This window comes from Oncorhynchus tshawytscha, linkage group LG22, assembly GCF_018296145.1.
Source record: "Oncorhynchus tshawytscha isolate Ot180627B linkage group LG22, Otsh_v2.0, whole genome shotgun sequence".
In the NCBI taxonomy this organism is placed as follows: Eukaryota; Metazoa; Chordata; class Actinopteri; order Salmoniformes; family Salmonidae; genus Oncorhynchus; species Oncorhynchus tshawytscha.
This window is the reverse complement of record NC_056450.1, coordinates 11,713,467-11,831,357: the sequence shown is the minus strand read 5'-3', so window position 1 is coordinate 11,831,357 and position 117,891 is coordinate 11,713,467. Positions and strand designations below refer to the sequence as shown.

The 117,891-nt window shown below is 42.2% G+C and overlaps 2 protein-coding genes across 2 annotated transcripts; one reads left to right on the top strand and one right to left on the bottom strand.

Annotated features, from left to right (window-relative positions):
• Positions 1–27,785: 27,785 nt before the first annotated feature.
• olfml3a (olfactomedin-like 3a) lies at positions 27,786–34,301 on the top strand. The gene is made up of 3 exons (XM_024384145.2): positions 27,786–28,147; positions 30,998–31,304; positions 33,238–34,301. Exons 1-3 carry the CDS (start codon positions 28,037–28,039, stop codon positions 34,020–34,022), a joined length of 1,203 nt encoding a protein of 400 aa, XP_024239913.1. The 5' UTR covers positions 27,786–28,036; the 3' UTR covers positions 34,023–34,301.
• Positions 34,302–42,474: 8,173 nt separating this feature from the next.
• Positions 42,475–113,375, bottom strand: LOC112221517 (synaptotagmin-6-like). The gene is made up of 6 exons (XM_024383647.2): positions 113,219–113,375; positions 50,214–50,655; positions 48,454–49,012; positions 46,344–46,464; positions 44,748–44,919; positions 42,475–42,478 (listed from the first exon to the last, which is right to left on the bottom strand). Exons 1-6 carry the CDS (start codon positions 113,373–113,375, stop codon positions 42,475–42,477), a joined length of 1,455 nt encoding a protein of 484 aa, XP_024239415.2.
• Between the last annotated feature and the right edge of the window lie 4,516 nt (positions 113,376–117,891).

The window sequence follows — 117,891 nt, the reverse complement described above, 5'->3', positions numbered from 1 at the left end:
AAGCCGTAAAAGGCATGTTTTGGAAAAAATAAGAGATTCCCCCAAACATATGAAAGAAGGTACTCTGGTCAGATGAGACTAAAATTGAGCTTTTTGGCCATCAAGGAAAGCTCTATGTCTGGTGCAAACCCAACACCCTCCATCACCCTGAGAACATCATCCCCACAGTGAAGCATGGTGGTGGCAGCATCATGTTGTGGGGATGTTTTTCATCGGCAGGGACTGGGAAACAGGTCAGAATTGAAGGAATGATGAATGGACTAAATACAGGGAAATTCTTGAGGGAAACCTGTTTCAGTCTTCCAGAGATTTGAGACTGGGATGGAGGTTCCCCTTCCAGCAGGCCAATTACCCTAAGCATACTGTTAAAGCAACACTCAAGTGATTTAAGGGGAAACATTTAAATGTCTTGGAATGGCCTAGTCAAAGCCCAGACCTCAAACCAACTGAGAATCTGTGGTATGACTTAAAGAATGCTGTACACCAACTGAACCCATCCAACTTGAAGGAGCTGGAGTAGATTTGCTTTGAAGAATGGGCAAAAATCCCAGTGGCTATATGTGCCAAGCTTATAGAGGCATGTCCAAGAGACTTGGAGGGGGGCGGGGGGATAGTTATGCACGCTCATGTTTTCTGTTCTTTTATCTTATTTCCTGTTTGTTTCACAATTAAAAATATATTGCATCTCCAAAGCGGTAGGCATGTTGTGTAAATCAAATGATACAAACCCCCCAAATCTATTTTAATTCCAGGTTGTAAGGCAACAAAATTGGAAAAATGCCAAGGGGGTGAATACTTTTGCAAGCCACTATATATAGGGGCAGTACTCAGTGACATCACTTCCTGAAACAGGAGGTACAAATAATATTAACAATATTATTTGACATTCAGTGTATCAAAATATATGATCATACACAAGGAATGTGATCAGTATTTACAGTAATATACAGTACCAATCAAACGTTTGGATACACCTACTAATTCAAGGGTTTTTCTTTATTTTTACTATTTTCTACATTATAGAATAATAGTGAAGACATCAAAACTATCAAATAACACATATGGAATCATGTAGTAACCAAAAACTGTCAAACAAATCAAAATACATTTTATTTGAGATTATTCAAAGTAGCCACACTTCGCCTTGATGACAGCTTTGCACACTCTTGGCATTCTCTCAACCAGCTTCATGAGGTAGTCACTTGGAAGGCATTTCAATTAACAGGTGTGCCTTGTTAAAAGTCAATTTGTGGTATTTATTTCCTTCTAAATGCATTTGAGCCAATCAGTTGTGTTGTGACAAGGTAGGTGATGGCATACAGAAGTTAGCCCTATTTGGTAAAAGACTAAGTCCATATTATGGTAAGAACAGCTCAAATAAGAGAAAAAGAGAAATGACAGTCCATTATTACTTTAAGACATGAAGGTCAGTCAATCAGTAAAGTTTCAGGAACTTTGAAAATTTCTTCAAGTGCAGTCGCATAAACCATCAAGCGCTATGATGAAACGGGCTCTCATGAGGACCGCCACAGGAAAGGAAGAAGCAGAGTTACCTCTGCTGCAGAGGATAAATTCATTATAGTTAACTGCACCTCAGATTGCAGCTTCACAGAGTTCAAGTAACAGACACATCAACATCAACTGTTCAGAGGAGACTGGGTGAATCAGGCGTTCATAGTCGAATTGCTGCAAAAAAAACACTACTAAAAAACACCATTAATAAGAAGAGAATTGCTTGGGCCAAGAAACATGAGCAATGAACATTAGACCAATGGAAATCTGTCCTTTGGTCTGATGAGTCTAGATTGTAGATTTCTGGTTCCAACCAACGTGTCTTTGTGAGACACTGGGTAGGTGAACGGATGATCTCCGCATGTGTGATTCCCAACGTGAAGCATGGAGGAGAAGGTGTGATGGTGTGGGTGTGCTTTGCTGGTGACACTATCTGTGATTTATTTATAATTCAAGGCACACTTAACCAGCATGGCTACCACAGCATTCTGCAGCGATACGCCATCCCATCTGGTTTGCGCTTAGTGGGACTATCATTTGTTTTTCAACAGGACAATGACCCAACACACCTCCAGGCTGTGTAAGGGCTATTTGACCAAGGAGAGTGATAGAGTGCTGCATCAGATGACCTGGCCTCCACAATCACCTGATCTCAACCCAATTGAGATGATTTGGGATAAGTAGGACCGCAGAGTGAAGGAAAAGCAGCCAACAATTATTCCACAATGTAGAGAATAGTAAAAATACATAAAAACCCTTGAATGAGTATGTGTATCCAAACTTTTGACTGGTACTGTGTATACACACATTATTCAATTAGGATAAAAAACACAATAATTTTGACATTTTGAAACTATAAAAACTTCAAAGTCAAAAATCTCGTTAAGGCCAAGAGGAGACAGTGTGTTCAGCCTGTGGATCCAGAAAGAATCCCTTTGATGAAGTTTCCTCTCAATGTCCCCTCCCCTGCGTGACATCTTGACCATTTCCATCCCAATGTATCTCAGAGAACTAATAGGATGTCCAGCTTGTACAAAATGAACAGCAACCAGATTTTGTGTCTCACCTGTCCGTATGTTGCTGCGGTGCTCACTGATCTGGGTCTTAAGGCTTCTACGGGTTTTCCCTATGTAATGAGGTATTTGATACCATTCCACTAATTCCACTCCAGCCATTACCACGAGCCTGTCCTCCTCAATTAAGGTGCCACCAACCTCCTGTGCTCTAAACACAACTGTTGCTATGACACCAGCTTGGTATCTAAGTCTTTTCTCTTGTCTCTCTGTCGGAAAAGAAAGGTGAAAGGAAATGCAACGTAGGGGTCATGTGTGGCATTCCTTAAGCTTTTCTACTATCTTTCTCTTTGGGGAGTCTCTCTCTCTCTCTCTCTCTCCCCCGTTACTTCTTTCTTGCTACTTAGTCGGGTGGGCTGGTAAATGATCCCCTAGTCAAAGCTTACATTACAAAGCTTACATTATAACATGCAGCTCAGTGAAGATTGGAAGATTGGAATGAGCAAAGTACACAGCCAGTGAGCAACGCTAGGTTTTTCTATAAATTGTGCTCTAGATGCAGAAGCAGGGGTTGTTTTTCAGACCTGGAGGCTCCAGGAAGGCATCCACACTTTGCCAGGAGGACTGAGAGACGTTTTTCTGCTTACAGTACCTAACCCCTCTGTCTGTCCATATCAGTCCATGTAAAGAGTTAGACAGAAAGGTAGAGATTGTTGGTGTACGTGTTGGTCATTTATTTACAGTAACCATAGCTCCTAGATAGATATAGATACCTTGCCTAGGTTACACTTCTCTTTCCAGTCTGTCAAAGAAACCTTCCCAACTAACTGCAAGTCCATTATTATGAATTCTTGTCCTTTGCTTTTGCAAAGGTTTCTGTGGCTTATTAGGGGAAGTACTGGTAATTATATCTGGCCACTCATACCTGCAAAATATTTGCAAACTGCACACTCATCCCCTCCATGATAAAGTCAATTCAAACTGTCCTACCTATCTCTCATATCTTCATTTAGCTAATCTGTTTTACATCTGCCTTTCTGAGGAAATGTTTTCTTTATGAGCAGACAGCAATAATAGAGTAATTTCCTGTCATTTCAGTCTAAAATTACACAGCTGTCAAGTGCATTTATAGTTTCGTACTTTCTCATACGACTTTCACACACACGCTCCATCCGTGCCTGTTTCTGGCCTTCCCACATCAAATTATCTTCAGTCTCCTTACATTTTTTTCAAATGCAACATGCAATATGTACTAAACAGTGGAAGAACACAAAACAATCTCGAAATCATCCCCATCTGTATTGTGAGACATTACAACAGCACAACAAAACAAACCATCCGTCCCAGCTCCCAGCTTCTCTATACTATGGTTCTGGGTTTAACTGTGCACAAATTGTGTCAGGACACAAAGCCAAACATATTACAGAAGCACAACAAAACAAGGCCATTTGTCCTCGACTCTCTTACCCCAGGTCGAGACAAGGTTCATGTCCTGGGTTTAGACTGGAGACGGTGGACGAAGTCATAATGACACAGAGAGTGTCTTTCAGAACATTCCCATAATTATCCTCCTACCCTCCATCTCATCTGTCTGACGTGGATCTGTCACTGACATTGATTGTTTGTCCTGATGCCCACCTCCTTGGGGAGTGGAAAGGGATGGTGGGGGATGTTTGGATCCTCCTAGACTGGAGTCGGAAAGGTTGTATTGAGGAGCCCATGGGAGAGCTAGAGGCCCGTACTGACTGGAGCCATTGGTGAGATTGGTATCGTGTTAATGGGGGCCAAGGCTCCAAGACACATAGCGGGAAAAACCATAAGAGCCAATGGAATGTAGAGCTCCTTGAATCAATGTCAGAATTTCTGAATTAGAGACAATTGCAGACGCAGCACACAGACATGAGACAATGTGCCCTGTTTGGAACCTGGCTGGGCTGAGTTTTTGTTCACCCTCGCTCAGTGTGTGTGTGTGTGTGTGTGTGTGTGTTTATATGTGCATGTGTGCATGTGTGGTGTACCTGCGTGCCTGGCACCAGCTGATTACCTAATTCGACAGCGCCACTAAGCTATGTCGTAATGAAAAACATGTCAAGCATCTTCACTGGTCTGATTATGACTAGACAGGGGAATAGAACTAATGGCACTAAAAAGGCTAAATCTCCCCCTCATTATGTCTCCCCTGACTGATAAGGGATGTAGAGGGGCTGGGGGTAGAGAGGCTGGGACTGAGACTTGGGTAGGGGGTTGGTATTATGTTATGTGGTAGGGGGGCTGGGGGGCTGAGAATAGGGAGTGAGACTGGGGTAACGGTAGAGAGGGGCTGGGCTGGTGTGGATGGAAGTGTCCTGGTCTGGACCTCTTCTGGACCAAGATGAGTTTATAGACTCAGTGATAATCCCTGGACATGAAAAACAGACATGGTAGCATAGGTGCTCCCCCAGCAAACAGGGGATGTCCTAAGGACATTAGGCAACATTCCCATTAGGTCCCTTTTATGGTTGTGGCAATATGTTATCCCACTGTTCTGAGAATGTTCTAAGATCATTCAAATAAGACGTTCACCTCTGGACCATAAAGGGACGTTCAGTACATTAAGTCGCCGTAAAACGCGTCAATAAAGTATTTTGATGTTCACTAGTGAATGTTAAAAATAAAATGAGAAGACACTGAAAGTTACAAACAAAATTCCCAATGACGCACTAATGCAATTCCACAAAATACACGACATGCACAGCAGCGGATTAGCAAAAAATAAAATAGCACATTATCCAAACAGGTTGTCGGATGGAAGCCTCTAGCCTAGCCTATTAACTGCACACAAAGTTGCCATGAATTCAAACCACACGCATAATTGACACTGCCGGACTGCACACGCGACCCGAATGCAGTTAATAAACCCTACAGGAAACCCGTACAGTACAGCCTATAAAACAATGTGTGCCTCTTTGAGCTGTCATTGGGACTGTTCCGACAGTCACACATTTGATAGGCCAATGCGCAATTCACTACATAGGCATATCTGCCACAGACATGAAGTCTGTTAACAATTCAGAGATGCATGAGGGAAAATGTTCTCCTATCCTGAGCCTATGGATAGGCTATTTTCCTATCCAGTCCCAATCCCACTGAAACCCAAACTCCTGACTCCTGTCTCGCATGAAAATTCTGTGATCCGTAGATTGCCTTATCAAAGCACATCTTATGCATGTCAAAATATCGCTATACCATTTCCTCTGCTTCTCTGTGCTGTCTCGTACTTGCTACCCATATGAGAGCTTCATTAGAGAATGTGTGGTTAACAAAAGGTATGAGGAAAGATGTGGATATTTATTAACAGTGTTGGTCCCAGTTAAGATACTTTGATATTTAAACTATTCATAATCTTCATCTCCATGCGCTGGTCTGCTATGTGTAGGCCTATAATCATCAGCTCAATTTAGCCAAATATAGGACATATTCTGTCATTCGCTGAAGGAGGTTATCTAGCAAGCTTAGTGACTTTGGTCACCTGACTTTCTTTAACTGCCGTGACAAAGTTTGTATGATTCGACAACGCTATACTCCACGATTTACGATGGAGTTGAGCGGCGACTAGTGTGGGCAGACTGGAGCTCCGACGTCAGATAAAATGACCTATTTTTTTTTTTTAAATACGACATTGTTCTGTGTAATTGTGGCCTACTATTCTTTAGGTGCGGAAAGCAGTCGTTTTTTGATGAACTTATTTTTTCAAAGGTAGTTTATTTTTACTAAGTATCAGTTTAATTTGCTCTGAAATCTTTACATAGTGGCGCAGCGCCTTCTTATTTAGGGAGAACCCTGGCAGAGTGACCATATCTTGGTTAGAAACACTTTCATTTGATTTAGATTTAATAGGATCCCTAATAAAAGATTAGAGGGCCTAGAGAGCTGCCAATCTCTGGATAAATACAAATTATTCCTGGTATTGAAACTTTGACATTTTGGGGAAAATGTCAAATCTCTAGTTCTGACATAAAGTTGTCCTCATTGACCACAAGGAGAAGTTTTAGACAGGACATTCAGCAAACACAAGGGGATTACCAGTACCATTCCTGGTTTACTTCTGACAGTATGGTACAATAAGGTTTTTGAATGACCGTTAGGGAACGACCCTGTTTCTTTATTTTATTTTATTTTACCCCTTTTTTCTCCCCAATTTCATGGTATCCAATTGGTGGTTACAATCTTGTCTCATCGCTGTACGGACTTGGGAGAGGCGAAGGTCAAGAGCCGTGCTTCCTCAGAAACACAATCCAACCAGGCACACTGCTTCTTGACACAATGCCCACTTAACCCGGAAGCCAGCCGCACCAATGTGTCGGAGGAAACACCGTACACCTGGCGACCGTGTCAGCATACACTCCCGTACACGCCCTCAGGAGTCAATAGTGCGCGATTGGACAAGGACATCCCTGCCGGGCCAAACCCTCCCCTGACCCGGACGACGCTGAAATTGTGCGTCGCTGCAATGGTCTCCCGGCCGTGGCCAGCTGCAACCGAGCCTGGACTCGAACCCAGAATCTCTTGTGCCACATCTAGTAGCACTGCGATGCAGTGCCTTAGACCACTGCACCACTCGGGACGCCGAGACACTGTTTGGCTTTGACATGACGTTCTCCTCATGTCATTCAATGAGCACAAAAGGATGTTCCACACATGTCCTAGTTTGCTTTAGCCAGGATGTTGTGTCATGGATTCTCAAGGGGAACTCTCAGGACATAAATGTTTCTAGTCCCAAGGGAACTTTCTCTGGGGTGCCTTTGTCTACTTCCCTGTAAGTTACCAGGATGTTGATGAAGACCATGTGAGGACATTTTTAAGCCGTTTTCATGACATTTGTTTTACCAGTCGTCAGGACTGGCATGATGGTCCTCTGGGAATATTCTCTGGGGGGAGCTTTGTCTAGTTCCCTGTACGTTTCCAGGACGTCGTTGAGGACAATGTCAGGACATTTTTAAGACATTCTCGGGACATTTGTTTTATAAGTAATGGAATGGAATTGGGGGTTTTAGGTAAGTGGGACAGTGACATTTTTTTAATACTGACTTTTTAATATGACCCTCACATGGGCTTTGAACTGAATGCTGATCGTTCTGCAGTGCCACATAGTCTGTAGCGTTCTCAGAAGTCCCCAACACATTTATTACCTAGAATATATCTCTGCACTTAGAAAAATAGTGCTGTCGGCACTGCTATTCTGTTAGTTAATCAGTTAATCTGACTATTCTCTCATCATTATCACAGCAATTTGAGGCATTTCTGTATAGTTGTCTAACGTTGGTGGGGAATTTTACTCGGTTTTTATGTTACTCCTTAATCACTATGATCAATAACACTGTTTTTCTTGAGTGTATTTGTAACAGAACTGAGTTAAATTCCAAAGTGTAGCAGTACAGGTGCGCTCAGCCATTGACACGGGCATGGTGGTGTAGCAGGAAGATTGGAACCAAGATTGCAACCATGAACCAAGAGGCTGTGAGTTCAAATCAAAGGTGAGAACATGTTGAATAATAAGTATTGTACAAATGAACATGCACAATGTAATCATGTACAGTGCATTTGGAAAGTATTCAGACCCCTTGACTTTTTCCACATTTTGTTACTTTACAGCCTTCTTCGAAAATGGATTAAATTGTTTGTTTTTTTACCCTCAGCAATCTACACACAATACCCTATAATGACAAAGCAAAAACAGTTTTTTAGAAATGTTTGCAAATGTATTAAATTAAAAAGTAAGTATTCAGACCCTTTACTCAGTACTTTGTTGAAGCACCTTTGGCAGCGATTACAGACTTGAGTCTTTTTGGGTATGACACTAGAAGCTTAGCACACCTGTATTTGGGGAGTATCTTCCAATCTTCTCTGCAGATCCTCTCAAGCTCTATCAGGTTGGATGGGGAGCGTTGCTACACAGCTATTTTCAGGTTTCTCCAGAGATGTTCGAGCAGATTCAAGTCTGGGCTCTGGCTGGGCTAGTCAAGGACATTCAGATACTTGTCCCGAAGACACCTGCATTGTCTTGGCTGTGTGCTTAGGGTCGTTGTCCTGTTGGGAAGTGAACCTCTGCCCCAGTCTGAGGTCCTGAGCGCTCTAGAGAAGGTTTTCATAAAGGATATCGCTGTACTTGGCTCCGTTCATCTAGTCTGCCAGTCGCTGCCACTGAAAAACATCCCAACAGCATGATGATGCCACCAGCATGCTTCAGCATCGGGATGGTGCCAGGTTTCCTCCAGATGTGACACTTGGCATTCAGGCCAAAGCGTTCAATCTTGGTTTCATCAGACGAGAGAATCTTGTTTCTCCTGGTCTGAGAGTCCTTTAGGTGCTCTCAGACTAGGAGAAACTCCAAGTGGGCTGTCATGTGCCTTTTACTGAGGAGTGGCTTCCATCTGGACAGTCTACCATAAAGGCCTGATTGGTGGAGTGCTGCAGAGATAGATGGTTTTCCTTTTGGAAGGTTCCCTCATCTCCACAGAGGAACTCTGGAGCTCTTTCAGAGTGACCATCGGGTTCTTGGTCTCCTCCCTCAGTTTGGGCGGGCGGCCAGCTCTCAAACTTCTTCCAATTAAGAACGATGGAGCCACTGTGTTCTTGGGGACCTTCAAATCTGCAGAATTATTTCTGTACCCTTCTCCAGATTTGTGCATAGACACAATCCTGTCTCAGAGCTCTACGGACAATTCCTTTGACCTCATGGCTTGGTTTTTGATCTGACATGCACTGTCAATTGTGGGACCTTATATAGACAGGTGTGTGCCTTTCCAAATCCTGTCCAATCAATTGAATTTACCACAGGTCAAGTTGTTGAAAACATCTCAAGGATGATCAAGGGAAACAGGATGCGCCTGAGCTCAAGTTCGAATATCTGAATACTTATGTAAATAAGGTGTTTCTGTTCTTTACTTTTAAAACATTTGCAAACATTTCTAAAAACCTGTTTTTGGCTTTGTCGTTATCGGGTATTGTGTGTAGATTGATGAGGGAAAAAGTACATGCAATCAATTTTAGAATAAGGCTGTAAAGTAACAAAATGTGGAAGAAGTCAAGGAGTCTGAATACTTTCTGAATGCACTGTATGTCAAATATGTAAGTTGAAAACACTATGTTAAGAGCTGTGTGTGGGTGTCCCTAACCATGCCAGCATGACAAAGAGCAGTGAAAGGATCAGTGGTTCACCATTCAGGGCCTTGATGGGCTCAGTAACAAGGGGTCCTTGCCCACTGGTTGATTCAACGTAATTTCAATGAAATTACGTTGAACCAATGTGGAACAGACAATGAATTGACGTCTGTGCCCAGTAGGTGGAGAATGTCTCTGGAACAAACTGGGAACTAAACAAAACCATAACTACAGGGGACCGTTCCGAGATGTCCTTGCGACTCATTGCCAGTCATTGGTCTTTCATGGCTTTCTGTATTGGTCTTGCATCCCATACTGTGTTAGTACCTGTATTGGGCTGATTTCCTATTATATTTTTGGTGTAAATGACTTACAGAATCCCTGAGCAGCTACAGGAAAGAGGGAAAATGTGAGTGAAAGTTATATGAGCTGGTTGATATGTTGCCACTACACTCCTCTAGAAAGTTCACTGTCAACAATCCAACTAGAGTTCTCCTTCTCCGGATGGTGATGGAATGTGGACTGGGCTTGGCGTGGATTTGTACAGCCTTCCTGCCATCTCCCTCGACCCGCCATCACTCACTCCTCTCCTTGTTACTGTGTTAATAAACTGCAAACGTTAAACCTGGCAACACTCTGCCTCGTTAAAATGTGTGAGCACCATTCATTCCTTCCCAGGTTTGATTGTGGGGCGGGGGGGCTAACCTATGCTATGTGGTGGCGGTGCTTCTGCCTCTAATGGGATGGGAGAAGGAATGGAGAGATGAAGATGGGGGAATCTGAATCTAGTCCATAGGGAGCTCCCATCATCCTGGGCCTAGAGTCGGACAAGAACAGGGTTGTGTTCACTAGGCACGAAACAGAAGAAAACGGGCTGAACTTGTCCAATAAGAAACACTTGTTTTCCGTTGCACTCATTTTTTATACGTTTGCCCAAATGAATACCACCATGTTCACTCTGGTCCAGAGGGGGTAATGAATCAGCAATAGTATTTCAGTCCTAAAAATCAAAGCTGTCATGATTGTATATAGTGTATGTCCAACCTGTGTCTGATCTAGCCCCATAAATGCCCTCGCTGCTCTACCATCCATTTTTAAACGTCTCATCCCATACATCAGAAGTCACGTGCGGAGACGCTGTAATCTTTCAGAAGCTTTTAGTTGAAATCCCGTTGACCGTGTTTCAAAAAAAAAATACCCTTGTGATTATTCTGTTCGTAGCGGTTTACTCACAGTATCTCAGCGAGGTTGGCTAAGACATGGGCTCTAGTGCGATAGGGTGTGGGATGAGTCCTTTCGGATATTAAATCGATGTATTTATATGAAAAAGACTGTCTAGATCTCTTGGCAGGCTGATAAAACTTTAGAAAATAATATAATATTTGTGGACATAACTCTCCTGGCTTCAGACAGGTTTACAGTCTCATACTGGCAGAATGAATTCCTGAAATAAACTTTCCAGACCCTGGGAGTGAAAACTACTCCCTTTCTTTTGTGGGCGAGGAGCAAGAGACTGGCCTCAGACCGATATTCATCAGTAGGGATAACCTTTGACCCGGGAATCATATGACGCTGAGTGCTGGAGATCCTTGTGCAGCCAGACAGTCTGACTGGCTGTGGCGGGCGGGCGGCATCTCTCCCTAACACTTTCTCCCTCTCTCTTTCTCCCTGACCCTCCCTCTCTTTCCCAGTCTCTCTCTCTCTCTCTCTCTCTCTCTCTCTCTCTCTCTCTCTCTCTCTCTCTTTTGCTCACTTAGTTTGCAGCACTCTGATCTACGTAGCTCCCAGATGCTAAAGCGGTCTGAACCCTAGCAGGAGGAACCAAGCTTCTGTCTGTCTCTCCACAGTCACACCCATCGTTGAGATGATGTGTCCCCTATAAATATGTGTCCCCTTTAAGGATGATGTGTCCCTTATAGAGAGGATCTGTCCCCTATAAACAGATAAGACAGACAAGACACTGGTCTCTTAGCGCTCCTGGCAATTACCATTAGGTACGCTATGACAGAGGTATTCGACACCGTCCAACAGGCTGAAGCAGCTGCTGACAAGTCTCTCTCTCCCCGCGCCTTCTACTCCAGACCAGTCTACAGGGATGCTGTTGTTGTGACACTGGTGTTCAGATAAGAGATTCCTACCTAGGCCCAGCCATAGTTCAGGAGAAAGACATTGAGAACATGCAGTCTGGCAAGCAAGACTAACCTCTCTCAGGATTTGGACCTCTCTGCACGTCTCATTCGGCTTACAGGAAGAGGCAGCCTTGCCCATAAATATACAACCCTGTTAATTTCACAACCTACCTGGCACCCATAAAGCCGTCATTAATCAGAGCTGGAGGCATTTCACTCAGGTGAATCACAGTAAGGAACAGAGAGCCGTGCCAAGGAGGTCCCGAGGATGAGCGCTGCGGGGACGAGCTGCGGTGTGGTGCTTGGAACAGGCGGAGGGGAACGTGAGGTGACATGTTCTGCTGGTATAGGAGGAGATGGGAGTTCTCCTGTAATGAGTGCTTTGTGTGATATAATGGAATGGACAGCTAGGTCCGCCCCCTGCTCATGTTCCCCCCCACTCACTCAGCTCCCAGGGGAGAAACAGCAACAAGAACAATGCTGAAACATGTCAAGCAGACTTGTAAGAGGGTGAGAGGGAGACCTGGGAACACTCTCATTTAAAGCTGCGTTGTGTTGCACATACAGTAGATGCATCACATGGATGCAGTACAAAAGCGTACTCATGTGATAGATTCATTAAGGTCCATGTCTATGTGGCCAAGGTCTCCTGAGCATCACACGACTGTGTTAGCCTGCTGAGTTAAAGCCTAGGCATTATCTTGGAGCACTAAACACATGGCTTCAGGTGTCAGGTAAGGTTACTAGTCATATGAGTTTGATTTACAGAACCACCTCCGTTACATCTATTCATCTTGTAGTAAACCTATCATGTAGCAGTTCAGTGTAGTTTACAGCTGTTTAGACAAACTGTAAATGCTTGTTGTACAGTAATTCACACCACTCTGCTTCCCCCTAATATGATTACCATAGAAAACATCTGTGAGGTTCAACAGACACAGTTGGCTTTGATACTGACGTTGTTTTTGATTCCCAGCCATGCCAAAGGCTGTAACATGCAGTACAGTATAGCAGAGCATAGAGTTAGAGAGAGAGAGAAAAGAAAGTGGGAGTGAGAGAGAGAGAGAGAATGAGAGAGAGAGAGAGAGAGAGATGAGAGACAGGGAGAGAGAGAGAGAGAGAGAGAGAGAGAGAGAGAATGAGAGAGAGAGAGAAATAGAGACAGGGAGAGAGAGAGAGAGAGAGAGAGAGAGAGAGCGAGAGAATGAGAGACAGGGAGAGAGAGAGAGAGAGAGAGAGAGAGAGGAGAGAGAGAGCAGAGAGAGAGAGAGAGAGAGAGAGAGAGAGAGAGAGAGAGAAGAGAGAGAGAGAGAGTGGGAGCGAGAGAGAGAGAGAGCGAGAGGGTATGGCTAACAGCTGTGTGCTCCTGTCTCGGGACAACTGGCTCTGACGGCATTTCCTTGGATATTCTCACATACTGTGTCTTTATTTCCAGTGGTCAAACTGCTGTTGCTGGATCTGTGTGCAGCGCTCGGCGTGCGTCGTGGATAAATGCTGCTTTGTCAGTGTTTTTCCCCTCTGCTCTGAGCAGCTGTCCTGTCCACAGCCTCTTAGTCTTATAGGCTTCAACGGCTCAGCAAGCTAAGCACATGCAATGGCTCACAGTAGTGGTAACACCAACACGAAGGTGAATGTTTAGACTGGTTTTCTTTATACCACTTGGAAAAATATACACAAAATAGACCTACCAGTATTTCTAATATGGACATAGGCCACCCAGCAAAATATGCATCATAACAACAAAGGAGAATTACGTTGGTAATAAGGTGAACTAAAGACAAAGGTTAGGATAATTTACATAGCCAGTTAGGGGAATTGGGTTAGCTAAAATTCTACAGTTGTCCCCGACGCGACCCAAAACCCACAAAATACGTAAAGTATGTTTAGTATGGCTCTGAGGCCAGACTAGAGATACAGAGTGAGGGAAAGAGAGAGAGACTCAGAGAGCGAGAGAGCGAGAGACAGGGGCACCAAGGGTCAGAGAAGCAGCCGCCTTGCCTCTCTCCTTGCCTCTCAGTGACTGATTAAATGCACGAGTGCCCCTGAAGTTGGAGCCAGCGAAAAGAAGCCCAGAGAGAGCATGTTACTAATAAGGCCTTGACTATTACCTGGACTGACAGCCAGAGAATGGGAGGAGAGGGGCTGGCTCCAGAGCACTCAGTCAGCCAGAAAGCTCCCAAACTGCGGGGCTAACGCAGGTCAAGTGATTTGGCGCCTTGGGTGTATTAAAGCTATTTACAAGAGTCCAAAGGATTTACGGCTACTCCTCGTAATGGCCTGCTATATTATACGACCTGGCACTAGGTGGTCGTGTTTTCTGATCCACTCAATCAATATGCAAGGCCAATAAAGAATGTTTTCCTTAATATTTATCAGTGTGTTGTGTTTGGTTTTTGGTTGTGCTGTGGGAGAGAGGGTTGTCTTTTTATTAGTGGCTCCATGGGCCTTGTGTGAGGGTAAGTGCATCGATCAATTATATATAACACTGTCTATGATACCTGGCTCACGAGTGGCGCAGCGGTCTAAGGCACTGCATCTCAGTGCAAGAGGTGTCACATCAGACACACTGGTTTGAATCCAGGCTGTATCACAACCGGCTGTGATTGGGAGTCCAGGTTTGGTCGGTGTAGGACGTCATTGTAAATAGGAATTTGTTCTTAGTTGACTAGTTAAATAAAGGTCAAAAATAAATAATGCACACACATTCCCTTGTTATTCTCCAATAGTATGCCTACTCTTAACAGTAGCTTATTCAATATGGTGCACAAGTGATCGTAGTGGGGGTAGTAGAAGGAAATGTTGTATATAATAAAACATTTTGTGACTTTTGGCAAGGTTACAGTCAAGGCTGCAAACGCCTTCTGAAGACATAGGTCTACCCAATCACAGAGCATTTCTTCATCTCCATCTTTGATATCTTTCTATTTCATCTGATTAGAACAACTATTGTTCAACAGCCAAAACACCAGATAATCTTTACACTGAAGTTGTCTTCTTGCCTTGTTGCCACACATCAGGTCAACCAATACTCAGTCAAACCTTTACTGCCATCTAGTGGAGAGCAGTGTAAGGTGCATGGAGATAAATCTAATCTACCCCGTTCATGCAAGGGAGATGGCTAGGCTTAGGGTTATGGCTAAGGTTAGTGTTATGGCTACGGTTATCAACTGGGATGTGGACATGAAGTTAGGGTTATGGCTGGGGTTATCAGATGGGTTGTGGACATGGAGCTAGGGTAAGGGTTATGGGTAGGGTTATCAGATGGGTTGTGGACATGGAGCTAGGGTAAGGGTTATGGGTAGGGTTATCGGACAGGGTGTGGACATGGAGCTAGGGTAAGGGTTATGGGTAGGGTTATCATCCAGGATGTGAACATTAAGTTAGTGTTAGGGTTATGGCTAGGGTGAAGGTTTTAGGGCCAGTCATGTCCCCTTAGTAGAACCCATTCATGCACAGAAGGGGCAAACACTCCACATCAGAATATACTGAAGCACTTGGGTATACAAACCACTTCTCCGCTGGTAATAAATCTCCCGTATTCAGTACACATCTGCCACATCTGCACCCAGCCAGGGTGTAATAGGTTCTTGTAATATGCCTCTACTAAACAGACTCTAATGAATTATTAATGGTTGCCCTATGATCACATCAAACCAATCAATGACTCAACTATGCAGTGAGTAAAATATCAAAATAGACCCCAGTCTCACACACACACACACACACACACACACACACACACACACACACACACACACACACACACACACACACACACACACACACACACACACACACACACACACACACACACACACACACAGAACCAGACCCAGACACTATGAAATTGTGCATCAAAAATGTCATCAGTGAGAGATAAAAGCAATATTACAATCGAATGATTCACATCAATCATATGATATAATTAAACAGAGCCACATAGAACCCAGGAGGATAAACACAGTGGATGCATCCAAAATATTCCCTATATAGTACACTAGTTTATAATAATAATTTGGTGGGTGCTTATATTTGTCCTGTTTCGTGTGTTTCAATGTTTTTTTTGCACATCCCAATTCCCCCTGAGACACTCTCAGAGAGAGTGGGGTCATGGCCAGCCATTATCAACAGCGACCCTGGAGGAATTAGGGTTAAGTGCCTTGCTCAAGGGCACATCAACAGATTTTTCACCTTGTCGGCTCAGAGATTCAAACGAGCAAACTTTCGGTTGCTGGCCCAATCTAACCTCTAGGCTACCTGCCACCCTCAAGTAAAATAATACTACTGTGTATACAGTATATAGTGAATAGGGTGCCATTTCAGACACAGTGTGTAAACTAGCCAGACAGTCAGCCAGATGTGTGTCCTCAAACAACAGTGGGCTACCCTAGAAGTAACTTAGTAAACGTAAATCTGGGACACTCAAATGAGTATGATAAGTTACGTTTGGTATGGTACATAAGACAGATGGTTACTTAAGGCAACAATGAAAGTAAGGTAGTTGGCCAGGGTGGATGGGTGGGCATATAACGCATTCAAATGTCATCATGGACAACTTTAGCATTTGAGCTAATTAGCAACTTTTCAACTACTTACTACTTTTTAGCTACTTTGCAACTACTCAGCATGTTAGCTAACACTAACCCTAACCTTAACCCTTTAACTATCACTTCCTTAACCTTAACCTTTTAACCTAAATCCTAAATTTAACCCTAATCTTAACCCTAACCCTAGCTAGAATTCATGACATATCATGCATTTTGCAAATCTGTAACATACAGAGGGGTTGGACACATTACAGTTGAATGCATTCAGTTGTACAACTGACTAGGTATCCCCCTTTCCTAATACGGATTGTAATTTGTAACATATCATACAAAATGAGTGATTTACGTCCACAAATTAATACATACCAGTGGAGGCTGCTCAGAGGAGGAAGGAGCGGACCATCCTCCTCAGTGAATTTCATAAAAATAAAAATAGTGAAACATGAAAAAAGTTTTCTTTTTTAGATACAACTATACTAAATATATTCACATGCACCAAGTAATAGATTAAAACACCATGTTTTGCAATGGTCTACAGTAGTCTTAGCAGCACTCTGTAGGGTAGCACCATGGTGTAGCCGGAGGACAGCTACCTTCTGTCCTCCTCTGAGTTCATTGACATCAATACAAAACCCCTTTCCATAGACTTACACAGTAATTATGTCAACTTCCAGAGGACGTCCTCCAACCTATCAGAGCTCTTGCAGCATGAACTGACATGTTGTCCACCCAATCAAATGATCAGATAATGAATCTAGCACTGTCATAAGGTACTGTACAGCTAACTAGCACTGCAGTGCAAAATAAATGTGGTGAGTAGTTGACTCAAAGAGAGAGAAAGACAATAGTTGAATAGTTTTGAACAAATTATTTTCTTCCAAAATTAAGAAGAAGCAAGAGAGAGAGAAAGAGGGAGAGAGAGAGAGAGATAACTATATTTGGTTGTATTTTTCTTTCACTTTCACATAGCAAGCAAATTCAGCTAGCTAGTTTAGCCTACTCAAACACCTGGCTCAAAAAGAGAGGGGTGCTATGTTAGCTAGCTGGCTACGGCTATCCAACACTGTCCAACCAAGTCAAGGTAAACTTTTGGTTTTAGGAATTTATTGCCACCGGGGCCCACTGATGGAACTGCTAAACTACTTTCTGACTGTACACTCTACTGCAAGATTGTACTGGGTTTACTAACGCGTTAGTTCTAGTAGTTCTAGTAGACTATGACGTGACATTGATGTAGGCTGTGTGTAGCGGTTAGCGGTCATGATATGAAGGTTTGGCTTGGAAAGGTTTTTTCGCCTGGTCATAGACAGCTGATGTGTTGTGCACTGAAGTCCACAAGCTAAGGGAAAAGGTGGGAGGAGGAGAATAGTTGTAAGATGGAATTATATATGCAATGAGCAAAGTGATCATTCTGTTTTTATGTGGCTGCTATGAAAGTGAACTGTGTTTGCGTTTGATCAGGGGTGTATTCATTCTGCCATTTTGGTTGAATTTGTCCAATAGAAACTTTAATTTGCAACTGTTGGGCTAATGATTACACCATAGATTAGCTAGATGCAGGCAAACATGTGCAAGGCGGTATTGAATGTGTAACTGTCTGTCACCTTGATTACTCAAAATTCTCTCAACAGGTGCACATACGTTGTAAACTTTCATTCATAGGCTAGGTTCTAGCAACCTCATGATGGGTACAGGGAAAATTCCAGTATCACGTAGTAGCTTAAACCTATCAATGTTACATTGAGCTGGGTGAATGGAATATGAGTGACAGTCATCCAATATGCTATAATAGAAATAAGTTCATGCTCATACATCTTCTTATCACCCTCCCTCATCTTAAACGGCACCAACGGCCACTGATACATACAGTACCATACGAAATGTAACATATTGTAATGAAACAGCAGGGAGCAAGTCTCGTACCCTTCGAGCCCGAGGTCCGGCGCGCTATCGAATGTGCCGCAAAAGCATGCTCGTGTGACAGAGTCGATTTCCGCACTTATAAACCCAGGGTCGTTACAATATCAAACCAAATGGAGTGTCTCGGATTTACTTATAGAATAATATGAAATGCTCTGAGACCAGGTCGGGCTGGTATACAGGGTCTGTTAGATGTAGTTGTTAGCCGTGTTAAAGGTAGTTTGGGGGAGAGCTGCCTGTGATCTGCAACTGGGATTGAAGACAGAAATACAACATTCTATGCAGGTACATTCAGGTGTGCCCCATAGCTATATCCAGATGTTTCCGGAAGGGGTCACTCCTGCTTGAGCAAATGACCATATCACAAAGTTGGCTCATGTTACACATGCATCTCTTCATTCCTCCATCTCTCCACCCTTCCATCTGTCCATCCCTCCACACTCCATCCCAGCTCCATTGAGGCCTGATATGTACTTATCCCTCCATACTTCTCTGTGCGACGAAATACAGCATGTGAACAGTGACTCAAAGTGTATTGTACCTGCTCGTCTCTCTAAAATCAGAGAAATGTAATCGCCTTTAAGTGGGAGAGAGGTAATCTCATTAACGATGTGGGAGGGAACAATATGCTGTCAACATTCCATGCATCTGCAAGATAGAACAGCTGCCTCCGGTAAGACAAGGGGGGGTGGTCTGTGTATATTTGTAAATTAAAGCTGGTGCACAAAATCTAATATTAAGACTCTACGTTTTGCTCATTTGAGAGAGTATCTCATGATAAGCTTTAGACCACACTATTTACCAAGAAAACTTTCATCTATTTATCACCACAAACCGATGCTGGCACTAAGACCCCACTCAACGAGCTGTATAAGGCCATAAGCAAACAAGAACATGCTCATCCAGAGGCGGCGCTCATAGCGGCCGGGGACTTTAATGCAGGGAATCTTAAATCCGTTTTACCTCATTTCAGCATGTTACATGTGCAACCAGAGGGAAAAAAACTCTAGACCACCTTTACTCCACACAGAGAGATGCATACAAATCAAATCAAATCCAATCAAATGTATTTATATAGCCCTTTGTACATCAGCTGATATCTCAAAGGGCTGTACAGAAATCCAGCCTAAAACCCCAAACAGCAAGCAATGCAGGTGTAGAAGCACGGTGGCTAGGAACAACTCCCTAGAAAGGCCAAAACCTAGGAAGAAACCTAGAGAGGAACCAGGCTATGTGGGGTGGCCAGTCCTCTTCTGGCTGTGCCAGGTGGAGATTATAACAGAACATGGCCAAGATGTTCAAATGTTCATAAATGACCAGCATGGTCCAATAATAATAAGGCAGAACAGTTGAAACTGGAGCAGCAAGATGGCCAGGTAGACTGGGGACAGCAAGGAGTCATCATGTCAGGTAGTCCTGAGGCATGGTCCTAGGGCTCAGGTCCTCCGAGAGAGAGAAAGAAAGAAAGAGAGAAAGAGAGAATTAGAGAGAGCACACTTAAATTCACACAGGACACCAAATAGGACAGGAGAAGTACTCCAGATATAACAATCTGACCCTAGCCCCCCGACACATAAACTACTGCAGCATAAATACTGGAGGCTGAGACAGGAGGGGTCAGGAGACACTGTGGCCCCATCCGAGGACACCCCCGGAGAGGGCCAAACAGGAAGGATATAACCCCACCCACTTTGCCAAAGCACAGCCCCCACACCACTAGAGGGATATCTTCAACCACCAACTTACCATCCTGAGACAAGGCCGAGTATAGCCCACAAAGATCTCCGCCACGGCACAACCCAAGGGGGGCAACCCAGACAGGAAGATCTCATCAGTGACTCAACCCACTCAAGTGACGCACCCCTCCCAGGGACGGTATGAAAGAGCCCCAGTAAGCCAGTGACTCAGTCCCTGTAATTGGGTTAGAGGCAGAGAATCCCAGTGGAAAGAGGGGAACTGGCCAGGCAGAGACAGCAAGGGTGGTTCGTTGCTCCAGAGCCTTTCTGTTCACCTTCCCACTCCTGGGCCAGACTACACTCAATCATATGACCCACTGAAGAGATGAGTCTTCAGTAAAGACTTAAAGGTTGAGACCGAGTTTGCCTCTCTTACATGGGTAGGCAGACCATTCCATAAAAATGGAGCTCTATAGGAGAAAGCCCTGCCTCCAGCTGTTTGCTTAGAAATTCTAGGGACAATTAGGAGGCCTGCGTCTTGTGACCGTAGCGTACGTGTAGGTATGTACGGCAGGACCAAATCAGAGAGATAGGTAGGAGCAAGCCCATCTAATGCTTTGTAGGTTAGCAGTGACACCTTGAAATCAGCCCTTGCCTTGACAGGAAGCCAGTGTAGGGAGGCTAGCACTGGAGTAATATGATCACATTTTTTGGTTCTAGTCAGGATACTAGCAGCCGTATTTAGCACTAACTGAAGTTTATTTAGTGCTTTATCTGGGTAGCCGGAAAGTAGAGCATTGCAGTAGTCTAACCTAGAAGTGACAAAAGCATGGATTAATGTTTCTGCATCATTTTTGGACAGAAAGTTTCTGATTTTTGCAATGTTACGTAGATGGAAAAAAGCTGTCCTTGAAACGGTCTTGATATGTTCTTCAAAAGAGAGATCAGGGTCCAGAGTAAACCCGAGGTCCTTCACAGTTTTATTTGAGACGACTGTACAACCATTAAGATTAATTGTCAGATTCAACAGAAGATCTCTTTGTTTCTTGGGACCTAGAACAAGCATCTCTGTTTTGTCCGAGTTTAAAAGTAGAAAGTTTGCAGCCATCCACTTCCTTATGTCTGAAACACATGCTTCTAGCGAGGGCAATTTTGGGGCTTCACCATGTTTCATTGAAATGTACAGCTGTGTGTCATCCGCATAGCAGTGAAAGTTAACATGATGTTTTCGAATGACATCCCCAAGAGGTAAAATATATAGTGAAAACAATAGTGGTCAAAAACAGAACCTTAAGGAACACCGACATTTACAGTTGATTTGTCAGAGGACAAACCATTCACAGAGACAAACTGATATCTTTCCGACAGATAAGATCTAAACTAGGCCAGAACTTGTCCGTGTAAACCAATTTGGGTTTCCAATCTCTCCAAAAGAATGTGGTGATCGATGGTATCAAAAGCAGCACTAAGGTCTAGAAGCACGAGGACAGATGCAGAGCCTCGGTCTGATGCCATTAAAAGGTAATTTACCACCTTCACAAGTGCAGTCTCAGTGCTATGATGGGGTCTAAAACCAGACTGAAGCATTTCATATACATTGTTTGTCTTCAGGAAGGCAGTGAGTTGCTGCGCAACAGCCTTTTCTAAAAATGTTTAGAGGAATGGAAGATTCGATATAGGCCGATAGTTTTTTATATTTTCTGGGTCAAGGTTTGGCTTTTTTAAGAGAGGCTTTATTACTGCCACTTTTAGTGAGTTTGGTACACATCCGGTGGATAGAGAGCTGTTTATTATGTTCAACATAGGAGGGCCAAGCACAGGAAGCAGCTCTTTCAGTAGTTTAGTTGGAATAGGGTCCAGTATGCAGCTTGAAGGTTTAGAGGCCATGATTATTTTCATCATTGTGTCAAGAGATATAGTACTAAAACACTTGAGCGTCTCTCTTGATCCTAGGTCCTGGCAGAGTTGTGCAGACTCAGGACAACTGAGTTTTGAAGGAATACGCAGATTTAAAGAGGAGTCCGTAATTTGCTTTCTAATAATCATGATCTTTTCCTCAAAAAAGTTTATGACTTTATCACTGCTGAAGTGAAAGCCATCCTCTCTTGGGGAATGCTGCTTTTTAGTTAGCTTTGCGACAGTATCAAAAAGGGATTTCGGATTGTTCTTATTTTCCTCAATTAAGTTAGAAAAATAGGATGATCGAGCAGCAGTAAGGGCTCTTCGGTACTGCACGGTACTGTCCAAGCTAGTCGGAAGATTTCCAGTTTGGTGTGGCGCCATTTCCGTTCCAATTTTCTGGAAGCTTGCTTCAGAGCTCGGGTATTTTCTGTGTACCAGGGAGATAGTTTCTTATGAGAAATGTTTTTAGTTTTTAGTGGTGCAACTGCATCTAGGGTATTGCGCAAGGTTAAATTGAGTTCCTCAGTTAGGTGGTTAACTGATTTTTGTCCTCTGGCGTCCTTGGGTAGACAGAGGGAACCTGGAAGGACATCAAGGAATCTTTGTGCTGTCTGTGAATTTATAGCACGACTTTTGATGTTCCTTGGTTGGGGTCTGAGCAGATTATTTGTTGCAATTGCAAACGTAATAAAATGGTGGTCCGATATTCCAGGATTATGAGGAAAAACATTAAGATCCACAACATTTATTTCATGGAACAAAACTAGGTCCAGAGTATGACTGTGACAGTTAGTGGGTCCAGAGACATGTTGGACAAAACCCACTGAGTCGATGATGGCTCCGAAAGCCTTTTGGAGTGGGTCTGTGGACTTTTCCATGTGAATATTAAAGTCACCAAAGATTAGAATATTATCTGCTATGAGTACAAGGTCCGATAGGAATTCAGGGAACTCAATGAGGAACGCTGTATATGGCCCAGGAGGCCTGTAAACAGTAGCTATAAAAAGTGATTGAGTAGGCTGCATAGATTTCATGACTAGAAGCTCAAAAGACGAAAACGTAATTTTTTGTTGTTGTAAATTGACATTTGCTATCGTAAATGTTAGCAACACCTCCGCCTTTGCGGGATGCACGGGGGATATGGTCACTAGTGTAGCCAGGAGGTGAGGCCTCATTTAACACAGTACATTCATCAGGCTTAAGCCATGTTTCAGTCAGGCCAATCACATCAAGATTATGATCAGTGATAAGTTCATTGACTATAATTGCCTTTGAAGTAAGGGATCTAACATTAAGTAGCCCTATTTTGAGATGTGAGGTATCATGATCTCTTTCAATAATGTCAGGAATGGAGGAGGTCTTTATCCTAGTGAGATTGCTAAGGCGAACACCGCCATGTTTAGTTTTGCCCAACCTAGGTCGAGGCACAGACACTGTCTCAATGGGGATAGCTGAGGTGACTACACTGAATGTGCTAGTGGCAGACTCCACTATGCTGGCAGGCTGGCTAACAGCCTGCTGCCTGGCCTGCACCCTATTTCCTTGTGGAGCTAGAGGAGTTAGAGCCCTGTCTATGTTGGTAGATGAGATGAGAGCACCCCTCCAGCTAGGATGGAGTCTGTCACTCCTCAGCAGGTCAGGCTTGGTCCTGTTTGTGGGTGAGTCCCAGAAAGAGGGCCAATTATCTACAAGTTCTATCTTTTGGGAGGGGCAGAAAACAGTTTTCAACCAGCGATTGAGTTGTGAGACTCTGCTGTAGAGCTCATCACTCCCCCTAACTGGGAGGGGCCAGAGACAATTACTCGATGCCGACACATCTTTCTAGCTGATTTACGCGCTGAAGCTATGTTGCGATCCATCGTTGGTGGATATGTTACAAAGCTCTCCCTCGTCCCCCATTTGGCAAATCTGACCATAACTATATCCTCCTGCTTCCTGCTTACAAGCGAAAACTAAAGCAGGAAGTACCAGTGACGAAATATGGAAGTGGTCAGAATGTGGTCAGATGATACAGATGCTAAACTACAGGACTGTTTTGCTAGCACAGACTGGAATATTTCCCTAATTCTCCCGATGGCATTGAGGAGTACACCACACCAGTCACTGGCTTCATCAATAAGTGCATCGATGATGTCGTCCCCACAGTGACTGTACGTACATAATCCAACCAGAAGCCATGGATTACAGGCAACATCCGCACTGAGCTAAAGGGTAGAGCTGTAACCCGTAAATCCCGCTATGCCCTCAGACGAACCATCAAACAGGCAAAGTGTCAATACAGGTCTAAGATTAAATCCTACTGTACCGGTTCCGATGCTCGTCGGATGTGGCAGGGCTTGCAAACTATTACGGGCCATAAAGCGAAGCACAGCCGCAAGCTGCCCAGTGACACAAGCCTACCAGATGAGCTAAATGACTCATATACTCGCTTCGAGGCAAGCAACATTGAAGCATGCATGAGAGCACCAGCTGTTCCGGACGACTGTGTAATCACGCTCTTCGTAGCCGATGTGAGTAAAACTTTTAAACAGGTCAACATTCACAAGGCTGCAGGGCCAGATGGATTACCAGGACGTGTATTCCTAGCATGCGCTGACCAACTGGCAAGTGTCTTCACTGACATTTTCAACCTATCCCTGACCGAGTCTGTAATACCAACATATTTCAAGCAGACCACCATAGTCCTTGTGCCCAAGAATACCAAGGTAACCTGCCTAAATGACTACCGACCCGTAGCACTCACGTCTGTAGACATGAAGTGCTTTGAAAGGCTGGTCATGGCTCACATCAACACCATTTGCATGCCGCCCCAACAGATCCACAGATGATGCAATATCTATTGCACTCCACACTGTCCTTTCCCACCTGGACAAAAGGAACACCTACGTGAGAATGCTATTCATTGACTACAGCTCGGCGTTCAACACCATAGTGTCCTCAAAGCTCATCACTAAGCTAAGGACCCCAGGGCCACCAGGTGGTAACGGGTAGGTAACAACACATATGCCACGCTGATCCTCAACAACGGGGGCCCCTCGGAGGTGTGTGCTCAGTCCCCTTGTTCACCCATGACTGCATGGCCAAGCACAACTCCAACACTATCAGTAAGTTTGCCGACGACACAACAGCCTGATCACTGACAACAACGAGACAGCCTATAGGGAGGAGATCAGAGACCTGGCCGTGTGGTGCCAGGATAACAACCTCTCCCTCAATGTGATCAAGACAAAGGAGATGATTGTGGACTACAGGAAAAGGAGGGCCGAGCACGCCCCCATTCTCATCGACAGAGCTGCAGTGGAGCAGGTTGAGAGCTTCAAGTTCCTTGGTGTTCACATCACCAACCAGCTGTCTTGGTCCAAACACACCAAACAGTCATGAACAGGGCACAACAACGCCCCCTCAGAAGACTGAAAAGATTTGTCATGGGTCATCAGATCCTCAAAAAGTTATATAACTGCACCATCGAGAGCTTCCTGACGGGTTGCATCACTGCCTGGTATGGCAACTGCTCGGCCTCTGACCTCCAGGCACAACAGAGGGTAGTGTGTACAGACCAGTACATCACTGGGGCCAAGCTTCCTGCCATCCAGGACCTCTATACCAGGCGGTGACAGAGGAAGGCCCTAAAAATTGTCAAAGACTCCAGCCACCCTAGTCATAGACTGTTCTCTCTCCTATCGCACGGCAAGCGGTACCGGAGCGTCAAGTCTAGGTCCAAATGTCTTCTTAAGAGCTTCTACCCCCTGCCCCATTAGACTCCTGAACAGCTAACCAAATGGCTACCTGGACTAATTGCATTGACCACCCCCTGCCCCATTTTTACGCTGCTGCTACTCTCTGTTTATTATCTATGCATAGTCACTTTACCTCTACCTACATGTACAGTGCCTTGCGAAAGTATTCGGCCCCCTTGAACTTTGTGACCTTTTGCCACATTTCAGGCTTCAAACATAAAGATATAAAACTGTATTTTTTTGTGAAGAATCAACAACAAGTGGGACACAATCATGAAGTGGAACGACATTTATTGGATATTTCAAACTTTTTTAACAAATCAAAAACTGAAAAATTGGGCGTGCAAAATTATTCAGCCCCTTTACTTTCAGTGCAGCAAACTCTCTCCAGAAGTTCAGTGAGGATCTCTGAATGATCCAATGTTGACCTAAATGACTAATGATGATAAATACAATCCACCTGTGTGTAATCAAGTCTCCGTATAAATGCACCTGCACTGTGATAGTCTTAGAGGTCCGTTAAAAGCGCAGAGAGCATCATGAAGAACAAGGAACACACCAGGCAGGTCCGAGACACTGTTGTGAAGAAGTTTAAAGTCAGATTTGGATACAAAAAGATTTCCCAAGCTTTAAACATCCCAAGGAGCACTGTGCAAGCGATAATATTGAAATGGAAGGAGTATCAGACCACTGCAAATCTACCAAGACCTGGCCGTCCCTCTAAACTTTCAGCTCATACAAGGAGAAGACTGATCAGAGATGCAGCCAAGAGGCCCATGATCACTCTGGATGAACTGCAGAGATCTACAGCTGAGGTGGGAGACTCTGTCCATAGGACAACAATCAGTCGTATATTGCACAAATCTGGCCTTTATGGAAGAGTGGCAAGAAGAAAGCCATTTCTTAAAGATATCCATAAAAAGTGTTGTTTAAAGTTTGCCACAAGCCACCTGGGAGACACACCAAACATGTGGAAGAAGGTGCTCTGGTCAGATGAAACCAAAATGGAACTTTTTGGCAACAATGCAAAACGTTATGTTTGGCGTAAAAGCAACACAGCTCATCACCCTGAACACACCATCCCCACTGTCAAACATGGTGGTGGCAGCATCATGGTTTGGGCCTGCTTTTCTTCAGCAGGGACAGGGAAGATGGTTAAAATTGATGGGAAGATGGATGGAGCCAAATACAGGACCATTCTGGAAGAAAACCTGATGGAGTCTGCAAAAGACCTGAGACTGGGATGGAGATTTGTCTTCCAACAAGACAATGATCCAAAACATAAAGCAAAATCTACAATGGTGTTAGAATGGCCAAGTCAAAGTCCAGACCTGAATCCAATCGAGAATCTGTGGAAAGAACTGAAAACTGCAGTTCACAAATGCTCTCCATCCAACCTCACTGAGCTCGAGCTGTTTTGCAAGGAGGAATGGGAAAAAATGTCAGTCTCTCGATGTGCAAAACTGATAGAGACATACCCCAAGCGACTTACAGCTGTAATCGCAGCAAAAGGTGACGCTACAAAGTATTAACTTAAGGGGGCTGAATAATTTTCAGTTTTTGATTTGTTAAAAAAGTTTGAAATATCCAATAAATGTCGTTCCACTTCATGATTGTGTCCCACTTGTTGTTGATTCTTCACAAAAAAATACAGTTTTATATCTTTATGTTTGAAGCCTGAAATGTGGCAAAAGGTCGCAAAGTTCAAGGGGGCCGAATACTTTCGCATAGCACTGTACATATTACCTCAATTAACTAGACTAACCGGTGCCCCCGCACATTGACTCTGTACTGGTACCCCCTGTATATAGCCTTGTTACTATTTTTTTTTAAATCCATAAACAACTGTCTATCAACAGTCATGCACGGGCGCACCCACCCACACACGTACACCCCCACACACGTACACACTCACACATGTACACACTCGCTTGCACGCAAGCACATGTACACACGCATACACGCACACACACACAGTGTTGCCCAGTGTCCAGTACAACAGTACATTCACTTTTTGAGGACAGAAAGGGGCTAGAGGAACAAGGCTCCTCCCTGGGAGTTTGTGAAAACATTCCAGCTACTTGAGCGAGCCAAAGAGTTTGAAACCCAAGAACCTGGCCCTTCTCTCTCTCTCTCTCTCTCTCTCTCTCTCTCTCTCACACACACGCACACACCACACACACACACACACACACACACACACACACACACACACACACACACACACACACACACACACACACACACACACACACACACACACACACACACACACACACACACACACACACACACACACACACACACACACACACACACACAGTTATTCACGAACACTCACACTCTGTAGGAAACCAACCATAAGTAGACCACGAGGAGACCGGACCAGACAGGAGGAAGTATTTTTGCTACCTGGACTTACGTACAGGACGCTCAGACTGTCCCTTGGATCTATCAACCATGACAACGGCTGTCCCCTTCCTCCTCTCCTTAGTCCTAGTCCTCACCAACGGTCAGTATTACTACCAGGGTCTCATGGATTATCTGGAGAACAGATTCCTTGCCATTGAGGTAAGAGACAAACTCCAAAACAACCGTTTTACACCGCACAACTCCACCTAAAGTGGTGTAGGACAAGTTTTAGGCAAGGAACAGGAATCGAATCAATGACGCAACTATGGTGAATCAAGTTTTCTTTTTGAATGCTAGTGAGACAACATCCTTCTGAAAGAACAGCAAACAGCAGTTACTGTGAAATCAAGGACAGAGAATCAAGGCCATGAGTCAGGCTTTATCTCTGGCATTCTGCAAAACTTTAGTTCGCGCTCAGTGTCTGCCTGCAAGGTTTCTTTTTATTTATATATTTTTATGTGTTGACTAAAGCAATCCAATTAATACAATCTCTGTTCGACTCATCAACTTCTCGGGCTAAGGCCCTTAGAGAATATCAGTGGCCGTGAGCTGTCGTATCTATGCCCGAGTACTTCTCCTATTCTCTTTCCCCTTCTCAGAATACACACTAAGCCGTGTGAAACTCTTCATGAGGCGCAAAGATAACAACACGTTGATAATGAAAACAATAGGAACATTTACAGCAGTTACTGACAAAAAACGATAATGGTAAAATCATATTCTTTAGAATAAGCAAGAACAGGTGTGCCTTGCAATTTCTCTTGGCGAAATGAAAAGGCTGTCTGAGGCACTGTACAATATTCATTTTGTCAAATATAATATGCCAGGTTTGTGGGAGTGTGTTCTACTCCTCCTATATTGCAGCTATTCTATACTGATTATGCCAAGTTTGCTTACAGTATAGGTTGAGTGTGATGAAGTATCCAAGTAGTGGAATGCAGCTCCATTCTGTCTGCTTTAGATCCTACAGTATTACAGTTTTTCTCAATTGCTAAAACACTAAAACCCATTGGCTGAACAAAGTTCTGGACTCATTTAGCTAATTATGCAGTCTGTTGTCAATACCTTAAACTATTTCACATGGTAAATCAATTTTCAGATCTCACTTAGACTTTTCAGCAACTGAGAACTCTAAACACATTCTCATTCTCAAAACACATTCTGCACTCTAATGCACATGTCGTCCATGTCGTCCATACTGGTAAACACAAGTGGCCACAATCAAATACAAATAGAGAACATATGTCATTGATTGAACACAACCACTCAAAATTGATTGAACCTGTTTCAAATGATGCGACAAAACCAATATAAGCCAGTTCAGAGAGCAAACAGGTTGTTGAAGGTGGGAAGGAGAAAGTCTGAGAATGGATACTGTAGTACAGTGCATTGTAGGCTGTATACTGTACAATGGACAAATTGTATGGCCCTGAAAATTGTGCTTTCCATTTATTAACAGTACTGACTGCTCAATAGATTTTGACTGGTTGCAGGTTCATATCAACAAAGAACAGGAATTACAGTATCACAGAGACAAAGGACAGGTTTGTGAGATGCAGGGTGAAGTACTGTAAAAATAGGGGTACAAGGAGGAGGAAGAACAAAAAACAAAATTGCAAAGAGCAAAGCAGAGTAGTAATTTCTGATAGATTTTGAGCTACTATGATAGAACATGTTTTCGTTCATCAAAAGACAATGACGGAAAAATATGAATATTTTTTTTAATTCAAAATGTACTTCTCCCTGAGAATTATATGTTTTGAACAATGTGTTTTCAATTTTTCGGTGTATTGTTTACTGCCTGCTTGAGAGTGTACATCATTTTGATCACTTTGTTTATGATTTGAGAGCAGTGTTTGATTTTGAACACAGGTAAAGCTGTTTTGAGGCGAATGTTTCATTTTGCAAGAGGAGTCAGAGGTTATGTAAATAGTGCTTGAAGATGAGGTTTTGTGTTGAATGTTTTCAGGAAATGGAGCAAGGTTTCAGAAGTCGTGTTTTAGCAATTGAGAAAAACTGTATTAGCTACAGTAATCAAGAGTCCAGAATGCAGTCATTTATATGCACCAATCTATCCATTCATTATGACCATATCATCAGTTTCCTCTTTCGAACCATTTTCGAATATAGCAACCCCCAAAAATTGGGAAAATAGTGTGAGAATACAAATAACATTTACTTGACTGAAATGAATAATTTGTTTATCATTCAAATCTTCCTACCCCCTCCTGTTCTTTTGATCTTTTAAAAAGAATCTCCCTCCCGTGATGCCGCTGGCTCGACTCTTACATTAGTAATTAGAACAAGTCAATTCAGAAAGTTATTTTCATTTAGTATTTTTATTCCAATCCAACCAAGGACTCACTCAAGTACAGTAGTAAAAGAGAGAAAATTCAACTGTGGGTCTTAGACAGAGGAGAAATAAACTGCTGTTATTCCTTGTCATTCTCAACCTCACTCGATGACCTGATCCATTGGCGATGACCACACGAGGGGTCTCCTCCACACACTTGTCCAGGTTACACACTATATATATATATATATATATATATATATATATATATATATATATATATATATATATATATATAATAAATATATATAGCATAAGCACCCCCTATTTGACCTTTCGTCAATCTTAGCATGCATCAACCTCTGTGGTTCACTGTCACTGAACCAGATCACTGAACAACATTGTGATAATAAATAACACACTTGTTTCCTCTTGTGAGGTTTTGATGGTGGAATTGATGTTGATGGGTGCTGATACCTTCTGCCACGATAAATGATCACGATGACCCTGGTTTGACACGCGTTCAAACACCAACACCTGATACAGTTTTCTCAGAACTCTGTCCACAGTGATGTCCTTGTGCCTAAGACCTGGGCGATTGGAATGAAGTAGAGTCTGATACTAGGACAATTACATTCACCCAACATTACAGTAATCCTCAATCGTCGGCCACACACCGAATCAACGTCCTCGATAACACATTATGCTCCCCCCAGGATCGTATGCTCATATGGCACGAGCAGTCGAACCGCTACAACACAGAGCTGCGGCACTTCAAGAAGCAGACTGCTGAGTTTATAAAGGGACTAAACCAGGACCACGGGACCCTGCGCCAAGACCTGGAGGGGACAGGGGTACGAGTGGACCGCGTCGAGAGAGAGATGGACTACATCGAAACCCAAAACCCCGCTAAGCCCTGTGTGAACCAGGCAGACAGAATGGTGGATGTGGACCTGGAGGTGAAGGAGCGGGTGAAGGAGAGGAAGAGAGGGGGAGAGGAAGATGGGTACTCCAGAGTCTTGGGTGAGTAGAGAGAGGAGCAGTGTATGGGGAGTTGGGGGGAGCGTGAGTCGTAGAGCTCTGACGTCCTGTACAGGATGACTGCCTTTGATCTAGTGCCTTCATTTCCCTGCCTGAAAGAGACTTGGCTAAGGGAGACCTGTTGGCTTATGGAGCATGGTTACAGTATTTTTAGGCTTACAGTAAGCTCTTTACCACTTGTGGCAGTTGGTGTCCTCCCCTGAAAACCCATTCCACAGGAAAAGAGGTAGGAAACAAAGATTTGTTTCAAGTCATTTTTATTTTTTTTGCAATTTAGAGCTACATTTTGAATCACTGGGTAGGCTAGTCATTCATTTTATTTTCCTATAGATTTATCGCTAGTTGGCTATGAGTCATTTATTTCAAGGGGGGAACCAGTCTCCAATTTGTACTTCATGGACACGGGTAGTCTGGCTTTACTACCTACGATGTGACTCACAGCGGGTCGGTACAAATAATGTTGCAATTCAAAGTTCTATTTCACAGACAGTAGGTTCATTTAGTCAACTGTATGACCTCATGTAAAACACAGAGCAAACAGACGTCTCACTCAGAGTTTCAGGTTCGGTAGCACATTAACATAAAAAAAAAGGTTTATAAAAGGTTTAGAAGCAGTTTATAAACTGTTAATTATTTGTGTATACATTTCAAATAAACTGTTATAACGTTAATGTAAAGTGTTTACCAGGCGCTCTTACTCTACCTGAAAGGGGGAACCAGATGCTGACCTCAGGTCAGTGGCAATACTTTGAAAGTCCATATTCAAGGAGTGTTCCATGCATATGGAACAGCAACCCCCCCCCCCTCCTCCATTGTCAATGATTTAGACACACTCTGTCCTAATTAAGAGTAAGTCTCTTTGTTGTCTTGAGAGCTAAAATGTACTTTTTTATCAGCAAAAGACCACTTTGCTATACTTCAGCATATCTATGTGTCACCCATCTTTCTCATGTTCCAAAGCACAATGTAGCTGTTTCTTCCACTTCCCTTTGATTGGGTGGAGTTCATTTTCATTTGGACTGCAGCCTGCGGGGGTACATGATGTGCCCTGCATGTTGAAGTAGACTTCAAAACATGTTTCAGGTGGGCAAGGACACTGCAGAGGCATGCTAACGCAACACGAGAAGGAAATGTGAACTGGATGCCTGGATGCTAACCAACCTGGTTTCAGAGCATTTAGTCGTATTCTGTCAGTAAATCCGAGACAGTCCATTTAGTGTGATATGTAATGTTTCGTATGGTATGTATTCATCTGTGGATGTCCATCACATCTGACAATGATACGTTACGAATGACAATTTGTATTATATGTTACGAATTTGCAAAATGCATGATATTTGACGAATTCCAGCTAGGTGGCTAATGTTAGCTCGGCTAGGGGTTAGGGTTAGGGGTTCGAGTTAAGATTAGGGTTCAATTTAGGAATTAGGTGAAAGGGTTAAAGTTAGGGTTAGGGGAAGGGTTGGCTAAGATTCTAAGTACTTGCGAAGTGGCTAAAAAGTAGTAAGCAGTTGAAAAGTTGCTAAAATTTTCATGATGAGATTCAAACTTGCAACCTTCGGGCTGCTAGACATTTGCATTATAAGTAAACATCTTTCTTATGTAACCATACTAAACGTAACATATCATACTAATTTGAGTGTCCCGGATTTACAATTACTATGTTACGTCTAGGCTATGAGACCCAGCCTGACCAGCCTGAACTCATCTTTGATTTTAAAAACTACAAATAGACCATTAACATTTATAATAGTAATATTTGATGTTATAATCATTATCTGTTGTCATTTTATACAGTATACTGTACACAAAGGTCTTCATAATTACCCGATTTTTCATTTACATCTGACAATGTTATTAAGACCACTCATGAAAACGGCTTTTCACGACACCACCTCCATTTCTCTCTCAACAGATTGTGTAGACATCATCTCCAGCATCAGAGCCATGAAGATCCTGAAGAGGATGGGCAGCCCCAAGGGCATGTGGACTAAAGACGCCAGGACCTCTAAGGTCTACGTCTTCAACGGCACGGCAGAGGACACCGTGTACCAGTTCAGCTCTGTTCTAGACTTCTTGTCCTCCCCAGGAGTGGCCCACAGCAGGCCTATAAGACTGCCCTCTCTGTGGAGTGGCACCGGATGTGCCGTCTACAATGGCTATGCCTACTACGTGATGGAGGGGGCCGACGAGCTCCAGGTGATTAAGTATGACCTGGCGAATGGCACATTGGCAGACAGTGCTGTGTTCCCAGTGGAGGTGGCAGACCATAGACCCGTCTACAGCCTCAACCCAGAGACTGCTGTGGACCTGGCTGCCGATGAGGAAGGCCTCTGGGCCCTTTACACCACCAGGGAGAGTGAGTCCATCAACCTCGCTAAGATGGACCCTGACAGCCTGGATATCGAGCAGATGTGGGATACACAGTGTCCCCAGGAGAACGCGGAGGCAGCCTTCGTGGTCTGTGGGACGGTCTATGTGGTCTACAACACTAGGGTGCCTAGTCGCTCTCGTGTTCAGTGTGTGTTTGACGTAAACGATGCGGTGACCAATGAGGAGGCTCCGCTACTGTATTTCCCCAGGAGGTATGGACTCCACGCCAGCCTTAAGTACAACCCTCAGGAGAAACAGATCTATGCCTGGGACGACGGCTACCTGATCCTTTACAAACTGTCCATGACGAGGAAGCTAATGGTTTAAGTGGATGGACTAGTGGGCATTTTAGTCAAATAACATTTTAGTCCGAGAAACGGACGGAAAACATTCTAACATGAAGACTATCACTGGAGACATATATTTGTTTTTTGGCACCACTCACCCCACTGTCCATACTGTATACATTGTCTCTACAGGAAAATGTACCTCTGTATTTTTTTACTTGAAATAATGCATTGAATTACTGTACTGTAGGTGCCCATTACCAAACATATTATTGCTACCCCAGTTTGATATAAAGTTGATGTTGAATGGAGCTCTGAATTAGATTGGAATCGTAATATGTCCGCAACAACTGGATTTATTCGGGGCAGAGATCAGAAACGGTGTATAATTGAATGCCTTGATGGAATGTATGGCCCAGCTATCCTCAAGATTTAATTTGGCTATTTGCATTCCACTTGTTTTAGTTCATCCAATTTACTCTTCCCTGCTGCTTTCTCCCTTTGTTGTTCACTTTGACATACGTAGTCGTGAAAGTGACAGTCTCCGGCTAAAGTTCATCGGCACAATCAGAGAAAAATATAAAGTCACAAAAACTTTACAGAGGAGAAATCTTACATGACTAAAAAAATTATAATATTATGTGTGCCACCATAATTCATCATACACGACCGTTCAAAAGTTTGGGGTCACTAAGAAATGTCCTTGTTTTGGAAAGAAAAGCACATTTTCTGTCCATTCAAATAACATCAAATTGATCAGAAAAACAGTGTAGACATTGTTAATGTTGTAAATGACTATTGTAGCTGGAAACGGCAGTTTTTTTAATGGAATATCTACATAGGCGTACAGAGGCCCATTATCCACAACCATCACTCCTGTGTTCCAAAGGCACATTGTGTTAGCTAATCCAAACTAGAAAACCTTTTTGCAATTATGTTAGCACAGCTGTAAACTGGCAGCTTCATTAAATAGTACCCGCAAAACACCAGTCTCAACCTCAACAGTGAAGAGGCGACTCCGGGATGCTGGCCCTCTGGGCAGAGTTGCAAAGAAAAAGCCATATCTCAGACTGGCCAATAAAAAGAAAAGATTAAGATGGGCAAAAGAACACAGACACTGGACAGAGAAATTCTGCCTAGAAGGCCAGCATCCCGGAGTCGCCTCTTCACTGTTGACGTTGAGACTGGTGTTTTGCAGGTACTATTTAATGAAGCTGCCAGTTAAGGACTTGTGAGGCATCTATTTCTCAAACTAGACACTGAAATGTACTTGTCCTCTTGCTCAGTTGTGCACCGGGGCCTCACACTCCTCTTTCTATTCTGGTTAGAGCCAGTTTGCTCTGTCATTGTACGAGATCTTCTGTTTCTTAGCAATTTCACACATGGAAAAGCCTTCATCTATCATCACAAAAATAGACTGATGAGTTTCAGAAGAAAGTTATTTGTTTCTGGCCATTTTGAGCCTGTAATCAAACCCAGAAATGCTGTTGCTCCAGATACTCAACTAGTCTAAAGAAGACCAGTTTTATTGCTTATTTAATTAGGACAGCAGTTTTCAGTTGAGCTAACATAATTGCAAAAGGGTTTTCTAATGATCAATTAGCCTTTTAAAATGATGAACTTGGATTAGCTAACACAACGTGCCATTGGAACACAGGAGGGATGGTTGCTAATAATGGGCCTCTGTACGCCTATGTAGATATTCCATAAAAAAAATCTGTCATTTCCAGCTACAATACTCATTTACAACATTAACAATGTCTACACTGTATTTCTGATCAATTTGATGTTATTGTAATGGACAAAAAATGTCCTTGTTTTTGAAAGAGAAGCACATTTCCAAGTGACTCCAAACTTTTGAACGGTAGTGTACATCTTTAAATGTAACTTTGCAACACCATAATTCATAACGTCTGTCTTTCGTTCTTGCAAAATAAATTGAAATGAAACAAAAATGTAAATACACAACAGATAATTCGTTTTTTGTTCAATTTATTACACATTGGACCTCATGTTATGAGTCATTAACAATTCAGGATTTAAACAGAAACAGAAATAAATCAACCCTAACGGGCTTCAATTACAAGAACAGTTGTCAAAACAGTTATATTACAAGTACAAATCTTCAATAAAAAATTGGAAAGTCCGTGTTGTCCATGACGAATGGACAGGATACAAGATCATATTGAGAAGCACAACAATAATAATAACAACAGATAAAGGTCTTTAAAACAGTACATAAACTGAGGCTAAATGTATATAACATGAAATCATTACGTACTATGGATACAAACACACTAGTCCATATTGTCAGAACAGAAGATCATCATCATCATCATTAAACACACCACTGAAACAGAGGAAGAACAAAACTACAGTCAGTTATTTCCTACATTTTTGTCAAATAGAAACAAACTTGGAGTCAAATATCAGGAGTCTAAAATAAATTACATAAATCTAATCCAAAATGTAATCAACAAGTGTATTCCTACTGTATATATGTGAGAAAACATAAAACCATACTTTTTTAAAAACAAACTGGAGTGAGTCAGATATGAGGAGTCTACCAGTAATGGAAGGAAGGATCTTATCACGATTGTAACCAGTAAATATAGTATGTGAGGAAACCTGAACAATCCTATTGTGAAGAAAGACACAATAATGGTGTGAGGGAATCCATCAAGTGACTCATTGTATTGTGTCTCATAGACCTACCAACTGCTAATTAGAGAAAGGTCACTGACTCACTGCAAGAAATATGCCTGCGACATTCTCTAGGCTAGTTTCCCCCCACACTATCTGTCTGTATCTCTGTCTGTCCGTTTGGTCTGTCTCCCAGACGAAATGAGATAAACGCCTGCTCTCTCGAGAGGAAGGAAATGGCTAAAACAGTAATATAATGTGTGCGTGTTAAGTACATTTGTTCACTTTTACCATTGCTTCTTCTGCATCCTCTGTTTGATTTATACCATCTTCAAACATGCTTTTGCTGCATAGTTGTAGTCAGGCGGAAGCCACATTGTCATCTGGATGGCCATTCCAGTACTATCATTAAGTCACTATAACCTCCTGGGTTAAAAAACAACTACTACTATCAAATATCAGTGCCAAAGTTGTGTAGATAGAATGCATGGAGAAAGAGTTCAAACAACTACTTCTACATAACCACAGTGCCAAAGTTGTGTTGACAGGATAGATTAATGCCGAGGCTTTGGTTTAGGGCACCCAAGAGCTTAAATTAGAGAAAGTGCCTCTTAAAACCGCTCCTTACATTCTGTAAACAACACCCACTTCCTGATACCCACTATACCAACCTGTTTCTCTATGTGCTTTCAAACATGTGCTTGTCAATTAGTAAAATAATCAAAACACTGTCATGGTCAACATAAAATAACATTAAGGAAGATTCCTGATTTCTATTACATCTTACATAACCCAACTGAGTCAAACAAGAACCCTTCTAATCAAATTGGTATCTTTAATTTACAACCTGTAGAAACTATGAGAATTGAAAGGTTTGGAACATGTGTGAAACATCAGAGCACAGTTGAAAAATATATGGCAAATAGACATCAAAACTGGATGGTGTTCAGAGATAGATGGGAGGGGTTGAGTGGAGCTGAAGGGTGGGGCTAAAAACAACAAGATAACTCATGTAAAATATACTGTGTCCATAAAATGTATTTAGGTTCAGAACTTTTTGAAACTGCACAGTTAAAAATATATGGCAAACAGAAATCAAAACTGGATGGTCTTCAGAGGCAGGGTAGCCTAGTGATTAGAGCGTTGGACTAGTAACTGAAAGGTTGCAAGTTCGAATCCCCGAGCTGACAAGGTACAAGTCTGTTGTTCTGCCCCTGAACAGGCAGTTAACCCACTGTTCCTAGGCTGTCATTGAAAATAAGAATTTGTTCTTAACTGACTTGACTAGTAAAATAAAGGTTAAAAAAAAGAGATAGATGGGAGGGGTTGAGGGTATCTGAAGAATGGAACTAAAAACAAAAGAAAGCTATTGTAAAATATACTGTGTTCATAAAATGTATATAGCATGTACAGTATCAGCTGGAAGTAGAAGCCTCAGTGTTGTTGTCCATTACTTTACCCCAATTAGGGGAGAGGTGGTAGGCTTAGGGAAAATATATTTTAAAAATATATATATATTTATATATATTTACAAATATATATATATGGGGGATTGGAAATAATGCAGACAATTACAATGATGGAAAATAAATCAATTAATTGGTAGCCCATATTTGGTTGCACAAGTTATTATTAAAAACTATTTGTAAATCCCTGCTGTATTTTCTCTAATAATTGAAACAATACATTTACTACATAGCGCAGAATATAATGAGTCTCACTGGAAAGAAAACATGAATTAATAATATATAACATATGCCATTTAGCAGACGCTTTTATCCAGACATTTTACGAATGGGTGGGTTGGGAATTTCAATGACTGACATTACTTTAATCATTTTTGTGACAGAACAAATTATATAGTTTACCTTTGCTACAAACACGTTTGGGACCAAAAAACTATACACCAATCGGGTTGTTTTCTTTTGTTTGTTTGATACACATTTAGGTATTGAGATGACATCAATTATTAGATTGTACTCATAGTACAACAATGTAGAAATAGACTAAAGAACAATTATAATCAAACCAATATTATTTTTTACCTTTTTATACAGCCAAAAGATTAGACATACCCACTCATTCTATGGTTTTTCTTTATTTTTACTATTTTCTACATTGCAGAATAATAGTAAAGACATCAAAACTATAAAATAACACATATGGAATCATGTAGTAACGAAAAACGTGTTAAACAAATCCACCCTTTCCCTTGATGATAGCTTTGCACACTATTGGTATTCTCTCAACCAGCTTCATGAGGTAGTCACCTGGAATGCATTTCAATTACCAGGTGTGCCTTGTTAAAAGTTAATTTGTGGAATTTCTTTCCTTCTTAATGCGTTTGAGCCAATCAGTTGTGTTGTGACAAGGTAGGGGTGGTATACAGAAGATAACCCTATCTGGTAAAAGACTAAGTCCATATTATGGCAAGAACATCTCAAATAAGCAAAGAGAAACAACAGTCCATCATTACTTTAAGACATAGTGCTGTCGCAAAAACCATCAAGCGCTATGATGAAACGGGCTCTCGTGAGGACCGCCATAGACCTAGAGTTACCTTTGCTGCAGAGGATAAATTCATCAGAGTTAACTGCACCTCAGTTTGCAGCCCAAAAAAATGCTTCACAGAGTTCAAGTAACAGAAACATTTCAACATCAAATGTTCAGAGGAGACTGTGTGAATCAGGCCTTCATGGTCGAATTGCTGCAATAAAAACACTACTAAAGGACACCATTAAGAAGAAGAGACTTGCTTGGGCCAAGAAACACCAGCAATGGATATTAGACTGGTAGAAATCTGTCCTTCGGTCTGATGAGTCCAAATTTGAGAGATTTTTGATTCCAACCGCCGTGTCTTTGTGAGACGCAGAGTAGGTGAACAGATGATATCCGCATATATTTGTTTTTCAACAGGACAATGAGCCAAGACACACCTTCAGGTTGTGTAAGGGCTATTTGACCATGAAGGAGAGTGATGGAGTGCTGCATCAGATGACCTGGCCTCCACAATCAACCAACCTCAACCCAATTGAGATTGTTTGGACTGAGTTGGACTGCAGAGTGAAGAAAAAGCAGCCAACAAGTGCTCAGCATATGTGGGAACTCCCTCAATACTGTTGGAAAAGCATTCCCCATGAAGCTGGTTGAGAGAATGTCAAGACTGTGCAATAGCTGTCATCAAGGCAAACAGTTATTTGTTAACACCTTTTTGGTTACTACATGATTCCATGTGTTATCTCATAGTTTTGATGTCTTCACTATTATTCTACAATGTAGAAAATAGTAAAATATAAAGAAAAACCCTTGAATGAGTATGTGTGTCCAAACTTTTGACTGGTACTGTATATCTGTCCAATATCCAGCAGTACAACCATTTAAAAAAACAGTAGAAGAAGTAGCTACATGACTGGCTACATGTACCGTAAACACTGACTTATTGGATTTAGTTGAATAATGTTCAATAACGCAAATCATATGTTTGGATTTAGATCAAACTCCTCAACAATATTCAATAAACTAATCCTTGTATAAAGAGCAGATTGAAAGTCACCCCATTACAAATTGCTCCAGTGTACCTCTGGCTTATGATAGACAAGACAATAGGAAATGAGTAGTTGATTATTGGTCCACCGAGGGTCATATTCTCCTATTCTGCAGAAGAGGTCTGGACGCTGCAGGATAAGGAAAACTCCCAAAACACAACAATACTAGTTCTATACCTAATTTGTATTCTGGTGGGAAATACAAACTTTACATGAGCAGATATAGGACTGTGCTGTACAGTTTCAAACCAACCCCAGAGAACAGAACACGATAAGAAGGTGCTGAAGAAGTGCGGTACGTTCAGCTGAGAGAGGAAAACTATGGGAACAGGAGTAATGAGAATACACTTCGATGGAAGAGGTAAGAGAACCAAGACTGACTAGGAGAAAACAAAGCGAGAGGTAAGGGTGGTTCGGAGTCTGTGTGCTATTTAACTCTTCGTTGTTCCATAGAAAGACACTCAGGTGCTATGCTCCAATACAATGTGCTTGTATTATGTGCTGATCATATTTGTTGATTCAATGAACCGCTATAAACTCCGATGAACACTATTTGACTGGTTAAAACCACCCCTTTAAGCTCTTGTTCATTACTCCTGAAAATGTAATGGTTTATGTCGAGAAGATATACAACATAGCTACTATTTTCAAATGAGTTTGTTGCCTTGTTTGGCTTGGTTACTATGACAGTTAATGTTTGGTGAAAGAACTACACATTTGACTGTGTCACAATGTTTTTTTTTTGTTACTGCCGCACAAAAGGAGAAAGGAAGGGCAGACGGCTTTAGACATTCCTCAGTTCCTTCCACTGTCCTTCAGTTCCTATCTTACCCCATATCCTTCAGTTCTCGTTCTCTGTCTCTCTGGGGAACATCAACTGCATTCAAAGTGTGGTTTCCATGTGGGGCCTCTCATCAAAGAGCTCTGCAGTGCTGAGCAGAAACGTCAGTGTGTTTAGGCCGAGTCCCTGTGAGAGCGCTGTGATCACATTCCATCAGCCTCAACCCAAAGATAGATACACTGGAAAACGGCAGTCTGCTGTTCCACTCAGACAACAATCTTCCCCTTTGGGGACTCACGTGAGAAGATCAGCTCAGGATCAAAACCAAATCAAAGCCTCCCAAGTACTAGGTCTGACTCCAGATCAGTCATTCGAATGTTGATTTTTTTTTTTAAACAACGTTACTTTCACAAATAACTGACGATGCTGATCCAGGATCTGGTCTTAGGACTGGGAGCACTCTGTGGCTACACTTGAGGGAAAGTGAAGACTGAGAGAGAGACTCAGTGGGGTTATGTTTCTCCTTAGGCTCAGGCGGACAGAACAGACAGGAAGTAAGATCAGTAGGAGAGATAGAAGAGGCCCAAACCAAACCTGGGCCGTTCCGCTAGGGTCACATGTGGTTCTGCTCAGGGGCTAGCAGGACGCCTGGGGGAGGGGCAGGAGCCCTGGCTGTCAAAACTGGCCGTCCGCGTTTTCCACTGCAGTACACAGACAGACAGACAGACAGACAGACAGACAGACAGACAGACAGACAGACAGACAGACAGACAGACAGACAGACAGACAGACAGACAGACAGACAGACAGACAGACAGACAGACAGACAGACAGACAGACAGACAGACAGACAGACAGACAGACAGGCAGACAGACAGGCACGCACACACAGTTAGAACATAGATATTACACTGTTACAATATCTGACATTGATTTTATCCGACATGTGATCGTTGAAAAAAAGTCTATTTTACTATATACAATATAGTACGTATAGTAAATATAGTCTACACATTATTCTTCACACACTGCAACGTGCTGTATGAACTAACCTCTTTCTCTGATTTCTTGGCCTCCAGTAGGGGGTGCCAGTGTGCAATGGGCTTGCGTGGGTACGCCAGCATCTCGTTCCAGTGGCCCTTGCCAAGCCCCTCAGCACTGCACCCCACACGGTTCACACCAATGATTTCATTGTGACCAACCCTGCAGGGGCCAGACAACACACACAACATCACACAACGACAACACAACATTACAGCTAATCCTGCTCTTCAGACACACTACATTACAAAATGCAGGGTTGATTCTATAGCTGAATTTTTATTACATGCAGCGGTGCAAATGGAGAAAAATATTCTGTGAACCCACCAACGTAAAATAGTGGAATTCACCTGAAATAAACTAATTTGGCATCTCCAACTCTTATTACATACATTTTGTTATCAGAGGATACAGTTGCAAGAAGTGAAAGGGAGAGGTGAGGTGATCATGTCGCGGTTGTAATTCATGTGAATAGAGCTGAGTCATCTAGGTGGTTAAAAGGGGACATTTCCATATCTCTTTGAGAGATTATGTCTGAAATGTAAATGCGATGAAGAAAGGGTTTGTGCTCAACAACTACAAACGATAACGGCACCAACAAACTCCTCTCTGGATTGGCTCAGACCAATGGTGATGTTTGTTCTCCCTCGTCATAATCCCTACACCCACAATATAATCCTAGATCGAAGGGACTGACTAGTAAACAAAACAAGGACAACTTGATAACCACAGTAGACTCGGTTTGCCAGTTAGCAACAACACACGTGTATTAATAAACTAGCACACCTGCACCCATTTAACCAGCCGTGTTTGTTGATAAAAACGACCCTCAGAGCATCCCTTCAGCCAGTGAAGTGAATGTCCTGACTCCTGACCTTTTCTTTCTCTTTGTTGTCCAGTTTGTTTAAAAAAAATAGACAACACACAGAGTGCTCTATTCGAGGAGGCGTATCGTGCAAACTGCACAGATACAGAATACTCCTCTGAGAGAAGCGTCTGAGTTAAATGTTTTGACAATGTTTCAGCAGACGTAAAACTGAGTTCAATCAAACATTGTCTCTCTTGACAGACTCCCACCAAGTGGCTGGAAAGTGTCAAAACAGATTTGTATTGACAGTTGAAGTTGGAAGTTTACATACACTTAGGTTGGAGTCATTAAAACTCATTTTTCAACCACTCCACAAATTTCTTGTTAACAAACTATAGTTTTGGCAAGTTGGTTAGGACATCTACTTTGTGCATGACACAAGTAATTTTTCCAACAATTGTTAACAGATAGATTATTTCACTTATAATTCACTGTCTCACAATTCCAGTGGGTCAGAAGTTTACATAAACTAAGTTGACTGTGCCTTTAAACACCTTTGAGAATTCAAGAAAATGATGTCATGGCTTTAGAAGCTTCTGATAGGCTAATTGACACCATTTGAGTCAATTGGAGGTGTACCTGTGGATGTATTTCAAGGCCTACCTTCAAACTCAGTGCCTCTTTGCTTGACATCATTGGAAAATAAATAGAAATCAGCCAAGACCTCAGAAAAATAATTGTAGACCTCCACAAGTCTGGTTCATCCTTGGGAGCAATTTCCAAATGCCTGAAGGTACCACGTTCATCTGTACAAACAATAGTACGCAAGTATAAACACCATGGGACCACGCAGCTGTCATACCGCTCAGGAAGCATTTTGTCTCCTGGAGATGAACATACTTTGGTGCGAAAAGTGCAAATCAATCCCAGAACAACAGCAAAGGACCTTGTGAAGATGCTGGAGGAAACAGGTACAAAAGTATCTATAGCCACAGTAAAATGAGTCCTATATCGACATAACCCGAAAGGCCGCTCAGCAAGGAAGAAACCACTGCTCCAAAACCACTTATAAAAAAGCCAGACTACGGTTTGCAACTGCACATGGAGACAAAGATCATACTTTTTGGAGAAATGTCCTCTAGTCTGATTAAATAAAAATAGAACTGTTAGGCCATAATGACCATTGTTATGTTTGGAGGAAAAAGGGGGAGACTTGCAAGCCGAAGAACACCATCCAAATCGTGATGCACGGGGGTGGCAGCATCATGTTGTGGGGGTGCTTTGCTGCAGGAGGGACTGGTGCACAAAATAGATGGCATCATGATGTAGGAAAATTATGTGGATATACTGAAGCAACATCTCAAGACATCAGTCAGAAAGTTAAAGCTTGGTTGCAAATGTGTCTTCCAAATGGACAATGACCCCAAGCATACTTCCAAAGTTGTGGCAAACTGGCTTAAGGACAACAAGTGGCCATCACAAAGCCCTGACTTCAATCCTATAGAAAATTTGTGGGCAGAACTGAAAAAGCGTGCACGAGCAAGGAGGCCTACAAACCTGACTCAGTTACACCAGCTCTGTCAGGAGGAATGGGCCAAAATTCACCCAACTTATTGTGGGAAGCTTGTGGAAGGCTACCCCAAAACATTTGACCCAAGTTACAATTTAAAGGCAATGCTACCAAATACTAATTGAGTGTATGTAAACTTCTGACCCACTGGGAATGTGATGAAAGAAATAAAAGCTGAAATAAATCATTCTCTCTACTATTATTCTGACATTTCACATTCTTAAAATAAAGTGGTGATCCTAACTGACAGGGAATTCTTACTAAGATTAAATGTCAAGATTTGTGAAAAACGGAGTTTAAATGTATTTGGCTAAGGTGTATGTAAACTTCCGACTTACACCGTAGGTGCCAATATATATTTTTGAAACAGTACGTACAAGTCATAGTCCATGACTGAGATGTGCAGGCTGACGTGGTCCATGCTGTCTGGGGGGATGTCGAAGATGATGGCCTCGTTGTACGTGGGGTTCAGAGTGTTCTTCTTGATGGTTGTCTTCTTCTTTTTCAAACGCCTCCCGTCACAGACGAGAGACACTTTGACGTAGGGATCTGCCAATGAGAGAAAGGAAAGGTATGCTTATAACAAATCTAAATTCTATATTCTATAGCTACATTATCTTGAGATTAATCCTCAAATCAAATTTCCTGCAAACAGTCTGTCACGAGAGACATGCTGAGAGAATGAGATGACAAGTTTGTCTTTCAATGCTTGGATGTTAGCCTCTGTTAGTGTGATTTTTCGATAGAGATAGTGTAGATCTACCTCTATAACACTTGACACTCAGCATTTGACAATCGAATGCTATTCTAATTACTGTAGGCCTACAGTGACCTCACCTTAACTCAAACACATCAGTTTTGATACAGCAGCTGCGGCGATCAATTTCATTTCCCATATGTATTTCCCATGTGTATTCCCACTCCTGCTCTACTTAAACCTAAATATAGCAATAACATCCTTGAAAATGTCTGGAATAATTCGCTGTACATTAAATATTGATGAGTCAACACCTCAAGTGTTGACAGCGGAGGAAGTGAAGGCATTCGACAGAGTGCTTTAACGGGAAAAAGGGAAACATTATTGTGGTGAATACTGATTTCAATCTTCATCTGTCAGCTCCTATGATACATTATGCCAGTATAATAGTCAGATGTAAGCTGCCCTCGATTCATAAACAAAATATAAGGAGGGCTTGCTTTGCAACCAAATATGCTTCAGGGTACCGTTGATTAGCTATGGTTTACTGCACACAGACCCAGTTCAATTCAGCAACAACTGGGAGACATGTAAATCCTCTGAGGAGGGATGTATAACTTGTCAAATGTAAATAAAGATGAGAGGTAAATAATAACGTGTCTTATTTTGGGTTGAATGAATACAACCCGATTCATGACATTTAACTCACAGTGAATGTCACTTTCATTTTGAAGCAAACATATTTCCTGCAATGGTATCTTGTTATTGATAACATAAATGGAATATGGAACAGCAGACTTTTAGGCTGTGTCTCAAATGGCACCCCATTCCCTACATCGTGCACTACTTTTGCCCAGAGCACTATACAGTATATAGAGAATAGGCTGCCATTTGGGATGCAAACTTACATAACAATGAACACCGCCTGAAACCTCATAGAAATAAGCTGCTGGAGATGACATCTTCATATTGCCACTGATGAATATTAATAGATTCCCACAGAACTAGAAGCGGTAGAGAGGACTTCCCTTAGTTTGCTGTTTTTATTTGACATTTTATGTGACTGTATTTATAATTTCGTATGTAACAGTCAGGGTAGGGTGTATTTCTACTTTGAGTCATTACCACAAACAATGAGTCACACATATGCACGTAGACATGGACACACACACACACACACACACACACACACACACACACACACACACACACACACACACACACACACACATACACACATACACACATACACACATACACACACACACACACCTACCTGAGTATCCTGTGATATCCATGGCCTTGAGGTTCCTGCACTTGATGACCGTGAGAGTGAGTCGTCCAGCAGTGGGCAGGTAGCATAGTGAGAACATGATCTCTCCCAGGTCCACACTCTCCTGTGGGAACAAACAGAAAAAAATGAAAGTTACACACACACACACACACACACAGCACTGGAAGGATTCCTTCAGGCCCTACTGACGCAAGGGCAAAATCACTAGGATGGAAATGGATTGTAAAGCCAAAGTCATTATTACAATATCCCTCAAGAGCTGTATTTGTGTGAAGCCTGCCATCGCACACAGAACTGACTATCAGGCTCACGCTCAATAAGTTATAATGAAAAATCTGCAGGACAGTGACAAATGGGCACTCTATGGCCCTTTTGTGGAATTACACATCTAAAGACATACAACATAGAAAGTTACAGTGGGTTACAGGAAACAAAGCTAAGGAACTATGTGGAGACTGCAGTAATGTTCTCAAATCAGTTAGTTTAAGCATTGCCCCTTTGCCCTCTCTGTCTGAAGGCAATATGACCTGTTATTAATGCCTCCTCTCAGTAAAAAAGTATTACTTTTCAGGGTATTAGTGCAGCGTTGTAGCCAAAGGGGATTAAAGCGGGGGTTGGGTGTGGGGCGAAGGCATGGGCTGCAAGTGTCAATGTTATTTGGGAAAATGCAAAAATCTGTGTTTGAGCCAGGATTAGTGTTCAAATTTAAAATAAGGCTCAGGTCAGATCGGTTTTTTTTTTAGTTCTGAAGCAATACAACCACACCCGTTCAATTCCTCTGAGTTTCTAGTCAGCCACTGTCATTTAGTACTATGTCACCACAGGATGAAGCAGTGGAAACAGTGGGCCTACCTACACATTTCTATTATGTATTACAGATATGGATTAATCTCCCTCTAACCGGTCAATGATTAGTAAGCAAACCCTCCCGAAATAGTTTGTACGGATCAAACATGCTCTAAGACACTGCCTGATGTCAAGAATTCTTTCGCTCCGTCCTTCTCCCAGCCCGCCCCCTCTAGACTCTTTATCTTCCTAATGCCCGTGGGTTGGTATTATCGATGCATTCCCATGATCTATTAACTATTAACAGAGTAAAAGCTGCCGGCTGATACTCTTCTCCACACAAACCCCCCTCTGACCGGCGTTTGGGGTTCTCAGCTCTATTCTCAGCTCTATTCTCAGCTCTATTCTCAGCTCTAAACATTTACATTTGTAAACCTTTCGTCCATCCCAAGGCTCAGGCTCATGTTATACAGGTACATGCTCCTAAACCCCCGTATTGTTTAATCTACTGCGTCCTTAATGAAACAATTCATGAGACATTTCCAACCCCCTTGTCTGCATACTGCGTACTTAACTTTGCAATTGCCTACAAGATGGTGAGCTAGGGAGTTTTGGCAGTGAGTCATTTCCTTGTTCAATAAAATGTGTGTGCTGAGCAACGAGGCAACTGCTTTCTGCCACTTTAGCAATAACTACTAGATTATTGAGCGGTGCCTCCAAAGGCAGCTGAAGTTCAACAATACAGGCCACAGATAATACTCTGGCTGAAGTGCCTTCCAGTGAAGAGAAGCATCGAATAGATTCCCAACCGATGCCAACAACATAGTGCACTGCTGCACTTAGCACAACAAGACATCCTCATGACACCATCAAAAAAAGATTAGTGTAAAAATTAATGACCACTTTTAGTATGTCGTTGGAAGGATCACATTTTTGTTGTTGTTGCCCAGACAGTTTCACGACCTTTGTGATGATTACAAGTACTTGTTATGCCTTTAGCTTATAACTACTGTCATTTCATATGATGAGAACAACATCTTACATTAGAAAAGTATTTACGTAAAAAAAAGTAAAATGTTCATCTTTTTTTCTGGGGGGCATAATGATTTGAATGAGGTTATTATTCTAACTGGTTACACATGTGAACAATGTTAACTCTCGGCTGGTCCCAGATCTGTTTGTGCTCTCTTGCCACCTCCTATGCCAAACAATGGCCATAGGAGTTGGCAAGACAGCACAAACAGATCTGGGACCAGACTATGTCAACTCTGCTTTAAGTGAGAGACAAACAGACATATGTTCTTACAGTTGTGGTGTACTGAATGTCCCTCCAAATGTCCGTCTCCCTGGAAAGGTCTGACGTCTCAACGAGGTTATCCACCACCACCTCCCCGATCATATCATGTCTGGAGAACCTGTCAAAGTCAAACACGCTCATGTGGAGCTTCCTAACAGCCAGCTCATCATAAGGCACGGGGAACTGGAAGGACTCGTCGAACGTGGGGTTGAGCGTCTTCCGGTGGACGCGCGTCTGGAACTTCTTGCGATCAGGGAGAAGATAGATTTTGACGTAGGGGTCGGAGCTGCCGCACAGGTCCTTGGCGGGCAGGTCGAAGGCTTTGAGGATGTTGACCAGGAGGGCCTCATTTTCATAATCGTACTTCAGTGAGAAGTTGATCTTCCCACAGTTCTTGGCGTTGCTGTTCTTGGCGGACTCGTCAGTGTCCAGGGTCTTCTGTCTGTAGAGCTCGGGTTTGATGCGTCCGATGCTGGTGGGCTGCTCGTCCTCGTCCAAATAGTCATTGCCAAGGTCCAGGCTGATCGACTGCATCTGTCTGGGCAGGTGCCTTTTGAACGAGCTGTGTCTGCAGAGACAGAGGAGACGGAGGAGAAAGAGGGGGGAAAAATACGAGAACCTTATAAAACCATGCAATCGGCAGTAGCAAAGGGCAGTGTATACAAAAGCAGAGACAGTGGAGAGAGAGGGGGAAATATAAACAGCTTCATTATGGTGCCTGGAGGAGTCAGTGTTTGAAGAATTGTGCTTGATTGCCCAGCAGGTGAATTCAATTCCAAGTGGTTTTTGAATCTTAATAGTGTTTCTGCAACTTAGAACCCTATGGTCCTCGATGCAATTTATTTTACTCAGTAGTACAAATGGTCCTCATCTTAGGGTCTGTTATTCAATACGGGTATGGGGTCTTACAAGACAACAGCACATAGAGATTATGTTATTGAAAAACAATTTGAGATACATCCAATAATCAGACCCCCTGTTGGAGTTGTGGCTATGTGAAATAATAGCTGTGGGGTTGTTTTACTGGGGTTTCCCCCCACGCTAAACTGTATTCCATTACTTCTCATGAAGTGATCTGGAGATTATAATTACCATATTTTAAATTAACAGCACCAAATGGCTCACAGGCAGAAAGTATATGGGCTTGGGAGGACCAAAACAAAATGAAACTTAATTGCCTTTTTGCACTGTGATAATCATGCAGAAACTGTATTTTTAAATGGCTGCGGAATAACAAATTGGATTCGGATAAAAAAATGAATGACCAACTTTCTTAGTGCAGTTATTAGGAGATTCGTGAGGTCCCTATGAGGATTCTTTATAACTGACGATTGATATTTCTGCTGACTACCAGACCCATTCAGTTTTCTGTATGTATTTGTGTGTCTATGTTTGTGTGTGCATGTGTGTGTGTGTGTGTGTGTGCGTGTGTGTGTGCGTGTGTGTGCGTGCGTGTGCGTGTGTTTGCGTGTGTGTGTGCGTGTGTGTGCGTGTGTGTGCGTGTGTGTGTGTGTGTGTGTGCGGCTGTGGAATACTCAAGTGGATTCAGGTAGATTAAAAGTGCATTTTATATCTTTGTTGCCATTATGTGAATATTTGGCCTGTACTGTCAGGTTCCTATGAGGGTTGCCAATTCCTGGGATTCTTTAGAACTGACTATTGATATTTCTGCTAACTAACTGAGCCTTTTAGTTTTCTGACCACGCCTCTGTGTGTGCGTATGTTTGTGTGTTTATGTATTCATGTCGATGGCGCGAGTGTGTGCTAACCTGGAGGAGGAAGCAGGCTCAGTGGCCTGCCGCTGCATGCGTTGAGTACGCCTCATAAAGTGTTCCCTCATTGACAGCTGCACCTCCGCTGGGATATCAGGTGACGTGTGGCTTATCTTCACAGCAGCCTCCAGGAAACCCACGGAACCCATCGGGTCCTTCACTTTCTCCGTTGCCATGGTGACCGGTGACTTCTGCTGGTTGGGGCTTGGGAGGAACTGGTGCTGGGGCTGAGGAGGGTGGATGTGGAGGTGGAAGGGGGGGCAGTCGTCTGGGGGACCGCAGGCCGGGGTCAGGGCTGCAGAGCTGGAGGAAAGGGCTGCTGCCGCCTTGTTCTGCCAGTAAGGCACCCAGCACAGCTTCCAGGAGGCGAAGGCACAAAGAGTCAACAGGACAAGTCCGCACACCACAAACACGCTGAGTAGGAGGCCAAAAGTGACATCTGGAGCAGATCCGCAGGGACCAAACGCAGGATCACACAATATGGACAAACAGATGGTGGAGACAGTGAGAAGAAAATCAGAATCAATTAGATTGAAACACAAAATATGGAGCAGTAGATCAGTATGGCACAGCGGGTGGAGCATCACATTAACACCGTAGATTGGTATTGCTGTATCAGTGGCAATGAAATACTGGCGGTAGGTCAGCCAAATGTTTACTATCCAACCTGTTTTCGGAAGATTGATGATCATATTATACATTTGTCTTCATTGCTGTATGGATGTGTGTGATAAATACATAAAAGCTCATCCTTAGAAATGGACTCTGCATGAGGGGATAAAGTGCCACTGTTCACCCCAGCTTCCTTTGTTATTGTTTTTGTTTCGCGAACGAAACAGGAGGTGAGGTGCGTCGAGCAGTGTGGTCCACAAAAATTGCTGTACATATTGTGTTGTTCTATCACGTGTGCAATGATGCCCGAGGGGGGAAAAACAGTGTTGGTTGTTTGCAGTAACTTCTTTGTTGTTGTAATATCCCAAACGAATGTGGCTGTTTCCCCATTAAGGATTACAGCTTTAAAGCAGTAAAAAGATAAGTAACACACACACACACACACACACACACACACACACACACACACACACACACACACACACACACACACACACACACACACACACACACACAGTTGTTATCGCAGTAGCCCACACTTTGTTAGACTTGCAACTGAGTTAAAAAAGTAATTACAGTTAACTCTGATGAATCATAAATAGGCACATCATCTATTTCAAAAGCAACAAAGACTCTTGGGATAACTGCCGCAGAGATAGTTGCATCAATGAATGGGGTGTGTTTCTAGCCTGTCTGTACGTGTGTGGGTGTTAAGATGAGACGGGGGTGGGGTGGGCTTGGAACAACCCAAGTCATTTCTTTTTCAATATTATGAATATGCTTTCTGGAAGAACAAATGGGATCCAAAGACCTGGAGAGCCAACGAAAATGCTGACAGGCAGCACCAAGCAAACATTAATATGAATTGAGAAGGCATAGAGAAAACATCACACTGTTGGCTTGGCTTCATCCGGTGTTATACAGTAAATATATTCTTGATGCAATGTAATTATTTTTCTCCACCTGATACTTGCCAACGTTTCCATACTTCCACAGTGGAAAATGGACTTTTATTTCTTCGGTTTGCTGCAGCATTCGTTCTTTGCTGCTGCAGTCTTGATTACTCTGATTTGTCTGCAATAATTCACACTGAACAGTCCCTGAGCATCTTGGGGCTTTCTAAGTGTATTCTGACTCCAATCTCAACATAATTCCCAACTGTTAGATAGATAAGACGACCTGCTCCGAGGCAGATTCAATTAGTTCCTTTTATAAATTCAGCTGGCTCAACTGTTTCTCAGTTTAATGGACAAATATGAGCATATGTTAAACATTATTACTGTAGGATATTTGTTTGTTCAACAGTTACATTATAGCCTATGACATAATATTTAAAGAGGAAGATTTGCAAGTGGTTCAAATGAAACATGGATGCAATATCAGCATGGATTCTTCTTTTTCTACATTTGATCCTTTCAGAATCCTTTCACACTTTACCTGATCTTGTATTATTATTATTAGATATCTTCATGCATGCTTTACGGTTTCGAGTGCACTTATAACTTTCAAATGTCCACAGATAAAAAACGGTTAATTTTTACTCAGACGAAAACTCTCATGTTCAGAAACCATCCATCAAATCATTTTTTAAATTGAGTGTCCAGTACGGAGCGCTTTAGGCTTATCCAAGATGGAGACTAGATTTCCAAGACTGGGGGATTTGTGCCTCTGCTCCTAGGGGATTTCAACATTATCCCCAGCCATGACTTCTCCTTGTCAACTACCATTCCTCACAGCTCTGCACAAAGGACAGTGTTGACCAACATATCACTGGCACATTTTTCAGTTGCTGTGATGAAAAATGAGAAGATACAGTAGATTGATGGTTTATGTTGACTATCTGAAGGGAGCATAGGCTGGATATTTTATGTCGCTGAAATGGTCTACGATAGCTGAGAAGTATTTTCCCAAGATATGTAACCACCGATAACATTAAACACATTACCAATTGGTTGATAAAGGGATACCTCAGTCTTCCAGTCATTGCGCTAACACTTGTTAGTATCCGATTAATTATCCTAAGCACATATTTATTTCCCAATATGACAGCATAACCGGACATTGAATCATCGGAACACGGAGCCAAATATTGCGTGCACTGACAATCTGTCTTCCGCACATTAGATCGTTGACATACAGTTATCAGAGCTCTATTTGCTCTACATATAGTGGTGTCCACACTAGAGACAGTGATGTACGCCCACAGCTTTAGAGGCAGTGAAGTTCTATTTTCTCTCTGTGTGATGTAATGTACAGACTAGACAGTGCTGCAGCTGTAGATACTGGGCAGCGAGGCCAAGGCCCACTGGGGGCTGATCATGGTGCAGTCTTTTGTGTTCCTTCCCAGACAGACAGACAGACAGACAGACTGGTGGTGACAGACAGACAGACAGACAGACAGACAGACAGACAGACAGACAGACATACAGGCAGGCAGGCAGGGGCTGCATCCCAAATGGCATCCTATTCCCAATACAGTGCCATATTTTTAACCAGACCTATGGACTCTGGTCAAAAGTAGTACACTATATGGGGATTAGGGTGCCATTTTGGGAGGTACACAGAGTATTGGTCATGGTGCAAGGTTGGTGTTCCTTCCCAAACCCGACAAACAAATAGTATAGGGTAAGGAAGCAGAGCAGTGTGAGGCCGTTACTCCAAGTGGGGTGCTGGGCCCAACCACACTGAGACAGACAGACAGACAGATAGATAGATAGATAGACAGACAGCGTGGGAACGGACTGACCTCAGGATTTAAAACACTACTGATGATCACATCCTCCCAAGACGGATCAGCTTTACAATCAACCAACAGGAATTGTTCAGGACGCCTTCTCATGACAGAACCAGTCAGCTTAGGCTACTCAATCGATACTCTCAGAGGTTGACACGACTGTGTGAAGGTCTCCTTCAGGTGTGGATTTAGAAAGGTGAGGAAGAAAATATTGAGGTATGATGCAGTGATAGATGATTGACTACTGCTATTTTAATAGCACAGACATAGCATCTGTGCTGTATCTCTAAGCCAGCTGGAGTACTCCCAATGGTTTAAACATCAATATGGTGTCTTGCATTATTGGCTCTCCCTGGGCCAATATTTTTTGATTCATTACATTACACCATGATGTAAATGAGAAAGGTCCAACCACAGTAAATACTAACGACAGCTAGTGCAGTAGTGGTACATGTACAGTGCCTTGCAAAAGTGTTCATCCCCTTGGTGTTTTTCCTATTTTGTTGCATTACAACCTGTAATTTAAATGGATTTTTATTTGGATTTCATGTAATGGACATACACATAATAGTCCAAATTAGTAAAGTGAAATGAAAAAAAAAAGTTGTTCAAAAATTATTTATTTTTTTAAAGGAAAATTGGTGCCTGCATATGTATTCACCCCCTTTGCTATGAAGTCCCTAAATAAGATCTGGTGCAACCAATTACCTTCAGAAGACACATAATTAGTTAAATAAAGTCCATCTGTGTTCAATCTAAGTGTCACATGATCTGTCACATGATCTCAGTATATATACACCTGTTCTGAAAGGCCCCAGAGTCTGCAACACCACTAAGCAAGGGGCACCACCAAGCAAGCGAAACCATGAAGACCAAGGAGCTCTCCAAACAGGTAAGGGACAAAGTCATGGAGAAGTACAGATCAGGGTTGGGTTCTAAAAAAATATCAGAAACTTTGAACATCCCACAGAGCACCATTAAATCCATTATTAAAACATTCAGAAAATATGTCACCACAACAAACCTGCCAAGACAGGGCCACCCGCCAACACTCACAGACAGGGCAAGGAGCGCATTAGTCAGAGAGGCAACAAAGAGACCAAAGATAACCCTGAAAGAGCTGCAAAGCTCCACAGCGGAGATTGGAGTATCTGTCCATAGGACCACTTCAAGCCGTACACTCCACAGAGCTGGGCTTTACGGAAGAGTGGTCAGAAAAAAGCCATTGCTTAAAGAACAAAATAAGCAAACACGTTTGGTGTTCGCCAAAAGGCATGTGAGAGACGGCCCCAAACATATGGAAAAAGGTACTCTGGTCAGATGAGACTAAAATTGAGCTTTTTGGCCATCAAGGAAAAAGCTGTCTGGCTCAAACCCAACACTTTCATCACCCCGAGAACACCATCCCCACAGTGAAGCATGGTGGTGCCAGCATCATGCTGTGGGCATGTGTTTCATCGGCAGGGACTGGGAAACTGATCAGAATTGAAGGAATGATGGATGGCGCTAAAGGGAAATTCTTGAGGGAAACCTGTTTCAGTCTTCCAGAGATTTGAGACTGGGACAGAGGTTCACCTTCCAGCGGGACAATGACCCTAAGCATACTGCTAAAGCAACACTCGAGTGATTTAAGGGGAAACATTTAAATGTCTTGGAATGGCCTAGTCAAAGCCCAGACCTCAATCCAATCCGAGAATCTGTGGTATGACTGAAAGATTGCAGTACACCAGCAGAACCCATCCAACTTGAAGTAGCTGGAGCAGTTTTTATGTGAAGAATGGGCAAAAATCCTAGTGGCTAGATGTGCCAAGCTTGTAGAGACATACCCCAAGAGACTTGCAGCTGTAATTGCTGCAAAAGGTGTCTCTACAAAGTATTGACTGTGGGAGGGGTGATTAGTTATGCATGCTTAAGTTTTCAAATTTGTTCAAGTTTGTTTCACAAGAAAAAATGTTTTGCATCTACAAAGTGGTAGGCATGTTGTGTAAATCAAATGATACAAATCCCCCCCAAAATCTATTTTAATTCCAGGTTGTAAGCCAACAAAATAGGAAAAATGCGAAGGGGGGGTGAATAATTTTGCAAGCCACTGTAGCTGTGATTCAACCCTTATATTTCCACAACATCAATCCATGTGTTTGAGCCTACAAAGGCCTTGTATCAAAGGACCACGTGACAGAATGTCATGTTTCTGGACTTATAATTGAAAAAAAGGAATCATCATTTAAATGTATTTGTATTGTTTTGTCTTAAAAGCTCAGAAGCTCCAACATACATTTATATCAACATCACGCTCAACGCTGGCGCCAGTAGGCCCGGTAAAAAAGCTCTACTGTAAAGTAGCCTATTTAAATATAAGGATAATGGAAGATAAAAAGGGCTGACTGAGACCTCAGCCAATATAAAGTGCTACCAAGCTAGGCCTTGTCTGGAGCATATGCAGCCTTTCAGAATAGCCCACTAATTTAATTAAGCATTGTTTTGAAGCAGAGTCAAAGAGAAAAACGGAAGCCCTGGGGTTTTTCACCTCAAGTGCCTTCAAAATATAACCTGGTTTCCATAGAAACCTAGTCATTAGACAGATGTATGCACTCTCTCTCCTGGCTGTTATGAATCGACTCAGCTCTCCAGCAAAAACAAGACTGTCCAGTCCATCTTTGCAAAGACCTAACGACACGATGCGAGAGATACCAAATACACTGCTTGCAGTGCACAACATGAGTCGTATTGCATTAGTAATGATGCATTCGAATTTGTATTACACATGTTGCAGTCCACAATGCAACAAGGAGAGTGTTTAATGATAAGCCAAAAGGTCGACCTTTTTAGATTGAAATCTTTCAAGATCCTTAAGTATCCGTGGTGATCAAATGAATTAAAAATCTTTGGCGTGTATTGCTTCGCTCATTTCCTGGAAAGGGACATCTCTGAGGGAGGTGGGAGCATCGGTGCAATCCCTGCCTTGTGCCCCTCAACTACAACTCAAGGCTCTCCCTCCAACAACACATCGCCATGACAGCTGATATTTCCCTGCGAAGCAGAGGGGAGCAACAGCAATGGAGAGTGGCTCAGAGTCACACTGCTGTCAAAGAAAGGAGCATTCAGTTGTGCTATAATATCACATCTCCTAGACATCCCACTAAACACAGACTAGTGATGCACGGGTTGACTCATAGCCCGTCATGAAATATTGCATGGATGAAGGATGGGTGGGCGGCGGGTTGAATAAAGGGAAAAACAATACCTTAACAAATTCATAAATATATTATTATTGGGAAAATGATATCTATAGGCTACACTGAGGTTTTTCTTTAATTGTTTTAGGAAATCTGGCAATGGTGCATAAGCCTAAATCTTAGGTCCTAACTGTAAGTGCACAAAGCGCGCCAAATAGCCTACACACCAATCCCCAAATGCATTCAGGGCAGAAAAGGTTCATGTCGATCCAAAGAGGCAAAAAGGATTATGGAGTTTAATTCATTAAGAGAAAAAAATGTAGTTGAGAGAATGCCAATGCCCAGTTAGATACCATCTAGAGGTGCTGTCTTTACCAGCATATTAAAAGCTGATACTATTTCAACCACATAAAATATGCATCCAAGCCGAACTGAAATCTTATCAGAAACATGTTGGGTAGTTTGCACAGCTTGGTATTTCCTTACAACCAGTCAAACTGATGTCATTTAGAAATTTTGCACAGAAAATATTTCCCTTTTCTTTTCCGTTATTGCATTTTATCCCCGGTACCTTCATGTATTTTCTCTGTGAAAGAAGCAGAGATGACAGAGAACTTTACCGATGTCAGCTAACACTGAACAAAAATATGAATGCAACATGCAACCATTTCAAAGATTTTACTGAGTTACAGTTCATATAAGGAAATCGGTAAATTTAAATAAATAAATTAGGCCCTAATCCATGGATTTTCCATGACTGGGAATACAGATATGCATCTGTTGGTCACAGATGCCATTAAAAACAAGTTAGGGGAGTGGATCAGAAAACCAGCCAGTGCCTGATGTGACCACAATTTGTCTCATGCAGCGCTACACATCTCCTTTACATAGAGTTGATTAGACTGTTGGTTGTGGCCTGTGGAATCTTGTCCCACTTCTCTTCAATGGCTGTGAAAAGTTGCTGGATATTGTCGGGAACTGGAACACGCTGTCGTACACATTGATCCAGAGCAACCCAAACTTGCTCAATGGGTGACATGTCTGGTGAGTATGCAGGCCTATACAATTACATTGGAGGCGGCTTATGGTAGAGAAATTAACATTAAATTCTCTGGCAACAGTTCTGGTGGACATTCCTGCAGTCAGCATGCCAATTGCATGCTCCCTCAAAACTTGAGACATCTGTTGCATTGTGTTGTGTGACAAAACTGCACATTTTAGAGTGGCCTTTTATTGTCGCTAGAACAAGGTGCACCTGTGTAATGACCACGCTGTTTAATCAGCTTCTTGGTATGCCACACTTATCAGGTGGATGGATTGTCTTGGCAAAGGAGACATGCTTACTAACAGGGATTTAAACAAATTTGTGCCCAAAATTCAAGAGAAATGTTTTTTTTTGCATCTGAAAATTTCTGGGATCTTTTATTTCAGCTCATGAAACATGGGACCAACACTTTACATGTTGCATGTTTTTTTTTTTTTTGCACTAACACTACACAGCTGATTCAAATAACTAACTCATCATCAAGCTTTGAATATTTAAATCAGCTGTGTAGTGCTAGGGCTAAAACCAAAACAGAAACTCTGTTCTAGGGCATTGTACAGTATAACAACAGAAGAGAAGCTGTATGTAGGCCTACCTAATTATAGACAAGTTGACTGACAAATAGCCTACAAATTATAAGCAGAAGCAACCCTCATCAGGCAAAAAAAAATATCCTGCACCCCGTTAAAACATTGTTCAGCAGTCTCTAGCTGTAGCCTACAGCACCTTGTCTATACTAGCAGTCCGGAGTCTCCCAGCATGCCGAGCACCGCCCGAAGTTTGTAACATTGCAGAGGAATCTGCATAGCTCCACATTGACATGATTGGTTGACGGTAGGGGGGCGGTATATCCTGTTTAAACACAAACTCACTTCCTTAACAACTTCCTTGATAACAACCATGTATAACTTTAACAGAAGGCTATCAGAACAAGAACAAAAAACACCTTTATGATACCTTGTGTCTGGATTTCAAAGACACGAAAATTAGTTTGAAATCCTGGAAAGACATAAGGAAGGTAATGGGGATAGATGTGGTAAAGAGGTCAATGGAATGCAGAACGTGGGGGACAGAAGGATGCTTGATTGTTGGATATTTGTACAGGCCCACAATGTGGTTACTAAAATCCGATTTGGATATTTGCCTTTTTCGCTGAATAACATTTAGAAGTTTTCCCTTTTCGGGTTTAGAAAAAGTATCTGTTAAAGATTTTCACTTTATCACATACAGTCGGCCGTTGAGGATGGGTTATTAGCAATTGCGGTTGGGTGCGGGTGAACAAACAGCTGACCAGTACACCACTAGCACAGACATCAATTTAACGTCTATTCCATGTTGGTTCAATGTAATCTCTGAAGAGGGCACGACAAAATCTATTCCCCCCTCAGGAGACTGAAAAGATTTGGCATGGGTCCTCAGATCCTCAAAAGGTTCTACAGCTGCACCATCGAGAGCTTTCTGACTGGTTGCATCACTGCCTGGTATGGTAACTGCTCGGCCTCCGACCGCAAGGCACAACAGAGTGTAGTGTGGTCCTGCCATCCAGGACCTCTATACCAGGCGGTGTCAGAGGAAAGCCCTACAAATTGTCAAAGACTCCAGCCACCCTAGTCAAAGACCGTTCTCTCTGCTACCGCACGGCAAGCGGTGCTGGAGTGCCAAGTCTAGGTCCAAGAGGCTTCTAAACAGCTTCTACCACCAAGCCATAAGACTCCTGAACACCTAATCAAATGGCCTACTCTCTACTCTTGTCATCTATGCATAATCACTTTAAAAACTCTACCTACATGTACATATTACCTCAACTAACCGGTGCCCCCGCACATTGACTCTCTACTGGTACCCCCCTGTATTTAGTCTCACTATTGTTATTTTATGGCTGCCCTTTAATTACGTTACTTTTATTTCTTATTCTTATCCATATTTTGTTGCATTTTGTTATGTTGTATTCGGCGCATGTGACTAATACAATTTGATTTGATATTCCATGGAAACAACATTGATTCAAACAGTGTGTGCCCAGTAGGATGGCTCTTTTGTTGGGATATGATTCCAACCATTTCATTGCTTTGTGTCAGACAGCTGTGAAACCCTAATATTACTGTTAAAATGTACTATTTAGATGTGCAACTGTGGCATTTCCAAACTCCCCAAGTGAAATTGGCTTTGAAAGAATTGTGATTTCAAGTGCGGTATTTTCCAGCGGGGAATCTGGTTTTCACACAATTTCAAAGTTCACAAGAAATGCAAATATCTTAAGACACAGTACAACATGATAAAAAGATCACATCATTTGTATAGTATACTAGTATAATTGAAGAGTAGTATACCCAGGAAACTACAAGAAGATTAAAGGCAGGGTTCCCATGTCCCTGTTACCTCCTTTACTTCTAAGTATTCTAAAGCACGCCCTCCCAGGCATGCAACAATGGGCTCTCAATGGTGGCTTCTCTTTCTTCTCTCCCTCAGGGGGTGAAATAATGGGTTCTGATCTAGATGCTGCAGCACCTGAGCCATTTTTAGACAGCTGCATTTCATGGCTTTCTCTTTTTTTTTGTTCTCTCTTCCTCGCCGCAATCTGAAATCCTCTAATCCTCTGCATCCCTAAATCCTTAAGCTCCACAGCATGCAAGGAAGACGAGGGTTAGGCTCCAACATATCTGCTTGCCTGCCAGCCAGAGGTGTGCGTAAATGTCCAGTAAATCTGCCTGCCTGCTAGAGGTGTGAGGAGCAAATGGGAATGGATTATGGGAAAGAATATAAGACACCCCCACACTAACATTCATTCTCACACTGAGCTGGGGTGAGGTCTACTATTAGATAATGGTGTTATTTAGGGTTTGGGCTAGATGGAATCCATAGTAGCAGCATCTCTGATTTTGTGTGGAGAAAACGGGATGGGATGATGGAAAGGACATGTAAGACAAAGTCCCTTGCAATAATTGTTCATTAAAAAAAATAACATTCTGCCCACACCACGTTGTCTCTGTGCTGCTGTTGCTGTTTGTTTACTTTTAATGACCGTTTCGTCAACTCTGCATTTAACACATTTACCAATGTCATAGGTTTTCCCTCGCTCTACTATTTTCATTCAACGTTTTTCACCTCGGACGCCTTATCTGGACATGATAAACAACAAAAAGTAGTAACATCAACGCCATGCCATCTAATTGCAGTCGCTGTACTCATAATACACAGGAGAACTATCGCCTTATAGTGAGGATAGCCGAGTTGGAAGCCCATTTCTGCCCCTCCCAAAATATAGAATTTATAGATAATTGGCCCTCTGTCTGGACTCACCCACAAGCAGGACCAAGTCTGAACTGCTGAACTGACAGACTCCATCCTACCTGGAGGGTTGCTCTCATATTATCTATCAACATAGATCGGGCTCTAACTCCTCTAGCTCCACATTGAGATAGGGTGCAGGCCAGGTAGCAGGCATTTAGCCAGCCTGCTCAGCTATTCCCATTGAGACCTTGTCTGTGCCTCGACCTATGTTGGGCAAAACTAAACATGGCGGTGTTCGCCTTAGCAATCTCAATGGAATAAAGACCTCTTCCATTCCTGTCATTATTGAAAGAGATTGAGATATCTCACATATAAAATAGGGCTAAAACCTCTTAATGATCGGACACTTTTTTTCAATTTTCGACCCTAAAATGACATACCCAAATCTAACTGCCTGTAGCTCAGGACCCAAATCTAACTGGCTAAAAATGTATTATTCCACTCTCCTCTCCTCAAACAATAGCATGGTATTCTTTCACTGTAATACAGTTGAAGTCGGAAGTTTACATACACTTAGGTTGAAGTCATTAAAACTCGTTTTTCAAACACTCCACAAATTTCTTGTTCACAAACTATCGCTTTGGCAAGTCGGTTAGGACATCTACTTTATGCATGACACAAGTAATTTTTCCAACAATTGTTTACAGGCAGATTATTTCACTTATAATTCACTGTATCACAATTCCAGTGGGTCAGAAGTTTACATACACAGAGTTGACTGTGCCTTTAAACAGCTTGGAAAATTCTAGAAAATGATGTGATGGCTTTAGAAGCTTCTGATAGGCTAATTGACATCATTTGAGTCAATTGGAGGTGTGCCTGTGGATGTATTTCAAGGCCTACCTTCAAACTCAGTCCCTCTTTGCTTGACATCATGGGAAAATAAATAGAAATCAGCCAAGACCCCAGAAAAATAATTGTAGACCTCCACAAGTCTGGTTCATCCTTGGGAGCAATTTCCAAATGCCTGAAGGTACCACGTTCATCTGTACAAACAATTGCACACAAGTATAAACACCATGGCACCACGCAGACGTCATACCACTCAGGAAAGAGACGCGTTTTGTCTCCTAGAGATGAACGTACTTTGGTGCGAAAAGTACAAATCAATCCCAGAACCACAGCAAAGGACCTTGTGAAGATGCTGGAGAAAACAGGTACAAAAGTATCTATATCCACAGTAAAACTAGTCCTATATTGAAGTAACCTGAAAGGCCGCTCAGCAAGGAAGAAGCCACTGCTCCAAAACCACCATAAGAAAGCCAGACTACGGTTTGCAACTGCACGTGGGGACAAAGATCGTACTTTTTGGAGAAATGTCCTCTGGTCTGGTCTGACCTAACAAAAATGGAACTGTTTGGCCATAATGACCAACGTTATGTTTGGAGGTAAAAGGGGGAGGCTTGCAAGTCGAAGAACACCTTCCCAACTGTGAAGCACGGGGTGGCAGCATCATGTTGTGGGAGTGCTTTGCTGCAGGAGGGACTGGTGCACTTCACAAAATAGATGGCATCATGAGGGAGGAAAATTATTTGGATATACTGAAGCAACATCTCAAGACATTAGTCAGGAAGTTAAGGCTTTGGTCACAAATGGGTCTTCCAAATGGACAATGACCCCAAGCATACTTCCAAAGTTGTGACAAAATGGCTGGAGGACAACAAAGTCAAGGTATTGGAGTGGCCATGACAAAGCCCTGAACTCAATCCTATAGAAAATTTGTGGGCAGAACTGAAAAAGTGTGAGTGAGCAAGGAGGCCTTCAAACCTAACTCACTTACACCAGCTCCGTCAGGAGGAATGGGTCAAAATTCACCTAACTTATTGTGGGAAGCTTGTGGAAGGCTACCCCAAACGTTTGACCCAAGTTAAACAATTTAAAGGCAATGCTGCCAAATACTAATTGAGTGTATGTAAACTTCTGACCCACTGGGAATGTGGTGAAAGAAATAAAAGCTGAAATAATTAATTCTCTCTACTATTATTCTGACATTTCACATTCTTAAAATAAAGTGGTGATCCTAACTGACCTAAAACAGGGAATTTTTACTAGGATTAAATGTCAGGAATGGTGAACCTGAATTTAAATGTATTTGGCTAAGGTGTATGTAAACTTTCGTAAATTGGACAGTGCAGTTACTGTAGATTAACAAGAATTTAAGATTTCTGCCAATATCAGATATGTCTATGTCCTGGGAAATGTTCTTGTTACTTACAATCGCATGCTAATCGCATTAGCTGACGTTAGCTCAACCGTTCTGAGGGGACCCACCAATCCTGTAGAGGTTTGTTAGATCCCTCACTTCCAAGGCAGTCATAGTCAATGAACTAATCACTGATCATAACCTTGATTTGATTGGCCAGTCTAACGGTCGTCGTATGAAGGAGAAGAGGAGGACCAATGTGCAGCGTGGTAAGTGTCCATATTTAATAGAATAAACTGAACACGACAAAATACAGAAATAACAAACTGAACCAGTTCCGTGTGGAACACACAGGAAACAATCACCCACAACTCAAAAGTGAATCCAGGCTACTTAAGTATGGTTCTCAATCAGGGACAACGATTGACAGTTGCCTCTGATTGAGAACCATACCAGGCCAAACATAGACTGCCCACCCCAACTCACGCCCTGACCATACTAAAACAAAGACTAATCAAAGGAACTAAGGTCAGAACGTGACAGCTTGACTTAAACATGGCTCAAGCCTGATGAATTTGTGTTAAATGAGGACTCTCCTCCTTGTTACACTATTGAGCACATCCCCCACACATCCCACAAAGGCGGAGGTGCTGCTAACATTTACGACAAAACATTTCTATACATTTTTTTTTTCTGTCTTTTGAGCTTCTAGTCATGAAGTCTATGCAGCCTACTCAATCACTTTTTATAGCTACTGTTTATAGGCCTCCTGGGCTGTATACAGCATTCCTCACTGAGTTCCCTAAATTCCTATTGGACGTTGTAGTCATAACAAATAATATTCACATTTTGGTGTCTTCAATATTCACATAGAAAAGTCCACAGACCCACTCCTTAAGGCTTTTGGAGTCATCATCAACTCAGTGAGTTTTGTCCAACATTTCTCCAGACCTACGCATTGCCACAGTCTTACACTGGATCTAGTTTTGTCCCTTGGAATAAATATTGTGGATTTCTCTGCATAATCCTGGACTATCGAACGACTATCGGACCACCATTTTACTATGTTTGCAATCGCAACAAATAATCTGCTCAGACCCCAATCAAGGATTATCAAAAGCCATGCTTTAAATTCTCGGACAACCCAAAGATTCCTAGATTCCCTTTCCTAGACTCCCTCCACCTACCCAAGGACGTCGGAGTACAAAAATCTGTTAACCACCTAACTGAGGATCTAAATGTAACCTTGCATAATACCCTAGATGCAGTCACACCCCTAAAAACAAAAAACATTTGCCACAAGAAATGAGCTCCCTGGTATGCAGAAAATACCCCAGCCCTGAAGAAAGCTTCCAGAAAATTGGAACGGAAATGGCGCTTCACCAAACTGGAAGTCTAGATTGGAAGGAAAGTACCGTGCAGTATCGAAGAGACATCACTGCTGCTCGATCAGCCTATTTTTCCAACCTAATTGTGGAGAAAAGGAACAATCCCAAATGTATTTTTTATACTGTCGCAAAACTAGCTAAAAAGCATCGTTCCCCAAGAGAGGATTTCACTTCAGCAGTGATGAATTCATGAATTGTCTCCAAAGCTCAGTTCTTCTGAGTCTGCACAGAACTGCCAGGACCTAGGATCAATGGGCACACTGAAGTTTTTCATCCTGTATCTCTTGACACATTCACAAAAATAGTCATGGCCTTTAAACCTTCCAGCTGCATACTGGACCCTATTCCAACTAAACTACTGAAAAAGCTACTTCCTGTGCTTGGCCCTCCTATGTTGAACATAATAAACGGCTCACTATGTGTACCAAACTCACAGAAAGTGTCAGTAATAAAGCCTCTTTTGAAAAAGCCAAACCTTGACCAAGTTCCTCTCAAAAATGTAAGAAAAAGCAGTTGTACAGCAACTCACTGCCTTCCTGAAGACAAATAATGTATATGAAATGCTTCCGTCTGGTTTTAGACCCCATCATAGTACTGAGACTGTGCTTATGAAGGTGGTGAATGACCTTTTAATGGCCACAGACCAAGGCTCTGCATCTGTCTTCGTGCTCCTAGACCTTAGTGCCACTTTGACACCATCGATCACCACATTGTTTTGGAGAGATTGGAAACCCTAATTGCTGTACACGGACAACTTCTTGCCTGGTTTGCATTCTTATCTGTCGGAAAGATATCAGTTTGCCTCTGTGGATGGTTTGTCCTCTGACAAATCAATTGTACGTTTCAGTGTTCTTCTAGGTTTCTTTTAAGGACCACTATTGTTTTCACTATATATTCTACCTCTTGGTGATGTCGTTCGGAAACACAATGTCAACTGTCACTGCTATGCAGATGACACACAGCTGTACATTTCGATGAAACATGGTGAAGCCCAAAAATGGCCTACCCTGGAAGCCTGTGTTTTAGACATAAGGAAGTTGATGGCAGCAAATTCTCTACAGTGGCTTCTAGTTAAGGCTAGGGATGATTTAAAGGTCTTACTTCTAACCTACAAAGCATTACATGGGCTTGTTCCTAACTATCTCTCCGATTTGGTCCTGCTGTACATATAGTGCATTTGGAAAGTATTCAGAACCCTTGACTTTTTCCACATTTGTTATGTTACAGCCTTACTCTGAAATAGATTAAGTCCTCCCGCTTTGAGGACAATACAGTGCCACTGACACGGCCCGCAACCAAAACAGGCGGACTCTCCTTCACTGCAGCCGAGGTGAGTAAAACATTTAAACGTGTTAACCCTTGCAAGGCTGCAGGCCCAGACGGCATACCCAGCCGCGCCCTCAGAGCATGCGCAGACCAGCTGGCTGGTGTGTTTACGAACATATACAATCAATCCCTATCCCAGTCTGCTGTTCCCACATGCTACAAGAGGGCCACCATTGTTCCTGTTCCCAAGAAAGCTACGTTAACTGAGCTAAACGACTACCGCCCCGTAGCACTCACCTCTCATCATGAAGTGCTTTGAGAGACTAGTCAAGGACCATATCACCTCCAACCTACCTGACACCCTAAACCCACTCCAATTTGCTTACCGCCCAAATAGGTCCACAGACGATGCAATCTCAAATCTCAACCACACTGCACACTGCCCTAACCCATCTGGACAAGAGGAATACCTATGTGAGAATGCTGTTCATCGACTACAGCTCAGCATTTAACACAATAGTACCCTCCAAACTCGTCATCAAGCTCGAGACCCTGGGTCTCGACCCCGCCCTGTGCAACTGGGTACTGGACTTCCTGACGGGCCGCCCCCAGGTGGTGAGGGTAGGTAACAACTTCTCCACTCCGCTGATCCTCAACAGTGGGGCCCCACAAGGGTGCGTTCTGAGCCCTCTCCTGTACTCCCTGTTCACCCACGACTGCGTGGCCACGCACGCCTCCAACTCAATCATCAAGTTTGCGGACAACATAACAGTGGTAAGCTTGATTACCAACAACGACGAGACGGCCTACAGGGAGGAGGTGAGGGCCCTCGGTGTGTGGTGTTAGCAAAATAACCTCACACTCAACGTCAACAAAACTAAGGAGATGATTGTGGACTTCAGGAAACAGCAGAGGGAACACCCCCTATCCACATCGATGGGACAGTAGTGGAGAGGGTAGTAAGTTTTAAGTTCCTCGGCGTACACATCACAGACAAACTGAATTGGTCCACCCACACAGACAGCATTGTGAAGAAGGCGCAGCAGCGCCTCTTCAACCTCACGAGGCTGAAGAAATTCGGCTTGTCACCAAAAGCACTCACAAACTTCTACAGATGCACAATTGAGAGCATCCTGTCGGGTTGTATCACCGCCTGGTACGGCAACTGCTCCGCCCACAACCGTAAGGCTCTCCAGAGGGTAGTGAGGTCTGCACAACGCATCACCGGGGGCAAACTACCTGCCCTCCAGGACACCTCCCGATGTCACAGGAAGGCCATAAAGATCATCAAGGACAACAACCACCCGAGCCACTGCCTGTTCACCCTGCTATCATCCAGAAGGCGAGGTCAGTACAGGTGCATCAAAGCTGGGACCGAGAGACTGAAAAACAGCTTCTATCTCAAGGCCATCAGACTGTTAAACAGCCACCACTAATATTGAGTGGCTGCTGCCAACACACTGACTCAACTCCAGCCACTTTAATAATGGGAATTGATGGGAATTGATGTAAAACATATCAGTAGCCACTTCAAACAATGCTACTTAATATAATGTTTACATACCCTACATTATTTATCTCATATGTATACGTATATACTGTACTCTATATCATCTACTGCATCTTTATGTAATACATGTATCACTAGCCACTTTAAACTATGCCACTTTGTTTACATACTCATCTAATATGTATATACTGTACTCTATACCATCTACTGCATCTTGCCTATGCCGCTCTGTACCATCACTCATTCATATATCTTTATGTACATATTCTTTATCCCTTTACACTTGTGTGTATAAGGTAGTAGTTTTGGAATTGTTAGCTAGATTACTCGTTGGTTATTACTGCATTGTCGGAACTAGAAGCACAAGCATTTCGCTACACTTGCATTTACATTTGCTAACCATGTGTATGTGACAAATAAAATTTGATTTGATTTGAAATCATTCCCCTCCCCCCTCATCAATCTATACACAATACCCCATAATGACAAAGCAAAAACAGGTTTTTAGAATTTTTCGCAAATGTATACACATTTACATAAGTATTCAGACCCTTTACTCAGTACTTTGACGCACCTTTGGCAGTGATTACAGCCTCGAGTCTTCTTGGGTATGACGCTACAAGCCTGGCACACCTGTATTTGGGGAGTTTCTCCCATTCTTCTCTGCAGATCCTATCAAGCTCTCTTAGGTTGGATGGGGAAATTTGCTGCACAGTTATTTTCAGGTCCCTCCAAAGATGTTCGATCGGGTTCAAGTCCGGGCTCTGGCTGTGCCACTCAAGGACATTCAAAGGCTTGTCCCGAAGCCACTCCTGTGCTGTCTTGGCTGTGTGCTCAGGGTCGTCTTTTTGTTGGAAGGTGAACCTTCGCCTCAGTCTGAGGTCCTGAGCGCTCTGGAGCAGGTTTTCACCAAGGATCTCTCTGGATTTTGCTCCGTTCATCTTTCCCTCGATCCTGACTAGTCTCCCAGTCCCTGCCTCTGAAAAACAACAGCTCTACAGACAATTCCTTGAACCTCATTGATTGTTTTTTGCTCTGACATGCACTGTCAACTGTGGGACCTTAAATAGACATGTGTGTGCCTTTCCAAATCATGTCCAATTAATAGAGTTTATCACAGGTGGACTCCAACCAATTAAGTTGTAGCAACATCTCAAGGATGATCCATGGAAACAGAATGCACCTGAGCTCAATTGAGTGTCATAGCAAGGGGTCTGAATACTTATGTAAATAAGGTATTTCTGTTTTTTATTTTTAAAACATTTGTCTAAAATATGTCTAGAATCTGTTTTCGCTTTATCCTTATGGGGTACTGTGTGTAGATTGATGAGGAAAAAAAAAACAAATTTAATACATTTTAGAAGAAGGCTGTAACATAACAAAATGTGGAAAAAGTCAAGGGGTCTTAATACTTTCTGAATGCACTGTATGTTGCAATAGTCTGTGCCAAGGGACAAGAGTCAGTCTGTTATATCTGGTGTCATGTGTGAATATAAGTATAGTCCCTCTAATTCTCTCTCTCCCCCTCTCTCCTTTCCCTCCCGGATGACCCTGAGCCCTAGGACCATGCCTCAGGACTACCTGGACTGATTACTCCTGGCTGTCCCCAGTCCACCTGGCCGTGCTGCTGCTCCAGTTTCAACTGTTCTGCTTGTGGCTATGGAACCCTGACCTGTTCACCAGATGTGCTACCTTGTCCCGAACCTTCTGTTTTCGGGGATCCTGGGAATCAAACCCTCCAACGTGGCATTACAAGCACCTTGCTCTACCATCTACGTTACAAAGGACCACAACAATTTTGTGAGATTTATGCATGATTGATAAATGAGGCCCCTGGTCCTATCAGGCAATTAGTCTGCCTGCTGACCAGGAGCCTCTATCTCTGACAAACAGCTTTTAGTGTGCCAGCCAGGCCCTCTTAACCGGCTGCCAGGATTCTCCAGCTCCTCTCCAGGGGCCTCATGAATCAACCATGTGTACATTTCTCACAAAGTTTTGGCATATGTGGAGATCCTAGGATTTGCGGGAGCAACAAATTATTGCAATTAAACTGTCGCGTGCAACATATACACGTTTTCATCAGAGCCTTACTATTTTTGTGTGTTCATGAACGAGCGTTGCAACCTCGCTTGGAAAAAGCCCACCTTCTATGGTAGCAAAAATGCCCTCATTTGCTATATGATTTGGAAAAGTTGGAACTGGGCCTTGACAAAAACAATGCATGTCTCCTATAGCGAGTGCCAAACACTGCCAGCGTATTCTGCAATATTGATTGCCTATTCAAACCATTTACAAGTAAATGCTACAGCCCACATTTTTAAACAATCAACTACATCACACCTGCCCAGACCCACATACTCACACCCACCATCTCCAGGCCATCATCACATTTCCTTGTCATTATCCCATTCCATTTCCTCCACACACAATATTTTGTTCATCAATACATTCTTTGGTTTCTATAACCAGGTCTCCATCCAACCTTTCTAAGCGAGTGAAGTACATGTTGGATAAAACATTTAAATGGCAGGCCAGATATTGATGTAATAACCATCATATCGAATTAAATGACATGTTGTGTGTTCTTCCCACCACGACTCGGGAAAACATGCAGTTCATTAGGCTACAGATGAAACAAGTGATGAATTTCACAGGGTGGTGAAGGTGCAAGGTGATAAGCTAAATGCTCCTTTCCGATAAATATCGAGGCTCTTATTCTTGGTGACGTGATCATCGATGCTTGTCTGCATCATGTGGGCTATACCCACAATGTATATGCTAGCTGTTGGCTAGAATGCATGCGCCAATGCCAGATTGGGCACACTCGCTATATAACTCAAAATATTGTATGTGCGAAAACCATCAGTGAAGGTCAAAACGTGACGGATACCCATTGAACTTGTATTTATCGAAAGTATTTTGTTTGTGCACTACGTCGTCACGCACAGCCTTTTATCCGCAACAAGTCAATTTGATGGAAACATTTTTCTGGTGGGAAAACATCCTGCCTTGGTATACGCTCTGAGATTAAATTAATTAATTGCTTAATAAACTCAGGACCCACACCTGTGTGGAAGCACCTGATTTCAATATACTTTGTATCGTTCATTTAAGTGTTACCATTATTTTGGCAGTTACTTCTATTAGGCTACATGTGATCTTCTTACCATTGGCAAAATGTATCTGTTTTATCATTAGGCCTATGTTTTAATGTTTGTATTACCCTAGCATTATTATAATTCCTGTGGATCAAACACCTCCATTTCCCCCCCCAAAATAATAATATTTGCAATACAATTAAAAGTTCTGCATATGTGTTTTTTTTTAAAGTGTGGAGAAATACTCACACTTTCCCGTCAAGTTAAAAAAGTATAAATACCAACCTTTGCGTGAAAACTGGTGCACCTTTGAATGAGGCCCCAGCTCTCTCTCACAGGTTCACACAGAGAGGAAGGCACTGAAGTCATTCCATGGATGAATGTTTCGTATTTAAAGATATAAGCTTGTTTACAGTGCAATGTTTCCCATACACCTTACTCTACTCAGTCTCCAGCTACCAGATAAGCCTGACCTTGGACAATCCTTCCTGCCAGCACTAGGCTACCTTTTTATTCCATATTCCTATTTCTTTTCTCTCCACTGCTGAAAGCAATCCCCCTACTCTTCCCATCTCCAGCTGGCAGAGAACACTCCATACCTGCCCAGCTCAGACCTTGGACCATCCACTCAGCCTCTCTGGAAGCACTAGGCCAAGCCCTTACAAGCCTTAACGCCTGACCAGCCCTTGCAGTCTGTTGACTTTCACCCTGCCGTGCCCCCTGCCTGCCTCCTGGCTCTCTGCTTCATGTCTTGCCTAAAGCCTTCAGCCCTGCCCTGTGCTCAACCCTGTCACCGAGTGGGCTGCCCTAAATACACTTCCCTACGTATTTATTTGGACAGTGAAGCTGAAACTTTTAATTAGGCTCTATACACCAGCATTTTGGATTTGAGATCAAACGTTTCAAATAAGGCGACAGTACAGAATGTCACTTTTTATTTTCGGGTATTTTCATGCATATCTGTTTTACTGTTTAGAAATGACAGCACTTCATGTATCTAGTCCTAAGTATTTGGATAAATTCTCTTATATGTATATTAACAACGTTGTCTCAGGGCAATTCATATTATTCTGTACTTAAATCTGTGACACTGCATTTAGTATGATATGTTAGCTTACATAATGAATGGAATAGTTTTTGTACAATATCATACAAATGTCTACTGGTATCATTTTAAATTGAGAACATACACTGAGTGTACAAAACATTAAGAACTCTTTCCGTGACATAGACTGACCAGGTGCATCCAGGTGGAAACTATGATCCCTTATTGATGTCAACTGTTAAATCCACTTCAATCAGTGTAGATGAAGGGGAGGAAACCGGTTAAAGAAGGCCTTTGAACGAGGAATGGTAGTAGGTGCCAGGCGAATCGGTTTGAGTGTATCAAGAAACTCAACGCTGCTGGGTTTTTCATGCAAAACAGTCAAGAATGGTCCACCTCCCAAAGGACATCCAGTCAACTTGACCCAACTGTGGGAAGCATTGGAGTCAACATGGGCCAGCATCCCTGCGGAACGCATTCGACACCTTGTAGAGTCCATGCCCCAACGAATTGAGGCTGTTCTGAGGACAAAAGTTGGTGCAACTCAATATTAGGACGGTGATCCTAATATCTTGTACACTCAGTATGTCTTTCTCTGAGACCAGGTTGCTTGTTGCGTGGTAACAACAAAGGACAATTACGGTGAGAATTTACGTTGATGGTAAGGTGAACTAACAACAAAGGTTAGGATAATTTACGTGAAAGGTTAGGGGAACTAAAAGGACAAAGGTTCTGTGAACTTACAGTATGTAGAAGCTTAGATTAATTGGGTTAAGTAAAAAAATAAGGGTTTAGGGAGGGGTTAGCTAAAATGTTAGTTGTTCCCCATTCGACTTGAACATGCGTCCTTTAGATTGCTAGACGGTCACAGATTATGCCCACCCATCCTCCCTTCTTTCATTTCTATTAGTAGATATTATACGTCTTGGAGGTGTTCAGAAATACGCGGAATGTATTTGGTATGGCTCTGAGGCCAGTCTGGTATTAAAGTAGTCAAAAGTGTAGTATTTGGTCCCATATTCCTAGCACGCAATGACAACATCAAGCGTGTGACTCTACAAACTTGCTGGATGCATTTGCAGCTTGTTTTAGCTGTGTTTCAGATGATGTTGCGCCCAATAGAAATGAATGGTGTATTATATGTATTGTAATACATGTATAGGGCGGCAGGTATATTAGCAGTTAGAACGTTTGGGCAGCTGGTTCAATTCCCCGAGCCGACAAGGTGAAAAATGTGTCAATGTGCCCTTGAGCAAGGCACTTAACTCTAATTGCTCCAGTAAATAAGTCTGGATAAGAGTGTCTGCGAAATGACATAAAATGTGTACATGTAAATTCCACGCCCTGCTTTCACGAGGACAATAAACTGACAATGATAGCCCTCTGGTCATGTCTAATTCATATTAAATTCATAATGCCTATTATTCAGAGGCGCAAAAATATGTTTTTGAAATAATTATGTGTATTATAAATAATAGGCTCTCTTGTGCATTTTCAGTGTACAAATGGAAAGAAAATGATGGGGCCTGTGCCAATCGGCATGCCAACCCTGCTTTTATTCCTCATTTTTATCTCCAAGACCCAGTTTCTTAAACGTTATCTGATCGGATTTCGGCAATCAGATAGGATTAAAAGTATAGAAATAGAATAAATGAATACAACGAATAAATGAATAAAACGGGCGTCCCCATTCAAGTCAATGATGCCATGTTCTAGTCATTCTATTTCTATGCATTCTATACAATTGCTTAAATCCTCTGTGAGGAAATGTTAACTCCTGACACACTCTGCATAACTTCAACATAAGAGAAGATCATAACTGATTATACAGTACGGGAGTATCATGACTTAGCCTCGTTGAAACCCAGCCCCTCCTGTTAACCACTCACTCACTCACTCACTCACTCAGTCACTCCATTTAGCATGATATGTTACGTTACATTAGGCTACATTACATTGACTAGACGTAACTTAGTAAATGTAAATCCAGGACACTCAAATTAGTTTGATACTGTATGTTACGTTTGGTATGGACAGTAGGTTACTTAAGGCAAAAACAAAAGGAGGGTGATTGGTCAGGTTGGATGGATGGGTAGGCATACAATGCAAACATCTAGCAACCCAAAGATTTCATATTCAAATCTCATCACAGAAAACTTTAGCTAATTCGTAACTTCTTACTACCTTTTAGCTACTTTGCAACTACTTAGTATGTTAACTAACCCTTCCGCTAACCTTAACCTTAAAACCCTTTAACCTAACTCCTAACCCTAACCTTAACCTTAACCCTAACCTTAAACCCTAACCTAATGTAGTATATCATACTAAAGCAGTTGAACGTAATATATCATCCTTAACGTGTCAAATGTGACCACTATTACATTGGTAGAACAATGTAATGTAACCTAAAGTAAAGTAGCATACCATACTTAATGGAGTGGCACACATTTTTAGCAAAACATAAAACCCTTTGCTCTGAGATCAGGTTGCAGCAGCTCAGCCCAACGCTGTGCCATGCCACTTCATGGGTTTTAATTTCCAAAGGTATCACAATAAAACTGTCAGGTCTCATTCGAGCTACTATAAAAAATAGATTAAGCCCATATTCCATCTAAATAGATATCAGAAAAAAAGGCTTAATTCACACAAAATGCTTTATTGCCCAAAAAACAAGCCATTTCTCAGCAATGAATAATCACTAACTATCAGTTGTCACATATAAAGATATGAGTGCTGGTACATAGAGTGGAAAGGCAGATGGTTTCTTATTGCCTTTGATTGGGTATGAAAAGATATGTGGATGAATATAATAAAAATGGAGATAAGTCTTGCTTCCTATTATAACACATCTTGATCGTTTATTAAAGCGCTAAGCTAGATGGACATTTAATGGAGTCTAAGAAGACTGTCACGGATCCCTCCGGAACTTTCATTATGCCCACCTGGCCCCTATTCCCAGTGATTAGTAATTGTATAAGTGTGTCCTTGGTTTACCAGTGTCCTGTTGATTATTGTTACAATGTCCGCTGGTGCGCGTGAATACCTGTGCTGCGTGTTTTGGCTTTCGTGCCATTGTGGATCGCTCTTTTGTTTTGGGATTCTACCCTGTGTTTTGTTACGTGTTTGTTTGGTCTTCGTCTCTGTAATTTGGGCTTAATAAAAAATGTAATCTTCATCAACTTCATCTTCATACCAACGTGACAGAATAATGGACCTTTAAGGAAGACAGCGGGAATAACCAGTCCGACGACGCTGCGACTGGGGCAGCTGCAACTGGGTCGTCTGACCTTGCCACAAGGAGTCCTTCCGACGACGCAACTTCAGCAGCTACAACTGGCCCGTCCGATGCCGCCACAACCTGTCCGTCTGCTACTGGCCCTTCTGACAACTACGCAACTGATCGACCCGCACTGCGTTCCTGTGCACATCCCCGAGGCCGGTGTCATTGCACTGCTGGTGCCGCATGTCGGGGTACTGCCACGGATCCCTCCAGGAACTTTCATTATGCACACCTGTCACCTATTCCCACTGATTAGTACTAGTATAAGTGTGCCCTTTCAACCCTGTGTTTTGTATAGTGTCTGTTTGGTTTTCGTCCCCGTTCTTTTACACGGCACGCCGTAATTTAGGTATCATTTAAAAAACATTACGCATTCCTGCACCTGTCTCCCGACACTTTATGCCAGCGTGACAACGACCCCGAAGTCGCACAGGCACAACACTGATAAAGGGACATCCTCACAGGGGGATGTTGCAAATGATAGCATGAGGATGCATTAAGCCGAGAACATGTGGTGCATTAGACTAGTTCAAATGCTCTCAGTATAGTATTGCGATGATTGACACCACTTCAATCAACGGCTGTGGGTGAGGCTACTCAAAGCTCAGGTCATGGGCTTTCTGCTTCCTCTCACTATCTCTTTAGGTTTCAACCTCCCTGGCATGTCCTGACCTCAGTTCCTTTTTTATGTCTCTATTTTAGTTTGGTCAGGGGGTGAGTTGGGGTGGGCATTCTATGTTTTGTGTTCTATGTTTTCTATATCTATGTGTTTGGCCTGGTATGGTTCCCAATCAGAGGCAGCTGGCAATTGTTGTCTCTGATTGAGAACCATACTTAGGCAGCCTGTTTTCCCACTATGGGTGTGGGTAGTTATTTTCTGTTTAGTGTTTTTGTTGCACCTTGCAGAACTGTTCGTTTGTCGGTTTGTTGTTTTTGTTCCAGTATTCATCTTTATTAAAATACTTATGAATACGTACCATGCTGCACTTTGGTCCTCTTCACCTTCTCCCAACGACAATCGTTACAGAACTACCCACCACCAAAGGACCAAGCAGCGTGGTAAGGAGGAGCAGCTCTATAAGGAGGAATGGACGTGGGAGGACATTCTGGAGGGCAAGGGATCCTACACATGGGAGGAGATCCTGGATGGAAGGGATCGCCTCCCATGGGTACAGATGGAGGCAGCCAGGAGAGTGGAGGCAGCAGGAAAAGTGAGCCAGCGATTTGAGGGAACACAACTGGCAAGGAAGCCCGAGAGGCAGCCCCAAAAATGTCTTGGGGGGTGGCACACGGGGAGATTGGCGGAGTCAGGTAGGAGACCTGAGCCAACTCCCCGTGCTTACCGGGTGGGGCGTCGTACTTGCCAGGCACCGTGTTATGCGGTGGAGCGCACGGTGTCTCCAGTGCACATTCACAGCCCGGTACGTTACATTGCAGCTCCTCGAATTGGCCGGGCTAGAGTGGGCATCAAGCCAGGAGGGATTAAGCCGGCTCAGTGCATCTGGTCTCCAGTGCGTCTCCTCAACCAGGGTTATCCTGCGCCAGCTCTTCGCACTGTGTCTCCAGTGCGTCTGCACAGCCCAGTCCGTCCTGTGCTTGCGCCCCGCACGTGCAGGGCCAAAGTCACCATCCAGCCAGGACTGGTTGTGCAGGTCCTTAGTTCAAGACCCTCCCCTATGGGTTTAGGTTTTGCGGCCGGAGTCTGCACCTTTGGGGGGGGTGCTGTCACGTTGGTCACCTTGGTTCACCTTGGTCACCTTGGTCACGTCACGTCACCTTGGTTCCTTTTTTTTGTCTCTATTTTAGTTTGGTCAGGGCGTGAGTTGGGGTGGGCATTCTATGTTTGGTGTTCTATGTTTTCTATTTCTATGTGTTTGGCCTGGTACGGTTCCCAACCAGAGGCAGCTGTTCTCTGATTGAGAACCATACTTAGGCAGCCTGTTTTCCCACTATGGGTGTGGGTAGTTATTTTCTGTTTAGTGTTTTTGTTGCACCTTGCAGAACTGTTCGTTTGTCGGTTTGTTGTTTTTGTTCCAGTATTCATCTTTATTAAAATCATTATGAATACGTACCACGCTGCACTTTGGTCCTCTTCTCCTTCTCCCAACAACAATCATTACACTCCCACACCGCATATAGGTCCACTGCAGAGTTTAAAATGAGACGAGTAGCCTACTTACTCCTTTTGATCAAGAGTGTTTCATGTTCATTCTAAATGTATTCAACAGGACCAGTCATGGTCAGTTTGGAATTCTGACACTTGACAACCTTCATGTGCCTCCTTCTTGACAGCTTACATCCATTTTTCAGTCCATTGAAATCCTGTGTTGAAAAACTCACAACGTCTTTGAATAAGCCATTCCCTAGTCAGTAGCTACTACTCCAAACTGCTGTTAAATATTGTTTTCTACAGCGGTGTAAAAGGGTTGGTTATGTTTCCTCTTCCCAATGCAGAAATATGTTTTCAGTGTTTATGTATTCCAAATGGTTGGTTCAATAACTGTACTGTCATTGGCTACGCTTGCAGATAGAGGGAGATTGCGAATGCCAATTCTTCCCAGTCTGAAATACTATATTCTGTGTACATTTCCTGATGTATATGTGTATGGTACTTGTTAGATATTGGGGGCTTCCTGTGATGTGCTTTTGTATGTTATTGCTGTATGAACAAGTTAGCTAGCATGCTCTAAATGTAATGGTCTCTAAATGTATTTAGCTCCCTGCGAATACAGAGTTACAGATTCATGCAATCGAGCCATCAACAAAATTGAGTTTGCACATCTAATGTGCTGTCACGATCTATTATGAGGTACTTACACATGTTGTATTTTGTCATATTGTTTTCATTTTTGTCATTGATTATTGCAAATCCCAGTCTGAAAATTCTATCCAAGGGGTTAATGTTATCTACAGCCATCAACAACATCAAGCATTGCACATCTAATGTGCTGGGACCAACTGGGGCCACTGGCAGGCATTCCTTTCTTTATTACACGACACAAGAGCGTTAACGATGACATCTGTTACAATGGCCTTGATGTAATCTGACCTTGGTCCTCTGCCCGTGAAACACAACTTCCAGCCAGCATACAGAGATGATGTTGATGCATCATCGTTATGAGTCTCTGAACCAATGAGAGGGGCCACAGTGGTCGGAGTCAGAGGGCAACTTCCTCATGATGCATTGAAGGTGAAAATGAACTCGAGGAATGGCTACCATCACCATCGAGCCTTTCATCATGTATCACCCAGAAGGGCACGTTTGACAGCGTCAGGGCTGCATCCACAGATTGTATCTCCAAAAGGCCATTGGAAACTGTGGAAAACCGTACCACACGCACATTACTCAGTGACGTTTATTGCTCCATTGTGCATCACTAGTCACACATTGAGCTGCCTCACTGGGGCTTTTTACAGGCAAGTGACATTTTAACAAGAAGTTGTCAAATGTGCAGCATGAAGAAAAAAGACCATCCATCCCTCTGTTTTCTTCCTCAGAAAAAGGGAGAGAGAGAAAGACCCCTGCGGTCATTCTAATCAACCACAATCATGTCACGGCTGCTGCCTGCCTGCACACACGCCGCCAGCCTCTTGCCCGCTTGCCCGCCTCATACGCCACCAGGGTCCAGTCTTTGGCATGACTCAAAGGAAAACTGATTAGGCAGGAAAGGATTTATTTAGTTTAGGCTCCCTCCTACTGCTGTACTCTGCTGGGAACAGAGTGACGGGCAGCCTGGAACAGCACCGTAGGAACAGGTGAAGGTATGTGGGGGACCCAGAGATGAAAAAAAGTCATCTCTATGGGGGACCAATACCTACCACAGAGATGCAATCATCATTCCTCACTGAATGCCCAGCCATCCACAAACAATCTAAAGCAATTTGAGGTTGGCAGAAAAATTCTTTATAGACACAATCCACTGCCAACAAGAGATCCTATCCCTATAAATACCAATGCAAATCAATTCATTAAATTTAAATTTAAAATTACTATTTCAACGATTTTACTAAGTTACAGTTCATGTAAGGAATCAATCAATTAAAATAAATAAATTAGGCCCTGGTCTGAATTTCACATGACTGGGCAGGGGCGCGGCCATGGGTGGGCCTGGGAAGGCATAGGCCCACCCACTTGGGAGCAAGGCCCACCCACTGCGGAGCCAGGCCCAGTCAATCAGAATGAGCTTTTCCCCACAAAAGGGCTTTATTACAGACGGAAATTCTCCTCAGTTTCATCAGCTGTCTAGGTGGCTGGACTCAGACGATCCCGCTGGTGAAGAAGCCGGATGTGGAGGTCCTGAGCTGGCATGGTTGCATGTGGTCTGCGGTTGTGAGGCCAATTGGATGTATTGCCATATTCTATAAAATTACGTTGGAGGCAGCTTATGGTAGAGAAATGTACATTCAATTATCTGGCAACAGCTCTGGTGGACATTCCTGCAGTCAGCATACCAATAGCAGGCACCCTCAAAAAGTGAGACATCTGTGGCATTGTGTTGTGGGACAAAACTGCACATTTTACAGTGGCCTTTTATTGTCCCCAGCACAAGGTGTACCTGTGCAATGATCATGCTGTTTAATTAGCTTCTTGTTATGCCACACCTCTGAGGTGGATGGATTATCTTGGTAATGGAGAAATGCTCACTAATAGGGATGTAAACAAATGTGTTCACAAAATATGAAAAAATATATTTTTTTTGCATATTGAACATTTCTGGGGTCATTTACAGTTGAAGTCGGAAGTTTACATACACCTTAGCCAACTACATTTAAACTCAGTTATTTCACAATTCCTGACATTTAATCCTAGTAAAAATTCCCTGTTTTAGGTCAGTTAGGATCACCACTTTATTTTAAGAATGTGAAATGTCAGAATAATGGTAGAAGGAATGATTTATTTCAGCTTTTATTTATTTCATTACAGTCCCAGTGGGTCAGAAGTTTACATATACTCAATTAGTTTTTGGTAGCATTGCCTTTAAATTATTTAACTTGGGTCAAACATTTCAGGTAGCCCTCCACAAGCTTCCCACAATAAGTTGGGTGAATTTTGGCCCATTCCTCCTGACAGAGCTGGTGTAACTGAGTCAGATTTGTAGTCCTCCTTGCTCACACATGCTTTTTCAGTTCTGCCCACACATTTTCTATAGGGTTGAGGTCAGGGCTTTGTGATGGCCACTCCAATACCTTGACTTTGTTGTCCTTAAGCCAGTTTGCCACAACTTTGGAAGTATGCTTGGGGTCATTGTCCATTTGGAAGACCCATTTGCGACAAAGCTTTAACTTCCTGACTGATGTCTTGAGATGTTGCTTCAATATATCCACATAATATTCCTCCCTAATGATGCCATCTATTTTGTGAAGTGCACCAGTCCCTCCTGCAGCAAAGCAGCCCCACACCATGATGCTGCCACCCCGTGCTTCACAGTTGGGATGGTATTCTTCGGCTTGCAAGCCTCCCCCTTTTTCCTCCAATCATAACGAGGGTCATTATGGCTAAACAGTTCTATTTTTGTTTCATCAGACCAGAGGACATTTCTCCAAAAAGTATGATCTTTGTCCCCATATGCAGTTGCAAACCGTAGTCTGGCTTTTTTGTGACGGTTTTGGAGCAGCGGCTTCTTCCTTGCTGAGCGGCCTTTCAGGTTATGTCGATATAGGACTAGTTTTACTGTGGATATAGATACTTTTGTACCTGTTTCCTCCAGCATCTTCACAAGGTCCTTTGCTGTTGTTCTGTGATTGATTGCAGTTTTCGCACCAAGTATGTTCATTTCTAGGAGACAAAATGTGTCTCCTTCCTGAGCGGTATGACGGCTGCGTGGTCCGATGCTGTTTATACTTGCGTACAATTGTTTGTGCGGATGAACGTGATACCTTCAGGCATTTGGAAATTTCTTCCAAGAATGAACCAGACTTGTGGAGGTCTACAGTTTTTTTTCTGAGATTTTGGCTGATTTCTTTTGATTTCCCCATGATGTCAAGCAAAAAGGCACTGATTTTGAAGGTAAGCCTTGAAATACATCCACAGGTACACCTCCAATTGACTCAAATTATGTCAATTAGCCTATCAGAAGCTTCTAAAGCCATGACATCATTTTCTGGAATTTTCCAAGCTGTTTAAAGGCACAGTCAACTGTTGGAAAAATTACTTGTGTCATGCACAAAGTAGATGTCCTAACCGACTTGCCAAAACTATAGTTTGTTAACAAGAAATTTGTGGAGTAGTTGAAAAACAAGTTTTAATGACTCCAACCTAAGTGTATGTAAACTTCCGACTTCAATATCCGCTCATGAACCATGGGTCCAACACTTTACAAGTTGCGTTTATATTTTTCTTCAGTATAGTTCTAAGTACCTTACCCCAGTGACTTCTATATCCTAATACACAGTGAACTACATAATAATGTTCTGTCCGATCCGTGTTGTAACATGTGCTAGTTACAGATGAAAGCAAGCAAAGGGCACCCTGGTCCGTCTCTCACATTAGCTTGGCAGCAGACCAAGAGTGTTAATCAATGTGACATAGCCCTGATCCGTCTGCTGAGGTTTGATAATGAAACCCATGCACAGCTCATGTGTCCACAGAGAACATGGGTTAACTACCTGATGGGAGGAAACAATAGCAGACACCTGTGACTAACCTGACTCTCTGCTGTACATTTCCTGCTATGCAGCTAAACATGTGCCCCTGCTACAGTACTATTGTACAGGACCACTGACTACGTAGTTATGGATGCACAAGAGATGCATTAGAAAACACAAGAGATATAGACTCTGCGGGTATTGTATATTGATCAAAATACAGTAAATACACGAGATATACAAAAGTTACATAGATAGAAGAGACAGAAAATAAGTCAGATTTTGAAAAATTCACCCTAGGTGAAGCTAAGGTGTGAAAAAAGATGCGGCCAAAAGCTGTGGCAGTAGAAAATCATTCTTATCAAATATTTACACAGTACTTCATAAATGATACAGAAGAGAAAGAGACACTATTCGAAATAGAAGGTCAGACTTGTTTCACAGCCAAGAAGACACTGATTTGACACTGGTTGGATTGAAATAGTGGCTAAACATAATCAACAAATAAGAAGAGAGCAGTCTGTCCCCGCTTAAAAGGATCAGTGGATAGCCCCCTCTTTGAAGAGGCAAACACACATACACGCACACACACACATGCACATGCACACGCACACGCACACGCACACACACACTGTGCCACATGCATACACAATTTAATTATGCAACAATAATGAACTTGAGCCATTCAGCAAACAAAAGCCAGAGGTGTACCGTCCATCCTCTTGCCTCGAAGACCAAAGCATCACACAGACAAGACAGGGCTAGGCTCTCTCTCTCTCTCTCCTATCATCCCCCAAAAACTGACAACCTGTTTCTCACACAGCCATACCATCAGAGAAAACCACCTGGAGAAATCAAAGATCAAAAGAAAGAAAGAGCTCAAAGCAAAGGATTTTCACAAACTCATCCAATATAAAGTGACAGCTTGCATGGTACTCACCGGTGACTGTCTCTCTCACTATGTTTCCCTGTTCCCTCTCTCTTTCACTCTCTCTTCTTTACTCACTCAGTCCCTCTCTCTCTCACACTCTCTCTCTCCTCTCGATCCCCTCCCTCGCTAGCTCCTAGACAGAATGCGCTTCCACTGCACTCAGGAACGCCGTTTCTATGCCACTGTGAGGCGAGAGCAAGCCAGTCAGCAGGATATTGTACCGTAGAAAATGTCTAGGGGCAGATCCCTCCTCACTCAGTCCAGAGCAGTTATAGTCACTCACTTCACAAATAGCCTAATTCCTGATGTGATCAACCCCCCACTCAAGTCACTTCAGTTTGCTTTCACATAGTGGTGTGTACAGGTGTACAATCTTAAATTGACCAGATTCTCACAGCAGAAAAATAACCCTACAGCAACAAGAAATGTGATTTATTTAGTGGATTATAATTAACCCTCTTGAGTCCAAACGCTGTCTAAACCGGGGATTGCCAGTCTCTCTTAGCCAAGAGAGACTGGCATGCAGAGTATTTATATCAGACCTCTGATTACAATTAAGAGCAAAACGTGCCACTCTGTGCTGGGCCAGCTGCAGCTTAACTAGGTCTTTCCTTGCAGCACTGGACCACACGACTGGACAATAATCAAAATTAGACAAAACTAGAGCCTGCGGAACTTGCTTTTTGGAGAGTGGTGTCAAAAAAGCAGAGCATCTCGATTACGGCTAGCCCTCTTCCCATCTTTGCAACAATTGAATCTATATGTTTTGACCATGTCAGTTCACAATCTAAGGTAATGCCTTGTAATTTAGTCTCCTCAACTTTTTCAACAGCCACACCATTCATTACCAGATTCAGCTGAGGTTTAGCACTTAAGGAATGATTTGTACCAAATACAATGTTCTTAGTTTTAGAGATGTTCAAGATTAAAGGCCACACATTCCAAAACAGATTGAAACTCCTTGTTAAGGGTTTCAGTTAATTCATTAGCTGTGGTTGCTAATGCGTATATGGTTGAATCATCAGCATACATGGACACGCATGCTTTGTTTAATGCCAGTGGCAGGTCATTGGTAATTCTAGAAAAGAGTAGAGGGCCTAGAGAGCTATCCTGTGGTACACCACACTTCACATGTTTGACATTAGAGACGCTTGCATTAAAGAAAACCCTCTGAGTTCTATTAGATAGACAGCTCTGAATCCACGATATGGCAGAGGTTGAAAAGCCATAGCACTTAAGTTTTTTCAACAACAGGTTATGGTCAATAATATCAAAGGCTGCACTGAAATCTAACGGTACAGCTCCCACAATCTTCTTCTTATCAATTTCTTTCAACCAATCATCAGTCATGTGTGTCAGTGCATTATATGTTGAGTGCCTTTCTCTATAAGCATGCTGAAAGTCTGTTGTTCATTTGTTTACAGAGCAATAACATTATATTTGGTCAAGCACAAGTTTTTCCAACAGTTTGCTAAAAGCTGGCAGCAAGCTTATAGGTCTGCTGTTAGAACCAGTAAAGGCCACTTTACCACTCTTGGGTAGCGGAATTACTTCAGCTTCGCTCCAGACCTGAGGACAAATACTTTCCTCTAGGTTCAGATTAATATAGGTGCCTATTGGCAAACTCTAAGAGCTTTGTCATGTGCCTTCGGGGTCTTGGTCACCTCCCTGACCAAGGCCCTTCTCCCCAGATTGCTCAGTTTGACTGGGCATCCAGCTCTAGGAAGAGTATTGATGGTTCCAAACTTCTTCCATTTAAGAATGATGGAGGTCACTGTGTTCTTGGGGACCTTCAGTGCTGCAACACATGTCCAATCAATTTAATTTACCACAGGTGGACTCTAATCAAGTTATAGAAACATCTCAAGGATGATCAATAGAAACAGGATGCACCTGAGCTCAATTTCAAGTTTCATAGCAAAAGGGTCTGAATAATTATGTGAATAAGGTATTTCTGTTTTTATTTCTAATACATTTGCAAACATTATGGTTTATTGTGTGTAAATGGATGAGGATTTTCTTTCATTGAATCCATTTTAGAATAAGGCTGTAATGGGCCTCCCGAGTGGCCCAGCGGTCTAAGGCACTGCGTCACAGTGCTTGAGGTATCACTACAGACCCTGGTTCGATCCCAGGCTGTGTCACAACTGCCCGTGACCAGGCGTCCCATAGGGCGGCAAACAATTGGCCCAGTATCATCCATGTTAGGGGAGGGTTTGGCCGGGGAGCTTTCCATGGGTCATCGCGCTCTAGCAACTCTTTTGTGGAGGCCCGGGCACCTGCAGGCTGACTGAGATTAACTGTGTTTTCTCAGACACATTGGTGCGGCTGGCTTCCGGGTAAAGCGGGCGGGTGTTAAGGAGTGCGGCTTGCCGTGTCATGTTTCGGGAGGACGCATGACTTGACCTTCACCTCTCCTGAGCCTGTTGGGGAGTTGCAGTGATGAGACAAGATTGTAATTTGGGAGAAAAAGGGGGATAAAATACAAGAAAAAAAAGAATAAGACTGTAACGTAACAAAATGTGGAAAATGTCAAGGGTTTTGAATAATTTTCCGAAAGCACTGTACTTTCATTCATTTTTTAAACTGGTAGCAGGGACCTTCAGACGAGTCCCGTGAGGCTTGTGGGCGTGTTCATGAGAGTCTCTATAGAGTGGTCATAATAGTTTGTAGGCCAAACCGTTTCTTAAACTACAGGCTTTTTGTGAGAAGACCGATTGTCGGGATGTCACAGGGGCTGACAAACACAACTCTAGCTCTGTCACATTCCACAGCAGATATGGAAGGGCAATATCGGCAGATGCAGTGGATTGAGACACAGCCCATGCAAAAAAAACGGACATCTCTAGTTTTAAAGAAATGGATTTTGATAGGGATTTTTTGATTGTGTTAATTAGATTTCTGCAGAGGTGTGGAAATTGTAGGCCAAGGGTTTTACGGGACTTTTTTTGTAGGGTTTGATACATTTTTTGTTTGGCAAAATCAAATCGGACATTTTAAATTGGAAATTACAAACTTTAGAAGCCTTGTTAACCTTGAATACAGTACAATTAGCATTTCCTGCTATGCAGGCAAATAATCTGCGACAACAGAGTGATCAAATGAAGAGAGTATGTGTGTGGAGAATAGATGTGAATTTGTAGTGGGTGACAAAACATAACATAACATACTCTGTAAATAGTACTCTGTATGTTGTGCACAGAATATATGCGTAACAAAAGGAGGAGGAAGACACACAGAAGTTTAGACGGAATGAATATCAATAAAGGAGACGTTCTCTTATGAATATCAAACATCTTTTTGAATAGATGCCCAGATAACAGATTCTCCAAAGGTTTGTTTTATTTTGAGATTGAATTAGATTAAGCAAATGTGTTAGATGAAGATAAAAGGGACTCTTTATGATGCTATGAATACATGGAACACTGTGGCCACTTGTTCCCTTTAGTGTTCTAGAATCGAGATGATCTGCTGTGAGGAACACATGTACGTCCACATGTCAAATCAAGAACCATACAACATCGATTGAATATGCTTGGGAGACATTTTGCCTCAGTCTGCAGCAATAGCTCTGTCTGAGATTAGAAGATATTGCAGCACAGAGAACGAGAGAGCGAGAGAGATAGCAATATCTCCTAGCCTCCCCCTCTCTCCGTTGAGCTTAGCACCAGTCATTGGTGTAGTGGTGCCTAAAGAAGTGGGTATACTTTAATTTTGCCAAACAATTCCCCAATGGCCCGCCCGGCAAAGGAAATGCGCCCCCTGTGAGAAATTATATGAGAAACAGTGACATACACGCTGAATGATATCAAAGGATAAATCCCATATTGGTCTTTCAGAGTCAGCCCAACCCAAGCTGTACTTTGCAGTAAGCTAATAGTAGGCCTACTATTGAAACAGATAAATGAGGCTGTTAACTGAGTCAGAAATTCCCAGGTATCAGAGGCTTTCGCTCTGAAAGTTACACTTTTTCTTACAGTAAAAAGACAAGTGGATGTTCTATGTCTTTAACAATGCTTAAACCACATTAGGAAACCACTTTTGAGATTTTTGAATGTAGTTACCCTTTAAGACAAGTGTTCAGGCAACTAGCGCTGTTGTTTGGTTAGCAATGTTTCTGTAGAACATGAGATGGAGTTCGAAAACAAATGGTCAAATGGATTGATGCAAATAATCATGATATCTTTCTGCCCGGCACAGCTAGTTAACATTTAAATGAGAATATTTTTGGGAAAGGCTTTCCATCTACCAGGAGAAGATTAGGCCTGTAATATTATGAGGCATGTCTTACATTGCCTCAAAGTAGCCTATACACAAAACCCCACCATAGAAATGTAGACACAATTATTTTATAAAGACTTCCTCACATGCATTAAACTTTCTTTCACTGTCTAGCAGCCAACGGCATGATCCTAGTCACATTAGAAACTGTACAGGTGTGCGTAACTGGCTGCAGCAAAGTCAGGAGCAGAAATGGGGAGCAAACGGAGCCCTTTATTGAGGCGAACAGAACACGGTACTAAGAAAACTAAACACACACGGGTTACAATAACCCGGCTCGAACCAGCCTGGAGTACACATACATTTACATGTAACAATTCCACATACAGACAGGGGGTTATATGCAAGACGAGTAATGAGGGAATGCAAACCAGGTGTGCGGGAAACCAAGACAAAACAAATGGAAAATGGAAAATGTGAACAAATAACAGTTCATGAACGTCTTAAGCTAAACATTCTGATCTGTTCCATCAGCCTTATTAATTGATACGGTGTATACCTCCACTACACTACTTAGAATACGCATCCTGGGGATTAAGAAGGGAGTGTACGCAATGCCCAGTGAAAAATACGGTATATACCCTTCACTACACCACTGGCATCAGTTTAGCCTTGAGCAGCCTTGATGCAGTCGACTCTGCACAGAGAGAAACATCCTTACCAGCAGCCAGCAGCCACAGTGAAGGTAGCCTGAAATCAATTAGATACCCAACTACACACGGGAAAATACACAGATTTATCAGATTTAAAGATGCATTATTTCATGATACGGTGCCAGGTGCTCAAACTGGGACCCTTAGAAGAGGGATTTGTACTGAAGGAGCAGATGAGAGGAGCATCCCGTAGCTGCTTACATTAACTGCTAGCATTGCAGTGGAGTCTCCCTATGGAGACGTATGAGTTAAAGTTTAGATTAAAATGGACCTAGTGTCATGTACGATATGCCAACTTCAACCACTATTGCATGGCCTGCTTGGAGGAGTCTCTGCCGTACCATTGCTGACATATTACCAACATGCTGCAGACACACACACACACACACACACACACACACAAACACACACACACTATACATTACTACAGGGTAATAACCGTTATGGTGAACATTACTCAGTGGTGTCAGAGCAGAGATTAGAACCACGGCAAGTTTCATATACCATCTTGGGTCTGCTGTACAGTATGTCCACCAACACCAATGCCTAGTACACTGATTAATAGACAAGATTACATTATCACACATTGCCAACTCTTAGAAGCAGTGGCTACTGGAGAATGCAGTGGCTACTGGAGAATGTTGTTCTACTAGATGTAAAAACGGACATTGTCCTTGCCTTTCTACTTACAGCAGCACCAAACATGTTTCAAATGTAATGAAAATGCACCTCTAATGGAAAATAGACAGGTCAATTCACAGAGCATCTGAGAAATATGTTACACTGAATTAAATTGATATGGAGTCAAATGTGCTATTTATTGTATTACATAAACTATTCATGACAGAGAACTTCAAAAGGGCAGGGACCTTATGACAGTGAGCTGACAACAGCTGGACTGACACTTGACAGGGTAGTAAAGGCACAACTGTGCATTTGAAGTGATAGGTCAATGACAAAGCCTCAACCCTCAGTCAAAGCCTTAACCCTCAGTCCAAAAATAGAATATTCTAGAATATTGTAGGTTTAGTACACTCTTAGAAAAAAGGGTTCTATATAGAACGAAAAAGGGTTCTATCGCTTGCTTCATATATGGCACTTTGTAAGGTTCTATATACAGATAACTGCCAAAATAAAGGAAACACTTGAGTAAATAAGAGATACAAAGTATTTTGGAAGCAGGTTAATTAAGCACTTAGCATCCCACCATGCTTAGTGTATAAAAATGTCCACTTTGAAAGAGGGGTCTGAAATGAGCATAGGTTTAAAATAGTTTCGAATAAAAAAAAAATCAACATAAAAATCCATCAGTTTAAACTAGAGATGTTCATTTTTGCATTGAATGTGTTTCACCACATCCACCACATCCGCCTATGTCAAATTTCCGCATCTGTGTTGAGAGGTGACAGAGCTAGAGCAGTGTTGGTCGGACCATGAAAATCGGTCTTCTCACAAAATAGTCTGTAGCATCCAAACATTTTGGCCTACAAATTATTATGGAAAGACGAGACTCTCACGAACACAATGGTGTTCTCCATTTTGCTTTAAGATCTCCACAAGTGTCAGGAGACTCGTCTGAAGTCAGTACAGCCAATCTGCCAACTTCTGTCTGTAGCTTCCAAACTAATATGACCCCTCTGAGCAAAGGTGAGACTTTCACAAACATGTTGGTTGTTTTGCTGTAGGACGCCTCACAAGACTCGTCCAAAGGCCCCTGGTACCAGTTAAAACAAGAGAATGGGAAGTATATAAGGAGACTATTTAATGCCAAAAATATGGGGTTAAATAAATATTAACATGACCTTCCTTATATCGCTCAGATATAGGAGAGACATTTTAGGACAAACTTCCTTTTGAAATGTATTTGGGACTATGTGTTGTTCCATGTCGTGAATATGTTATTCAATGCGTCTGTCATTTGTATGGGCTAATAGCAGTAAGGCCAAATAAAATATTTTATCAAATAATTATTTCAATTTTTTTTTTATACTTCAAGGGTCTTGAAATTTAAACTCAAATAGCAAAAGGACCCTTGGTATGACCTTCTTAAAACAATTCCATATTGCTTAATCGAACCCACCGACTTAGACAGGGCTTTGACTCTTATGGGTTAAAGGGTATGTGTGTGTGTGTGTGTGTGTGTGTGTGTGTGTGTGTGTGTGTGTGTGTGTGTGTGTGTGTGTGTGTGTGTGTGTGTGTCTCAGTCACCACATCTCAACCCCATTGAACACTTATGGGAGATTCTGGAGCGCTGCCTGAGAAAACATTTTCCACCACCATCAACAAATCATCAAATTATGGAATTTCTCTTGGTAGAATGGTGTCGCTTCCCTCCAATAGAGTTCCAGACGCATTGAAGCTGTTCTGGTGGCTCGTGGTGGCCCCTCGCCCTATTAAGACACTTTATGTTGCCGATGCCTTTATTTTGGCAGTTACCTGTAGAACCCTCGTAGGCTATATAGAATCTTTTTCCAAAAAGGGTTCTTACATTCTGACCATAGGTATACAGCCAAAAGGTTCTATATAGACTACAAAAGGGTTTAATATTGAACCCTTTACAGTGCCATATACCGTATGAAGCACATTCACTGGCTGAATACAATCCATGACTAAACTTGACGACAAGTCATCCTATTAACAATGTCTCACTTAGTGGCAGGTATTATAATTCATTCTCCAAGCGTACTTCCTATCAACTTGAAATGACTCATAGGGACAGGTGCGTATCCCTGCCTTGTAGAGGGGGTGTGCCATGTGCTAGTGGTATGCTGCCTGATTCATGATCTGCCACTGTGCATGGATTTACTTGCCTCTTTCATTGTGTCTGTAGCTAGAGATTCAACATGGTACCTGTCAGTTGATCATGGAAGAAGCATGGGGCCTGCCAATCCGAGTAGAGGGAAGGCACTCTGCCCTGAATACATAGTAGAACTACAGGCACATCTCCGGGTCAGGCCTCTCTAAGCATATAGCTCCACACCATTCATCTTTCTACTGAACAATACATCAACAGCCTCTGTCATCTTAGGCATGAACGGCTTGCGGATCACTCTGTACCTGAAACCCTACCGCAGGAATCTAAAGAACAGAGGTTCAAAGGGAAAGCTCAGCCCAGGGTTGAGATGTGTCCTTCTTGGAACTGCTCTCTGAGAATACGAATCGAAATCGAAATCGAAATCCACTCAGTTATTCAAAGACGCCTTTCGAGAGATTTAATATAGCCTCCTTCAAAATCCTTCCGATCTGTTGACAAAACCCGACCAGTGTGTTAACTTGGGAAAGCAGAGAAGAAGGTAGAGTACAGACCCAAGTAAAAAACGGACTGAGGGCTGAGGCGGTGCAGAGATTAGCGAAAGAAGGGCATGATAAGAGGGAGTTCATACACAATGGAGGATGGGGGTGGCTTTAATGTCTACAGCCCTTTCCTTTCAGGGGATTTAGAGCTACAGTATCTAACCAATGTTTATCTCTAAACAGTTTTGGAACAAACTGTGACTTTCAGAAACACACCAATTGACAATAGACGGGGGGGGTGTCTATTCATTCCAAATGTAATCTGTGAAAGCTGTAATGGTCCTGTGATATGTATCACACCAGCCTATATTGCAGTACGAGCAAACAAATCTGCAATTAATTCAGTGTTGCTCACAGTTGAAAGTAATCTGTGATATGAATTACCAGGGAAACCACTGAAGCGGACAGTGTAGATTATATGTGACATTGTGACTACAGCAGTGCTGCGGTCCCTGACATTAACATTACTCATCTTCTCTACCAAGGGGCTTTTTTTCATAGAAAGTGGAAAAAAAGACCAATACAAGGATATTCTACCTTTTTTCAGTGTTTGTTTATTTCAATGCATGTGAGCCCTGTTTGATAAAAACATGATGTCTAAATAAATAGGCCTACAATATTTTTGGGATATATTATTGCAGAGCAGTTGTCGTTAAAAGATTTAAGCAGTAGATCAATACATTTCAATTATTACATTTGCCGTGTCTTAATTGAGCATGAAACCAGACAAAAATAACTGGATAAGCTAAATAGATGTGGTAAATAGGTCATTGGAACTCAACCAAAACAATGGAAATGCCATGGAAATGAGTGGGGGAATGATACCATGGGGAAAGATCACGAATCTCCTCATTGCCCCACAGGCAAAATTTGCTTACATTTAGGCTGTTTACATGTGTATTTCACACTATGTTGAGGTTAAAATCAGAGTATAATGCTGTATGGATGTCAACCCCAACACATGTTCATGTCATCATCACCAATCCACTGCATTACAGTTAAAAAAGACTTTGACTACCGCCACAGATTTCTCTATGCTAGCTATGCTACCCCTTTATACAAACGGGAGTTAGCATTTAGCAGTCAATTCTTCTAAACCGGATAAAGGACAACTTCTAAATGTTATCCAGTGAAAACAGACAAATATATCAACATCTGACTTTAGTAACCCACATTGTGGGCCTCTTATTATACATCAATCATGACTGATTTGACATGTTTCCACTTGGTTAGATTAGAATTTGAATGTGCAACTCTCCGGCGTCTTTCTTCTGTCCCTCACTGCGTTCCATTGACTTCTTCACCACATTTATTGCCGTTTTCATCTCCAGAAGTTCTTTATCTGGCAGGGTGCTTTCCCTGCTGTGCTCCCATGATGACCCATCTTTCCCTCCTATCTGCTCTGAATGCCAAGGACATCTCTAGCAATGAACCCACTGAGCAACCTCACTCTAACCCTATAGGCCCCAAACCAGATTGCATGGACACCCTTTCTGCGTCGTGTACACTGCGACAGATTCATAATCATGCATTGTCTGTTCGTTTTAGTCCCCTGTTGTTGTGATGAGCGTGATTTTGTATTTCCGGCTGTTGACCTAAATTGGGAAGAGGAGTGCCACTTGAAACTAAATTCAATCAGCAATACCATTATAAGGGCAAATTACGAGGAAGTGCTGAACATCTCTACTTCTGAAGTGCTCTTCGTTTTGGAAAAATTGTGTCGTTTTGGTATTACAGGAACGGTTCACACATTTTGAATGTTTGTTTTTGTGCATCTCTGAGTGATGTTCTATTGATTCCCTGGGTCATTTCATATTTTCACATGTATCTGAGTTATTGGAGTTCAAGCAGGCAGAAATCCCGACCGGTATGACCTAGCACTGTGATAAAATCGCTCTCACTACACTGGAAGTTAATAGGATTGTGACTTTTAGATCACAAAAACGTCTATCATACTGTACATGTCAGATTTCAATACTGACCAATGTCATAAGTTGGGAGGATGTCTTCTCTCGAATGAGCCATTGATCACACTTTTGAGATATTCCTACCTCGAAAAATGTGTAATTCAACTGAGGGTCTAGCACATTTTTCCTATTTGTCTGCCTCTTTCGTCCAGGGTGCATTGCATGGTGCCATTACCAGAGATATTATAGAAAGGAGATAGGAATCCAATGAATGAAGATACATATAACGCCCCACCCAGCAGAATGTCAGACAATCCTAGCTAGCTAGCCAGCCAGCCTACAGAGAGAGCATTGCACTGTGGATTTTGACTTTAGATGCAACTGATTTCCACAATGATTTTCCATGTTGCTACCAACGTTATTATAACGCCGAAATTTGTTCACAAAAAATATTGTTCTCATATATTTTTGTTATTTATTACTGTAATGTGTTAACATTAACACATGTGGAGGCTTAACTGCATTAACAAACCAGGCACAAAACATAATAACAGTTAACAGAAAGCAGAAGTTTATTTTTCAGTTTGGTCCAACTTGGTTGTATGATAATGTCACGAGATGGATTGGTAGTTATGTGGATAAGTGGGTGGCAGGGCTGGTGTGATCAGACGTACCAGCAGCGAGTTAGCTAATCAGACAGGTAGCTGGGAATTGGCTGTAATTTACTTTAAAAGCCCTGTGTTTTGTGTTGTTCGGGGCTGGGAGTTGAGTGGATAAAGTCTCTTTTTGGGGATCGGTCCCATATGCAAGTGTCCATGTCTTGGGTGTTTGCTGTGATTGCACTGGACCAGTGTCTGCGGGATGAGAAGTCTTCCTGGCGAAATCAAGTGAGAAAGTGGGCGGCTGCGCTGTTGACGAACTGGGGCAGTGGAGTTGAGAGGTGAACCAAAAGCAGAGGACTGAGAGAGGCATTGGTACAGTGCAGATCTAGGAGCTTTAACTCCACCAAGTAAGGGATGTGATTTTTCCTGTTCACCTTACACTACTCTTCTCTCTCTGGGCTATCTTCTTCCACAGTATTGAAAGCCACTATTGATGGCACTAAAGCCACTATTGATTGAGGCGGGGCCATCGGTGACGTCGCCAAGCAGAGTCTCAGACCGTTCGAGTTCCAGGACAGGGAGCCGTGCGGATCTGGATATCACCATACAGACTTTTATTTTGTGGGGCATCGTTGGGCCCTAGAAATCGAGAGCCTATCCCCACATTCTGATGACTGTTATTTAATCCACTAACTGTTTAATTGTTACCTGATTAAATGATTATGTAACAATTAAATCATTAGGATTTGGGGCACCACGGTAGAAGTTGTTTAGAGTTACCATCTCCCGAATAAAACTAAGGTCTTTACCTATAACATAGATAAATAGTTACCTTATTAATCATTACCTCTTATCAAATACTTATTCTGAATGCTCATAACCTTGGATCTGCAAAAACCTCAGCCTTGCGCATTATTTATTACCAGAGCAATTGGTGTAATTTATGCACATGAACCGCCGCCTGTTTGGAATAAAAAATCAATGCATTTGTGTGAAATGCCTTCATTCGTCGTGTATCTCGGTCGGAACCAAGCCTTCTCGGAAAGTTGTGGGTGTAAGGCTCTGATTGTCCACGAGGTCAATGTCCGTAGTTGTCTGTGGCTTCAATGAATTGTCATGTAGTCTGGGGCAGAACGAGTGGAACTGTTCCCTTCCACTCGTTCTGGAAGATTGGTCCTCTGAAGACAGGCTAATCAGCCGTGTCAATGACTCCCATTGGTGATGAGCATAGTAGGATAGTTGTTTAGGTAATATTTTCTTGATATCTGATGCCATCTCATCAGCTGTCCCAGTGATTGTCTGAGGTGAGCTTCTCGCCTCTTCCTCCTTGTGTTGGTATTCAGGATTCGGACCATGATAGACATGAGCTACTGCTGTTCCTCTCTCTGGTCTAAAGGAAGGTGAGTTTATTTCTTCACCTTGTGTTGAGGTTCAGAGTTTCGACCATTTAAAACATCACAAAATAAAAACCAATATAACCAATATTTTCTACATTTTCCCACATCGTTCCATTAGAGATATTGTTCCATTCACTTTATGGACTTTAGAGTTTTGGGCGGGCAGAAGTCTCTCTAGACAAAGGCATTCCTTTGGCTGTTAAAGAGTGAGAGAGTCTCCCTCTCTTTGAATTTACGACCGGGTGTGAACGGTCAACCATCCAGCAGCTCCCTCTCCCCTCCGTGGGCAAGGCCTGGTTACTGTCACCCCCTTTCTATACGTTGTCTGTCTCCCCCTATTTTGTCCCATAGCAGTAGAGTCCATTAGAGGGGTTAGCAGACTAGAGCAGGGCCAAGGGTGGGTCCCATGTTGTGTGCTGGAGAACATTAAATCCTGTGTTGGGTGACGTTAAAAGGGATTCACACTAAACTGATATTAACATTAAAGGAGACATTTTTAAGCATGATTTAAAAAAAGAATAATAATAATTGTCACGGATTATGTCTCACTTCATTTCCTGACTAATTCAATATGCTCCTGGGCTTCTGAGCGTTGCTCGAATATTCTCAACTTGAATCTGTTATAGGAACATCCTAGTACTAGAAACATTCTGAGAATCTAAAGTTGAGCTCGTGAACTATTCAGTGCAGCAGTTAATTACTATCCTCTTCCAATGTCTTTGTCATAATCTGAAGGGTTTGAGAGCATCATCAGTTTTCCATTTGTTTAGTCAGTGATCGCTTAAACTAAAAACACACAAATGATGTCGCGTAGCACCGTCCTCATCATGTTCTTAATTACACACCTCATTGCAGATTACCTTGTGGAGAAGGCAATTCATTTTCAGGCAGATTGTCATCTGTGATATATTAACAAGAAGGAATTTCCTACACTGAGCCCAGGTCATTATTGACAGCTCGTAAATTGGTTTGACTGGTTTTTCACATTTTCTGGAAGCTGATAATGTGAAGTGCAATACTGTGATTTTTGTTTGTATGTTTTGGACTGTTAAATATGCAAACAAAATTACTATAAATGGCATAGCCAATGAACAGGGTAACACATTTTCATAATTCCAGCATTTACGTAAAAGTAGCCAAGATCAACACAGCTAAATGACGAGCCAAGATCAACACAGCTAAAATGACAATCCAAGATCCGGCTGTATGTAGCCAATACCATTACTTAATGCATTGTTTCCCTAGTTACCTTTCGTTCAGTATGCTTCGCAAATCTCCTGTGGCCATGCAACCTCTGTGTTTTGTAGGTAGAACATAAGTGACAAATTCATCATAGAGGCATAACTGTCTCTTTCCACGTGTTTCTCAGTGTCCCATGGAGAGGTTATCAGGAGTTTAACAAGCTAGAAGGTCATTCCATCAATTCCTGTCAGCATGGGTAACATCACTTCATGCTTTAGCCGGTTTGCACAGAGCTCTAATACAATCAAGAAATAAAATGTCACAACAAACCTTAATTTGCCCCCCCCCGTTTTGTCTTTGCAAGTGAGACAAACATATTGTCATTAGCTTTAATGCAACACCACCCCTTCAAATGCTCTGGCTCACTCATAAGCAGAAAAGTGCTTCTTTCCACGCACACACACTTGTTTTGGAGTAAGATTTCCTCAGGGGACAGTTAAATGGGACTATAAGGGAAAACACAGAATTGGAACCAGGAAAGATTCCAGGAAATGAAAGGGCCAATGGCAACGGGTGCAGGAGGTGTGCTGAGTAACCCCATTTCTATGAACTTACCCTACAACAAAGTATTGAGCACGAACATTACATATCTTGAGTAAGAGTAATATACGTGTATATAAATGGCAGAGAATTTGTAAGTATATATCAAACATGATTGAATAAAATGAAAGCATGCTTAATCTGCTTTTCAGTTCCACTCCGTAATGATAGATGATAAAACAAGACGAGCTCTGCTGTGTAGCTTAAACAATAGACAACACTGACCATCCAGCAACATGTAATACATTATACCCTTGGCTTGCCCCTGAAAAAGCTGTGATATTTTGTAACTAATTACGTTCTTTCACGCATACAACGTTTTTATCCAATTAGCGAATAAGGTGTTGACAATGTTAACCTCCTCTTCATTATACTGCCATACTACTGTATTACCCCCCAGGGCTCTAATGTAGTGCATGTAAATAACAGCTCTCTTACTTCCCTCTGCCCACAGCCATAACACTATACCACCTCACTGCAAGCAAAACCAATGTAAGAAGAATGGGCTACATTTGGCTACAGCCTCATCCTCAAGATTCACCAAAACACTAAGAAGAGGCCAGATTTGGCTAAGGCATCTCCTCTAAGTCTCACCGAAATGTTGCCTACTCCAAGATCAAATCCAAGTTGATTGGATACATTAACATTTTAAGACGAAATCAAGTGTGTCTAATGTTCGCACATCAATGTGGTTGATGAAGTGGGGGCCCACGTCTGGTTGTAAGTGTTTCTACATCAACTCAGTGAGCATTGCAGGAGTTTTACCCCCAGAGGGTTAGCTGGAGCTATAGCTTTCAGCATGAAAGGCTGCATAGAGCAGTCCTGATGATGGGGAAACAGAATAGATTGACTGTTGGTGTCCCAAATGGGACCCCATTCCCTAATATAGTGCACTATTTGGGCCCTGGTCATTGTGTTATAAAGTGAATAGGGTGACATTTGAGATGCAAACTCTGTCTGCTTCGAGCCAAGTCAACAATCCCAACCTCTCTCCGTGGCGTTGTCAGCAGCATAGGCGGTGACTAATCTACATCTCTGGGGAAATGAGTTGAGTTCAAAGCACGGATGTGAGTTGTAAATGAGAAAATTGAGGAGATAATGCAATTCTTCTAGTTGAGATACAGGCATGCATGTATTTCTATACAGGTCATATAATTCTTCAAATCAAATACATCTATTGGTCACATACAGTTTACAGCAGGTATAAATGGTGCAGTGAAATGCTTATGTAGTAGCTCCCTCAACAATGCAGTAATTCAGCCAATAACAATAAACGGAGTCAGGTCAAAAAATAACAAGTAATAGAAGTAATAAGAGGCAGTATGGATAGTAATATAGGATTGTATTCACAAATATAAAGTAGGTAGTGACTTGGTCATGCATTGGAATAAATAATATGCTGTCTAATAGGACAGGAGTGTAGGCTGGGTATGTGTGTGTTTGAGAGTGCACATGTGTTTGTGTATAGGTTTGTGTGTAAGGGTTGGATGTGTGGGTAGTCATTGCAAATAATCTCTAAAGTGCAGGGTGACAGCTGGGATTAGCTGTTCAGCAGTCTGATGGCTTGGTGGTACTAGCTGTCTCGGAGCCTGTTGGTCCGAGACCTGATGCTCTGATACCCCTTGCCAGATGGTAACAGAGTGAGCAGTCTGTGGCTCAGGTGACTGGAGTGCTTAACGATTTGGAGTAGATGTCCTGGAGGGCAGGGAGCTCCCTCCCAGTGATGTATGCTGTACCGGTGATGCAGCCGGTCAAGATGCTCTCGATAGTGCAGCTGTAGAATTTCTTGAGGACCTGAGGGGCCCATGCCGAATTTCTTCAGCTGCCTGAGGTTGAAGAGGCACTGTAGCGCCTTCTCCACGGCTGTGGTGTGATTGGACCATGTCAGGTCATTTGTCAAGGAACCTGAAGCTTTTTACCCTCTCCACTGCAGCCCTGTCAATAACAATAGGGATGTGCTCCCCCTGTTTTCCACGATCATCTCCTTGGTTTTGCTGACGTTGACAGAGTGGCTGTTCTCTTGGCACAACTCCGTCAGGGCTCTAACCTCCTGTAGGCTGTCTCGTCGCCAATCAGGTCCATCACCGTCATGTCATAGGCAAACTTAATGAAGGCATCCTTCCTAACTCAGTTGGCGGAGAGGAAGCTCCTGGATTTCACCATGAGGCCAATGCTGACTTTAAAACAGTTAGAGTTTAATGGCTGTGATCGGAGGAAACTGAGGCTGGATCAACAACATTGTAGTTACTCCACAATACTAACCTAACAAGGAAACCTGTTTAGTATACAAATATTACAAAACATGCATCTTGTTTGCAATAAGGCACTAAAGTAAAACTGCTAAAAATGTCAAAGAAATTAACTTTATGTCCTGAATGCAAATCCAACACAACATGTCACTGAGTACCACTCTTCATATTTTCAAGCATGGTGGTGGTGGCTGCATCTTGTTATGGGTATGCTTGTCATCAACAAGGATTAGGGATAAAAAATCAATGGAATAGAGCTAAGCACAGACAAAATCACCGGTTGAATTTTATCCCAATAGCAATGGGAAGTTGTGGCAAAGTATTCATTTTGACTATAAATATTCTGCCTGTTAAAGCAACTGGGATATTATTCCATCTAACGAGATCGTATTGAATTGATTTGCGCTTTCTGTTAAAGGTTTTGTCAATGGTTTTATCTAAAGAAGGAAATATATCTAATCCCAAGTATTTAAACTGGGAAACGATTGGGATTCCATAAGTAGAGATCCTCCATCAGGGTCTTGAGAGGTAGTAAGGCTGATTTGGTTAGATCCATTTTATAACTTGAGACGAATTTGAATTGATTTATAAACTTCAATCTGTTTGGATGCGATTCAGATACATTGTCTAGATTTACTGAAATATAGTCTGCATATAATTAGGTGAAGTGATCAATAGATTTTAAGCAAATTAGTGTTATTGCCTTGGGTGCCATGGATAATAAAAATAGCAAAGGAAAAATTGTATTGTATTGTTTGTTGCTTCAAGTCATTCTGAACAGAGTAGGGCAGTCATTGCCTGTTAGAACTATGGCTGAAGGATTGGCATATAACATTTTAATCAAATGATTGAAATTTGAGCCAATTCCCATATATTCTAAGTTGGGCCAGAGATGCTGTATATCTAATCTTTAAAAAGCGTTTTCTGCATCGAGATAATACAGCCCAAGGAACTGTTGTTTCTGATGAAGCATTTAAGATATGTAATAGGAAGGGCTCCTGTGGTGAACGGGGAAGTCAAATTTCTGGTAAGCAGGGTTGGGTAGGTTACTTTCTAGATGTAATCCGTTACAGTCCAAAGTTTCAATCAGTAATGTAACTTTTGGATTACCCAAACTCAATGTAATCTTATTACATTCAGTTACTTTTGGATGACTTTCCCCTTAAGAGGCATTAGAAGACCAGTTAACAATTGAACAACAGCTATTGTAGGATAAATCAATGTTAAAGTTTACAAAGCTGGCCACATATGGATGTTAAATTTTACTTTATGGGTTGGTTATGTGGGCTTCTTCTAACCCATTGCTTTCTACTCCATATGATATAATTTAATCGTATCTTTAAAAACCAATGTCTATCAGTATCTCGTCATTCCAATATGATCTTGATCTTCAAGAATAGGACTTGGAAATATGGAAGTATAGATTAGACAATTTTGCTTTACCTGAGGATTTATTAGCCAGCCCTACTCTGTTGTTTATGATTTTGTTGTCATGGAGGACTGATTGGGCTCATTGATTACAGTTGGAGCAAACATTCTGGGCTCATGGAATGGCATGCTTTGAGCACTACTGAAAAGTGCTATTTACAGTACCAGTCAAAAGTTTGGACACACCTTCTCATTCCAGGTTTTTATTCATTTTTACAGTGTTCTACATTGTAGATTAATAGTGAAGACATCAAAACTATGAAATAACACATATGGAATCATGTTGTAACCAAAAGTGTTTAACAAATCCAAATAGAATTTATATTTGAGATTCTAAGTAGCCCCCCTTTGCCTTGACAGCTTTGCACACTCTTGACATTCTCTCAACCAGCCCTGTGTTGAGGATCAGCGTGGTGGATGTGTTGTTGCCTACTCTTACCACCTTGGGGGTGGCCCATCAGAAATTCCAGGATCCAGTTGCAGAGGGAGGTGTTTAGTCCCAGGGTCCTTAGCTTAGTGATGAGCTTTGAGGGCACTATGGTGTTGAACGCTGAGCTGTAGTCAATGAATAGCATTCTCACATAGGTGTTCCTTTTGTCCAGGTGTGAAAGGGAAGTGTGGAGTGCAATAGAGAGAGCATCGTCTGTGGATCTGTTGGAGCGGTATGCAAATTATAGTGGGTCTAGGGTTTCTGGGATAATGGTGTTGATGTGAGCCATGACCAGCCTTTCAAAGCACTTCATGGCTACAGACATGAGTGTTATGGGTCGGTAGTCATCTAGTCAGGTTACCTTAGTGTTCTTGGGCACAGGGACTATGGTGGTCTGCTTTTAACAAGACAGAGAGAGGTTGAAAATGTAATGTCAGTGAAGATGCTTGCCAGTTGGTCAGCGCATGCTCGGAGTACACGTCCTGGTAATCCGTCTGGCCCTGCGGCCTTGTGAATGTTGACCTGTTTAAAGGTCTTACTCATATCGGCTGCGGAGACCGTGATCACGCAGTCATCCAGAACAGCTGATGCTTTCATGCATGTTTCAGTGTTACTTGCCTCGAAGCGAGCATAGAAGTAATTTAGCTTGTCTGTTATGCTCCTGTCACTGGGCAGCTCTTGTCTGTGCTTCCCTTGTAGTCTGTAATAGTTTACAAGCCCTGCCACATCCGTCGAAGCCGGTCTAGTATGATTTGATCTTAGTCCTGTATTGATGCTTTGCCTGTTTGATGGTTCGTCGGAAGGCATAGCGGGATTTCTTATAAGCTTCCGAGTTAGAATCCCAGTCCTTGAAAGTGGCAGCTATACCCTTTAGCTCAGTGTGGATGTTGCCTGTAATCTATGGCTTCTGGTTGGGGTATGAAAGTACAGTCACTTTGGGGATGACGCCGTCGATGCACTTATTGATGAAGCTAGTGACTGATGTGGTCTACTCTTCAATGACCTCGGAAGAATCCCGGAACATATTCCAGTCTGTGCTAGCAAAACAGTCCTGTACTGTTTTGTCCCCGGCCACTAGGAGCGCCACCTCTGGATGAGCATTTTCATGTTCGCTTATGGCAAACAGGAAAACATTCTTCCTTAATATTAGATTTTGTGCACCAGCCATTGTTTACAAATATACATAGACCACCACCCCTTCTCTTACCACAGGCTGCTGTTCTATCTTGGCGATACAGTGTATAACCTGCCAGCTGTATGTTATTCATGTCATCATTCAGCCACAACTCCACAGTTAAATTTTTTAATTTTACCTTTATTTAACCAGGCAAGTCAGTTAAGAACACATTCTTATTTTGACGGCCTGGGAACAGTGGGCAGAGGGCAGAACAGGGGCAGAACAACAGATTTGTACCTTGTCAGCGCGGGGGTTTGAACTCACAACCTTCCGGTTACTAGTCCAACACTCTAACCACTAGGGTACCCTGCCGCCCACAGTGAAACATAAGATATTAGTTTTTAATGTCCCGTTCGTAGGATATATACAGTGGGGCAAAAAAGTATTTAGTCAGCCACCAATTGTGCAAGTTCTCCCACTTAAAATGATGAGAGAGGTACATAGGTACACTTCAACTATGACAGACAAAATGAGGGGAAAAAATCCAGAAAATCACATTGTAGGATTTTTAATGAATTTATTTGCAAATTATGGTGGAAATGAAGTATTTGGTCACCTAGTGTGTTACTGATGGTAGGCTTTGTCCCAGCTCTCTGCAGGTCATTCACTAGATCCCCCTGTGTGGTTCTGGGATTTTTGCTCACTGTTCTTGTGATCATTTTGACGCCACGGGGTGAGATCTTGCGTGGAGCCCCAGATCGAGGGAGATTATCAGTGGTCTTGTATGTCTTCCATTTCCTAATAATTGCTCCCACAGTTGATTTCTTCAAACCAAGCTGCTTACCTATTGCAGATTCAGTCTTCCCAGCCTGGTGCAGGTCTACAATTTTGTTTCTGGTGTCCTTTGACAGCTCTTTGGTCTTGGCCATAGTGGAGTTTGGAGTGTGACTGTTTGAGGTTGTGGACAGGTGTCTTTTATACTGATAACAAGTTCAAACAGGTGCCATTAATACAGGTAACGAGTGGAGGACAGAGGAGCCTCTTAAATAAGAAGTTACAGGTCTGTGAGAGCCAGAAATCTTGCTTGTTTGTAGGTGACCAAATACTTATTTTCCACCATAATTTTCAAATAAATTCATTAAAAATCCTACAATGTGATTTTCTGGATTTTTTTCTCCCTCATTTTGTCTGTCATAGTTGAAGTGTACCTATGATGAAAATTACAGGCCTCTCATCTTTTTAAGTGGGAGAACTTGCACAATTGGTGGCTGACTAAATACTTTTTTGCCCCACTGTACATGCTTTTAGTTCGTCCAATTTATTATCCAGCGATTGTATGTTGGCCAATAGGACCGATGGCAGAGGCGGATTAGCCACTCGTCAGTGGATCCTCACAAAGCACCCTGATCTCCTTCCGCGAAACTTCCATCTCTTTCTTCTGCAAATGACAGGGATGAGGTCCTGTTCGTGTGTCTGGAATAAGTCCCTCTCTTCCGACTCATTAAAGAAAAATTATTCATCCAATTCAAGGTGAGTAATCGCTGTTCTGATGTCCAGAAGCTCTTTTCAGTCATAAGAGACGGTAGCAGCAAGATTATGTACAAAGTAAGTTACAAACAATGTGAAAAAAAAAAAAAATAGCACGTTTGGTTAAAATTAAGAGCCAATAAAACGGCAGCCTTCCTCTCTGGCGCCATTACGATCTCCTGCTAGTATCGCTTTAATTAAAAAACTTATTCAGGCTAGGGTCCTTTTTTCTCAATTTCTGCTTGACTGACGTGCCCAAAGTAAACTGCCTGTTGCTCAGGCCCTGAAGCAAGGATATGCATATGATTGGTACCATTGGAAAGAAAACACTGACATTTGTAGAAATGTTAAAATAATGTAGGAGACTATAACACAATAGATATGGTAGGAGAAAATCCAAAGACAACTGGAAAAAAATATTTTGAGAGCCCATGCTCTTCCAATGGAAGGTATAGGGAAATAATTAAATCTAGCTCCCACAATCCAATTCCTATGGCGTCCACTGGGTGTCAGTAGTCTTCAAGGTTTTTCAGGCTTGTTTTTTTTCTTCATTTTTTCATTTTTTACCTTTATTTAATTAGGCAAGTCAGTTAAGAACAAATTCTTATTTTCAATGACGGCCTAGGAACAGTGGGTTAACTGCCTGTTCAGGGGCAGAACGACAGATTTGTACCTTGTCAAGTAAGAATGAGTTTTAGTACAAGGACATCTGCTTGGAAATGAGTGTGTGCGCGTGCCATGAAGACAACGCGCACCTGTTAATATCGCTTTCCTATTGAACATGCTTCTTTCCGTATGAATATTATTATATTATAGTTTGATTACATTTTAGTATATCTGAGGATTAAATATAAACGTATTTTGACTTGTTGAAACAAAGTTTAGGGGTAGATTTTCGGATTCCTATCTTGGCATGTTGAACAGGTGGATTACTCAAATTGATGGCGCAATTATTTTTGGATCCAGACCTACATTTTGTAGGTCGTTTGAAATCAGAGTGGAGTTAGGGGGTTAGGTGCTGACTACTAAAACCTCTGTTAGCTACTTGGGATGTATCCTTGATGGAAGCTTGGGAGGTGTGAGCACGGCCAATAAGGTGCTAGGGAAGGTTAATGTTTTTGGCTAGATAGTCCAAGCTGCTTGATAAGGACTCCATGAAAGTGCTAGCTACTGCCCTCAATCAATGCCATTTTGACTATGCTAGTATTTCCTGGTTTGGGGGCTTATCTAAACTTATGAAGGGGAAGCTCCAGATAGCCCAGAATAAGCTGATCAGGGTAGTACTGAAGGTGAGTCCACATACTCACATAGGCAGGAGCTGCTTTCAGGAACTAAACTGGCTGCCTGTCGAGGCTAGGGTGTCCAAGATTAGACTAGGTTTGGTTTACAGGAGTATTTATGGTCCTGCACCCAGATATCTAAGTGATTACTTTTCCCATGTTAGGGATGCACACAATCACAGCACCAGATCAGGTGTTGCTGATGTGTGCTTATACAGGTTCAGGAGTAATGCTGGGAAAGGTACTTTCTTGTATGCTGGAGCCTCAGAATGGAATGAGTTGCCTCTGCCTATAAAACAACATCCTCTCTGGACAGCTTTAAAAAATAAAGTAAAAATATGTTTGATGTCTTCTGTGCCCATATGAATAACCCCTATGATGTAACTGGAATGATGAGAGAGATGTTCTTCTTCTCTGTTTTTGTTTTATTATTTCACTGCCATACTGTGTTTGATCTTGTCTAGTCATCTTGTCTCAAGAGGACCACAATGGAAATAAGTCCCGGACTTTATTGTGTGTTAACCTCAGTGATTTTATTCATGTGCATGTATGGCTTTTAAGTTTTGTGTGCTTGTTGTTTTAAAATGGTCAAATTAATAAACTAAACTAAAAAACAAAACGATATAGCTGGGACCCTTTGGATGACAAATCAGTGGAAGATACGTAAGTGAATATTTAATCGCTATTTGTGAATTTATGAAACCTGTGCCGGTGGAAAAATATTTTGATGTGGGGCGCAGTCCTCAAACAATCGTATGGCATGCTTTCACTGTAAAGCCTACTGTAAATCGGATAGTGCAGTTAGATTAACACAAATTTAAGCTTTCAACCGATATAAGACGCTTGTATGTACCTATGTACCTAAATGTTTAATATCCATCATTTGTATGATTATTTATTAGAATTGTGCGACCTCCAGTGTCACCGGAAGTTGTCCCGCTAGCAGGACGCCTAGCCTTAAGTTTAAGAACCAGCGCTAACACAGTGCTCCACTCCCGCTAGCGGGACGCCTAGCATTAAATTTAAGAACCAGCGCTAACACAGTGCTGTATTTGTCGGACTCTGTATTTGTTGGAAGATCTACCACAGCAGTGCTCATGTCGTAATAATGAGGCATAGGCATCAATCACTATGTTGTCTCACACAGTGACATGGACTGCTTTTCAAAGTTTTTTTGGTGTGTTTGTGTACTCACTGTGAAATGTTGTCTCTGTAAAACACAGAGTCAGTGTGGGTGTGTGAATATAAATGATTGAAGGGTAGTTCTTCTGGGGTGTTCTACAGTAATTTCCACAGTTTGATGTTCTTGTCTTGTTGTTTTGGATTTCACCTGCAATGCGTCATCCGTTCCTGGCCTGCCAATAGATGACTGAGGGGCGACCAGACCATCATAAATAAATTATCTGGGTTACGTCCCAAATTGCACCCTATTGCCTATATATTGCACTACTTTTGACCAGAACTCTATGGGTAGTGCACTACATAGGGAATAGGGTGTCATTTGGGATGCACACCGGGTGATGCCAATCACTTTGGCACATATTTCAGATGTAAGTGATATATTTTCAAAACTCTAAGTACAAAAGTCATTTGTTATGCCCCCATCTTAGGTTCAGAACCTTTGATTATGCATTCATCCGAGTTGAACACACCTTTCAACCCTGAGTCAATCATGCAAAATCCAAGTTTCCTGTGAAATACCATGAGAACATTTAATTTAGTCACCAATACAACAGCTAATGATGGGCTCACTGTTTCGTCATTTCGCTAACATTTCATCCGAAAGCAAAAAAATACAACATACACATTTCAAAACATTTCTTTTTGAAGTGCTGAATACAAAGAATAGTCATTGGTAAACAATTTTTCATACAGTAGTTTCCACAGTTGTGTCAAGTTTGCTGGATGTCCTTTGCGTGGTGAACCATTCTTGAAACTGTTGAGTGAAAACTCCAACGTTGCAATCCTTGACACAAACCCCTACTCCTGGTCTGTCACCTACTACCATACCCAGTTCAAAGGCACTTAAATATTTTGTCTTGCCCATTCACCATCGGAATGGCACACATACACATTTGAATGAATTGTTGGTTAAATGTATTGTTAACAAATCATAAAGTAATGTGAATATTGCATTTTGAAAAGCAGATACTTGTAATCAAATTGAAAGAGTGATTTGGTGCAGTGAACAAGTGACTTTGTGAATTTGTTCTACAGTCAATTGAAAATGTGCGTAGAGTTATGACACACGAGCCATTTTGATGATCGGTTTAGATTTTTGTGCTTAGAGTTGTGAAAATGTACCACATACTCGTAAAAATGGCACCAAAGTGATAAAGGTAATACAATGACAGAGGCGAGTGAGATACTGTACGATGTGATCACTTAAGCCTTGTCAAGCCCACCCACCTGAAGCTGTGCCTAGTAATGAGACCTGCATATGTATTAAGCCTGACCCACTGGGCACAGACGTCAGTTCAACGTCGTGTTTTGATTTACATTTGGTTGACTTGTCAAATAACGTGAATTCACCGTGAAATCAGCCAAACATTTCATGTTTGTGCGAGGCATGGGAATATCTCGCTACTAGTCATTGACCAATGCGCCACAGCTTGAGTGACACACTTTCTAGTCTGTATCATCAACTGAATAAATGTCAGTCCAGGAAGTTGCCAACTGGGAAATCTAATGTTATCTCAGTAGTATCTGTCTGAGATGGTTTTCTTTTCTCTTCTTTTCTCTCATTCATCTTATTAAACAGCGTTGTCTTCTTTTTCATACGAAGCAGCAGGTGTGTCCCACTATATGACCATTTTCATAGGAATACAACCAAACTCAATTTCAACAAATTAGCCCCTTCAATACCATACACGAAGATCAATATTCTAAAGCAATATCAAGACCCTGTTCTGTAAAGAATGCACATAGTAGAAATTTAGAAATGATTAGAAATCTAACAGCATTTGAATAAATGAGGAAAGACTAACATTAAACCTACACGAGAAGCACAGTGCTCTCTGGGAAATTCCCCTGCCTGTACATTACCACTGCTGCTGTGCGTCTGCCGTCTGACAGTTGAAGATATATGATTGTTTGTTCCCAAAGCCGTAGTTCTTGAGCTTTGTCACAAAGAAGAAAATGACTTCAATCACCACCATGAAAAGCAGCAGAAAAATACATGAGCTTTTTCATACCCTCCTATCTCTCCAAAGGCAGCAGCAAAAAGGTAAACACAACACAATAAGGTTATTTTAAAATACATTCCCGGGAGTAACAAATAACAATAATGAGTTGAATCAAGACCTCCCATTGGCATTTTCCTTTCACTGAACAGCTTCAATCCTCATGTCACTGTCAAACATTTTTAAGACATGAACTATGAAGAGTTTCTACACGACAATGTCAGTGTACATGTCACTACATTTCTGATGAAATCTTCTGCCACTAAAAATTATCCTCAAAGCATGTTCTAGAAGGTGAAAAGGATAGCCTCTAATAATAAGTGGATATCTTATATAAACCCATTCAAGCCATCTCTCTCAAGGTATACCATTCAATGTATGTACAGTGCCTTCAGAAAGTATTCACGCCCCTTGACTTTTCCAAATGTTGTTGTGTTACAAAGTGGGATTAAAACGTATTTAATTGTCGATTTAATTGCAACGATCTACAGAAAATACTCTAATGTCAAGCTGTTTTAGGTTAATGTCCTGCTGAAAAGAGAATTTGTCTCCCAGTGTCTGTTGGAAAGCAGACTGAACCAGGTGTTCCTTTAGGACCATGCCTGTGCTTATCCCTATTCCGTTTCTTTTTATCCTAAAGAAAACTCCAAGTCCTTGCTGATGACAAGCATACCCATAACATGATGCAGCCACCACCATTTTGAAAATATGAAGATTGGGGCAAATACAACACATCACTGAGTACCAAACACAATGCTTTTTATTCAAGACAGTTTTTCTTGCAGTTTTATTTTAGTTCCTTTTGCAAACAGGATGCATGTTTAGGAATACTTTATTCTGTACAGGCTTCCTTCTTTTCACTGTCATTTGGGTTAATATTATAGATTAACTACAATATTGTTGATCCATCCTCAGTTTTCTGATATTACAGCCATTAAACTCTGTAACTGTTGAAAGTCACCATTGGCCTCATGGTGAAATCCCTGAGTGGTTTCCTTCCTCTCTGGCAACTGAAGGATGCCTGTATCTTTGTAGTGACTGGGTGTATTGATACACCATCCAAAATGTAATTAATAATAACTTCACCATGTTCAAAGGGTTATTCAGTGTCTGCTTTTTTCAAATTTGTATCCATCTACCAATAGGTGCCCTTCTTTTGCGAGGCATTAGAAAACCTCCCTGGTCTTGAATTGGTTGAATCTGTGTTTGAAATTCACTGCTCGACTGAGGGACCTTACAATTATCTGTAAGTGTGGGGTACAGAGATGAGGTAGTCTTTCATAAATCATGTTAAAGACTATTATTGCAAACAGACTGAGTCCATGCAACTTATTATGTGGCTTGTTAAGCACATTTTTACTCTTGAACTTATTTAGGCTTGCCATAACAAAGGGGTTGAATAAGTATTGACTCAACACATTTCATCTTTTTACTTGTAATTCATTTGTAAAAATTTCGAAACCATAATTCCACTTTGACATTATAGTGTATCGTGTCGGCCAGTGGCACAAAGTCTCTGTGTCTATTTGTCAACAACAGTTGTTGCGCAATCTCTAATATTAAGGAAGTCTCGAAGTTCTGCTTGCCTGAGTTAGAATACCTCATGATAAGCTGTAGACCACATTATTTACCAAGAGTTTATCTATATTTTTTGTAGCTGTCTTTTTATCATCACAAACCGATTCAAACAAGAATATGCTCACACAGTTACGGCGCTTCTAGCGGCCAGGGATTTTATTGCAGGGAAACTGAAATCCGCTTTACCTCATTTCTACCAGCTTGTCTCCTGTGCAATTAGAGGCGAAACAACTCTATCACCTCTACTCTCCCTTGCCCTCCATTTGGAAAATCTGTCCATAACTCCATCCTCTTAATTCATGCTTACAAGCAAATGATGCGCTCAATACAGAAGAAGTCCGATGAAGTGGCCGCTAAGCTACAGGACTGTTGCGTTAGCACAGACTGGAATATGTTCCGGCATTCATCCGATGTCATTGAGGAGTTTACCACATCAGTCATCGGCTTCATTAATAAGTGCATCGACGTCGCAGTGCCCACAGTGACTGTACATTCATATCCTAACCAGAAGCCATGGATTACAGGCAACATTTGCGCTGAGCTAAAGGCTAGAGCTGCCAATTTCAAGGGGTGGGACACAAATCCAGACACCCCCTCTGACAAACCATCAAACAGGCAAAGCGCCAATACATGACTAAGATCGAATCCTACTACACCGGCTCTGATGCTCGTCTGATGTGGCAGGGCTTGCAAACTATCACAGATTACAAAGGGAAACCCAGCCACGAGCTGGCCAATGACACGACCCTACCAGGTAAATGCCTTCTATGCTTGCTTTGAGGCAAGCAACACTGAACCATGCATGAGAGCATCAGCTGTTCTGGACGACTGTGTGATCACGCTCTCCATAGCCGATGTGAGTAACACCATACACCATTAAACAGGTTAGCATTCACAAGGTCGCAGGGCCAGAGATTACCAGGATGAGTACTCAGAGCACGAACTGACCAGCTAGCAAGTATCTTCAATTGCATTTTCAACTTCTCCTTGACCCAGTCTAAAATACCCACATTTATCAAGCAGACAACCATAGTCCACATGCTCAAGAACTCACATTGTAGCCATGAAATGCTTTGAAAGGCTGGTCATGGCTCACATCAACATCATCATCCTAGAAAAACTGGACACACTCCAAATCGCATACCGAGATTTGTTTAAATGACGTTTTCAATATAGACAAGAAAAATGCAATAATTGGTGTGTTATTAGTTTAAGCACACTGTGTTTGTCTATTGTTGTGACTTAGATGAAGATCAGATCAAATTGACAACCAATTTATGCAGAAATCCATGTCATTCCAAAGGGTTCACATACTTTTTCTTGCCACCTTAAGCATTTCACAGTAAAGTCTACAGTTTCTGTATTCTGCGCATGTGACAAATACATTTGATTTGATATATAGCCTCTCATACAAAGTGGATGTCTTATAATAAACCTCTCCTTTGGTATGTGAATATACAGTAAACAGTATCCTACAGTTGCCCAACACAGTCCCAGGTAGCAAGTGCCAGGTTTTCGCCTGATCTGAGTTCTGTCTATATCTCCCCTCTACATCTCTCCCACACAATAAGAAAGACAAACGCCTTCAGTTTAGCCTTCATGTGGCAGAAGAGATTGGCAGTGATGAGTGAATAACATGCAATGGCATTTAATGCCCCTACAGCTTAGTGGCGGACGCCCATGGCACGGTGAAGTATGTTCGATTCCCTCACTGAGGATAATGCGGAGTGACACAGGATTTTGTCAGGAATGGTGTGACGCATGCCCTCGGGGGACTCATCTTAGCAGAAACATAGCTGAATGACATTTGCTGTGTACCTGCCTACAGTCCCAATTCTTTGGCTGGCTCTTCAAACATGTCTTATACTGTAGCTCTATGTTTCACTGATGTATTCATCTACGCATAAGCATTTACAAAACCATTTAAATGTTAACATCGTATTCCATTCATATAGACATATATGTATATTTCAAGATCTTTTATAATCATGAATACAATTAATGGTCAAATATATGAATAGTAAATCAGTCAACTTCCTATAATGAGCTGTTATATAAATGGCTATGTTGTTCTAAAACTCTCTGGAATAGATTGCAATGTATGGGCCTACAGGGTGTCATCAAAAGCTAACATTTGCACACTTATGTTAAATGTATGAGCAGAACTCTTCCTAGCCATTTCAATACCTAACAATATGCAGATGACTGTAATGTAGGATGAGTCATCTTTTTCATTATGATAGGCCCTCAGATAAATGATAAATGTTAATGGGAAAAATAGACAGTGTGTACATGATATAATTAATGATTGGGATGACGCCTATAACGGATCACAGTGGGACATTTGAGAACTTTTGAAAGTACCTCCCATACATTGCGTTAACTTTGTTGCAGTAAATGTACTAATAGTATTTTGCGAGATTCTTCACTAAAGTAAAGTGTGTCTAGATTCTCATGAGTCCTCTCATTCCGTTTTTCCATCCAAGCGTCAATATTGACAGTGGTGGAAAAAGTACTCAATTGTCATCCTTGAGTAAAATTAAAGATATCTTAATAGAAAATGACAAGACCCAGTAAAATTCTACTTGAGTAAAATTCTACAAGTATTTGGTTTTAAATATACTTAAGTATCAAAAGTATATGTAATCACTAAAATATACTTAAGCATAAGTCAAAGTGTACTTTTTTAACTTTTACCCATTTTTCTCCCCAATTTCATGGTATCCAATTGGTAGTTACAGTCTTGTCTCATCACTGCAACTCCAATACGGACTCGGGAGAGGCGAAGGTCGAGAGCCATGTGTCCTCCGAAACACAACCCAACCCAATCAAGCCGCACTGCTTCATGACACAACCCGGAAGCCAGCCACACCAATGTGTTGGAGGAAACACTGTACACCTGGCGACCGTGTCAGCCCACCACAGGAGTCGCTAGAGCACGATGGGACATGGACATCCCTGCCAGCCAAACCCTCCCCTAACCCAGATGACGCTGGCCCAATTGTGTGCTGACCCATGGGTCTCCTGGTCATGGCCGGCTGCGACAGAGCCTGGACTCGAACCAGGATCTCTAGTGGCACAGCTAGCAACTGCGATACAGTGCCTTCGACCACTGCGCCACTCGAGAGGCCTTGAATAATTTCTTATTACTTATATTAAGCCAACCAGAAGGCAGTGTATTCATGTTTTTTTCATTCATGGATAGCCTGGGGCACACTCCAACACTCAGACATCATTTACAAATAAAGCATTTGTGTTTAGTGAGTCCGCCAGATCAGTAGAGGCAGTAGAGATGACAAGGGCTGTTTTCTTGATAAGTGTTTAAATTGGACCATTTTCCTGTGCTGCTAAAGCATTCAAAATGTAACGAGTACTTTTGGGTGTAAGGGAAAACGTATGGAGTAAAAAATACATTATTTTCTTTAGGAATATAGTGAAGTAAAAGTTGTCGAAAATATGAATAGTAAAGTAATGCACAGATATAAAAAAAAAACCTACTTAAGTAGTACTTTAAAGTATTTTTACTTAAGTACTTTACACCACTGAATATTATTCAATTCAGTGACAGGAAGTTGTGGGTGTACAACTGTATAATGCTAATATTAAGGTTGAGTGATCAGGACAGCATCAGCTAAAGGCTTAGTCATTAGTCAGCTAAAGGCTGATTTGTTAGTGTTATAGGAGCTCTGTTCACCCAGACAAACTAAAAAGTCACTCTGAGTTTATTTTTGCATACTTATGGTTGCTCTGCCCTGCGGTCACACAAACTCCTGAGATGGGTCCAAGGCACAGCCTGACCCCTACCCAAGCAACCATCGAAAGAAAAAGTGAAAGAAAAAAAGTAATACCGAATGTGAGCATGAATGTGTGCGCGTGCATGTGTGATTTCTTTCTTCAAAAAAATACATTAGTTCTGGAAAACTGCATCTACATATAAAATGGAATTAAATCCAAGTCCCAATCATACTGTACTGTATATACAAGTTGTTACCTCAAGAAAGGCACATTCAGCGCTAATGTCACAAATATGAGCTCACTGTTTCAGAAACAAAAAGTAGTGACAGCAGGGAAAACCAATTACAGTCACCAACTCACACAGTGCAGAAACATAGTGCCTGGAATATTCTGGAATATAGACACTATAATAGAACGTGCGTAATGTTCTATTAAAATGTTCTAAAATGTTCTTACCTGGGTCCTTGTAGTCCGAGTTCTGGTTGGACAACAGAAACAAGAAGTCCTGGCAGGTGTCCTGGTCCAATAACTGGTGGTTCTGGAGGCAGAGGTCAACAATCAGGGTCACAGCTTTCTGACAGAACATGTCATGCTCCTCTCCGTCAGGACTCATGCTCCCAGCTGCATCCTCTGTCTCTCAGCACTGTATCTCAGCAACGTGATCCTCTAAGGAGACTCACGCCACGTAACGCATGCAGCACTGCACCCAGGCAAACGGACACACAGCCGCCCGGCATAGACAGAAGATAAACGAGACTTGTCTCTGTCCGTACGGCTGATTCTTGTTGTTCTGTCTTGTACTGTCTCTCAAGAGTGTGTGTGTGTGTGTGTGTGTGTGTGTGTGTGTGTGTGTGTGTGTGTGTGTGTGTGTGTGTGTGTGTGTGTGTGTGTGTGTGTGTGTGTGTGTGACAGTGTGACAGTGTGACAGTGTGACAGTGTGGAGGTTAGAGTGTATGTGCATGTCTAAATGTGAGTGTATGTCTGATCTTGGCCAAGTTTGTGTGTATGTGTATTTTGTGTGTGTATATGTATGTGTGTATGCCCACATGTGGCTTACGGTTGGGGACAGCGTATGTGTACAAGTGTGTAGGCTAAGGCTTAATTTATCATTTATGCCCCCAGGTATTCTAGGGACAGAATAATTGCATCACATTTATTCTGAAGCTCTGGCAAATGGAACGCAACAGATGAGTTCACTCGGCAACAATTGAATAGGAACTGTGCATCCTCGCTCCCCCGTTCCCCCGTTCTCCCATCCCTCCCTCAGTCTAACCCCCTTCAAAAGAACCACAACAGATGAGTTTACCCAGCAACACCTTCATATGGATACTAAAGACCTCCCCTTGTTCCCCCCCCCTCCCCCTTCCTCCCACGCCATGCCACTACCTCTGTCTCTGTCTGTGTGTGTGTGTAGTAATGAAAAGCCTCTCATTAGGACCAGTGGGATGCTTGTTTTTCTCAGGTCGGCTGATCCCTCCGCTCCGGGTCTCCCCACTGGTTTCACTCCCCTCCGGTATCGCTCCCTCCCTGGGCTAAAATAAATCCCCTGTGTCTGGCACTGCTCACTGCTCCTCTCCTCTCCCTCTCCCTCCTCCACAACGTGATTGCTTGTGCTTATAGCCTGGTATCACAGACTAGGCGTAACATAGTAAAAGTACATCCGGGACACTCAAATTAGTGTGATATGTTATGTTTGGTATGGTTACATATTAGAGAAGGTTACTTAAGGCAAAAACAAAAGTAGGGTAGTTGATCAGGGTGGATGGGTTGGATAATGTGAACATCTAGCAACCCAAAGGTTGTGTGTTCGAAACTCATCACAGACAATTTTAGCTAATTAGCAACTTTTCAACTATTTAGCATGTTAGCTAACCTTTCCCCTAAACTAAATTCCTTTAACCCAACTCCTAACCCAAATCTTAACACTAACCTTAAACCTAACCTTAACCTTGACCCCTAACCTAGCTAACGTTAGCCACAACAAATTGGATTTCGGAACATATGTGTTTAGCAAATTCATAACATATTGAACGAATTGCAATTCATAACATAGCATTTGAATTGTAATTCAAAACATATCATACGAAATGTATGATGGACATCCACAAATTAATTACATACCATACGGACCTTAACATATTATACTAATTTGAGTGTCCCGGATTAACTTGATTATGTTACGTCTAGCCCTGAATTCAGGTTGCTGTTCAGCGTGCTGAGTGTTTACAATAGTTAGAAGGAGGGTGGAGGAGGAGAGAGGAGGAAGAGGGACTGACTGTGTATGGGAGACATATCACCCGACCTAATCCCTGTCTGTATTGACTTCGGAGTGATTTTTGCAAGTGGCTGCATCTTAATAGCCGTTTAAGTGTTTTTGCCTGCACATGTGTGTATTGGTAAACGAGACGATCTTGTGAGTGTGTCTGTATGCGCAGGTGTACGTTTAGATGCTTTATCGATATGTTACATTAGAACACTGCCCTTAATACTATAATAAATGTGTGATATTTGCTGTGTTAGGATTCCTTTGAAACTAACAGCTACATTCTCTTGGTAATATTTGATTCAACTGTTGACTGAACACAATACTGGGTTTATTTTCAGATCATTGTTATGATAAGGGTTGGACCCTCGAGATATATTTTATATGAATCATTCATTTGCATGAATCTACAGTCAGTAGAAACGTGTTTTAATTGACTTGACTTAGTCTCCACACAATCATAGTAAAACTCTTCATGAACTTCCCTGACGCTGAGCCTTAATTACATTGATACTGACTTGAACATTATAAAATTGGGATTAAATCAACCTAATGAAGAATGGGATGGAGCAAACAATTCCTCTAGCCTACATACAAAATCATATTGAGGCCGGAGCGGCCTAGATTCCCTTTTGATTCCCTTACTTGACTGAGCCGAGACAAATGGCGTGACCTGACTGGAGACAGAGCCGCTGTGTTGAAAGAGTTGTGTCCATTTTTGGCAGGTGTTTCTTCAGATGGTTGCTAGGATAATAGCACGCTTATCTCTGTCATTGTTCGCCCCCTCGTCTCCTCCGGTCCTGGTTGGATACATGGGTTACTCCCAGGTAATGAGGATTGGATCTGCTCAGACAACAAATCATTTCCGGGCGGCACCTCTTCAAAGGAGTCAATTACTTTCTCCATCTGCTCAAGCTGATCCGGTCATCTTTATTTACCTGTGGTGTATGTTGCTAATACTGGAGGGTCACTCACCGGCCACCTGTTGCCCAAGTCATAAGGTAGGTATTACTGTATATGGGAGCAGTGGGAAACACTGGAAAGTGGCATAAACTAAAGCGTGGTGATGTAAACTAAAGCGTGGTGGCATAAACTAAAGCGTGGTGGCGTAAACTAAAGCGTGGTGGCGTAAACTAAAGCGTGGTGGCGTAAACTAAAGCGTGGTGGCGTAAACTAAAGCGTGGTGGCATAAACTAAAGCGTGGTGACGTAAACTAAAGCGTGGTGGCGTAAACTAAAGCGTGGTGGCGTAAACTAAAGCGTGGTGGCGTGGTGGCGTAAACTAAAGCGTGGTGGCGTAAACTAAAGCGTGGTGGCGTAAACTAAAGCGTGGTGGCGTAAACTAAAGCGTGGTGGCGTAAAACTAAAGCGTGGTGGCGTAAACTAAAGCGTGGTGGCGTAAACTGGTGGCGTAATCTAAGCGTGGTGGCGTAAACTAAAGCGTGGTGGCATAAACTAAAGCGTGGTGGCATAAACTAAAGCGTGGTGGCATAAACTAAAGCGTGGTGGCGTAAACTAAAGCGTGGTGGCGTAATCTAAAGCGTGGTGGCGTAAACTAAAGCGTGGTGGCGTAAACTAAAGCGTAATGGTGTAATGCATCAGACTGTTGTTTATACACTGTATCAATGGGGAGACAATTGTGTCTGTCCCTACTTAATTAAAAGATTAAAATGCTTATATATAAATAATATAACATTATTACTATCGGGACAGAGCAGCCTCATGTCTGCCACTGCTGAAAACCATTCATTTAAGCATGGTGATAGACTGGTGTGACAGCGCTGTATTTTGCTAATGCGCTTGAGAGAGAAATAGACTTGTGGACGTGACAGTCCTGTTTGCCCTACAGCCTTGCCGACTGGCAGTATCCAGACTTAATATAAACAAATAGTGCCAATGCAATATATGTATATTTTTTAAATCCATGTATACCCATAATTAATCATTCTGTGACAGCTGACTGTGAAGTAATATGCTTCACCGAGGTGAAAGGGACACAACACAAACAGCTATGCCACCCTATTCATCCCAAAATGTTCATTAGGCATACTACCTACAGTACAGTGCAGCATGGCATTTATAACATATGGGCTGTTCACAGGGGCATTTCGGTCCACAAATAGTGTGGGTGCAAATTGTTCTTAAAGTGATACACAAAGTTAGCTTGGATCCCGAAACAAACTACTAACAACTTAAGTATCATTTACCTACATTTCTAACCACGTTCTCCCCATTTCCTCTCCATCTCCTGTGAACCATCAGCCCTGTAATGACCATCCATTCCCCATCTGTTAAACAGAATACAACATTGATTAAACATAACAGATTTAATGTATAACCCAGCTTCTTCAATATTCATTCATCTTTAAGAACACAATATTGCATTGTATAGCAACTGACTGAATTGAAATACTATATTCTACTCTCTGAATTATTTAGAACTACTTAACATTAAAGGAAACTTTGCTGTATGGTAATGACAAATTCAAGTGTTAATCAAGGTTCCATGCCACTGCTAAGAGCACTCAAAGCTAATCCAGTCAGCCTCAGCATTAAACCTTCCCATCCTTGTATTCAAAATCTGCATCCCAAATGGAACCCTATTCCCTAGTGAATTACTATGCGCCCTGGTCAAAACGAGTGCACTATATAGGGAAATAGATACCATTTGGGACACACACACACACCACATCTCTTACGTTTCTGGCCAAGATGTCAGGCTAGGCTATCTATAAATAATGAGGACTGGTTACTAATACTGATCACTGTGTAGCAGGTGTGCTTGGGCATTATTCTTCTCAGTAAATGAGGGAGTTTGCTGCACGAGGTCCTTACTTTGATATGTAAATGGGGTTTTGTGTCAACAT

What these genes read in the sequence shown, in the direction of transcription:
- olfml3a (XM_024384145.2), top strand. Translation starts at nt 28,037, where the DNA reads ATGACAACGGCTGTCCCCTTCCTCCTCTCCTTAGTCCTAGTCCTCACC. An exon ending in ACAGATTCCTTGCCATTGAG is followed by an intron (nt 28,148 to 30,997) that starts GTAAGAGACAAA and finishes TGCTCCCCCCAG; the next exon opens with GATCGTATGCTCATATGGCA. An exon ending in TGGGTACTCCAGAGTCTTGG is followed by an intron (nt 31,305 to 33,237) that starts GTGAGTAGAGAG and finishes CTCTCTCAACAG; the next exon opens with ATTGTGTAGACATCATCTCC.
- LOC112221517 (XM_024383647.2), bottom strand. Translation starts at nt 113,375, where the DNA reads ATGAGTCCTGACGGAGAGGAGCATGACATGTTCTGTCAGAAAGCTGTG. An exon ending in GAGCCTGCTTCCTCCTCCAG is followed by an intron (nt 49,013 to 50,213) that starts GTTAGCACACAC and finishes CTGTCTCTGCAG; the next exon opens with ACACAGCTCGTTCAAAAGGC. An exon ending in ACATTCAGTACACCACAACT is followed by an intron (nt 46,465 to 48,453) that starts GTAAGAACATAT and finishes TTGTTCCCACAG; the next exon opens with GAGAGTGTGGACCTGGGAGA.